At 33.1% G+C, this 144,179-nt stretch overlaps 5 protein-coding genes across 7 annotated transcripts; 1 reads left to right on the top strand and 4 right to left on the bottom strand.

Moving 5' to 3' along the window:
- Positions 1 to 17,217: 17,217 nt before the first annotated feature.
- LOC133181057 (peroxisomal ATPase PEX1-like) lies at positions 17,218 to 52,748 on the bottom strand. The gene is made up of 20 exons (XM_061315597.1): positions 52,620 to 52,748; positions 52,365 to 52,496; positions 50,627 to 50,710; positions 50,293 to 50,407; positions 48,957 to 49,924; positions 48,595 to 48,718; positions 47,767 to 47,995; positions 46,759 to 46,994; positions 43,834 to 44,004; positions 42,801 to 42,955; positions 41,649 to 41,820; positions 31,433 to 31,638; positions 27,695 to 27,829; positions 27,376 to 27,440; positions 26,170 to 26,229; positions 25,944 to 26,026; positions 25,473 to 25,576; positions 24,798 to 25,184; positions 24,350 to 24,540; positions 17,218 to 17,429 (listed from the first exon to the last, which is right to left on the bottom strand). The coding sequence occupies exons 1-20, from the start codon at positions 52,716 to 52,718 to the stop codon at positions 17,345 to 17,347; spliced, it is 3,801 nt and encodes a 1,266-aa protein (XP_061171581.1). The 5' UTR covers positions 52,719 to 52,748; the 3' UTR covers positions 17,218 to 17,344.
- Positions 52,749 to 56,781: 4,033 nt separating this feature from the next.
- Positions 56,782 to 60,568, top strand: LOC133181403 (uncharacterized). The gene is made up of 8 exons (XM_061315917.1): positions 56,782 to 56,908; positions 57,407 to 57,970; positions 58,087 to 58,158; positions 58,366 to 58,422; positions 58,863 to 58,937; positions 59,797 to 59,922; positions 60,046 to 60,133; positions 60,372 to 60,568. Exons 1-7 carry the CDS (start codon positions 56,858 to 56,860, stop codon positions 60,127 to 60,129), a joined length of 1,029 nt encoding a protein of 342 aa, XP_061171901.1. The 5' UTR covers positions 56,782 to 56,857; the 3' UTR covers positions 60,130 to 60,133; positions 60,372 to 60,568.
- A 1,685-nt stretch (positions 60,569 to 62,253) lies between these two features.
- Positions 62,254 to 67,611, bottom strand: LOC133181334 (fucolectin-like). Its single transcript, XM_061315852.1, has 3 exons — positions 67,464 to 67,611; positions 65,800 to 66,027; positions 62,254 to 62,496 (listed from the first exon to the last, which is right to left on the bottom strand). The coding sequence occupies exons 1-3, from the start codon at positions 67,609 to 67,611 to the stop codon at positions 62,282 to 62,284; spliced, it is 591 nt and encodes a 196-aa protein (XP_061171836.1). The 3' UTR covers positions 62,254 to 62,281.
- A 5,318-nt stretch (positions 67,612 to 72,929) lies between these two features.
- Positions 72,930 to 75,705, bottom strand: LOC133181059 (uncharacterized). The gene is made up of 7 exons (XM_061315602.1): positions 75,638 to 75,705; positions 75,219 to 75,455; positions 74,970 to 75,143; positions 74,599 to 74,790; positions 74,197 to 74,377; positions 73,759 to 73,973; positions 72,930 to 73,219 (listed from the first exon to the last, which is right to left on the bottom strand). Exons 1-7 carry the CDS (start codon positions 75,681 to 75,683, stop codon positions 73,095 to 73,097), a joined length of 1,170 nt encoding a protein of 389 aa, XP_061171586.1. The 5' UTR covers positions 75,684 to 75,705; the 3' UTR covers positions 72,930 to 73,094.
- A 5,269-nt stretch (positions 75,706 to 80,974) lies between these two features.
- Positions 80,975 to 106,851, bottom strand: LOC133181058 (transcriptional coactivator YAP1-A-like). Of its 3 annotated transcripts, none has more exons than XM_061315600.1 (8): positions 106,699 to 106,851; positions 105,884 to 106,542; positions 87,737 to 87,957; positions 87,145 to 87,347; positions 86,741 to 86,915; positions 86,039 to 86,122; positions 84,836 to 84,939; positions 80,975 to 84,003 (listed from the first exon to the last, which is right to left on the bottom strand). In XM_061315600.1, exons 2-8 carry the CDS (start codon positions 106,318 to 106,320, stop codon positions 83,902 to 83,904), a joined length of 1,326 nt encoding a protein of 441 aa, XP_061171584.1. In that variant the 5' UTR covers positions 106,321 to 106,542; positions 106,699 to 106,851; the 3' UTR covers positions 80,975 to 83,901. The 3 variants fall into 3 exon arrangements, with proteins under 3 accessions (XP_061171584.1, XP_061171583.1, XP_061171585.1); XM_061315599.1 differs by having other exon boundaries at positions 86,039 to 86,125; XM_061315601.1 differs by lacking the exon at positions 86,039 to 86,122.
- Between the last annotated feature and the right edge of the window lie 37,328 nt (positions 106,852 to 144,179).

A 144,179-nucleotide genomic window follows, 5' to 3' on the forward strand; every position in this document is an offset into this window, starting at 1 on the left:
GTTTTGAATGAACGAATTTCAACACACTGCTATCTACATTTTAAGGTTAAATGTATACTGAAACAGAACGATTTTATCTTTTTCGTGCGCCCTGCTTTTATGCATTTAAATCGTATCTAAAGTATGCATTGCGAACATTATTGTTTAAAAAGTTAGTGTATTACATGAATATATTCATTTTAATATTAAAAAAAAAAAACATTAGTGTATTTAAAAGTCCAAGTCGGTTATTTTTTTTGCAAGGATAAAAATGATACGTAATGTAAATATTGAATTTACCGGGTGGCAGTAAATATACAATTTACGTTAACTGTAAATTATGTAGCAAATTTTGTATTAAATTTACAACACCCACGCATACATGTACAATACACAGCTGATTCATTACTGAGCATAGTCCACAAAAAATGCGCAGTATTAACCTTCACAGTATAAATCATTAATATTAAAACAGAAAATTTTAGAGGTACATGTAAATATCTACTCCTTTCTACATTTATTAATCGTCTGTGTCTAAATCATAACATACATCTGTACTTTTTTGCATCAAACGTGTACTAATAAAATCCAATTATTCTTAAAAAAAAAAAGTATATGTACAAGTTAATGGTGAAGCACCATGTGGCAAAATAAGTCATCAAAATTGATTAATTTATCTTTACACATCATATTAAATACTTTTAAAAAATATAATAGCTGAAACTATTTATTTATCAATCTTACTACTTACTGAGTGATGAAGTAGTCTCTAGTATCTTATTATTGAAATTTTTAAAATTATTTTTTTTAAGTAGATTTGTACTCTAAAAGCTGCAAAATGGAGGGGGGATACAATCAGTGCAAAAAGTGACTGTTAAAATATTTCTTAAATTGATAATTTCTCTCGTGGAAGAGTTAATAGTGGATTGAAATAAGAAATGTGGCCGTTAAGTCTACGCAAATGATTTTCAATAATCCTATCCAAAGTCCCTTGTCGTTATTCGTCACTAAAATGTCTTCCGGTATTGAGGGATAAAAGGTCTTGTTATTTTTTTTAATAATATCTTATAATGCAGATGCATTAAGCAATAGTTTTCCTTGCTTTCTCTCTTTATTTTCGGGTTAATACCCCATGATTACGAAAACTTGCCAACTAAATGGAGGTTTTGTTTCCGAAAGATAACGTAAGGATTTTGTTTTCCGCTGAGGCTTTGAACTGAAAATGAGGCACCGAGGCGAGATTTTAGTTCGGATATTAGAATGAGACAAGAAGACAAAGGCGCACAAAGTACCTTTCCAGTTGGATAGTTGAAATAAGTATCAACGTGTTACTTTCTACATTAAGCGAATAAGGATGTAAAGCGGGATTAGTAAGAAATTCTCGAATTCCAATGTATGTGTTACCAAACAAAGCGTATGCCATTGCCTTATAAACCCATCATAACTGTTTGTGAAAGCTCCTTGTTCCGTGGTATAATACCAAATCGCATTTCAACAGACATTGTATAGTGTCATTCCATTATAAAAACCTATCAGTTTTCATTTAAACAAGATGCTCGCCTCATCCGGAAGACTGAAGACGATCACGAGGAACAATGATGGATTTCCAAAGGCGATTACGAATAAAAGCCATTCTTTTTTGTCTCCAATTCTTGGAGAACATGAAGAGAGTCCATATACGGTTTGTTCGCGCTAATACAAATAGCTGGTCTTTGTGAGTCTTCTCCCGATGCGTTCTGCCATTGTAATCCTTTTATCTGCTCGGAATAAGGGACGTTTTTGTATTCATTAATCCTTTACTTATTACTCTGCCATCTGATCCTCGGAAATGAGACCTTTTTTTCTTTTTCCATAGACATTTTGGCATTGCCCGCTGACAAATCGTATGGTCATCTTCGAAAATGACTGAAACCAACACCGGAAGGATCCTGGGGCAGTTAACAGTAAGACGAAGACTTGACAAATTATCCGGATACCGATCGTAATGAGAGTTATTCATTGAGCACAATTATATTCTCTTTTTTTTCCATTAGATTTATTGTTGACCGTTCAGTAATTATAGAAATATAAAGAAAAGAATTTCGTTTATTTTGATCGAATTGAAATCCTTATAATATTCCAGTTTTAGGCGTTCCACATTCAATGTCTGACTACAATATTAATTCATATAGAAATAAACCCTTCTTCGGGCAATTCTTGATTTTCTAGTCGTAATGCACACTCAGATTGTTTTGTTTCACTATCATATCTGGCACAAGAATTCTGATTTTGGTATAAAAATCAGTGTTGAATATATTTGATGGCAAAGTATTCTGTCGGAGGTCAAATTCGAATTAACAATACTTATTTACGAAATGATAAAAAAAGTTTCAAAATTCATGGAATTGCATCAGAATAGTATATCAACAGTCTACAGGTACACCGAACTGTACAAGTCGTTCTAATTACTGTAAATCACCAAATATTCGCGACACCTTATTTTCACGAGATGGGTATATGACATTTATAATCGAGACAGATTTTTAACGAATTCTTACTATTGCCCTATATAATCTTTACTAATAAAATATATGCGAAAAATAAACTTTTGCGAGAAGACAGTCTCGCGTAATTACGCAAAAATAAAGTTCTAGCGAATAACAAGAGGCCTGAGGGCCTTAACGGTCACCTGAGTACAACAATTTAGAGGATCCATAAACTGATTAATGAAGCTTTAATTGTTACCCAATAGCAAGAAAATTAGTATGATTAAGATCAACAAAATAATTGGTCTAGTATCTTTCTATCTGCCTCCCATTTATCACTATTACCATGCAGACTTTTATCAAAATGTCTACATTACTAACCCTCACATTGGCCTCACTTGGCCTTTGAAGAACATTTAAGAAAATAAGTTATTTTTGTTTTATTTTTATTTATCTATTATTTCCAAGTCTACCTGATTATTAAAAGTATGAAAGTACTTTTTATATTATACAATAAATGTTCTTGCATAATTCTCTTATTCTATTAACCTTTCAAATACATTATCTACAGTGATTAATTATCAAAAGTGAATGGCAAAGGGGAATAACTTCACTCAATAGAATACAAATTAATAGAGCCCTGGCCAGGACCAGAACACTTGACTAAATGGTCCAGATGTTGAAAATTTACAAATTTGGAAGAGGTACCCTCATCATCATAACTATGCAATTAGTTGAAGATTTTCAAAGAATCCACACATTTTCACTATATTATCAATAGAGCCCCACCCCCACCCCCTCTCTCTCTCAGAGAAACAACAGAACCCCTGGGACCACAAGTTTTAAAAAATCTGTAAAAGCATCCTTGCTCGTCATAACTATACACTTGTTTATTTGCTTTATAACCAGGAGTAGAAAAAAATATTTTGAAAGAAATTATGAATTTTCACTATATAATCAACAGAGTTCCCCCCCCTTTCACCAGAACCCCTGACCCAGGGGCCATGAAATTCACAATTTTGGACGAGGCAGCCATGCTCATCATAACAATGTACTAAGTTACTTTATTTCATACCCATGAGCAGAGAAGAAGATTTTGAAAGATATAATGCATTTTCACTATATAATCAATAGAGCCCCGCCCTAACACTAGAACCCCTGACCCAGAGGCCATGAAATTCACAATTTTGGAAGAGACAGTCATGCTTATTATAACTATGTACTAAGTTACTTTATTTCATACCCAGAAGCAGAGGAGAAGATTTTCAAAGATTTAATGCATTTTCACTATATAATCAATAAAGCCCCACCCTAAAGCCAGAACCCTGACCCAGGGGCCATAAAATTCACAATTTTGGAAGAAACAGCTATGTTCATCATAACAATGTACTTAGTTAATTTATTTAATACTCATGAGCAGAGAAGAAGATTTTCAAAGATATAATGCATTTTTACTATATAATCAATAGAGCCCCGCCCTAACACTAGAACCCCTGACCCAGAGGCCATAAAATTCACAATTTTGGAAGAGGCAGCCATGCTCATTATAACTATGTACTTAGTTAATTTATTTAATACTCCTGAGCATAGAAGAAGATTTTCAAAGATATATTGCATTTTCACTATATAATCAATAGAGCCCCGCCCTAACACTAGAACCTCTGACCCAGGGGCCATAAAATTCACAATTTTGGAAGAGGCAGCCATGCTCATTATAACTATGTACTTAGTTACTCTATGTCATACCCAGGAGCAGAGGAGAAGATTTTCAAAGATTTAATGCATTTTCACTATATAATCAATAGAGCCCCACCCTAACACCAGAACCCCTGACCCAGGGGCCATGAAATTCACAATTTTGGAAGAGACACTCTTGCTTATCATAACTATGTACTTTGTTAGTTTATTTAATACCCAGGAGCAGAGAAGAAGATTTTCAATGAATTAATGTATTTTCACTATATAATCAATAGAGCCCCGCCCAAACACCAGAACCCCTGACCCAGGGGCCATGAAATTCACAATTTTGGAAGAGGCAGTCTTGCTCTACATAACTATGTACTAAGTTAGTTTATCTAATACCCAGGAGCAGAGAAGAAGATTTTCAAAGAAATAATGCACTTTCACTATATGATCTATATAGCCCCACCCTAGCACCAGAACCCCTGACCTTTGGGCCATGAATTTCACAATTTTGGTAGAGGGCTCAATGCTTATTACAATCATGCCAGCAGTTTGACTGCTTGATGTCCAGGAGTAAAGAAGAAGATTTTTAAAGATTGCATTAATTTTGGTGGTTTTAGCCCCATCCCTCAGGCCCCAGGGGGACAGGGACCATGAAATTCACAATTTTTGTCCCCCTTCACCCATAGATGCTATATGCCAAAATTGGTTGAAATTGTTTGAGCGGTTTCAGAGAAGAAGCTTAAAATGTTTAAATGTTGACGCACGACGGACGACGACGGACAAAAACGGATAGCAATAGGTCACCTGAGTGACTCAGGTGACCTAAAAAATGATTTACAGTAATATTTTCACTCCAGAGAGATAAAAAAGTCAATTTTCATAAAGGTGATTTTTCTCAAATGAAGCCCTAGTATAAGGGTAATTGCTGTATTAATTAAAAGAATCATGAATACATTTTCTCTGGGTTAGATAAAATTTTATAAAGGGAGAATAATGTAAGTTAGCCATGATTGTGTATTTCCGTTTTCTATAAAGGAAAGTGCCGCGCCAAATTTATTAATTATTCAAAAATCTTGATTTTATTTAATAGAAATGTGAAACCTCAAACACTGCGCACCAGAAGTTCCCTTTTGACAAATATTAACAGATGTAGGCCGTTTTAAACGAAAACCTTAGCATGTATAAATAAATACCTGACCGAAATATTTTTTTGTTTAAAAATCATTTAATACCGAAGCACACTTATCTGAACTTTAATTATTGTTTAACAAATTGAGATTATTTTTAAATGAAATGAAGAAATTAAAGTATATATTCAAAATAAAAAATAACAAAACAAATAAAAGAAACTTCAATAAAATGAAGAGGATGTGGAAAAATTCGATATCAAATGGTTGTAAAATCCGCAGAGCGAAAAGAATGTTACAAGGGGCGTTTACTGAGATCAAAGCAAGTAATTTTGGATCTGCCATAAACATTGATATTAAAAGTTAGAAAAGAAATGAAATTGTATTTCGAGTAAGTATCATTAATAAACATGATTTTAAAGAAAAAGATAATGATCAATATTAGATTACATGCAGACTCACAGGACCACCACCCACAGATAATGCACATTTGAATTCATTTGTATTTTGACAAATACTGATAAATAATTTACCTAATTTTAATTTAAGTGCAAGTTTTTTCTTTTTATCTTATGTAAATTTGTTACACAAAGATAACAAAAAATATGGTGTACGACCACACACAAAAACTCGACTTACTGCAAGTGGACCTGGTGGGGAGGGGGTAAAAAGGTAAAAAAAAAATTTGTATTTCGACAATGTCGGATATGGGTAAAACTGAAGGCGGAGTATGTAAAAAAAGATCTGTAGATCTGTATGTATGTAGTCGGGTACATATACATGTACATGCATTGATTAATTTGAAACACACACACACACACACCATTCTCTCATCCCCTAAATAAAACAAAAAACGCATACCCATTACGTCCAAGGCTTTTAAAATTGAATTAAACCATTCAATTATTTTTAATTTTTTTTAAAGAGACCCATGCATTGAAATGACAACTTTAGCTATAGCATATGTCATTTGGTTTTCCTCTATAATCTACACCTCTCCAAGTATTATAGGCCTTTTTAGTCCGAAAAATGTAAGCAAACTAAAACACATGCCATATTGAAGCTACTACATGAGAATGTTCACATATTGAAATTCCTACATGATAAATACATGTAACTATATGAAGGTGCTTGTTTGAAATAATTATATGAGCATTTATTTTTTATGATTACTATATATTGAAATTGCTTCATGGGAATTTTCAATTGAAAAAAACTTCATGAGAATTATCACATTGAAATTACTTCATGAGAATATTCTCACATTGAAATTATCACATGTGAATGTTTTCATATTGAAGTTACATCATGAGATTGTTCCCACATTGAAATTTCTGTATGTTGAAATTCCAACATAAGAATGTTTTGGTTTTTTTAAAATTATTACTACTACAACTATAGTTATACATTACGATGTTCTCTTATGAAAATACTACATTATGATGTTAATCATCGTATTGAAATAACTATATACGATGTTTTTTGTTATCAACATGAAAAAAAAGGCATTGACTCATGTCGGAATGGATTAAAAGTATCAGATACATGTAGATGTTAAAATCTTAAATTAAAAGGCTAAGGGAGAATATGAAAACCATCTATCGTTCTGCCATCAATAATTCAGAATTGAAAAAAAATAGATAGATTACACGATTAATATGTACTGGTCCCAGCTGAAAAAGTAGGTAAAATATTGTCTTTGTTTTTAAGGCTCAATATTTCAATTGTATTTTAGAGGAACTTGGATTCAGTTCTTGAAGTGGTAATCCAACTTATACTTTTAGTTCCCTTTCTAAGGAAGAAATTCTTCAAAATCATACGAAAGTTTTAAATATCTTTAATATTCCCAACATTCAAACTGATATTGAATTACCATACCTACATTGTATACTGGGTTCCTTAACTACATAAAAATCCTTATGAACAAACAAAAATACATAGCTGATTCCATTAAATGGTCTACCAAGCCTCTTTCTTTACTCTTCACTAAAATATTTACAGCAGCGAATGAGAAACATCAGGAGTACTGTACAACAATATATTCGAGACGTGGTGATGCGGATACTTAAAAACTCAAAGGAACTTTTAGAAAATTTGAAATCATAAAATTTTTACCAGAATCAATAACATCAAAACGTATGACTTTTCAACATTTAATACAACCATTCCTCACGATAAATTTAACTCCAGGCTTTTTGACATCACAGACAGCTGCTTTTTCAATAAAAAAAATGAACTTTTAAACTTACTTGTCTTGTCATTGGTCATTTGCAAAATATTTTTGTCAAAAAACGTTCTAATTTTACACACAAGTTATCCGAAGATGATATTAAAAAGATGTTTGAGTTTCTGATTGACAATGTAGATGTAGTTTCTGGAGATCAAGTCTTCCAACAATTTGTTGGAATTCCCATGGGTACTTATTTTGCCCCGTTATCAGCAGGCCTATGTTTGTATTCATATGAAGCAGAATTTATTCAAAAACTTCTACATGAAAAGAAAAAGTCTCTTGCTGAGGTCTTCAATTAAAGATTAATTTTATATATATATATATATATATATATATATATATATATATATATATATATATATATATATATATATATATATATATATATATATATATATATATATATATATATATATATATATATATATATATATATATATATATATAAATGACGTTTTATCATTTAACAATTATTTATTTTCATTCCTACGTTGATTCGATATATCCCTTTGAATTCAAATAAAAGACACTACCGAGTCTGACACATCTGTATCATACTTGGATATTTAGCTGAAAAAAGACGTTAATGGTAACTTCACAACAAAACTTTATGATAAACGTGACGACTTCAGCTTTTCTATCGTCAACGTCCCTAATTAATATAGTAATATTATCACCTGCATCTGGAATTTATGTCTCAAAGCTGATTCGATACGCAAAAGCATGCTACGTACAAAGAATTTTTAAAACAAAGAAAGCTATTGACAAATAAGTTAATGATACAAGGATATACACAGTCTCGTTTAAAGTCAACATTTCGCAAAATCTATAGTTGATACAATGAACGTATCAGCAAATTAATACATGCACAGTCTATCATTAAGTTGAATCTTAACTAATTTTTTTTTTCATTTAAATTGTTAGGCAATTATTTCCACACTTAATTGTCTACGGATTGCAAGAAGCACATGACGGATGCGACCGGTCCACAGGAGTTGCTTGCTCCTCCATGGCACCTGATCCCATATCGGATATTTTCAGAGGACAGCGTTTGCTCTCCTTCAAAGTATTGTTTCAATGGACTTTGATAACTGCTCGTTGTCTGCATATTTCGTGTGTCAGTTAACATCGATATTTACCTGTAAAATTTATATTCCTTATATATGTCACAATCTTACAATGAACGTATTCGTCTATGAAACAGCATGTACACCCAAAATGGGCAATATTGACGGTTTCCACATCATTTAACACAATTTTTCCGTATGAGTTTTTCCTCATTCTATATCACCATATTTCATTGAAATTTAATTTGAAACGTATATTTCTTTACGAACAATTTTATGTAAAAAAAAAAAAATGTCGTGAAAATACAGGCCTACGTATTATAAATTCTATTAGTAGATCAAGGGTCAAATATATCAGTGCAGATATAGATGCGTGGCTTAGTGGATAAACTAAATATCTCGATTTTTTCGTTGATTTCGATTCCTGTACAATCTGATAAATTAATGCATTTTGATTTCTTTGAATTTAATAAAGTATTATTTTTGCTACCGGTATGAGTTTTGCCGGAAGAATTTTGCATAAGGAAAGGATTTCTTTGGCGCAACATTTTATTCTTTGAATGATAACAACATTGCTTTGAACATTCAAATTAAAACATTGAATTTGATTTTTTTTAAAATACAGTGCTATTGGAAGCTGTAGAATTTTTCTTTGTTTTACCCCCCCCCCCCCGCTCCCCATTATTTAGGCCCCTGATACTGTATAATCTATTCCTGATAATGACACCTGTACTGTTTTGTCTATTGTAAAAGTTTGCTATCTATTAAAGTTTAGAGAAAGAAAAAAAAAACAAATGACATAAAAATGGGTAATGATAAACGTAATTTGCTTTTTAAATAGCGGAAATCAAATCAATGAATACATGCAATCATTTTTTATATAAAAATTCTTTTCACCATTAAATGAGTAAATGAGTTCCAAATGATAAGGGGAAATACTTATACTTTCAAAAATACTAATTTACTTAACTTTGCTTTAACATTAACAAATATGGACCGAAGACACAAATACAAATTTGAATGTATTTGTATGTACATGTTTATCACATGTTTAGTCCTTTATACAGTGCACATAGCTCATGGAATATCGTTTTCATATCTACGGTTGTGACGTCACAATGGTTTTTGCGTGAATTTGATCAAAATATTGTGGATTTACATCTATAAATCAGTATAAAAGATGATATGGCTATGTGTAAAATATGTGAAAAAAGGATCTTCCATGGTTTGTGTTTGGATATGATCGCCAAGGCTCGGGGATAAAAACACACAACTCGTTGGATAAAAAATCATATCCAACCACATGGGAGATCCTATAGATCTATACATGAACGAACAAAAACTTGAACGAACAACAACTTTATATACAGAATCAATATAGCCCATTTCTCCAAATAGCTTTATTTCTAAAGCACATCAATGTGCAATCATGGCAATTTCCTAGAAAGATAGTGAACACAAATATATATTTCATTTTAAACGCTCCTTAATTATTTTAAATGTCCACAAAGATATAATTATTTTTTACAATTGTCGCATTTCAATAATCACTGTTAATAATTAAAACGTGTATCCTTTTGCGATTCTAGATACAAATATAACTACAATGGTCTAAATTTATTATGCACTTTCGTGGAATCCTTATGGAAAAATGGAAAATCCCGAAAAATTCCTCAACAAAATTGACATCTCTCTAAATGACTGTGTTAAATGTGCACAGAAGTAGAAAACGTGTTAATGCTCGTTTCAATTATGCTATATGAAACATTATCAATTTTTATTTCATTGATTACAATGGAGGACCCGCTTATAATTCCGTCTTGAACGCAATGTGGAATTTTTTTCTCCAATCCTTAAAATACAGGACTTTTTTTTTAATTCGAATTTTCGTATTCATGTTCTTTTATTTCGAGACTATTCTTAAATCTCTTATTTACAAATATGCATCAACAAATGCAAGTCAGACCTGATATATTGGCTATGAACTACGCAGAAAAAAAATCTGTGTTATCTCAAGTTCACTGATTCAAAACATTTCTTAATTCAGAAAAAGGTACAGAAAATATTAAAATGCTTATTGTACAAAAAGATTTTTTTGTATATTTCATATTCCTAGCTGTTGATTAGTTGCTTCTGGTGTGAAAATTTTTTTTTGTTAGCCTCACGAATTCCTTCTAATTAAGAAAATTTCTATCTTTGATGAAACTTTTAAGAACGTGTTTTCTTGAACATTTTACGCGAGCGACTAATAATGAAACATATAAGGGAGAACTAAAAGAGTTAAATTAACAAATAAGAGATCGGCAGTTGCCTTCTTGTTAGTCATTCATCAAATTTTTTCCATAGATTTTCTCCAAAGAAGAGTCTAAATTCCTGCAAAAGGCAACAATACGTGTCACTTAACTATTCATAGGAAAGAAAAAGTCTTTTTAGGGGGTTTTCAATGCCTCAAAGGCTGAAATTAACATCACAGTAACACTTCCCGAAATGATTTCATTCCTCTACAATCAGACCTGACAGAGTTCAGTCCGAAAGCTATAGAAACTTCCAATTACTGCAAGTCTCTTTTCTCGTGTTCTTTTGTAAAGCGTATCGGAAATTCTCCAGTCTTAATGATTCTTTAGAAATCCTCTTCAAGGATTGAATATCCGAGAGAAATGTTGCATTTATATCAATTTAATTTTCTCTATTAGTATGAAATAGACAAGTTTATTCTGTAGCGGGAAAAACAAGTATTATAGAGATAATGCAATAGACATCGTGGACATTTTACTCGGAGCGTCGGGCATCTTTCCCTCGACAATATCACCATAAATACTGTTTCTTTGCCGATTCCAAGACATTGTTCACAAGTGAATTATCAGGGTATCCATCGTGAAACGAAGTCATCGATGACAAATTGACTTTTTCTTTAGGAGTAAAAACTTGCTGTAGAAATGTATTGGCAGGGCTAATTCGGCAATTTGTTAGTGATGGATTACCACCCCTATCCTTTTATTCAATCACTGGCAATTTGTTGTAGAGTAAAATGTGGGAATTGTCGGCAACTAAGCGAAAAAATCCTCATGAATGTTAAAAAGAATGACTAACAAATACATACAAGAAAACATACTAGTACTTTACACGAACAACAGTTTCATTGAATTAAAGACAAATAAGGCAGTGACCTCCTACTCATTTACTAACATCACAAGATTCATGCATCGTCATTAAAAGAGTAATAAATATATAAATATCAATTAAGAGCAAAATTGTTTAATGAATATAGCAACATGAATTAGACAAAACATACTCCTTAATGTGGGTTACTTCAGAGATGAATTTAATTTTTGAGAATTCATGAGGACATGAACTACGACGCTTCATGCTGGCATATTTCATGAAGCCCGTTAGCGCTTCATGACAAATATGCAGGCGTGAAGCGTTGTAGTTCATGTACCTCATGAATTCTCAAAAATTAAGTTCATATCTTATATTTACATTATTTTTCTGATGACTTGCCACATATTTTTGTCATTCAACGATCATTTTTGAAAAAAAAGTTTGCACTATTTTTTTTTTACTTCAATTACATCACAATGGAAATATTCTTACTCATCCCATGGCAGTTCATGAGAACGTGAACTTTTTCTAATTTGCAAAGAATCTTAAGGAAAAATATTTGAAAATGTAAATATTTCGAAGTGCAGGTTCACTTTAAAAGCTTATTTTTACTTACACACTGCAAGAAAATGCCATCCTTTTGCTGTTTTGGATGCAGTTTACTTTATATTTCTTGCACCAACATTCACAAATTCGTAACTATAATCTGTATCGCTCTCCAAGAAATGAGCATTTAGCGTGTAATACATTTACAAAGCTAAATATAAATAATATGCATTAGCATGGTTAACAATAAACAGCTTTTTTTTTTATTTTATTAAGCTAAAAGCACATTATAAGCCTCACAAGATATGAGAGAAACCTAGCGACAAACTATTGCAAGGGGACAAGAGTCATGCAAACATAAGTACAGTTTAAAAATTGTCTCTAACCATGCACTGTTTGAACTTGTGAAGGTTTCAGAATTTTTAAATATACCCTTTTTGGCACACGTAAGTTAACAATCGAAGCTGGCGTCTGCTTCGCGGGTTTATTTCCTTATCTGCTATAAGTAAGCCCTCCCTGAAGGAAGCTTGCAAGGATGCTGCATCCGTGGATGAATACTACCAGTCATGCTTTGGATGTAGCTGAAGATCTGTAGCTCGCTGGTCTGAAAAAAGTTGGAATGGACGACCAAAGAGCTACAGTGCCACCCATTGAAAAAAGTGTATATTTATTGCGCACAAAAAGTGCGCTGTTTCTCGATTTATTTCTCGGGATATATCATGCCTAAACAAAGAGTGTGCTTTTTCAAGCATCTGCGATGAGTAGTTGCTGAGAAAACTGCGACCAAAATTTGTTATGTATGGTACTGACAGACGCACGGATAAACAGGAAGTTGACATCAGATTCGTACAAAAATGAATCCAATCCTATTGCATGCCTAAACAAAGAGTGTGCTTAAATTTCAAGCATCTGCGATGAGTAGTTGCTGAGAAAACTGCGACCAAATTTGTTACGGATAGACAGACGGACGGACAGACAGACACACAAGGGTAAAACAGTATATCCCCTCTCCTTCGGAGCGGGGGTATAATAATACGACTAATTGTCATGGCTATGCTGTTCTTGAGCAGAAGTTTTTTTCAAGATGATTCCTATATATTCTTATGCAAAACTTTGACCCTCTGCTGTGCCTCCCAACCCTAAAATTGGGGGGGGGGGTGTTCATAATTTGAACAAACTTGATTCTACAATACCTAAGGTTGCTTCTGTATAAATATGACTAATAATGGCGTAGTTGCTCTTGAGAAGATTTTAAAAGATAATTATTTCCTATGTAAAATGTATGATCAGGCTCTTGCAAGGGTTTTCCTTTTACTCTGTCTGAGGTAATGATTGGAATGATTACTAAGACAGCTCTGTCTGAGGATAAATCACACAGCTAGTACTTAAATTTTCTCTTATCTAGAGACGGGGTCTGGGTAAGGCATTACTTGCGTCGTGTTTCTCCCCTAGGTCCCTATTGATAGATAAGAATCGGGTGTCTCAATCTTCTTCAGATTTACTACACCCAGAACTTAACATCAATTCCCTAGGACACCTACCACAGGTGCTTATACCTTTTATTTTGCTCTTCTTGTTGTCTATTCTTCTGCTAGCTACTGAATGCCTAACTTTCCCAAAGCTTTGCCTTTTATACCTTCCAATTAAGGGTTGCCAAGTCATTCCACTATTTGAAGTATTCAGCGCATTTTACACAAATGCCCCTTAAACATTAGGCCTTACACCTATATATTCCTATGTAAAACATAGACCCACTGTTGTTGTCCCGCCCTACCCTGGGGTTCATGATTTGAACAAACTTGAGTCTACACTAGCGGAGGGTACTTCCGTATTAATATGACAAATAATAGCTTAGCTGTTCTTGAGAAGGAAATTCCTATATTTCCCTATGTAAAACTTTGGTCCCCTGTTGTGTCTGCTCCCAACCCACCCACTCCACGCCCCAAGGGTCATGATTTAATCAAACTTGAATTTACACTACCTGAGGATACTTCTATATTAATTAATATGACTAATAAAGTAATAATGGTTAGGCTGTTCTTTAGAAGAAATTTTTTAATGATATATCCTATATATTCCTATGGTAAACTTGCCCCTGTTTCGGACCTGCTTTACCCCCAGGGGTCATGATTGGAACAGACTTGAATTTACACTACCTTAGGATAATAATGTAACTAATCATGGCTTTGCTGTTCTCGAGAAGATTTTAAAAGACATTCTCTATATATTCCTATTTAAAACTTTGACCCCTTCTTGAGGCCCTGCTCTACCTCCAGGAATTATGATATAAACAAACTTGAATCTAGAGTATGTAATAATGCTTTCGTATAAGTTTCAACTTTTCTTGCACAGTTGTTCTTGAGGGGAAGATTGTTAAAATTTCGAAAATGTGAAAAGTTTATAGACGACGGACGGACGCCGGACACTCTTTGATCAGAAAAGCTTACTTGAGCCTTCAGCTCGGGTGAGCTAATAATTATATAAAAGTATATTTTTAAGGTATAACGGGTCCTAAGCTCAATGTTTTTGTTATCCTAAAAAAATATTTTTACACATACTTCGTATACATTTTTTTTTAAAATATGGAGAAAAGACAAATCATGTGGAAAGAAATTGTGCTAAATGGAAAAGGGAAATGGTCATTTTAACCTCTTCGGTGCGTGATTGCTATTTCATAGGAAAATAATTTCAATAATATTGAGGAATTTTTACATAATTTATGCATAAATCGATGACATACTTGTATATCAAAGAAAATTTTGGTTTGATTGAAGGTTTTTTTTCACTTCTTATTTGTCAATCCATGAGCATTTTTCTTGGCTTATTCGACTTTGTTCTTTTTTTACACGTATTTGTTTTAAAACCGTTCGTGCATGAATTCTTACTTTTTTGCAGTAATGATACACCAATTAAGGATATATTCCAGTCAATGCAATGCATCAATCTAAATCGAGTGGAACAGAGAACTTTAAAAATTTATTTAGATACAAGACACATGCTGTAAAAACCAGTACGAGGTTGTTCACCTTGCATCAATACGCAATTAATAACTGGATTTTCAATACCAAATAAAGTACTACAAAACCCATATCTTCTTTACATGGGGGAATTTTAAATATCTTTTTTAAATGCTTATTTAGTAAACAACAATAAATAAATTACAATCGATCGCTATTAAAACTTCCAGTGCATCCAATTTGGGTCCTGCAACTCAATTTAAAAGAGCTGAAATGGATATCTGCATGACTGGTGCATTCGACATTACAAGCTTAATTGTAATATTCAGTGTCTTACTAATGTCTATATAGAATGATGTTCAAGCAACCTGGAGAAAAATCCAGATTTAGTAAACAAAGCACATAAAGTACCATGTACAGTCGAGTGTAATTTTGTACAACTTGTATTGCTATTCTTGTTGCATTCACAAAACTTAGAATACCAAACTTTCTGGTCCTGTCTTAAAATCGACTTCAATGCAGAGTTACAACAATACATAATTAAACCATTATCTTAATAAAAGGGGAAAAAATCAGTCAACTAAAGATATAATTAATTTTCTTTCTCCTTAACATCTTAATCTTAAAACTCAGACACAGTGTAGTCACTACTATTATCGAAATTTTTGAATTTGCTTGATATAACTTGAAAACATGTATAACGGGTTATTTATTGTAAACCAACTATAATTCGCGTCACTTTTTATTCGCGAATCGTCAGTTTGAAATCAAATCAAGTTATTGACAAACAAGTTGATGAAACAAGAATATAAACAGTCTCGTTTAAAGTCATCATTTCGTAAGTTCTATGGTCGATACAATGACCTTGTCAGCAAATACAATCTATCATTAAGTCAAATGCTGACTGACTTTTTTCATACTATTTGTTAAGCCATTATTTACACACTGAATTGTCGACGGATTTTTCCGTTATTTCCCGATGATGACAAGGAGAACACGGCGGATGTGACCAGTCGGCAGGGGATGCTCATTCCTCCATGACACCTGATCCCACCTCTGAAGTTTTAGAGTCCGTGTTTGTTCTTCTCTTATTTTGAAATGTTTAATGGACTTTTGAGCCCTAATACTGTTCGTGATCTCCATATATTTCATCAATCCGCGACAATCAATTTTCGCGACTGAGGAAACATTCTCTACAAATACAAAGCAAAATAATTGGTTAATAATCGCGAGTTAAAGTAGGTCGCCAAACTCGGGGATATTTCTCGCACGCGAATATAAAGTTGATTTACAGTACTGACACTAGAAACAAATTCTTAAAAACATAAAATACATTTATAACATCCAGACAAAAGTTTATTTTAAAAAACCAAAAGTACTGCAGAACTACATCATTAAATTCAATGACTTTATCCTCAAAACAAATTTACTTCAATTTCCAACCACCATTTGCTTTTAGTAATGTTGCAGAATTTTCAACTAGCTGGGTGAATTGATTAATTGATTTATTTTGTTGTTGTTTTACGTCCCTTGCAAGCATTTTTTCACTCATATGAGACATAACCAAATACAGGTGAAGGGCTCCAATTTTAGAACTTTACTCAGCAATCAAGGCCATTAAGCAGTGAGGGTTCTTGATCGTGCCATCGCCTACGTTTTTAAAGTCATATCCGAAAGTCCAGTGACTTTCACTTCTAATGCCGAGCACTTGTCAAGGAAACGGCCACAGTTGACTACTTAAGTGATTTGACGTGGCGCCAGGAGCGAGAATACTAGCTGGTTTGAAGTCAAACGTGAACATGCTGGAATAGGACTGCTGTAAGATGAAGTAGACAGTCTCTTTATTGTCAAATTTCCTCTTTTTTTAAAAAAAAAAAAAAAAGAATAATAAAAACTCCCTCGTAACGACTGAAAACTAAATATGTTGCACAAAAATGTGATCGATGTTAAACCTCCACGTACATTCACTGTACAATATACTCGTCCATGTATAATCATCATTGTTGCAAAGGAATTCAAAATAAAAGATAGAATTAATATAAATTTCACATCACTTTATTTCAACACCAAAGCAAATAGTTACAACATTTATGTGGATTTTAGTGTTGTTATCACAGCGAAACGAATATGTGTATTTGAATTTCATTTATACATGTTTTAAAAAGTAGATGTGTTACTCCAATCCTCAAGCCAATGTCTGCCTGCTCCCAATCATCTGTTCAATAGAGGTCCCTGGGCCACCTCCTTTAGTGGCGGTAAAATTCGCGTATCTGCAAGATAGTATATACAGGGTATTCAGGATTACTAGTATCCAATTTTTTTTCTGTAGCCTGATAAAGGATAACAATTAATATATAAATTAAGAATGTAAATCATCATTACTTAATCTGAATAACAACAGCACATAATCCTTGTATTCAAAGTGTGTGAAACAAGGACAGTGTCATTCATAAGAGGAAAATACGCAGCACTTACTTATTCTATAAGAAATTCAAAACTTGCTTCAAATGACTCTAACTGAAGATGCTTAAGTTACAAGTACAGACTATGCTACGTTTCTTATTTTCATCACTGGAGAAGTAGTATGTAAATGATATCTTGCACTGACATTTCCACAATACTGCCTTATCTTCAGCTACTGAATTACATCAAATAGTTCTGTTATGCCCCCATTATTAGGGCCCTTTTTGATGCTGATGGCAGATTAAGCACATTTGCATGTATCAATGCCGACCTTATATCCTCTTTGAGAACTCTTCTGTAGATGAAGGTCTCAAGAGTCTATGGTAATCTGGATACCATTTAATATTTTGTGTCTTTGTAATTTTACTTCTTTTAATATCAAAAAATGACAAAGAAAACTACATGTAGAACAATTGTTTTACAGGAGGATAAATTGTCAAAGTCATGTACCTATAGATATTTCAGTTCTCTTTTACTTATCAATAAAAAGCTCTTCTGAAATTTAAACTACCTAAACACTTCGAAGTGAATTAATTCTTACTCTTTTGATGTTTCAGAGTATACCATTTAGCTGTTTAAGGAATCTTTGTATGTGTGCACAAATACATAGTTTATCAGATGAATATGTGTACATGTAATTAAACCTCAATAGGCAATATCAAGAACACTGCAGGTACACTGACATCAATGTATTACTGAACTTGTAACATAAAATTTGATTTAAAGTTTATACATGTGACATATCAACTTGGAAAACTTAAATTGATTTCATGTGAATTCAGTTTAAATTTCAAAGAATATCAATTGAATACAAAATTGTGCAAAAAGCCATACTAAAGCAGTACATCTTGGTCTTGCATGTATACACTGTAATGATACAAGATCTTTTATTGTTTCTTTTTCTTTTCTTTTTTAAAATTTTTAGTTTTAAAATTTTTGTTAACATAATGATTGAAATTAAGGATATATAACACAAACACATTGAACTTCTTTCAAATATTGCTATGAAATAATTGTAAAGAAATAATGCAAAACATGTAAAAATGAGAACAAAACAAACTGAATTATGTCAAGTTGAGCAAATTTAAAATTAGTGTTTGCTGAAGATTTGTTTTCAGTGCCTTTCTGTGAAAAGACATTTGGTAATTCCTTGAATTCTTTTGAAACATCAATTTAAAATTGTTTTGGGCACATCATGTTGTTATATAGGTATTAATGGATATTCTATCCTATGGAAGTTTTCTAAAAAGTCCTTAATTGGTGAAAAAAATACGTAAAAAAGTGTAAATTGTAACTCTTCAAAAGAGGTAAAAAAAATTATTTTGTTATTTATCATTAAATTTGAATTTTTTTCATATTTAGATACATATTTATGAAAAATCGATCTAAAATTAAACCAATTTACTCTAGAATCTACCGATGACAAATCGAAGTCATATTCACAAATTGTTCTTTCAATCATCTTTAGAGCCAAATTACACTAATGGTATTATGGAAATCTGAATACCACAAATTGCTGAACACTAATTAAGTTAACACTGGTACAGATCAGGGACTTCATTTCTTCTGTTCCAATAAAGACTTCCGGATTTACTCAATTCCTTCATCACCAGAAGAAAAAACCTCTCAACACTTAAAAACTGCCATGAATGGAACTCAAACTTTTACACAAAGGTCAATTGTTTTCCCTTCACTCTGAAACCCTGTTATGCAGTGGCCCAGAATTATGGGAAACACAACAAGACCCACTTCTGGTGGCTTTGAGTGGTGCTTTAAGGAAACGTGAATGAATATTGCAATTGCCGTCTGTCTGTGAAGAGGGTTTGGAGAATCCACTATTACAATATGAAGTTGACAATTAGGAGAGATACCAATGTACAAGATTGGGAACTTTTCAGATTCCTTTGTCAAAAACTAGCTTTGGAGAGAGTAGAAAATATTATTACATGTATATGTACACATAAAAATTAATAATATTCAATTTTTGATTCTTGGTATTAAAATTCTTATTTTAATTGTATCTTATACAACATTTAACATTTTCATCATCAAGAACGACAAGATTGAGGGTTCATTATACAACAGGTCAGAGACAATATCTTTATATTTGACTTTAAAGGAGATAATGGGAGAAGGGGTTGATATTTCTTTTTTTAAATGGGGTATAATAATGCCTTTCTTAAATCAACAATAATTTGAGCTGAGTTTTAAATGGAATATCACTCTCTTTCATTTTAAATTTCTTATATTTTCAACACTTTCTCAAATTCAACATGCTTGTTAAATCTCACAACTTTTTCTTTTTTAAAATTGTATATGGAACATTTAAAAACTTTGCATATTGATAATCAATGAAAACATTGGATTGTAATTAACATATTAATAAACAATTCATAGAAATAAAAGAAGAAACAATTTTTCTTCATTATATCAAATATTAAAAATTTATATTAATACTGAGTGATGAACTCAAAGACAAACAAATAAAAATGTTTAACTAACCCAAAAATTTTCCAATAAAAATAACTTTTTTTTAATTGTCGCATAAAATTTACATATTTTAGATGTCAACAAAACTGTTGGTCCTCACTGCAGGAGAGTTGCAGGCCATAATTATATTGAGTGCAAAATTATTTTTGACAGATGAACTATTGTGCTCAACATGATTGCAAAGTTGAAATTAGAAATGCACAAATAATGAAACATTTCTCTTAGAGGTGTGTAAGGTTTAGAAAAATAGAAAACAAATTAAAATCATAATACGGATAGCAGTAAAAATTACTTTTTTTATGTGAGAAAAATGCTTTTGGTGAACCCTTTCTATACAAATAGGGAACTATAGCCTTGAAAGCCATCATAATTTCATGTATTCAAAAGGATAGAATTCAAATTTGTCTAAATCACAAAGCTGCTGAATGAATCTCCTCCCTTTCTAAATATCAAATCTAGATGAGCAGTTTCAATTATAACATTTGATTTATCTTATTTGTCAAAAGTACATGTTTTTTATTCAGAAGGGAGACAATACATGTTACAGAGGCATTTTTCTCGTCAATAACATGACTAATAGTCGTTGCACAATGTCTCCCAAAGTTCTTTCAAACTTCTCTTTTGTGTGCCGAGTTCTCATCATAGGCAGTGCGGTGTGTTGGCTTTTTGTTGTATCTTGCCTGTAATTAGTTGCTTCAGAAAAAGATATTTGATTTTTTGACACAGACAATAAAGGTTTCCGACTATAAATGCGGCAGGTATTGTGCTCAGCTGAATAAGCCCATTTCAAAATTTGTTTAACCAGCCCTCCTATCAATTGCTACCACTGGTTAATTTTTGACTCTATTTGACATTCTTTTCAGCCTCTGACGGTTATCACCGCACCACAAGCTCTAATGGAAAAAGATGAATTAAAGTCATTGTGCGACCTTTCAAAATCTCCTTTGGAGAGAAAATAGCCTATTGAAGCATGTGGATCTTTAAAACATTTTGGTTAATTAGATGAATTTGTAAAGTTTAGTCAATCATAAAATATTCAATCATATCCATTAAATTGGCCACTATATGTATGGTTTTCCTTTTCAATCAAAGGAAATTTATTGTGTCTCAAAATCAATCATTGATAACCAACCTTGGACCCTAAAAAGAAATTCTATAGCAGAAAACCTGTCAAATATGTAACAGAGTAAAAGCCTCAGAATCAATTGGACTTTGTTGCTGGTGTATTTATCTTGGAAATTGAGTTGACTTGCTGTTTTTATCTGTTAACAATAAACCAAGACAACAAAGGGAAAAAGTACAATCATACGATAACACTGTATCCGGTAACTAAACCAAGAAAAAACCAGGCCGGATACCACGATCTGGTGCATGTCTGCAGAGTATGCACCGTATAAATTACCGGATAATCAGACAAAACTTCAAAAAGGCCCCCTGATGGATATTAATGACCATGAATCTCTAAAATGCCACAAAGTTGTCACTTCTAAATTATTATCAGCTGATTTAAAATAAATCCCCTTAATTTATCAACATCTTAACAATACCTTACTGAGAATTGGCACAAGTCTGAGCCATCACCTTGAAATCATATTTCATCTAAAATGTGATTTATAATGTATATATCTTTCATTCAAAAGAGCCATTTATTGCAAACATAATGAGTGTTGGATATATTTATGATACACTAAGCTCAATTCTAATTCATAAAGAAATGAAATAATTGCTATTTGATATGAATTTTATGTTGCAAATGTTTACAAGCAGAAACAATAATAAAGGCAAATTTAATCAGCTTTATTTCCTTGAATTTCTGTGTGTACTTCTGAAGTTCTCTCATTTTTCAAGAATGCACTAAATAAAATATCCATTTTCTACGAATCTATTAAATTTAAACAGCTTTGCATTGAAAATTGCTTTTTAAATGGTTGTGATAGAATTTTGATAATAACGAGCTTCCTCTTTAGCATATTCAGAACTGAATTATTGAGACTTTTAAGGAGTTGCCAAACATAAATGTAAAAACAAAGTTATTTCAAATAGCAATTATTTGATAGTAATATTAATTGATTTTTGACAACTTAATTTTTGTTATCTTTATCATACTAAAATTTCCAATAAAAATTTTTTTATTTCTCCAATATCATCTTTTAATATTTAATATTTAATTTCATACCTTTTAAAATAATGATTTTTATAGTCTATGTTGACTCCTTTTTCAGTTTTGATGTATGGTTGTGAAGGAAGTGTATTTGAAAATTCATTTCCTTCCCCAAAAACAAATGTACATGTTATCAGACACCAATATTTTATAAGTGTATGCATATATTACAATCTAATTCAGAAAAGTGGTGTCCTTCACTTATGGAAAAAAGAAAAGGATGGGAAATCTGAAAAAAATATGCAGATGGAGAAAAGAAAGGTCAACCTTGACCTTTGAGCTTTTGACCTTAAAGTTAATAAAGGTCTTTTTTCAGTGAAAGAAATTCAAGACCTTAAGGTATATCACTTGTTAGCTTTTGAAAAAAGATTGGTCAGAATCTCTAACTTCAAAACTATTTATTACAATTAATTTTTTTAAATATAAATGAATTGAACAATGCAAATTTCAGTTTAAGAACTGCTCAAAAAATCATAAAGAAACAAGATTTAAGGGGGACTATTACTTATGGAGGAAGGATATTTAGAGGGAAATTCTTCAAATCTACACATTTGTTGAATTTGTTATCATAGGACTTCTGCACATTTTTTTTTACTCAGATAATTTTTTCCATTATTAAATGCCAGGAATATAATACACAAAACTTCAATTAATATTTATTAAAAATTTTACACATTTACATAACAGACTTTCCCCAAGAAACGAAGATACATGTATAATGAAGAAGTTGATAAAATTTACATTTTTTTTTTTTGGCCTGAAAATTACACATTTTGACAAATATTTCAAAATTTAAATAAAGAACCAAACTTTTTCTTTCATTATTTTAAACTACATGATACTCTCAAGAAATCAGCAATTAAGTCTTAAAAAGCTTGAAACAAGAAAATATTTTATTATCTATTTAGATTTTTATGATAATTTTTTTCAAGTCACAAAATAAGTTACGTGCATAAGTTAGAATTTTTTCAATGAAGTATGGAGATAACAAACATTAATCAAGCTCAAAGGTCCATTGAAACAATACAAATCGTAATCAGAGCAAACACGGACCTCTAAAAACCATCACAGGTGGGATCAGGTGCCAAGGAGGAGTAAGCGTCCCCGTCGACCGGTCACACCCACTGTGTGTTCATTGTCATGATCGGGCAAACAGAAAAATCCATAGACAATTCATGTTTAAATAATGGCCTAACAATTGGTATGAAAAACATCAGCATTTGACTTAATGATTGACTGTATTTGCTGACAAGTCATTGTATCAACCATAGAACTTGTGAAATGATGACTATACAAGAGAATGTTGATATAACTTCATTGCAAATGCTCAAAAGCTTTTTACAATATAGTTCAAAAAAGTGTTACACACAGACAGAATGTATAAATTTCTGACACTGACCTTTAACCTTTTGACCTCAAATCAATAGTGGTCTTTTTTAAAGCCATAAGAGTTGTGATATTAAATTTTATTGAGAAAAGCTTAAAAAAAAATTAAAGGTATCATCTGGAAACTGTTATTTGCAATGTATGAATTTTATGACTTTGACCTTTGGACCTCAAAATCGAAAATAGTCTTCTTTAGGCAATTAGGAGTTACCTCAAAAGCTTTTCAAGATACAGTTGAACTTCGGTATCTCAAACACTGATATCTTGAATACCTTTGATATGTCCAAGTGATATGGAAGTCCCTAACACTTATTCTTTAAGTATTTCACCCTCAATATCTCGAATCCTCATAAATCTCTTAACTTTTTTCTCAGTCCCATTGAGTTCAAGATAATATCTACTGGAAACAAGTGTTGCAATGACGGAAAGTAAGAATTTCTGACCTTGACCCTTGACATTTTGATCTCAATATCAATAGTCTTTCTTTAGGCCATAAGGAGTTGTGAAATAAATTTTAATTGCAAAAGCTCAAAGACTTTTTGAGGTGTTGTAAAGAGATGAAAGTATCACAGACAGAATGACAGAGAGACAGGATGGACAGACCCAAATCAATGAGAGACAGATAGGATGGAAAGCAGGGAACAATAAAACAACATTAATTTTGTAACTGTTCCACAAAGAGATACTTACATTTGTTGAAATTTCCTTCTTTCTTTCTCATTAACTGACGGGTGAGTCTTTTGCAGGGCAGCTTGTAAATGTGATTGGTTGATTTGGATCAGTTGACCTTTAGAGGTTGTCACTGGAGAAAACATTGAGTCCACGGTTGATACATGTTCTGTAGCCTTATTTACTATTAATCGACCTCTGATTTGTTCAACCTGCAAGAATTTTCAAAAAAAAAAAGAAAATACAATAGTGCTTATTTTAATATAGAAGTTTAAAAGGTAGAAACATACACTGTAAGTAAAAATCAGATTTCCTGACAGAAATAAAAAAAAACTGTTATTCTTTATTAATAAACAAACCTAAGCATGTTGAAAGTATTTTTTAAAAAAATAAAACATCAAATTCAAAAGTACAATTCAAAGATTAAAATGAGACGCATTTTAAACAATACCCACTGTTTCTTCCTCACCTGACTAGAGAGTTTTTCCTCTACTTCCTCTGTGAGAGGAAAAGGACCATCCTGTAACTTAGGAATGTGAGCAATCTTTTTATTGGTGGACAATTTAGGAGGCACTGCCTCCACTTTCAGCAGCTTTTGACTCTTGGACTTCCTAGGCACCCTAGGACTCCTTTGGTTCTTGTTGCCTTCTACTGGTGGAAGTAAAAGATTAGGATTCTCTCCCTTTAGTACCTTTCCTGTAAGTTCATGGATAGCCTCTAGCTGAGCATTGTATAATAATGCTTTGATGTCAGCTCCTGAAAAGTGCTCACACTCCTTGGCAAAATATTCCAAGTCCACAGTCTTTCCCAGAGACATTTTCCTTGTAAGGGCTTTGAAAATCTTTAACCGTTCTTCCTAGAGACAGCCAATTTTGACAAATCTAATGATTGCTTTTTACTCCAGATACTGCTATATGAAACTTTAAAATATATTTTGTGTACTTTGTATCATGTTTTTTGTGCTCTTTTTATTTATTAGTTATAAAACTTGTAACAGCAATGCAAAACAAATCAATTAATCCTCATGCAGTGTTCATCTACCTTAGCTATACATATTCAAAGAGCAATAACTCGAATAGACTGCACAAATTGCAGAATAATAAAATTTTTACAAATGAAATCTGCAATAGTTATTATCTCTAACCTCATTTGGGAGCTTGCATTGTAGACACTTATCTAATCTACCAGGACGAAGAAGTGCTGGGTCAATTAAATCAGGCCTACTGGTGGCTGCCAGTACATACACTCCTATATTAAACAGAAAAATCCAGCTTAATAAGACATTATTTAGACATGAACAAATGAACTATGAATTCAGAGATATTATTCATTGCATGCTCATATAATGTAATTAAATTTTAAAAGTGATTACAATATATGTCTTCAACAGTGAATGTGCTTAGTAATTGTTTGGCAGTCCTAAACTTTCATACAGGTATCACATTTAATTTTTCCAATCCACAAATTGATACATTTTCAAAAAAAAAAATGCCAAATTGTAAAAATCTGTAAAAGTATATATTGTAAAATATTTGAGATAAAAATAGCCTACTTTAACTCCTTACATGTACATACTAATGTTAAAAGCAAAAAAACTTTTATATGCTTTACCTACCTTCCAACCCCTCTACCCCATCTAACTGGGTTAACAGCTGATTAACGACCCTGTCTGTAACCCCTGTGTTGTCATGGCCACGCCTACAATTTTGATATTATAAATATGGCTATAATGTAAATTGTATAATGTAGCTGTAGCACATGTAGTTCAATGCACTCTGCAATTCAGAAAAGAGATTTTTAATATTCCTCAATGATCATTGACAATTTACTGAAAATTTTACCTTGGAGCCAGAGAGTCAAACTCATCAAAGAACAAAATGCATGGCTTGGCACTTTGAGCTCTTAAAAAAAATATTAGTAATTATTAGGGATGTCAATTTTGTCAATAATTCATATTCAAATATTCAATGAAAGTATTCAAATATATTTGAATATTCAACAAAATAAATAAAATCTGTTTTATTTTAAATATGCATGCATCATCCTACTCTCATGAAAGGTTTAGCGTAGGTATACTTATATTGGAAGTAAAATTATATGAAGACTTTTGTAGGTGTACAATAAAATTCCATTTGATATTTGTCAATGTTTGGAATAAATAATTGATTTAAATGTAGAAAAGTATAACTTTAACAAATGAAACGTATATATATAATTATAGTAGCTCCAACTGAGGAACCAGTCATCTTACAAAAGGCAATTAAGATAGTCGTAACTGTATACTGTTCAGATTTCAATATGTGTAATAAATTACAATTATCTGCCTAATAAGAGATATGATTATAATCTTTGATACAATGTTTTTAAAATATAATCAAATATTTCCATAGACAATTTTCCTAGGTAATTAACTAATTTCCCGATAATGAATTTAAAACTCAGGATTTTGTACAACCAGAGATAATCAACTTAGGTAATTTACACATTTATTCTTAAATTGAGCCCTTTACAATATTAATTGCAGACTAATTCTATATCAGACATTCATTTAATGATCAATTAAATTTGTTTAGATAAGTATGTATACTCTTCACTTTTTAGACATTCAAAGAAGTTTTTAATTTTGTTGTCCTCTATTCTAGATCCAATCGTATTTAACTTGTGAAAACTATGAAAGTACGTTTTGTATTATACATAAAGCATTATTGTACAATTCATTAACACGTACCTTACTCAAAACAAAATACACGTTATTTAGTAGATCTATAAGATAAGAAAGTAGTGATAGAAATCAGGCTATGGAAATTGATCGCTGGTGAATTAAACAGGGATAATTCCAAAATTTATTAATCACAGTACTTCTTTTTATGAAATCTGAAAAACACCGAATATTCGAATCTTAAATTCATATTCGAATAACAACTCATCGAATGAATATTTGAATGTTCAAATATTCGTTGCCATCCCTAGTAATTATATAATAATACATTTAAAATCTTAAACCAAACAAATTTCAGGTAAAGAAAGATAACTTTTACAGAGCTCACCTCACAAAGTTGTCCCTGACAGCCTGTTCACTAGCACCAATGTATTTACTCAGAAGTTCTGGCCCCTAATAATTTAAAGTGATGATTAGTCAAGGATATATCTCTCACTGAATCAAATGAATGCAAAACTCTTTTGTCTTATAAGAAATGAAAAGTAAATTATAAATACAATAAACATATGTACTCCTTGAATTACATGTACATCACATAAATGTACATGTACTGGGGTAATTATTATCCTAAAGAGCATGTATGACAGTATCATATATTTATCTGATTGTATAAGCAAGATTTATCCAATTAAAAATTCCTCCTTTACCTTGATACTGATAAAGTTGAGTCCACATTCCTTAGCCACTACTCCTGCCAAAAGTGTCTTCCCTGTCCCTGGGGCCCCATAGAGCAGTAAACCGGACCTTAGTCTCAGAGGGCAGGAGGAAAATAACATGGGGTACTATAGGTATTAAAATAAAAAAAAGGTTGCAATCTTATACTTGTGGTATAAGGAGATAATGATGCAAATAATTCACATATTTTTCTTTTTTTCTAATTTAACTAATCACAAAAAGTGTAAAATTTACAAAATATCTAAAATTTACATGACTATGAATTAGGCAGATGTATTGATTGTAAATATAGATTTCCATAATCCAATTTTATTTAGTTTTCCTGTTCTCACTCCTTAATATTTTTACAATGTCAAATAACAGGTGGCATACCAAATGTCTTCTGACAATTTAAAAAATTATAAAGGTACAAACATGTAAAAACTAAAAATATGTCCATAGGACATCAATGCCCCGCCAAGTACATGTAATATTAGTAATGCAACATGAAAATTTGTATGAGTGTATAAAGTTTGATGAGAATATCTTCTTTAAAATTGAAACCAAAATATAAAAAAAATATGGATATAGATGATAAATTCTCACCAAATAATGTATAAGTGCATATGCTTACTTAAAAGTATCTTAAATGATTTTTTTTAAAAACTAAGCAAAATTCAACTATAAGGAAAGTGAGGTCAAGGTCACAGGAAAGTGCAAGGTCAAAAGTTTTTGATGCAGTTGAATAGCTCTCACTAATATGTATCAGCATATTAAGTTTGATAAAAATATTTTGAATGGTTTTAAACTGAGCTAAACACTAATTAAAAAAAAGTGAGGTCAAGGTCAAAGGAAAGGTGGAGGTCAAAAATGTTGATGCAGTTGAAAAACTTACATAGTATGTATAAGAATATGAAGATTGATTAAAAATATCATGAATGATTTCTTTAAAACTGAGCTAAACACAAACTTAAGAAAAAAGAGGTCAAGGTCAAAAAATACTACTGCAGTTGAATAGCTTACTTCAGTATGTATCAGCATATGAAGTTTGATAAAGAAATATCTTGAATGGTTTCTTTAAGACTGAGCTAAACACTAATTTAAGAAAAGTGAGATCAAGGTCAAAGGAAAGGTCAAGGTCAAAAAATGCTGATGCAGTTGAATAGCTTACATCCGTATGTATTAGCATATGAAGTTTGATAACACTATCTTGAATGGTTTCTTTAAAACTGAGCTTAATACTAATTAAAGTGAGGTCAAGGTCAAAGGAAAGGTCAAGGTCAAAAACTGTTGATGCAGTTGAATAGCTTTCATCAATATCTATCAGCATATGAAGTTTGATAAAAATATCTTGTAAAGTTTCTTTGAAACTGAGGTTTGAACTGAACTAAATGCAAAGCGTGATGTAAGGATATATGGAAGAACAGACAGAAGGACAGAAAGATGAAAGGATGGAAGGATGAAAGATGGACATGACAAACTCTATATGCCCCTCCCATACTCATGGCAGGGCATAAAAAAAACTTGAACATAACAAACAATCACACATTATAGACTGTGTTCCTAGCTACTCTAACACAATGCTAGTTTTTAAGGCTATCTATACATTATAACTGGACACAGTAGTCGGTATACTGATTACTTAAAAGGGTTGTTAGTAACTGTCTACAGAAATATAGCAGGCTGAGCAAACTCACAGATAGCTCTGCTTCATCTCACCATCTATGAGATTGATCACCCAGATATATTTTTGTAGACAGTCACTAGCAAACCCAATGAGCATTGTTTTGCCAATGACCAATAACAGTTAACAAACCTATGGATCAATCACAATAAAATTATGGGATTTTCTTGACTGTGCAAATTTCCTTCATTTGTGATCTTACTTTTTTACTTTAAATTATGTCACTGGAAAAAAGAAGTTACTCTTAATTTAATTGCAAAATTGCTAAATAGGTAATGACCTGAATTAAATTATTTATTTATTTTAAAAGCAAAAATACTGCTAGCATAATTTTTTTCTGTAAATATGAATGACATAACATTGTTTAATCCACCATGTTGCCGTCTACATTTTGCTACTCACTGTCTACAAAAATAAAGACTGCAAGCATGTGACGTCTGTTATCTAATGACAGAGTGTCAGTCTATAGTCTGAGGCAAAACAAACGTAAATAGAGCACTCTCTATTTGTATTACTGTGTGACTTTGTAGTGGAAGCAGGAGATATTTGTTGTTATATGTCATAGACAATTAATTACATATACTCTGGAGCTTCTCCAATATGTTAGGAAAACAAAACAAAATCACTGTGTTAAGTGATGAAGCATACTTGAAAAATCAAATTTACCAAGATCTTTGAACTTCACACTTTTAAATTGACTTCACATCCAAGCTTACATCCTATAATTCCTTAACTTATATCCTTGGCATACAATTACGAATTCACCATTTAAAATACTGCAAACTAAAAATTTTAGTAAAATGAGCAATTAAAGGGTTTTTATCATGTATCTAAATTTCTTAAAAATGAAACACTATTATATTCTTGAAACATATAATTATCATTTAATTATGAAATAATGTTGAAAACGGCCTTGATTAGATGATAAAACGCCCGTAATATAGGGTCCTTGAAGTAAAAATCTCTTCTAATTAGATATGGGTCACGTGGTATTGAAACGTCATAGGTGTCAATGGTCAAAAGAACTCATAAAGCTTATCGTAAGAAAAAAATAAATTGAATACATTTTTATGCTAATTAAATAGAATACACAATATGGCCGGTTGAAATTTTGACATCAACTATATTCCTTTGGTTATGGATGGTCAATCTTTTATGTATGAACGTCTAGCAGAGAGAAATAACCAGAAAATATGCTGATAATTGGAGAGGTCACCAAAGACGAAGCCGTTGACAACTCGGGACTAGAACAAATTACTGAAGTTTAACTTCGTAAACATTTATAAATATAGGGATTTTAAATTCTCCTTCATTATTATTCTAATTAATTATATATAAATAAATCCTGTATATCTTCTATCTGTTCCAGCAGTGAATATCATGTACTAGAAATGACACTTCTTCAATGGAGCCGTACGCCATTACGAAGTTCACAACATTCCTACTAGATTCTCTGTGACTTTTAAAAAATGCGTGTTTGTCATTTATTATTTTTTTAAAGGTATCTTTCCTTAAAATATTTTTTTTTTATAGGACAGAAAAAAAAATCATGATCAACCGAGCATTAACCATTTAAATGCCATCGCATTTGCAGAAAAAGGCCCTCCTTTCATCTCTCGACCAAGTCCAGGAAATGTGGAAAAAGAATCTTCCTAAAACCTTTCTTGTTCTTATCCTAAAGCCATAAATTATACCTTACTAGCTGTCAATTATCCAATTATCTCTTAATTATTTTCTAACAGGTTTAATAGACACAACAAATGAGCCCTTTTGTATACACAATAGGTACTTCGCTTGATCAGGATTGACACCTATGTCGTCAGAGCAATGGCGTGAAACATCCGCGATCAAAATATGCATATTGAGAAATTCAAACTTTGAATCGCTGAGACATCAAAAATATTAATTTTCTAGCAAAGATTTTTAAATATATGTTTTAAATAGCATGTAAACTTTGTCATATCAAAAAATTTTGAGACGTGATAAAAACCCTTTAAGATCAAATCTTACAGCACAATCTTGCTATGAACAGTGATATTATACAAACCTTGGAGGGCCACATGAGGGTTTCCATCAGCGTTTTCTTGACATCTGTGAGCCCACCCACATCCTCCCACCCTAATTCCCCTGCCTGGTGCAGCGGGACATTCCTGATGGATGCTGGTGTGAACCCTGACATGGCCTCTGTGAAGTCGGTCTGGGTGAGGACCATCTCTGGTTGAGGTTTGTCTGCTGATTGGTTAGGGTCCTTCTCTGATTTAAAAAAAAATCAAACTTCATCTTGATAAGATTATTGGTACTTTGTACATGTTGTATAGCCTTCCAATTCAAAATAAATCTCAATGTCTTCTAGATTAATTTTGCTGTTTGCCACATATATAGTACCAGCATGCAAAAATTTCCTTGGATTTCATTTTCATCTCTACTTTCTGTTTGAAAGTTAGCATAATTAATAATTACAGAAGATATTTCGACACTTCCCTTATTACTTAGGACATTTTAGTAAGAAAACAGTACAAGGAATTAATTCACCTGCATATAATTATTATAATAAATATTATTTTTCATTTATTTTATATGTCAGTATATCACTATAGCACATCTGTCACTCTCTTATGATTTTGTTAAACTGACAAGACTATAGATCTATTTTAATATATCCTTTCAAATTTCATTATCTATAATTAATATATTATTAATTTGCATTTACAATAGAGCCAACCTGTCTCTTAAGATATTCATAAGATTTTACAGTAAGATTTTTCATTTTACTTTGCAATAAAAACCTTTCATTCTACATTTTTAGAAGAAATTCTGAATTCCTCTATCATATTCCTCATAATTATAAAGACAACTCTTGCTATTATAAACTCGGCATGTTAGTAGAAGCCTCCCTTCATGTGCAGACAACTCTTTCTCAATCTCTCGTGCAACCAAAATCATCACTAAGGCAAATTTCCAATAAAAAGATAAGTAAAGTATACAGCAATAAAAGTCATTGGATATTCTTCCAAATCAACAAAACAATTACAGCTAAATTCAACCTCTATACATTGTGAAACCCAGACAAATACTCGTTACAAAATGCAGATATTAGTTCACCATCATAAGGAGAACTATTATGACATGTGGTATATATTAAGGTGCTACCTCCCATTAAGCTCGAGGTCTGTTACTGTCGACTTCTTCAACTCACAAAAAATGTCCACTAAACATTGACATAAGTCGACAGTGTGCCTTGACCTCTTTTTATTCAATAATTAAATATCCTATTAGTAAGTTTCAGAACATTTTGTAAATTCTTCATGCAAACAAGTGAATTTTTTTTAAAAAAATCAATACTTATAATGCCTATGAGATGGCATTAGAGCAACTGTGTTGAACATATCTTAAATCAAAAGGAAATCTTAAATCAATGGAAAACAGAATTTTTTTTCAACCACCATTGAAACAAAAATAATGTTTTTTACTTATATTTTACATAAATTTTTTATTTTAGCTTTTGTTGTTTCAAAGAGAAGGGGGAGACATATGTTTACAGACAAAAACACACCAAAATGGTCATTTTATGACCAATTTCAAATGACATACAACTCCTATTACTTGAAACTGCATGCAGATATAATTAATTTTACATAAGTTTAGTGAACAGAAAGATTTAGAGATCATGAGTTTTTCAAAATCATTTTTAAAATTCATTTTTAAAGTATATATGCTTTTAAGGGATACATTTTTACACCCTTGTTTCAGAAAGAGTTGTATTTTACAGCAATTAGTAAATTAAGACTGGTATCAGAGCTTTTCATTAATTACTAAGTCAACTCTGCATTAAAAGAAAAATTAATTAGCAAATATTTCAAACATGTTGAATTATACGAGTCTGAAAATGTAGGCTGGAGTTGTGAGTTGTGTTTGCAGTTCTAAGTGTACTAGAGTTCTAACAACGATGTCATACATTAAAGTGTACATAAATAAGGTGACAGGAAGCAGCAAGAAAGGCACTAAAATATTACTAGCACTAAAATAAATACATTTACAGTATAATCAATGATAAACACTTTGATTACAAGACTCCTATTCTACACACTATCAGGTGATGCCAAGCCAGCAAGACTTGTTCATCTAAGTAATCAATATCAGTCTTCAAGTTTTACAGCTGGAAGTCAGAAACATTCCTAGAATGCTGAAGGTACATGTAATAGAATCAAGAAATATGTCTATGAATGCCCCCCCTCCCCCAGGGTTCATTAGAAATGAAACATGAAAATTTCTATTAGTGCATAAAGTTTGATGAAAATACACTGTATCTTGAATAGTTTCTTTAAAACTCAGTTTTATACACAATAAATAGATAAGTCAAACATCATTGGGAAGGTCAAAGTAAGAAAAAATGGACATGTTTGTTAAAATTCTCAACAAATTGTGAATCAGTGCATAAGCTTACATTATAGAAAAAACCTTGAATAGTTTCTTTGAAACTGAGCTATACACAAAAATGTTGATGTAGTTGAATACCTCTCATCAATATGTATCAGCATATAAAGATTGATAAAAATATCTTGAATAGTTTCTTTGAAATTCAGCTAAACACAAAATTGAAGTCAAGGTCAAAGGAAAGGTCAAGGCCAAAAATGTTGATGAAGTTGAATAGTTCTCATCAGTATGTATTAGCATATAAGGTTGATAAAAATACAGTGTATCTTGAATAGTTTCTTTGAAAATAAGATACTTATTTAAGACAAGAGGCCCAAGGGCCTTAACGGTCACCTGAGTATAATACAACAATTTAGAGAATCCATAGAGTATAAAATGAACTGAAAGGTGAAGCTTTGTTGCCCTAAAGCAAGAAAAATAGGGTGATCAGGTTCAACAAAATAATTAGTCTAGTGTTCATTAACAGTTCATAAATTAGGTTCTAATCTGTTCCCCATTTATCACTATCACCATACAGTATATTAACAAACTATCAGTGCCTCTGTACTATTTTAATTCCTTGTTGAAATCTCTTACATTGGACTCTCTTGGTCTTTGATGAACATTGAATAAGACAAGTAATTTTTGTCTCATTTTTATTTATCTATTACTTACAAGTCTACCTGATCACTAAAACTATGAAAGTACTTTTTGTATTATACAATAAAAAATCTTGCAAAATTCACTTATTCTATTAACCTTTCAAGTACATTATTTACAGTGACTAATTATCAAAAGTAAATGGCAAAGGGGAATAACTCCCCTCAGTAGAATACAAATTAATAGAGCCCTGGCCAGGACCAGAACACTTGACAAAATGGTCCAGATGTTCAAAAATATTTATTAAAACTTTTACTCTTTTTGCCTCTGATATGCCCAGGTGCAGAGAAGATTTTCAAAGAAATAATGCATTTTTTACTACAGATTCACTACATTATCAATAGAGCCCCCCAGCCCCCCCCCCCCCACACACACACCCCACCTCCCATCCCCACCGAGAAACACCAGAGTCTCTCACCCTGGGACCAGAAGTTTATTCATCATACATGTAAGTAATCACTTTGTTTATCTGATTAACACTAAGGAGCAGACAGGATTATTTAACAGAATTAATGCATTTTCACTACATTATCAAGAGCCCCACCCTTACACCAGCACATCTGACCCAGGGGTCATGCAATTCACTACTCTGGAAGAAGTAATCATGCTCATCATAACTATACACTTAGCTTCTTTGCTTTTTAACCAGAAGCAGAAAAGAATATTTTCAGAGAAATTTTGCTTTTTCACTATATAATCAATAGAGCCCCCCCCCCCCTTTTAACCAGAACCCTTGACCCTGGGGCCATGAAATTCACAATTTTGGAAGGGGCATACTTGCGTATCATAACAATGTACTTATAGTTTGTTTAAATAATACCCAGGCGCAGAGAAGAAGATTTTTAAAAAAATAATTCACCTTCACTATAGGATATATATGGCCCCGCCCTAGCACCAGAACCCCTGTACCTGGGGCCATGAATTTCCTAATTTTGGAAGAAGCATCCTTGCTTATCATAACAATGTACTTAATTTGTTCAAATAATACCCAGGACTAGAGAAGATTTTTAAAGCATTAATGCATTTTCATTATATAATAAATAGAGCCCCACCCTAACACCAGAACCCCTGATCCAGGGTCCATGAAATTCACAATTTTGGAAGAGGCATCCTTGCTTATCATAATTATGTATTTAATTTGTTTAAATAATACCCAGGAGTAGAGAAGATTTTAAAAGCATTAATGCATTTTCACTATATGATTTATATAGCCCAGCCCTAGCACCAGAACTCTTGACCCTGGGGCCATGAATTTCACAATTTTGGTAGAGTCACTCTTGCTTATCATAACTATGTATTCAATTTGTTTAAATGATACCCAGGAGTTGAGAAGAAGATTTTCAAAGAAATAATGCACTTTCACTATATGATTTATATAGCCCAACCCTAGCACCAGAACTCCTGACCCTGGGGCCATGAATTTCACAATTTTGGTAGAGTCACTCTTGCTTATCATGACTATGTATTCTATTTGTTTACATGATACCCAAGAGTAGAGAAGAAGATTTTCAAAGAAATAATGCACTTTCACTATATGATTTATATAGCCCCGCCCTAGCACCAGAACCCCTGACCCTGGGGCCATGAATTTCACAATTTTGGTAGAGTCACTCTTGCTTATCATAACTATGTGTTCTATTTGTTTACATGATACCCAAGAGAAGGGAAGAAGATTTTCAAAGAAATAATGCACTTTCACTATATGATTTATATAGCCCCGCCCTAGCACCAGAACCCCTGACCCTGGGGCCATGAATTTCACAATTTTGGTAGAGTCACTCTTGCTTATCATAACTATGTATTCAATTTGTTTAAATAATACCCAGGAGTAGAGAAGAAGATTTTCAAAGAAATAATGCACTTTCACTACATGATTTATATAGCCCCGCCCTAACACCAGAACCCCTGACCCTGGGGCCATGAATTTCACAATTTTGGTAAAGTCACTCTTGCTTATCATAAATATGTATTCAATTTTTTTCAATAATACCCTGGGGTAGAGAAGAAGATTTTCAAAGAAATAATGCACTTTCACTATATGATCTATATAGCCCCGCCCTAGCACCAGAACTCCTGACCCTGGGGCCATGAATTTCACAATTTTGGTAGAGGGCTCAATGCTTATTACAATCATGTCAACAGTTTGACTGCTTGATGTCCAGGAGTAAAGAAGAAGATTTTTAAAGATTGCATTAATTTTGGTGGTTTTAGCCCCACCCCTCAGGCCCCAGGGGGGCAGGGACCACGAAATTCATAATTTTTGTCCCCCTTCACCCATAGATGCTATATGCCAAAATTGGCTGAAATTGGTTGAGCGGTTTCAGAGAAGAAGCTGAAAATGTTTAAATGTTAACGCACGACGACGGACAAAAACGGATAGCAATAGGTCACCTGAATGACTCAGGTGACCTGAAAAGTGAGGTCAAGGTCACAGGGAAGGTCAAAGTAAAAAAAAAATGTTGATGCAGTTTATCAGCTCTCATCAATATGTATAAGCATATAAGGTTTGATAAAAATATCTTAATTTTCTTTGAAATTGAGATAATCACTAATTTAAGAAAGTAATATCAGGGTCAAAGGAAATGACAAGGTCAAAAATGTTGATGCAGTTGAATACATCTCATCAATATGTATCAGCATATACAGTTTGATTATATCTTTAATAAAAATTCTTTAAAACTGAGCTAAACACTAATTTAAGAAGTGAGGTCAAGGTCAAAGGGAAGGTCAAGGTCAAAAAAAAATTTGATGCAGTTGAATAGCTCCCATCAACATGTATCAGCATACGTAGTTTGATAAAAATATCTTGAATAGTTTCTTTGACACTGATCTATACACAAAGTTTGACGGAAGGACAGATGGACCAAAGGACAGAAGACAAACAAGACAAACACTTTATGCCCCGGCCATATTCATGGTGGGCATAAATTATTGATAACACACTGTGAGAATATGCCTGTGACAGTCAGCAATCTCCCCTGTACTGCACTGTAAAGACTTATGCAGCTGGACTGACATGAAGGCAATATTGCATAAATTTACAATGTAATATATGGCTGAATTTCATTCATCAGTAAATCACATTTCCATTCCATCCAGAAAGTATCAATTAATGGTTGGTTACAAGAATTGTCATGGAGTTTAACACTTTACAGATGTCTGTGTTGTAAAATACCAGTCTTTTTTATGGAAGTAGCAAAATGGTTTTGCAAGGCATTACTGTACATCCATTGTGATCATTCACTGATGGAAATCCAACAGGATATGGATAAAACTGTTCAAAAAACATGTTTTGTCCTTCATCCAAAATTGTCTACAAGTCACATCACAACAACTATCAAGATCCCATCATTTTTCTCTAATAATAGAGGTTTAAGATATTGGGATTTGCCTGATTGTAGTTGAATATGAAAGTTCAACTAAAAGAAACACTTTTTCCTTCATTTGTTTTTTTTCACGAGGATATTTCAATTAGATATTTCAAGATTATTAGGCAAGTCCACAATGTTGCACACCTAACTCTAACAGATATAAACACAATGTGGCAGTTTTTCTCACATAGGAATCTTGTATTCTATGTAGAAATCCTAATTAATGCTTGTATATACACAATATGGCTTCAATATCTTGTGAAATTCACAGTAGACTGATCATAGGATTAGTTATGCTCAGTTGCACATGACAAGCAGTAAAAAAGCAACTGTCTGTTTAATCAGGGGAAATACCAAACACAATACAGCAAGAAAGGTACTCACTATGACAGGGGAAATACCAAACATTATACATCATGTAAGTGAACTCACTATGACAGGGGAAATACCCAAGTAACACAGTACAGCATGAAAGCATGAAAGGACATTCACTATGAGAGAGGAAATACCAAATGCATGTATTACTAGTATACAGCATGAATGTATACTCAATGTGACAGAGGAAATACCAAAAATACATGTAGTGCATCATAAAATGACAATCACAAGGAAAAGGCAATACCAAAACACTGTGCAGCATGTAAGTACATTCAGTGTGTCAGAGGGAATATCACACACACTCTTGAATGAAAGTATATATGTATGCTCAATTAAAGTTCACATTCTCACTATATAGTTTGGTAACACACTGTACCAAACAATGCAACATGACAGTATACACTCTTTATGACAGAGGTAATACCAAATATGGAGAGGCACACAAGTTAATTTGTTGTGAAAAATGAAATATGGTACCAACACAATGCAGAATTACATGTACGCAAAGTGTGCTAACAAACATTCTGAAGAATACACTGAATTATACACTGAATTCTATAGCTACTACAAGCATGAATGATTGCAACAAAAAATTGTGCACAAAAAGATTATCACCAATAAGAAACTGATCATTATACATTCTTATAAGTCTGAGCACATGGCTCAGTTGTCATAGGTATTTGGCCAGAAACCCAGATATCACTGGTTTGAGCCCCCCTATAGGCCTTTGATGTTGTTTGTTGTCCTTAGACAAGACACTTTATCTGCATTGTGCTTTACCAGCTTACACTTGGGGTTAACCAGCGATGGACTGTTGTCCCATCTAGGGAGAGTCAATGACTCTCACCTGCTTAGCATCAAAGAAACTCAGGTACAAACACCAGCCTTTTGAGCCTGTTGGCTCCAAGAAGGATTTAACTAACGTCACATATTGTAATACCTTAGAAGTTATTATTGCTTATATAAATCTTTACTTTTAAAAAGTCACAAGTGGTCCCCCTTAAATATAATGCTGGACAGTTAGATGAGATGTAGATAGATTGGTAAGATGTTGGAAAGCTCTAATGTGTTTCAAGTCAAACTTCAATTTGCATTCATTAATTAATCCACAGCTTTGGTGGGATCATCTACATGTACATGAGTCAACAAGCTATATCTTATTTGCATTTTTGGGTGTTCAACAGTTTAATACATAAAAGGTGTAACAAGAGGACCATGGGCCACATTGATCACCTGAGTACTTTGGCTAAGAAGAGTAGAAATTAGTTCACCATTGAAAAGTTACCCCCCGTTCACACAGAGCTGCGACTTTACGACGATCATCCCGATCAAGCCATGATCTGAAAAAGTTTTGGATCGGGGCGGATCGGAGCCGATCGGCGTCCATAAATCAAGAAATTTGGCAAATTATGGTCTTCATTACAACCATACTACGATGCCCCTACGTCAAACGCGCTTCTAACACGCTTCTATTACGATGTTACGCAGACTGTTGCCGACCAGCGGCCGCGTTTACTGCATTTACGCTACGCTGCCGCTACGACTTTCAAGAGATACTACAACGCTACGCAGACCTAGACGACTGTACGACGATATCGCTACGGTGGTGCCGATCATATTACGATTGTATTACGCTTCTATTACAATTTACATGGTAGTGGGAACGTAGTAAGAACGTAGTGGGAGCGTTGTAGGAGCATACTTGATAAGTTCCCGACTGTACTACGTTTTTACTGCGCTTTTACTACGATCACGAAGATCTCTCCACGATGCTTCCGCACTGCTTGTACGATTATGGCGCTTCTAATACGCTCTTTTTAAGACTTTACCCCGATTCTTGTTGGCCACGATCCCGCTATGCTTGTTTTGAGCATGTTCAAAATAAGCGTCTATGTGTGAATGGGGGCTTAAATACATCAGTGGTCTCCCCCCCCTCCCCTCCAAGGGCATGGGAGGATGAATGATTTAACAAACTTGATCTACACCATCTGAAGATGCTTTCATATTTATATGACTAATCCTGGTTTAAAAAGATTTTTAAAGATTTTTTTCCTAATATATTCCTATGTAAAAGTTTGCTCTTCTACTGTGGCCCTGCTCTACCCCTGGGGGTCATGGTTTGAACAAGCTTTAATATAAACTAACTGAGGATGCTTCCACATTAATATGACTAATCCTGGCTTTGCTGCTCTCAAGGAGAAGATTTTTGAAAGATTTTTCATATGTATATTCCTATGTAAAACTTTGATCACCCACTGTGGCCCCATCCCAGGGTGTCATGATTTGAACAAACTTGAATCTACATTAACTGATAAGCTTCCATATAAATAAGGATGTTTTGTGGCAAGTTTGGTTGATATTGGCTCAATGGTTCTGGAGATGAAATTGATAAAAGTTTACAATGATGATAACAAATCACGCATGAAATTTTCACTATTTCATAATCATATACCTTTAAAAGATTTTGTGGCTCTTCATTTGAATACACTTGAATTCCTTTCAGATGCTTTGCGTCAGTTTTGGTTGAATTTTAGCACAGTGATTCTCAAGATTGATTTATTGATTGTATGTTGTTTTACGTCCCATTCGAGAATTTTTCATTCATACAGAGACGTCACCATATACCGGCGAAGGGCTTCAAATTTTGACCTTTATTGGCACTCGGGGCTATTGCGCAGTGAGGGATCTTTAATGTGCCAACGCCTGCCGTGACACGGGGCTTCGGTTTTTAAGGTCTCATCCGAAGGACCTGCAACTTTCACTTCAAAGTGCAGAGTGCATGGTGAAGGAACAGTTGCTACCGATTTTTTATCGACTTGGGTCAGTCGCAGCCGAGATTCAAACTCACAACCTCCCGATCACGACAAGAAGAAGTTGAAAATGTGAAAACTTTACAGACAACATAAGACAGATGGACAGACAGATGCTGGACACTCTTCAATTAGAAAAGTTTACTTTGGCTCAGGTGAGCTAATAAAAATAAAGCACTAAACATATGTATCCTGTTATTAATATTTAGGACACACGCATTGTATATTTGAGCTTTATTTAATCTTTCCATGTATAATTTAAAAATTTCAATAATTGATAGACTTCTAAATGACTAATATTATTCCTAATGATGCTGTACACCTCCTTTAAATTTAATTGTAAAGAAAAACCACATACAACCATATTTTTGTTAATTTTTCTTTGAAAAACACAAGGATTTTTATCATTTGATATATCTTCAAAACCCCTGGTAATGTATGCTGATGTTTTGTCTACAAACTAATGGTACCATGATTTTAATTTAGGATATCTTGAAAAATTATCAGTAGGTAAGTACATTGTAAAGTAAGTGTATATGTACATTGTGTATGTCCCTAATGAAAGTATTCATTAGTGTACAGTGTTACAGTGTACATAAGATCAGGGTAAATTTTGTATTTATTTTCCTACCTTGCTTGATAGTATGTGCATGGATAGCTCGACTGACAAGATTTTCCAGGTCTTGTGCTACATAACCCTCTGTTCTTCCCAGAATAACATTAAGATCCAGCTGCTCTAATGTTTGCTGAGAAACCATGTGTCTGTTCCTGATAATTGCTCTAAAGATTTCTTGTCTCTTTTTCTGAAAAAAAAAATGAAATACAACAATCAAGGAGATTGTTGCCCCATTCCATTTTCACCTGTTCACCACATATCCTAAATTGGCAAAATAAGCAAATATTGACGGTATTAAAATGGGCCAAAAGCAAAGAAGATTTTACTTGGGTTTAGCAAAGTCATGAAAGTTATAAAAAGACACAGAAGGAGTTTTTTTCTCCTCTAGCTCCCCTCTAGCACATGTGTAATAAAACATGGGATGAAAGTTTCCATGAAAACAGTACAGAACATCTTTGAAGAGAGCAAATTTCCATAAAATATGTCATTCAACTGTGTGTGAATCCATTTTCCCTGATTAAAAATTACAATAATTGGTTTTAAAAAAATCAGAAAAGATTTCTTATATGGAAGGAATGGTAACTTTTTTTTATTTTAAATTTTTATATATTACATGTATTTTAAATAAACAAATCCATGAAGAGATAAAAGAATTTCTTCTAAAAGATCTGATTTCCCAGAAATGAAGATGTGTGGAATTCTTCTTAACAAGATAAAGATTCTTTTAAAAAAAATTAGATGAGAATTATTCCACATTGTTTCTGAATTCATATGGAGTAATCTTAGACAAAACATGCATATCAGTATAAAGAATATCTGCAGAACTTGGGTTAACTTCCCTTCATCAGTGTAATTTCCTTCACTACTTTTTATAACATTTGTCATACCGTATAAGTGGTATTTTTAGCAAGATGCAAATTTAGAATTTATCCTCCAAAAATTGGTATATATTTTTAGTGATAAGTAATTTCAGTGATTTTATAATGTCAAGAAAGATATTCATAACAACCTATATGGAATAAATTGTTAGTGATGTTCAATTTTAGTGATCTCAAAACCCTTGCTAATAATGCCAAAATTGAAACCTCACTAAATATTCTGCTTATACAGTATTTTATTGCATAGCAAACTATTCTTCAGTGATCATTTGTGGCCTTATGAAGCTACCTTATCTGGAGGATTGATTCGTATCAGTTCCTGTAGAAAGTGAGTTCCTCTTGAAGTCATCAGAAGGGGATGAATGGAGTTCCGAGACTGACTTGTTGCTATGACAGCAATAAGACCTCCATTGGTAATTTCTTTCCGCAATATGTCTCTTATCACTATAATGATGTTAAAGTATTTCAAAAATTCTTCCTTCAAATTAATTTATTTGCATTGTTAAAATGTGATACATTTTTGTTTCTTAAATTAAAACAAACCTACACTTAAAGGGGAAAACATTTCATTCAAGAATGTACAATAAAACTCGGTAGCAAAGTCCGGGGGACCTGTGAATTTACTTCAACATAAATGATTATATCCATTTAATGAAATTCAATCCATTAAAGTATATATAGCAAATTTGCAATATACAAGTACATCTTTTCCTTCTAGTATGACTAGCAAATACAGTGAGGTATTAGATACAAAACTTTCCTTGGGGTACTAAAGGTTTCTGATGAATTGAATTTCAAATATGAATACAGGCACTCACAAAAAATTATGTTAGTTCAATAGCTTGAATTTCAAGATTTTGAAGATTAATCATTAAAAATGTTATTTTCATTATTTTGAAAGTCTATTGGAAACAAAATCAGTTTGCTACATTCATTATATTTGTTCATTATACATGTACCATAACATTTTACAAGGATATCGTAAGAATATAGCCAGGGATCCCAATAAACTTCACTATATCCATAAATTAACTATATCCTTGTTCTTACTAAACAGGTTTTGCATTAAATGTTTTAAAGTTGTTTTTTTTATGGATAATATGTTTGATTAAATGAAACCAACTGGTTTTCTTGAAAAATGCAAGTCACATATGGCAGGATCTTTTTTTTAAAAAAAAAAAAAAACTTCCTTCTTTCAAAAGGCATTGAAATTTAAAGTTCTAAGCAACAATAAAATTTTCTAGTGAACACAGCCCATGCTCTTACCACTGCAAACTGTTTGTATTCCTAACTGACTGGTATTTTAAGTACTAATGACATACCTTCACCAATTCTGGCTCCGTAAATTGCCTCCCCACCAAGTTCTGCCTCTGGGCCAGAAGGGGCAGGCACCACATGATCTAAATCATCTAGAAGAATTATAGACGGTTGCCTCCACACTGCCTCATCAAACACCTCCTCTAAATACTTCAAAATACTGTCTGGACGTTTTCCTGACAGTCAAAAAATTTTATCTTTAAATTATGTAAAACACAGTTATTGACTTAAAGCAAATATGCTTGTAATGAATTGACGCTTATTATAGCAAAGCGATTTTCATTCCCTCTGGCTTTAAAATGTATTGAACACATAACAGATATAATGAAATACGCTTAATATAACAAAGCAAAATTGTCCATCTTTAGCTCTTCGTTATAAGTGTGTTTTACTGTACTTGAAAATAACATAAACTACTAGAGATTCATGGCAAGATACTTTTGACCTTGCACCGTGTAACTTATGCAAAAAAAATGAGCACTTCAATTTTCCACGATGCAGAAACTGCAAACATGCATTTTTATATAAAAACATAAGTACACTGTAACACAGAGTCCCTGCTATATCTGTACATGTGTAGATATTTCTGAATTAATAATGAAAATAAAGAAATACAGTCAAACCTTGTTATCTTGAACTTGATGGGACAGAGAAAAACTTCCAGATATTTGAGGATTTGAGATATTGAGGGTAAAATACTTAAAGATATACACGCTATAACTTGCGTAAGTTAAAAATAAAGTTGGAAATTTATTTATTTTGTTTACCAAATAAAGTTAGGAAAATACTGTAAATTACACAAGTGAAAATGAACGCGTTATAAAGATCTCAAATTATAATTATTTATTTTCCTACTAGGATAGTAATGTCTCTATTTAAATTCATGCGTCATGTGACACCGTCGCTACTTTTAGATTGATAAACAAAAATGGCGTCAAGAAAACGAGGTAGGTCGTTTGATATACAAACAAGAGGCTCATGGGCCACATCGCTCACCAGAGCACATTGACTACCTGATGATGCTTCCATGTCAATATAACAAATGGCTTTGTTGTACTTGAGAAGGTTTTTAAAAATTTTGATCCCCCATTGTGGCTCCTCCCTATCCCAGGGGTCATCATTTGAACAAACTTGAATCTACACTACCTGAGGATGCTTCCATATCAATATGACTAAACATAGCTTTTCTGTTCTTGAGAAGAAATATTTTTTCTATATGTTCTTATGTAAAATTTTCGATCCTCCATTGTGGCCCCGCCCTACCCTCGAGGGTCATCATTTAAACAAACTTGAATCTACACTACCTGAGGATGCTTCCATATCAAAATGACTGATCATGGCTTTGCAGTTCTTCATCAGAAGAAATCTTCCTATATATTTCTATTTCAGACTTTGAACCTCCATTGTGGCCCCATCCTACCACATAGGGTCAACATTTGAACAAACTTGGATCTACACTACCTGAGCATACTTTCACATACATATGATCAATCAAGGCTTTGCTGTTCCTGAGAAGAAGATTTTTAAAGATTTTTCCTATATATTTCTCTGTAAAACTTTGATCCTCCATTGTGGCCCCGCCCTACCCCCAGGGGGTCATGATTTGAATAAATTTGGATCTACACTACCTGAGGATGCTTCCATATAAATATGACCAATTAGGGCTTTGCTGTTAAATGTATTGAGAAGAAGACTTTTAAAGATTTTTCCTATATATTTCTATGTAAAACTTTGATCCTCCATTGTGGCCCCGCCCTACCCCCGGGGGTCATGATTTGAACAAACTTGAATCTACACTACCAGAGGACGCTTCCATATAAATATGACTCATCACGGCTTTGCTGTTCTTGAGAAGAGGATTTTTAAAGGTTTTTCCCATGTATTTCTATGTAAAACATTGATCCTCCACTGTAGCCCTGCCCTACCCCTGGGGGTCATGATTTGGACAAACTTGAATCTACACTACCTGAGGATGCTTCCATATAAATATGACTCATCATGGCTTTGCTGTTCTTGAGAAGAATATTTTTAATGGTTTTTCCAATATATTTCTCTGTAAAACTTTGATCCTCCACTGTGGCCCCACCCTACCCCCGGGGGTCATGATTTGAACAAACTTGAATCTGCACTACCTGAGGATGTTTCCACATGAGTTTCATCTTTCCTGGACCTGTGGTTCTTGAAAAGAAGATTTTTAAAAGATGCTATTAATTTTTCACTAATTCTTTATTATCTCCCCTTGAAAGAGGGCATGGCCCTTTATTTGAAAAAAATTGAATCCCCTTCACCCAAGGATACTTTGTGGCAAGTTTGGTTGAAATTGGCCCAGTGGTTCTTGAGAAGAAGTCGAAAATGTGAAAAGTTTACAGACGGACAGACGGACTACAGACAAAATGTGATCAGAAAGCTCACTTGAGCCTTCGGCTCAGATGAGCTAATAACTTTTGACATTGATGGCACACATCTAATTCCTTAAAGATACTTATCTTTTAAAACAACCAGTATTAACCATCTACTCTTTAATGACATATATTAATCTTTTATCCATAATTGTAGTCAAAATGCAACGTACCTCGTCATCTTTGATTTCCCAGGGACATGCGTGTCTATATATTGGTTACGCACTTCCTCCATCAATATTCATGAAAAGGCTGAATTTTTAATTGCAGATCTTGCTTAATTTGTATGTAATTACAACGACTTATTCAGTAAAACTTGGTGGAAAGTAATTATTTTTTATTACACATCATGTTTCTCAAATCATTTATTTATTTTGTTTCACATAAAAAAATCACATTTATATAGCGTATATATCTTTAAAGACTTCCAAATCACTTCGACATATTCGAGATATCAGTGTTCGAGATACCAAAGTTCAACTGTATATATATATATATATATATATATATATATATATATAGAACACATACCTCTGAGTGGTTTACACTCTACATAAAAGATATGAGCCAAATTTTCTTTTCCTGCCATTTTTCTGCATAAAGCTTTGGCAAGTGAACTTTTGCCGCTTCCTCTACTCCCAGTGATGAGGAGCATTCCATTGTAGAGCCCCGGGGTAGTCATCTTAAACATACCGTCAGCCAGGGGCTTCATGCCCAGGCAAATTTCTAAGTGTGATAAGGCCTTGGGTATGTACTCTTCCACACCTCTAAAGTAAGAGAGAACCAATTATTTTAAATTTGTTGAACATTACTCTAAATGACACAATGTGCATGCAGTATTACAAATTAAAATATTACAAAAAAAAAAAAAAAAATTTAAAGATTTTTCATCCTCAATGTCAGTTTGAAAGACTAGCAAACAATGAATTCTGAAGTGTACTGGGATTCAATTTAAGAAAAAAAAAAGATGCCGTCTTTACTGAAAAGGCATCTATTCTTGTAAAGTAGAGTTCAGATTGGAAACCAAAGGTTACTTCTCTCAATTTGCTAATTTTCCCCTTCCCCTTCCAACCAATAGTTTTGATCAAACAATATTTTGACCAACTCAGTTTCCCTCCAAATACCAAGAGAAAGGAATCTCGCTAAGCATGAAGTCCGACACTTGTTAACAAGATTATTTCTTAAAATATGCAATTTTCTGCCCTGAAAGCCAGACTTTTTTGAGAAGGGGGGGGGGGGGGGAGAAGGAGGAATTGTTTAATTTTATTTTATAGCACAGAGCCTTCATACAAATTTGAAATGAAATCTCACACATACTTCAACAAGCTCGCAGATTAGAGTGATGGAATGATACACAAATGATCAACATCACCATTTCATAGATGAGGCATAAAAAACTCATCTACCTGTTCACATCCAATTTATTTTTTATCATTTGTACACTTTTACAACAACTTGTATATCCCATCATACTTTACTTGTTTGTTTACATCTACATGAAATTAATGTTGATTTCAGATGAATTTCTGACAGCCTTACCCTAAATCAGAGAGCTGTGTCCGAGGAAGCATGGGGTCAATGGTGTCTAAATTGGTGTACTGCAGCATGGGAAGGACAGGCCATCTCGGTGAAGCATGAGTGTCATGTCTGACCACATTTAATGGGGCATCATTCATATTGCCCTGGTTCACTAAGCTGTATGGAGGAATTTCTGGATTTTGTTGGTGGACTTCCCCTGGGAAAACTAATTGGAATTCCATGTTTTTGTCTGTGCAAAAAGTAGAAAATTGGTATAAAATAAATTTATTTATTTCATTTGCAGGTGAACAATTTGGAATTTCCAATATAATAAATTATATTCAAATATATTCTGGGGTTGAAATATACGGTACTAGCCCAATGTCAGGGGCTAATTGTTTTAGGACTCGGGCTAGCTTATTTAAATGTAACGATGGTGCGACAGACTAGCAAACCAAAGAAAAAATGCTTTCAGTTTACTTTTCTTTTCTATGCAGACTTGGTTTTTTTTTTTTGACTGAGAAGTAGTTTAATTTTTTCTGTCACCAAAGTGCTTGAATTTTTTACTTGTGTTATGTTTTCATTTTGCATAAAAAATCATTGGGCTAGTTAGTCCGAGTAATTTTTTACTGATCAATAGCCCCTAAGCTAGTGAGTTTTCCAGGAAAAATTCAGACCCAGTTCTCAAATATCAGATCAGATCTCAAATATATATTAACTTATATATTTCAAATATACCTTTGGGCACAATGAAGAATGGACTTCTGAATTTTAATAGAAATCCACCACATGAAATTGCAAGCATATGACCTTAACAAATTTCAAATTTTACTTTTGAAGTATATGTACCCTTAAATAGTAGAAATTCTACTAGCATTCCACTGAATACCACCAGAGGAAGCTTGGATGTTGTGGCAACAGATATCCATCTCCTAAAGGCCATCTCTACCATCTGATTGTTGAAATTAGGGGGCTAAAAAAAAAAAACTTCAATTATAAGAATTATACCACTACATCAATCCTGACTTTCATGTTCACCATAACAGCTCTTTTTTTTTTGTTTCAATGTTTAAACTGAACACTGTCTTTTTTTATTTTACTCAGAATCAATGCAAGAGTTGTGCGACATATGAAGATGTGAATATTCAAGAGGTACTTTATGTTTTATTTCTATATACTAGCTACAATACTATTTATATGTGTATACTAACTAGATTTCCTACTGGATAAACTTCATATGAAGTGGGCATAATTGGAAAGGTAGATATTGTCTGCAACCAAACACAGCTGGTTGCATCGAGTTTCATCAATCTCCGGAGAGTGTCAGAAATTAGCACATGATGGCAGAGTATTGGATGCTCTCTCGTCACTTCATTCAGCATCTGTTCACAGTGAATATTTGTATTGGTTTTCTTTTTGTCCAGCACAACTACTCTTACAACACACTGAGTCAAGTGGTCTTTCTCTTTATTTGGTGGAGATTTTGAATTCTCACCCTTTGTAGATTGGACTGATTTCTGTTTCCCTTTGTTTTTTTCTTCATTCAATTCTTTTTCCATTTCTGTCATTTGAACTTTAGGTGAATAAAGCTTTGAAAGTCTGGCTAAAAACATTCCAGGAACATGTAAGCTCATGTTACCAGTTTGTTCAATGATATCTTCTGTATTTACGAAAACAACAGCTGGCTGTTGTAAGAATGGGCACTCTTCGAAGTTTTCTGAACTTGGGGTTGGACTTACAAGTTCTTCTTTTTTCCCCTTTTTGCACATATTTCTTATTCTCTGAGGCTGAACCCGAAATGTGAAATTAAGTCCTTCCGGAATAGTATCTGTCTTTTTATAATCAATCGACTTTTTACGAAAATTTGGAAAACCTGTATGGAATGGCTCCTGAATCCTATTGGAAGTGTTCTGCACACCCAGTAACCATGGCACCCATTCCTTCCAACTCCATTTTGAAGGAATATCCATTTGATGTGAAGAATACCCAGAATTAACAGAATTATTAGAGTCAAAACTTTTCTCACCAGATAGCTTAAGTTTATCCTCCTCTCTGGCTGGGGAGGGACTAGATTTCCTTACTTTACAGTCATTGACCGTAGCCCCTCGGACTTTAGGAGACACAACAACCTCGGTGTCATCGACTAACAATACACATTCCTCTGCTGGATTTGTAACAGCTGCAAATAAACATTAACAGTTCTTCAAATCATTTTTTATCAACAATACTGTACACTTAAATAGAAAGAGTGTGCAATTTCTTGTACTTAAGCATATAAACATGTACATGTATATGGGATCAGAATACTGATACATTACCCTAAGATATAAATATATTTATATTGAGATATGTTGTATTTTTATCTTATCCAACCAGATGTACAGTAGATTTCTTTGCATATACTAGTATACCACATGATTTTCAGGTAGAACGTATATTTCTATCTATCCATTCATTGACAACAATAATGTCATCACACCATACTATCCTCAAAATTATTTACATGCATGTAAATCTTATTCCATCAAATGGACTGTATATACCTACTGATTTTCAGGTAGACACAGACATTTCTCTCCACCCATACAGGTAGGACAAGACCAGACCATACAACCCTCACCTGGTCAAGCAGGTGAGATTCCACATAACTGGCATGCTTTTCCTAGAACAAAACAAAGTCACTTAAACCATCAACTGAAAATATTTGCAATATTACTAGAATCATTACACCAAATTCACAAATGCTCACTTCAACACAAACTCTGGGAATACTTAAGTAGTAATTTCCTCCTATTAGTATGATGAGCAACTGAAGATAAAATGTTGATAAAGAATACTTCCAATCATTTGGAACAACTATAAAAGTTTTTTAGATACCTACCAATATTTCCCAGTCATCACATGACTGTGGTTCAATAGACACCTGGCTACATATGGGAACGTTTCTCTTTACCCTCACAATGACCTGTAGAAACAACAGTGCAGTGAAACCAGATAATGCATGCTTCTACCATATAAAACAATCTCTTTTTCCTAAATTGATAGGACAACCTGAACAACACTGAAGGCTAATCATAAGGGATGTGTCAAATGAATCCTTCAATCTTTAATGCAACATATTACCATTAGCAAAGCAAGGCTTGGGACCAACTAGAACATAAATTTATGCCTGGCAATGACGGGCATACAATTTCTCTAAAGTTAGGTAGTAAATTAAAAAGGCATTCTCAAATATTCTGGAAAAGTCATTTAGTATGAAAATCATGTTGTTGGTGTTTGCATCTTTAGAAAACTTTCTCAAGATGACATTAAACTTGTCCTGAAAAGCATAATATTCTAGTCTACACCCCTGATGCGACCCCTATTGGGTTGTGTATTGAGCAAAAAATTTGAATACAATACGATATTTTATAATGCAATGTGCGATATATTGGATTCTTTAACAAGTCTATCAAAAAAGTCTTATAAATCATTTGATGCATGAATTTTACAAAAACTAATTGTTTTGCAACCCATTTTAAAGTTCTTGTCTCACTGTCATTACAAATTGCACTTCAAATTCAAACTTTTAACAACTGTAAAATAAACATGTTAAATGTATGTATTTTGTAATAATTATCCAAGATGTGCTACCTCCTTAATGATTATATCATTATTGATCAATTTTAATTGAAAACAGCTAAATATAATCCATGGTAATTGAAATTCCAAACTTTTCCACAGATCGAATTACATGAAACACTGCCTGCCCGATGCATATTGGAAGTTATTTTTTCAATATGATATATTCTTGAATATTCATATGTATCGATATATCAATACATTGATACAGCCCTAGACCCCTTAATGACATCTTAATCCCATAAGTTCATTATATACCTGAAAAAAGCCTTTTTTATCACATACATGTAATGAGGTATGTATTGAGCTATAAAACAAGTCATAACAATTCAGTGTTCTTGAGAAACTTGAGCAGCACTGACAGGATTCCTATCCAGTATAAATAAAACACAAACTCTATGTTTCTGTGGCAAGTTTTTCAGTTTCTGTTAAACAATTCAAGATACAGTTTTCATTCCCAGGCCCTGTGAATTTTGGTGTCCTGGTGTGATTGCATGAATGGGGTAAAAAATACTTCAATTTCTTGTATAGCCAGTACAATATATCACATTTTCAACCTTTGCCTCAGTATTTTTCTCTTTCTACATCATTTCAATGGTCATTACACTTAACATATAAATTATTGGATTATGATGTTTAATATATTTAGAAGTTATATGTAACAAAAGACAATGACATCAAAAATGTACACACTTTTACCTGACCTTTGCAATGATGTCAAACACCATTACTTCTGTTATGATAAAACAATATTCATCTTATTAAACAATTCTCAGAACTTTTCAAATATCAATCAAATGTTCCAAAGAGCAGCACAGCCCAGGAGGAGAGGAGCATTATCTTACTGTAAAACTTGGTTAGCAAATATAAGCAGAAGTAGGCTAAGTATATTAAACATGTTGCTATTTCTTATAACATGAAAGAAGAAGCATATTATCTTGCAACATAAGTTTAATAAAATATATCATTAATCGAGTAATATTTGTGTATCTTGTAACCTGTTGTTTATCTTTCAATTTTAGTTTCTCAGCAAATAATCCATTGATTCCTAAGTGATTATTTGAAGTGACATCTTTAACTGATGCATATACTGTGACACCATCATCTGCCTGAACTTCGAACACCAATAACTGAAAAAATACAGAGTCAATACAAGTTGAATGTCTATGGTTGGACCTATATTTTCGATTTCTTGAAAACCGAGATCCCGCTTTTTAACAAAACCTCTGGGGTAACACTTTGAGATGAAATACCTCTGATTTATTCGCAATTTTTTTGATGATTGGAGATGGAAGTGATATAAAACAATTCTTGTCATTGATGAAATGTACTGGAACTACGTCAAAACTCATTTTCGTTCTGCTTTCTGCCTTCTTTTTGTCAACATCCTGTTGAGTTAATCGAGAACACCGAGCCCGACGGTTATTATCTTCACATTGTCAAGGTTCCCCTTCACAAACCTTGATATTGTGAAGAGGAACGGCTCTGCCAGTTAAAATGTAAAAGTTTTAAAAACTTGACGGACTTCAATGCAAGGTCAATTATATGTCAATACAGTAATAAATATGTATATTTTCCATAGGCAGGTACAGCCGGGGGGGGGGGGGGCTTTAAGAACCCTCTCTACACTGCACACTAAAGAGTTCCATCTCTGTGAGAATTTGCATCAGTAAGAGTAATCTGCTCTAAAACTGAAATAAAAGAAATTGAAATATACAGTGTTTTACTCAATTTGTAATCATGTATTTTTAAAATAAACAATTCTTAACATTTTTATAGGCCAAGATATATTAATTATAATTGAACACTTTATTGAAATGTATTATCCCCACATACGTGAACAGTAGTGATTTCTGTTCATAAATACTTCATTCTTTAAACATTTTTCTTGGGGGTAAATTTAAGGTACCCTATGTTGAAAATGATATGGATAAGCTCAATATTTACTCCTTTGTACAATACATGTAAAATGTTGTCAATGTCTAAGAAAACATTTTGCTTAAAGTGTATATTATAGAGGGTTTTAAGATTTGATTTGTAAAATAAGTAGCATATAATAACTTATTACCATTTTTTATTATAAAAACGTCTGTTTAACTTAAACATAACGTTTTACAAAAGAAAATAAAAAGAAGATGGGTGAACAAGGCGTGCAGAATGCCTATATAGCTTCAGATATTAAAAAAATCATATTCAGTATGTGAATTAAGTATTTAAAGTAAAGTTCTCATTATTGAAATTTATGAAATTATGATCAACAAAACTTTTCTGAGAAAAAAAGATCTCGGGAAAAAGTATTCTTTTATTCAAAAAACAAAATAGTATTCGTGGGATTCGAACCCCTAACAATAACAACCCGGAGTATCATATTGCTTTGAGACAAACACGCTAACCACTACGCTACACAACCCCTGATGAATAGTGGCATTTAAATCATGTTTGTGATATGACCCTTAACTTAGTGGACGTAAGTATTTCTCGGAAAGGTGCGAATGCTTTGTCATAAAAGTGTACTTTTAAGGTATAGTGGGTCTTTGTTCCATGTTTTTGTAAACCAAAAAATGTATATTTTTATGCAAACTTTTAGGATTTGCTTTCAAAAAAATAGAGCGAAGACCCACTCATATCGTAAATGTTTGTTAAAGTATGAGAAAATGATCTTTTTTGTCCTCTTTAGTGTGTGTGTGCTATTTCGTATGCAAATAATTTCAGTCTTTGTGAGATTTTTGTAAATTGTAGAGATTTTACATAAAATATACTTTAATGTTAGAGGAAATATCAAAGGAAATTTTTGATATACATGTAATTGAGATTTTATTTTTTCACTTCTTGTTTGTCGCACTATAGGCACTTCGCCCGCCTTGTTCACCCATCTTCTTTCATACTGACTTGATACAAAATATATAAAATTTTAAAGTTCTATATATCTGTAAATGCATGTTTCAATACAGTACGTAGGAACATTGATTATCCCTCTTTTTTGTGCTCCCTTTTAAAAAAAATCTTTAACATGCTTTTATGAAACAAACCAAATTCATTATTCATCTGTTTTAAGTAATGTTCCTATTTGATTACTTAATTTTCGGGGGAAAAAAAATTACTTCAGAATTTGCCAGAACCCACCAAAATGGTACCATTCATAATTTACACTATTTTGGCTTGGGAGAGGGAGTATCCCGGCACCCCCTTTCCAGAAACCTAGGGACTGCCCTTATTTTTTTTCAGTGACACTTTGTTTTGATTTCAAATGCACCTCCCTGCAAATGTACAGCATATTAATACTTTCAATATTCAGAAGTCAAAGAAGACATGGTACGGTTGTTGATAAACACAAAAAATTGACGAATGTAAACATTTATAATTCGTGATCGAGTTCTTGAATTAAGCCTTCAAGAAGAGAATCGAAGATAAATATATGTACATTGTAATAACTACATGTATGTAAAATTAATAAGAAATCGAATCCATTAGTTGATATACTGTAACTGTAAATGTATACATGCATGTACGTATAACCAGTATATGTGGTGATGGAGTCCTTCAGTCCCCGTCTTGCTGACATCACTACAAGATGATGATCGGATGCCACACCAGCACTTTTCACCACACGTAGATTTCGACATGATCTCCTGAACTTCTGACTAATGCAGAGATGGTCAAGTTAGTTTTTTTGTGACGAGGTCTGGGGATATCCATGTGGCCTTGTGTACACTCTTGTGGGGGAAGATGCTGTCTCCAATTGCCAGTTGGTTCAAGGCACACAGGTCTGCAAAGCTCTCGCCATTTTTATTCATTTCTGCCACACAGTGTATTCCCATAACGTGTACCTCTTTGTAGCCGATGTTCTTCAATCCAATCTTGGAATTGTATTAAGATTGTGATATCCTTGGCACATCTTGTATCTAGGACCAATCAGTGTTGGCTATAAAGTCATACTTTTTGTTCTCGTCTGCTTCGTAGTGGGAGGAGCATAGTTCACTGGATAATATTAAACTTGATCTTTTTATTCTTTGTAACAAACTTGGCTGTGATGATACATTCACTGACAGGTTCCCATATCGAATGGCGAGTGGCCATTCCCAGCGAATGGCGACCACTTGGGAAAGCATTTATAGTGTCACACCATCCGTGTGGTGGACATCTTAATTTTTCTGTATGCCTAGAATACAATAGTTTTTCTCCTGATGTTAAATAAAACTAACCTGTCTGCAACCATCTTGTCTCGCTTCATCCTAGAATAGAGGTGTTACAATTTCTAAGCTCATGGTCCTCCCGTTTCATACATTGTTCTGATGTTCCAAGCAGCTATCCGCATGGTTTTCCTGAGTGTTAGAAGGGTACCTGACCTCACAGTTTCCTTTCGACTTTCACTGTTTGCTGTCATTAGCCTTATGTATGAAGGCTCTTCCTATCTCGGGACGTATACTTGTTGTGTCTGGTTTGTCGTCAATGCTTCTGTAACTTGTCTTTTTTTTTTTTTTTTACAGGAGCAGGGTATTGACCCTACACGCCCCCCCCCCTTCTTCATCCGGGCTTGGGATCGGCACTAAGCTGCCAGCATAAACAAACTCAGAACTAACTTTTCTCCTAAAATAAAATAGTAAATTTTAGAATAGCATAACTTAGTGATTTCGTCCTCTAAAATCTGTGAAAATTTAAATTGATATTTTAAATACAATAGATACTAGTATAAGAAGAATCCCTCCTTCAACAATTTTTATTGCATGCAACTATCTGTACACTAGTCTGAAATATCCCAAGTTTTCCTGGCTTTTTTACGATTTGTTATTTTATGTTCCTGGCACAAAAAATATCAAATCGTAAAAAAGCCAGGAAAACGTCAGATACATGTATTTCGAACTATCAGTACACAAGCTGCTATAATTGCATATGTACATTTCTTCTATATTTTCCTTTTAAAATATACATAAAAAAGTAGTAAGGCCCAATCTCATAAAAATAGACTTCTTAGATCAGCGTCGTATCTACACTCTGCGTACGCTAGTAAATTCCGCGAAAGATGATGTCACTAATACCACACATGTACACGTTCCAGTTGATTGTGACGTCACAAGTCCAGCTAACAAAAAAATTGCAAATTTTATCGACAGGATCCAACAAACAGGTATGTAAATATACATTGTATAATTTTTGGTTGTCTAATAATTGTTTTCTTTTGTATATATTACCCTTAAAACTGTGTAAGACAATAACCAGATGGCGAAATTTCTATTATTCTCATTTGAATTTGAAATAATGCACCTGTTTACAATAAAAATCCAAATTAATATCATACATAATATTATTAAATTATTTCTTAGAAGATGGTGAACAAATTTAAGAGAAAAAAAAAATAGGTATCTACATGATGACGTCACTATACTATTTTTGATGTCGTTGCGTTGTGGCAACGTCACGTCATAGATACGGCGCCATTTGATAGTGATCGGACGTGTAAAAAAATTAAGAAACAAATATTTGAGATTTCAACATGAAGTTGAAAGTAATACTCACGCACTGCAGTGCATACAAGGCAAGACGGGTAAAGTTTTTAATACATTGTCTTTAAAAAAAACTTCAAAAGAATTTAACTCCTAATAACATGAATTTAATTTTTGTCTCTCTGTGTGTTTTCTAAGACAGTAGCATTATTTTAAAGAAAGTACTTCATTGCATCAAAACCACTGAAAATTCACAAAATCACTATGTTTTTATTTCCTTTACTTATCTATATTTCAAAAAATATGTCTTGAAACTTCAAAAAAAAAATGGTAGCGATGATAATCGACATTTTTGGTGAAGGGGGGGGGGGGGGCTACATATCATGTATATCATTTTGTATTTTTTTTTTTAATTTACCAGGAAGAGGTCATTGCAAAATATACAAAATTTAACTAAAGTTACTTTGTGCATGAATCATGTTGTAAATTTTACTTTTACCTCCACCTAGTTATTTCAAAATTTACAATGGAATCGATAGCTGTGTTGTATATTAACTTATGAATCAAACAGTAAATAACTGTTTAAATTATATTCACAGTTTAATCCTTACAAGAGGGCAAGACCCAAACTACTACAAAAGAGAGCTGTGGATGACCATGATCTTCTACAGTCGGATATCGGGCTGCAAAAATGCTTCTCTTCTGAGAAAGAAATGACATTAGTCAGCACCAACATAGAAGGGACAGGAACACTGTATCCTTTGGACAAAGGCAATAGAAATAACAAGACAGACCAGCCTTCCCTTCGTGATGATTTAGCAGCCAAACAGTCGGGTACCTTATTGGGAGGAAACACTGATGATGACAGTTGTGTTATTATTGGATACTCCCCTAGGAGAGACAAGCCATCAGATCTACACAACAAAAATAACGGGAATAGCTCACATAAAGACAAAGGTGGGGACCCTAAGTGCAAAGTCGAATTTAAGAAGAAGGAGACTTTATCAGTCAGTGATGGAGATGCAACATCTGGTATCGCAGACAAAAAGTTATCCCCGTGTGATACTTTGGACTTCCTGTTCACACATTCAGAGGTTGACGAGTCCAACAAAAAATACCGGACATGGTCAGAACTGGAGACCTCAGAGGGCAAATCTGATTCAGTAACAGAATGTTTCATTTATACTGATATGAGTGATTGAACTTGAAATCAAGTTTTTTGACAAATTATGGACATTTTCCTAATATTCTTATTTCGTCATTATTTTCTTTTGAATAGATTCCCCCAAGACAAAGCTATATACCCACTGATCAGGCGTGGTGGTATGCAAAGAATGTCATCGCCACTGGTGTAAGTTTTCCCTCCCTCTCAAGTCATTTTAATGTAATTTATACCCCCCTTTTTTCAACGACAATTTTGACAATGGAAAATCAGACTGGCATGTGATTCTAATAAATTGTGATGTTCATTTAATGATCGATCATACTGAGATCTAAATTTAATTACAATTTGTTTTTCGTTCACTTTCTCTCATTTTCAACGAAAACTATTTTACAGCGAGACATAATCTACAGACCTCTGGCCGATGAATGGAAAGAACGGATGGATGAATGGGTAAACAATATACATGAAATGAATTTTACTTGTCATCAAATATTATATTTATTTCCGGGTCCTTACCATAACGTGACGATCCTCCTTAAAAAATATTTTATTGATTGGTCCATCTTTGTTTATTCCAAACCAATTTCATTCGTACGTCTTTTTTGAACATGGTTTTTCTTGACTGAAAGTGTCAAAATCTTTATTTTAACAACTTTTAAATATATTTAAAGTAGATTCAAAATTTTTAAAATTTATTTTACATTTAACAATCCGGAAGACAAGCCCCTATGATTTCATTGTGTCATGATATTGTAAATTTTGAATTAACCGGGTGGCAGTAAATATTAATAATAGTGCTTCCTCTACAAGATTGGACTTTTGTATTTTTACAATATTTGAAAAATCTTTAATACTCATATTTATATCATTGTTCTGTTCTCTGTTTGCAGTTACAGCTGACACGCTTGATCAATGAATCAGAAACAAGGAGATTGGTCCCAACAGAAGAATACCCAACTCATGTGGTAGGTCGAAAAAAATGAAAAAGACAGTATGAATTATTTCGTGTCTGTAAACATATTTTCATGTCTGGAAACAAAGATAAAACAGAATCCTGCAGGTGCAAAAGAAGCAATTTCAGTTTCTTTTTTTTTTTGGGGGGGGGGGGGGGAGGAGGGGGCATTTCTAGTTCACCTTACCAATTCGATATCGTCGACTTTGCAATGTCGACAAGTCATAGCGCAGTGCTCAAAGCATTTGCTCTAGAGTGTTGATCCTTACGTAGCGGGTACGAATCCACTGTGCGAAGTGGAGACCGGTCCGCATAAACCGAGGTAGGTGCTGGCACGAAAAAGATCCCTTACTGCTCAAAGGTCCCAAGTGCCGAGTATGGGTCTAAATTTGTTGACCTCCACCGGCAAGTGGTGGGGTCTCAATATAAGTAAAAAAAAATTTCAGAAGGGGCGTTAAACAACAAACAAAAGCAATCTCGACAATGTTGATATGATGCCGTGTGTACATCGTCTACATCGTTATCATTTCAATGCGATACATCTTCGACATAGCAATTGCTTCATATGAATCAATTAAATTATACACTTGTGATTTTTTTTCTATTATGTAAATAGCAATAATTGTTTTGTGCTCGAAGTTAGTCTCGCACATCACGAGACTGATATTTAGGGTTATTCATAAATTAAGGTTTGTCTTGCAATTCCACTATAGATAATGAATATGGGTTGGTTCGCACCTAACAAAAATTCTTGAGAAGCAAAGCAAAAAATAAGAAAGATGTTTTTGAGTGGGATCAACCATAAATAGGCGTTATTTTCTAAAATGCATTCACTATATTTAAATCCGAAACACATGATTATTTTATTTCAGTGTGAATGGTTGGCCCGAGTTGACTTCAGACATGAGTGTGTGAGACAAAAGATAGACTACACACGACCCAAACCCAAAAGTCTGCGTGAAAAACCAGGCTTCTGTGCCAGACACAGGCCTTATGTGGTAGGCATCAATACAATCTACAATCTATAACCCAAAACATTCTAAATACATGAAGAAAAAAACCATAAATGATGCTGATACTCTTTAATGTTTTTTAAAATTATTATTATTATTATTTTCCAGAGAAAAACTCGTAATCACAGAGAAGCTTTAACCAAAGTCGGTCGCATGGACCTCAACAGAGTGCAGTTCATTGACAATTTCTAATCTGGTATGATAAATTATGATATACATTTCAAGCATTACATCAAATAATTTTTCATATATAAGATTTTAAAAACTTATTTCACATTCTGTGATAGAATATAGATTATAAATTCTCACTGCTTTTTATCAAAATAATAACCCTGAAATAAGTTTGTATCAGCTGAAGAAATTAATCATTGTGTTCTGTGTTTCTACAGTGTATATTGTTATTATTATTATTATTATTATATTTTTTTTTTTAGAATTTTGGTCAGAGACACTTACAATGATATGGAAAAAGTGAATTTCTACAAATATGGGACAAGTGCAATATCATCCAAAAAACAAGTGAACCATCTGCGATTTGAAAAATAATTTATATTAGTGCCAAATTAGTAAAAAAGGTTATGTGCAATTAATTTATTAACGTTATGAAAAATAAAAGTTTACTATATTTACATTTAGTTAAGTTTACTTTCTAGAAGAGTTGTTAAATCGATCAATAGCAAGTAAATGATAACATTGAACAGTATTCTAGAAGAACTGAAATTAATGAGCATATTCCGGATCCGAAGGGAGTCCGAGAAGAAGCAACTGGCAAATCATGCAATACTTAATATTTTAAATAAACTCAATTTTCAAATAAAGGAAAAATGTCAAGAACGACTCTCGCAGATAGGCAGAACTCCACTTGGTGAAAAACGACGTCCCAGAGATACAGTGTGCTTCTGGACACAAGTACATGTACATGTATGTAATAAAGGATTTCCAAAAAGCTTCTATAAGATAGTTTTCATATGACGTATTTTCTCTCCGAGTTATTTCCCTTGGCCGCCATCTTGGTGGTCAACCTGGTAATTTTTCCTCTTTGTCTTACCAAATCTAAGAAAGACTTAATAGAATAAAAATAATGAAATAAAGGAGGCTTAAGCAAAATTAATGTATATTTTTCAGAAAAAACAATGTTTCCTACCCCACAATGGCCAGTATAAAAAGTTAAAGTTGGTTGAATAATGAAGGAATATGAGCATGTTGACCTCCAATATGGCGGCCAACGGGAAATAACTCTTGCTAATTTGGGTTTACTGAAAACTATCTAATGCGCATGACTAGAGGCGATAAAAATCTAAAGTAAACACGTAGAACTTTTCGCTCATGCATGAACGTTGGAGTGAAACATAGTGTAAGAAAAATAATTTCAAAAAATAATGAAATTAATACATGTATATAGGATCTCCCATGGTTTGTGATTGGATATGAATTTATATCCAACGAGTTGTGTGTGTTTTTTTTTTTTTTTTTTTTTTTTTTTTTTTTTTTTTTTTTTTTTTTACCGAGCCTTGGCTTTATAACCACAAACCATGGGAGATTCTTTTTATCACACGCTTTTCGTAAAGCTATTTCATGTTTTACATTGGTTTATATATGTAAATCCATAATATTTTACTTAATGAAACTCACGCCAAGTTATGGACAATTCTTTTCCTTCAAAAAGTGAGATTATATAAATACATGCATGTTTTGTTTGCTAAAGTAAATAAAAGGCTTTACACATACGAATATAAAGGAACTCATAAAGTTTTCCTTTTTCACAAATGCGTAAAAGAGAAAATACGACCCGGGGGTGCAGGGAGCAAAAATTCGGCACGAAAATAGAAGAAAACTAAATGGTGTAAACACATAAATATTTTGCGTCAAAAATCTTATATTTCATTGTAGTTTTAAAAAACACACTTTAAAACTTTAAAACAGACCTCATCTCTAACAGTATACTCAGTACTTAATTTGAATATCTCCATTGTATTCTATTTACATTTTATAACTCAACAACGGTTATATAATTATATTGATGAAATTTATACATATAAAATAAAATAAAACGTTTCACGCGCTAAGGAATATTTATCAGACAAATGTAAACTATGAATAAGTCACAAATGTAAATATAAGTAATAACGTATCATCTATCGGGCTTTATGGAATTTGATCTCGTGACCAACCCGTATTTATAGCCCGATAGATGTTTAAAAATGATACCTTATTTCTTAAATACATATATGTTAGAATATAAGATAAATTAAAATAAGGTTTAACAAGTGTTGAGACTGAAAATTAACGCAAATGTAATTTTTTCCACATGTAGAGTAATTAAAAATATTTGTCAGTTTGCCCTTTATACTGGAACAACAAAAACGTCCACTTCACATAGGGTCAAATATGCGGTGACCAAGGAGATTTTAACGTAGCGTCCAGTGGTAGAGGGCGGGCAGATAATAGTGACCAGTTCACCAAGTGATCCAGGACCAGCATAGAAACCACACAATGTTGAGGTATTTGACACGATCTCTCCAGTTGTTATGGAAACGTTACGAAGGCGACCAGACACATCTGTACAAAAAAATTTAACTATAACCGACAAAATGTAAATGTTATGATTGTAGAGAGATCTAAGCATATAATTATGATTTTAACTTAAAAAAGAATGTTGAAAATTGAATAATAAGCATTTTGAAAATATTTTCATGGAATGGAAACGAGAATAATTTACGTCTATAGTCAGTAAAACATCCAAATATGAAACGAATGTGGCAGACTCTGTGACTTTTATTTTGATTTCACTGGGGTACATCGAGTCGACATATGAATGAAACTTTAAAGTAACTATTGTTAATTAAATAAACGTCGTCGATATATCTAAATGTTGAGTTGAAGGCCACGACAGAAGTTTTCTTCTTTCCATGAAAGAGTTTTTTTTAAAAAAAAAATAAATTCTGCTTCATCGGAATACCGGTATAAAAACAGGTCGGCTAATAAAGGAGCACAATAAGTGCCCATCGAAATTCCAACACATTGTTGGAAGACCTGGACTCCAAAGACTACATAGATATTGTCTTTCTGAAATTTTTTCTACTTATCAGTAAAAATCTGCATTATGACTACTTTAAAGTAGACATAATAAGAATTTTTGAATTCATGAGAACCCATATTCGATGTTAAAAAACACAAGAAACACTTCCGATGTTTGATAATAAAAAGTTGGAGGAATTTCGGTCGCAAAGGGATGGATGGAGACACTTGTCTGGACCAGATAACTTGAAATCAAGTACAAAATTTGATCAAAAACATAAAATCTACGATTTCAGTAAGGCATATTCATTAATTATGATGTTGATATAGAGACACTGGCGACAGTTTACATTGTTTAAAAGACAACGTCACAACGATCTCGATGATGGAGGTGTGCCTACCGAACTTCCAAAGTGCAGTGTTTGTCAGCTGTTTGTGGCGTGATTGCATTACATTGGTATTTTTCAACAGATTTTCAAATTTATTGTGAGTAAAGTTTAATGGAAAAAAATTATAGCATTCAGAGGTCTGCGAGAAATAAGAAATAAGGGTATAAACGTTGAGATATGCAGCTCAGACATGAAACTTATAACACGTAGTTTTCTATTCTCTATATAAAATCGATCAAGAACTGTATTAAATACTCGTTACATTGTAAATAAAATGATTATTTTTTACTTGCGTATTTTGTACATTTTTTATGCATGAAAAACATGCTATATAATATTGCTAAGTGGAGTAAGTCTTTTTATGTAGATATTACTGCGCTGTGTGATTAGGTCACGTAATGACCTATAACCTTCAAAAAACTTCATACAGGTATGAAGATATTTGCTCTCTGCATGTTTATATAATAGAGAGATACCACAAATGTATATATAGAATTATGTATCTCAGTCATTCTACGATAAATGGACCAGTTCAGAGTATAAAACATGAAAAAAATAATTGTTTCAAAATGAATATCACAATTCTCTTAAGGATATAACAGTGAACTTGAAAACAAAGAATTGCCCACAAATCTGGTATCGTTAACTTTTTACAACAATTTCAAGATACCATTGATTTTAAGGTAATGTTGCAGAAGTTGATGCTTGATCAAGCCTTATTATTTTTTTTAAATAAAGCTGAATTTGACTAATTTTTTCGTTTCTGATGTTCAGTAAAGAACGCTAAAGTATGATTCATGAAGTCTTGCACGAATCCGAATTTCAACTAAATTTTCGGGGAAAATATCGTTACGGAAGTAAATTCCCAGCAATAAAAGTTAAAATTCTCTTCAATAGTTAAAATCAAAGTTTGTTTTAGGATAATTAACTAAAGTATGAAGCATTTCGCTCCCAAAATAATAAAAAAAAATATATACCTTTAATGCAAAAACTTTCCTGTTTTACCGTTACGGAAGATAAATTTTTAAGAGAGACAACTGTTTTTGTCTACTAGTATTTCATTTTGTTATGTCGAAAATGTAATCGTCTAAAATAGTTGACTTGCAACTAGAATCGATGATATAAGGCTCCGTGGTCAATTTCAGATAAGTTTCAGTTCTTTTTTAAATCTGCATTCTATGCGTGAAATTTAAAACAAAATCGTTACGGAAGTTAATCGATTTTAAGCGACATGCTTATGATTTCACATGAAAGGAGATCCATGCATTTCTTTGCGAGAAGTGGTTTGATTACTTTTTATATAGGATAAAAGACATTTTTTAACATTCATTGCAATCTATTCGGAACGATTTTAGGTCAGAAAATTTCATCTTGAAAGTTGCAAATAAACGAAACGACATTAAGATTTGCAGTGGAATACGTTTTTCAACATTACATTATGTTCATATCAAAACTTTAACTGCATATATATCGGTGAATTTACAAAACCATGTGTGTATGTTAAGTCTTAGAGTTGAAATCGACCTTTAAAATTACAACAGTAAATTTGTAAGCGACATAAAAAATTCTTACTTGGTCATGTTTTTGTAGAATGACTGATCTAATTGCAGTATGTCTACCTGTGTGCCAAGTTATACTGAAATCAGACCAAAACTCTAGGAGGAGTAGCATTTTATCGCACACTGTTTGGGGACTAGCTTTGTGCTGCTTTTTACCCAGAAGTGATTTACATTTTTGTCTAAAAAAAAAAAAATAAAATTTAAAAAAGTAATAAACCCACCTGCTTTCGGGCAGGAGGTCCAAGGTCCTGTCAAGACTTATGACTACTTTGTAGGAAATTGCAGGACCAGAAAATTACCTCTATGCGTTTAGCCCTTTTAGCGGAAAAGTTCTCCATTTGACCAGAATGGAAGCAATTTTGTGTCATACTGTACTACTACGAAAAGCTACCTGTCAGTCTTGTTCGTTCATCTTCAAAATCACTTTTTTAAAATCTCATACATGATAGTGTTTTAATACGGCAAGGTAAATTAAGGTCAGACGACGTGTTCCTCATAATATATAATTTTTTCCAAGAATTAAAATTTTGTCATTGAAGTATTGTTACTTTCTCAAGTTTTCTCACAAAAAATTAAGGTACCTTACCAAACATTTGTGCAAGATACCAGAGGATGCTATTTACTATATAATCCTATTAGAAAAAACCGGCATTGCCAATATCACAATATTTTGGAGTCTTTATCTACTTAGAAATTTTGAAAACAGTTAAAAATCTCAAGACAATTACTATTGTGATTAATTTGTTGTACATTAGGAAGAGATACAAAACAGTTATTCGAGCAACGTATCGTCAGACCTTAAAGGTTTGATTTTGCTTTCATTGAATGATATGAATAACGATTGGGATTTAAGTTAAAATATAGCAAGTTAGTACTCTTTTTATTCGTGTACGTACCAATTCCATATTGATCCATTCCCCGGTTCAGCATTCTAACACTAACAATGTAGTAAACATTCAAAAGGTCAACCCTCCACCATGGGTTGGCGTCATCAGAAGCTGTTGTCGTACAAGAGTTAGCGTCAATATCAGTGTTTCTATTTCCATCCACTGCTAAACCAGATTCGAACCCCCAAAAGGTTGATGATTGTTCTGTAGGCTTGCCAACTGTGATATTTTGAAGAACTAAAAGAACAAACAAATTCAAAGAATTGTGGTCCCCCGCTTTCGGTGTCTTAGTGGTTGGGAAGCAATCATTTATGGCAGTTATGGCACATTGTAATGCACATGTCAAATATAAATTCCTTATCTTCTCTCATGCAAAAGTTAGATCAGTAATATTAAAGTTTTTGAAATTTAGGTCAAACTTCAAGATCAAGGTCAAGGGGTTAAAAATCATAGTACATGTACATTGATTTGGAAACGTCTTGGCACAGGTAATGCACATGTCAATTATAAAAGTTCCATCTTCTCTCTGTCAAAAGTTATCAGCAATGATAAAATATTTTTGAAAATTAGGTCAAACTTGAAGGTCAAGGTCAGGGGGGTCAAATATCATAGCATGTTCGGAACAAACGTCTTGTCACAGGTAATGGACATTTCAAATACGAATGCATTATCTTTTCTCATTTAAAAGTTATAATCAATGTTAATTTTTTAGAAAGTTCAGTCAAACGTGAAGATCAAGGTCACTGGGTTAAATATCATAGCACATTCGGAAATGACTCATGTTGTCAAATGTGAACACTCTATATTTTCTCATTCAAAAGTTATCACCAATGTTCAAATTTTTTAATATTAGGTCAAACTCCAATGTCAAGGTCACAGGATCAATAATCATTGCACATTCGGAAACATCTTGTCAAAGGTAATGCACACGTCAAATATGAATGCCCTATCATTTATCATTCAAAAGCTACATTCAATGTTAATTTTTTGTAAATTAAGTCAACCTTCAAGGTCATGGATTAAAAATTAGAGTACATTTGGAAACATCTTGTCACTGGCAATGTACATATGAGGTATGAAAGCCATATCTCTTCTCATTTCAAAGCAATGAACAAGGTTAAAGTTTGAAAATTAGGTCAAACATCAAGGTCAAGGTCATGGGGTCAAAAATTATAGCATTATATGAAATGTCTTGTCACAGGTAATGTACACGTGAAATATGAAAGCCCTATCTTTTTTTCATTCAAAAGTTAGGACAGAGGGTAGAGTTATGTTAAAATATTGGATAAGTGGGTCAAACTTTGAGGTCAAGGTCACGAGGTCAAAAGTCACTATGATAGTATATTTCGAAAGGTCTTGTCACAGGTAATGTATATGTGAAATATGAAAGCCCTAGCTTTTCTCATTCAAAAGTAATGACCGAGGTTAAAGTTTTTTTGTGACAGACTGACAAGTATATGAATACTGTAAGTAACTTTTCATTTGCGAGAATTTTATTTTGGCGTAATAACGCAAGACAGTCTGCTCTCCAAAATTATTTGTATTATCAAAGGTTATTTACGATCATAATAAACAAGTTTTCCCCCCTGAATTATATATTCTTAATTACTTTCTCACGAAAATAAGGTGTCGCTAAAAGTTGCTATTCTACAGTATATGTAAATTAATGCTACCTTTACAGCATGTGTCGGAAACAACTGTTTGAAAATCAGGGTTGCACGTTGCATTAATTTGTCCAGATACTGAAACATAGCCCTCATTACAACTGCCTGTTAAGGATACTCCGGGGGTGAACATTTTATCTGCAGGCACGTTAACCATACCATTTTCCAGTTCTCCGGAACATTCTGAAGTCAAATAAAAACTTTTGATATATCAATTTCGATCGTTAGCTGTAATAATGAAAGCTTACAGTAGTGTACGGTAACTTTTGAGCATGCATTATTTTCAGTTTAGATGTAAATGACTAAATTAAAGAGATCAATTGCTATGATTTAAGAAATGCGGTATATATACATGTACTTATTTGTATATATAATTTTGTTTTTCGTTTTCTGATTTGAGTATCGAATAACTCTTTGCTAAATAGACGATTGGACTGTTTTTTGCATCTAATTTTATAACGTTGTTTATCTCAGTTACTTGTTCCTATATTATATCACATGTGAAGGGCAAACAATATGTTTTGGTGTTTTATTGTTTCTTATTATTTTACATGAACATATAATAAAACAAACAAAAAAAACCCATCATATTTTAAAGGTCTTAAAAAATGTCATTAGTTTAATCAGATAAAGTCCAAAAATTTATTCTATAACCAATATGTTTTTATTTTTTATTTTTATTTATCAACAAAAATTTATGTAAGATTTTTTAAAATAATTTTTTTCTTGTTTTTTTTTCTTTTGTTTGTTTGGTTGTTTTTTTTTTTTTTTTTTTTGGGGGGGGGGGGGTGTGTTTGTGTGTTGTTTTTTGTTTGTTCGTTTTTTTTGTTTGTTTTGTTTGTTTTTTATTGTTTTTTTTTTGTTGGTTTGTTTGATAATCGTGATAATTTTTGTTTCGAAATAGTTTTCTAAAGTTCCCTTACTTGAAACATTTATACGCAACATATTTATTTATTTATTTTTGTTGTTTTCGCAGTTTTTCATCACATGACGCGGATTTCACAGAAATTTTTTTCCTGAATTAAATAATGATCGATTGAAGAAAGTAAATAGATAAACAGTAAATTGATATCTCATACAAACCTCTGATGTTAAAATATATCCAATTTCCATATGTTTGAGCAGAAGGTTGGATGCTTTTGAAACTCCGATTGTACAGCAAACATTGCAGGGTTTGTTCATTCCAAGCAAAAGAGAGACACTCTTTCCGCTTTTGTGAACATTTAGTTGCACATTGTGACGCTCTCCTTACAAAATTCTCCATCAGAAAAAAATCAGTTTTCAACGCGTCATACGAAAAGGTCCATTTTGTATATTGCTCATGATAAAAATAAGAATTACTAAAGCCGATGGAAACAGCAAAGACAAAAAGCACTTTGTTAGTAGTGTCTGTCATGACTGAAAGTCTCTCGATGGATAAAGTGTTATACTGGTTCTAAGACAGGCACTCAGAGCTAGACAGCTGGAGTCTGTGACGTATAATGGTTTATTTAATATGCCTGAAATTTGAGCTTTTTAAGAAACTTGGCGTGCAGGGTTTAAGAATGCATTATGGCTGAAATGTTGAGTATTTCTAAATATTGGTATACGGACTTCAGAATGTAAAAAAAATGTTGAATGTTGACTTTTTGTGGATTTCTTTTGTGGAGCACCCCTCCGACCCCTTGAACCAAACTCTTTGTCTTCAGCCTAAAAGTTTGGTTCTTGAGTCCAGTCCGATAAAATTTAAAAACGCATTTTGCATTCGAACTCATTCAGTAAATGTACATGTATAATAGTTGGTTTTGCATGTTCTGTTGTAAGGTTTTGCTCTTTCAGACTGACACAGGTCTTGTCACGAACAGCAGGCTACTCTAAGACATACATGTAGGGGTACAACTGTAGCTCTCCAGCAGCTGTAGACTTGCTAAGAATAAACATTAGAAATCATAAAACATTTCCTCCTGTCGAGACCTATGTGACTTACATGTACTTGACTTGAACTTCTGAACACTGCCACTGTGGACATGGTTTAAATTCGAAGCATGGTGTACATCTTCCGGCTTGACAGCTATGAGAGAGTTAATTGAAACATAAATAAAAACTGCCTTTTAAAGTGTAGTATCTTTTTATTGATTTTATTAAATGAATTTCTCAGAATTCCACCTTGATCAACCGTGACTAAAAGTGTAAATGTATTTATTTGTTCACGATACCATGAGACTTTAATTGAAGTACAAAGAAGGCATTAAAAATATACAGTGCATTTCTTAATATGATTCAAGAAAGATTGTAAATAGTTAATGCACGCTCCTTGTAAAAAGGCACACATTTGAATTTTTTATGGAATCAAAGAATATGGGCAGTTACTGAAAAAATCCCCGTGTTTCAAAACATCATTTCCATATTTTGCGACAGTACTGAAATTATATTCGCCTATGAAATACACATGTAGTATGTACACATCAAAGAGGGCAAAAATGACGATTTCTCCATACTTTAGCATACTTTTTGCATATGACTTCATTTTTTTTTTAAATTATATCTTCAAAGTATTCGGGAAAAAAAAAAAACAATAAAAAATGCAGGGGGGGGGGCTAAAAAATACGTGTTAAGGACCCACTGTACTTAAAAATAATGGTTAACACGTCAGTCTTAATTTCATTATTCTACTCAGGGCCCTTTACAATAGAACTTACGACACTTTTGGCAAGCAACGTTTTCTTCATTCTTGCAGTTTGTTAGATTGATACCCAAGAAGTTTAGAAACTTCCGAGGGATCAATCTCCTAAACATTGGGCATACAGAAAAAAAATTGTTAACCAAAAGTTATTTCTTTATAAGTATCTTGATGCAGATTTATGATATTTATAGCCAAAGTAAAAATTTTCATTTTTTTGCATTGTAAATTTATATCCTATTTGGGATATTATATCCCAAACGGGCTATTATATTCAATTTGGGCGATTGGTCCCAACCTGCTAAATGTGATGCAGATGTTTAAGTAAAGCCTTGCGTAACGCGCCCTCTGGTTAGAGATTGTATTGTTTAAATGAATGGATATCTAATGTTTACAGCTGACATGAATTCTTAAAAACGCAACATTTTAATCTCTATACGACTTGTTTCAAACAAACTAGCTGTATTCCGCCATTTTTCTTTCAGATGCCTTTTCTTATTGTAACGATATATACCCCAATGCGTTCGTTACACTTGAATTTTTAGTTTGGTTGTCGACTTGTGCGAATCTCCGATAATAAAGTATTTGGGAACACATGAATATTGATCAAAACGTTTCAAAACCATACCAGATATAAACAGCCATAATGATATTTATAAACAATTATTTTTTGAATCACAAATGTAAAAAAAAAAATGCAAGTTTGGAAGAAAAACATAGTCGCAGGTGTATTTTTAAAGTTCACCAATATATGTACAATAAACTATAATAATAAGCCTTAAAGCTCGTAAACACAATTTGAAATTTTATATCATTAGAATGGAACAAACAACCAGCTTCTTTGCTGTGCATGTCCATATCATGCAATTGATGCATGTCGAGAAAACGCGTCGAACACTGTAAACTTATCTATACCTGAAAATAAGACCACTGCACCGGTTCGAAGATGTGCACATGCCAAGTGATTTACACCCTGTATTCCATTTATCAAAATATGCATCACAAAAAAGTCCCATAAACTCCATAAAAACTCAACTGTAACAACACCGTCATTGCTTCGTAAAGCCTAGCACATAGATACACTTAGTCCCCGCTGATCAGATTTTTATCGCTTGGGTTCAATACCCAACTGAACCGTAAATACATTTATTTAACCATAAATTAATTGTTCAGGAGTTTTGCAGGAAAACATAAATCTTAACTTCATATCTATAAAGAACAATCCCCAATGGCAGATTTAGAGGGACCCAACCCCCACCCCTTTTTGTGACCAAAATATACATGATTAATAAATCATTTTTGTGTTGTGAGATATTGCATTAATTATGCGTAAAGTATAGCTTAAATAAGTAAAAAAAAAAAAAAAAAAAAAAAAAAGACTGCCCTATAAAACCTGCGATCGAGCTTTCCGGGGCTTTCTACAAACCCAATTTGAGGTACGTACGTGCATTGCAATGCTATTTATTAATGACCTAATATTTTACATTTCCACTCTTCATTTGAAACATTTTGCACAAATTGATAAAACAAATTCGTTTTTTCATTAATCTACGAGAAAAAAATTGACCTGAACTTTGGCAATAAATCTAAATAGTCAAGTGATTTTTTATTCTGAACTTGAATTCAACCACAGGCACTTGACGTTACATATTTTTCTTATAAAAAATATAACCCCATACCTAATACGGTAATTCACGTGATTAGGTATGTGGTTATATATATATATATATATATATATATATATATATATATATATATATATATATATATATATATATTTATATTAGGAATGACTCTAATTCTTGGCCAAATTATTCGAGTATAACCTGGTTTGGGTCAGTTTACGCCGTTTCATAATCCGCGAAGTTTATACTCGAATAATTTGGCCAAGAATTAGAGTCATTCCTTATAGTTTAATTTTAAAATCATCAAATAAATATGGGTGTAAAATTTCGTTGCTTTTAATTAGTTCAAATTTGCCGCTCAATAATACAACCGTAGTAACGGAAGTAACGGAAGTGATGGGAAGCGAGGGGAGGTAAAAACTGATACATAGGCCTAGCAGCTTGTTTATTTAAGAAATGAATTTAATTTTTGAAGATTCATGAGGACATGAACTACGACGCTTCACGCCGGCATATTTCATGAAGCGCGTTAGCGCTTCATGATAAATATGCCGGCGTGAAGCGTTGTAGTTCATGTACCACTTGAATCTTCAAAAATTAAATCCCTCTCTTATACATGTGGTAAGATCGAATTATTGTTTGAAGTTAAAGGTATATTTATTAAATCTGGAAGTTTCCATGAATCCCGAGGACTGGAAATGAGAGGATTGTATGCATATAGATGATTCAGCTGGTTGTCAGGGGGGGGGGGGGGGGGTGTCCCCATACCAAACCAGGTTATACAGAAATAATTTGTGTTCCTTTTTGGATATTAACCAATCAGAGGCTAGAATACAAACAAAATTAAATTTTATATATATATATATATATATATATATATATATATATATATATATATATATATATATATATATATATAACGTTAAGTGCCTGTGAATTCAACCTTCCTTAAATTCCTTCTAAATCTTGGAATTAGGACATACGTGTATCTACCGTAATCATAGCAAATCTTTAATAAATCAGCAACTTTTTATACATTGAGCATTGGTTTCAAACAAGTTGTAGATCGAGTGAATTGTTTTGTTCAATGTTCTCCCTCTATTTACATGTATCACAACTAACAACATATCTCGCTATACAATTGTAAAATTGTGAAGAGATCAATAAATTCAGTTCAGTTCACTAACGAAATTTCATTCAAGTTTTATTGTTTAAACAGATACATAAACAGAACAAAAGCCAAAGCTTCTCACTAGTCCACACACTGGGACGAAACAGTTCCATTTTCACAGGGTGAATAGTCACCAGTTCACCAGTCACGCCCAAAAAAGTTTATTGTCCATTGTATTAAGTTAATTAATCTTCATCCACTGAATAAGACGAGACGTCCATGTTGTTTGAAGAGTCCGTGTCTCCACTGTCAGTACCCGTAGCTTTCAGGAATTCAAAGATGGCCTTAAGATATTCAAGTTGATCTGGTGCTGCAATTATAAACGCGAGCGTTCATATTTTGGTATATAAAATGAAAACATTATATAACATGCTTTCAACTATAATGCATATCACGATGAACATGTAATACAGTGTAATAGAAATGTAAGTATAGTTGACCATTTCCAACCATTAGAATTCTTCACTTAAATTTTGGATGGGTCAATTTTTCTTACAATGTGTCAATTTTTTGTTTGATTAAACTCTAATTCAAACAAAATATGAAGAATAGAATGTAGAAATAATTTTGTAACAAAAAATGAGAAAATATTCTAAACTTAATAGCCAAATATTTCACTGAATTCATTTTGAAGCGTTTGCCGGTTAACTATGCAGAAGCACTATATAAATGACCATAAGTTAGCAATGCTGGTCCCCCCGGTCCTTCTAAGTTGTACTGTGTACTGTACTGTAATAATTCTGACTGATAAACTCTGAATCTTCTTATAAAATAAAATTTAAGTGGTACTTTAATTAAAAGACATTTTCGAACACGTTTACAATGTACAACTGATGTATATACACTTACTAAGGAAAGTAGACATGAAGTTTGCGATGTCGTCCGTGTTTCCGGTAGTCATATGGACCTCCACCTGCTCAAAATTCCGGACAGCCGCATTAACATATCCGGTGTAGACTTGGAGGATATCCGGAAGTACAGGGGCAGGGTCTGTATTTATGTACCTTGGAAGGTTGGCTGTTAGCCATCTCTCAGCCTCTTTGAAATGCGTGTCCTCCGAGAACCTGATTGTGTATAAAACAAATGTTTTAATCAAGCAAGGTCATTCCCAATACAAGGCAATCTAATTTTGTATGAAATCAGAGTAGCGATACAAAATTTGGTATTTATACTTCAACTGCTTTTGAACAGTCGTTTGAATCCAAAAAAGAATAACCCCCCCCCCCCCCCCCCAAATAGTATATTAAATTTAACCTTTAAGGAAACTTAATGTTCTGTCCAGTTTACCTTTGTTTGAAAGAGACAGCGAGTTTGCGATGGAATTCCAAAAAGTCGTCCAGGCCCGGACATCCAAAATCGAAATTAGACAACAGCTCTCTCAATTTTTCATCAAACTTGAAAACGGTCCACTTCTCCCTTATAGCTCTTTTGATGAAGGGTTTCACTTTTTGGAAAAAATCTATGGTATCTGAAACATTGCCAAAAAAGCCAAAATAATTATTATATTACACTAATTAACACCTATCCCGCATGTTGTACATTTGCGCAACATTTTGAATACACTACATCATGTTCATTTAGATTGAAATAATCATTCATTTATCAAAATCCACAGAGTAAAACTAGGGCAATTCTTCATGGAAACCTTAATTTTTACTCATTACATACTTTCCCTTTAGAGTGCCATACCTTTAAACTGGAAATATTTGATGTGACTCATAATTTCTCCAAAAACATGCCTATGTGCTGCTCCCACAATCCTCCTGGTGGCTCTGTCCAGCATTTCTGTACCATTTATCCAGTTTTCCAGAATAGTTCTTATACTTTCGTACATGCTCTTGTCGTTCGCAGTCATTGCACGCTCTTGGGCCTTCAATACGTCTGCATTGATGGAAGTAAATGAAAGTAAAGATAAAAACATACATGTACTTTATATACACATGCATTTTTCTTTCAAGTCATCGATTAGTTTTAGATTTTGGAAATCTAAAATTTTAGCCATGAATTTAAGGAAAAACGGATTGTAATCCTGATAAAAACATTATTAAAGGAACACTTACAAAATATTATTTGATTGATCTTTGCCGTTGCGCATTGGAAATGGGCGCGCAAGAGAACTCTAGCCATGTTGAAGAAAGCCCATTTTCTGAATGCCTTTGGATCGGATGTTTTTGAGGGCATGTTCTTGTACCATTCATTCATCATTTCCACGATTTTGTCAACTGGCATATCCGCTAAAATAAAACTTTACATAAATAAATGCTGTTCAAAAACATTGAAAAATAACATTAATTTTCCTATTTACTTACAAGTGTAATTTCCGCTTGGAAAGGTACCAAAGTATGGTTTTAGAAGTTTAAAAAACATTTTGATCATCCTGTCATATTTTCTGGAAGACGGATCACTGCCTTTGTCAGTGGGCCCACGTGGTTCAGATGGGATACTTGTTGGGCGTGGTTTTCCTTTCCATTCCCTGGCTACCAGTCCCTCTAATTGTCTGACAATACCGCGTAGCTCATCAGACTTACTTTGTGTTGAAAGCGAGCCTGATAATGAAAGAAATATCCTACCATTACAAAAAATGCTTTCCTAAAATATAAAATTTGACAAAAGCACACGTGACCATATTACAACTACATGAGTGTTCGAATAAGTTTTCCTTCACAACTTAAAAATTCAATACTTTTAATGATAATAATTTTAAGCAAAAATTATTTATAAATCTCACCATGGAAAACAGCAAGTAATACAACGAAGACTATCAAGGACTGCATTTCAAACTTCTTTTCCGGCACCGTCGTCTCGAATTCCACGCACTCACCCGCGCACAGCCCTTTTATACTTACCCACTTGTCGCGGCATACGGTCATTGGCTGTCAAAATTTGCTGACATGTGCATTTAAGCGAGGGGTACCCTAAGGGAAGTTTAATAAAACAAAAGTCTGATCTACTAGTATTATATATTTAACCATGATGCATTCCATATTATTTACATTATGAACAAAATTAGCTGATGGGTATTAATGTAGACGTTTCCAGCGTATTTAATGTACTACTTTAAAATTCTCATATTAAGATGAATTAAAATAACCAGGCAGATGCCTATACTTGTACCTCCTTTCAAAGAAATGGTGGGGGATGGGGAAGGGTTAAGAATCTCATAGCTAGGAAGTATTTGTTGAATACGTACATACTTGTCTATTTATTGACTTCAGAGTTATTTAGTAATTTAACTCATAGATTCATAATGACAAGATTAATATTAAGTATATTTTGTTTCAAAAGACAATATAATATCTCCCCCACACATAACCTTTTAATATTCAAAGTTTTTACAGATCGAGACGATTTCCCTGTGTGGAAGTCAAGAACGAGTAAATATTTTGACTGAACAATCAGAAAACAGCATTTTCATACAGCCACGAGAACCGTAAGAGAAGATGAGCAATTTTCTCAAAAAAGATTTTTAACACAAAATCTTAGAAGCAAATGAAGCTATTGAAGAATAAGATATTCCCCTCATAATTACCATGAACAAAATTAAAATTCTTATATCAGAAAAAAACCCACATTAAAAAGAATGTGCAATCATCGATCGTTTAAAAATTTTTATTTACATATACTTCGCAGTTATTGTTTGTAATATGAAATCCTTTTTTTAAACCTACAGCTTTGCATTTGATTTTCTTGGACGTGACGTCCGGCCAGCTAGAGAATGCGCACATTGTGTTCACAAGTACACTTAGAGTTTAAAACAGGCTTCTTTATAATTTCCAGCTTGATCGAATTGCTGTACTTGAATCAAATTGAATACCATAGATTAAACGGGGGGGGGGGGGGGTATATTGACAGATTCTTTCAACTTTCAAGAAGCTACATGTTCAAAGAAGATTTTTTTTTCAATCAAAACTAAGCACGTGCATTTAACATAGCACGTTTTGGAGGTTTTTATTTATATTTTCATTTCATATTCATGTCTTTTTATCATCAAAACATGATGCATGGCAACCAATTCTGGGCCAAAGCCGTGCAAAAATATTCGTTGTCAATTACAGTTAAAGTCCGTTATCTCGAACTTCGATATCTAGAATACATGGATATTTCGAAGTCAGTTAAAAGTCCCAACCGCTTTTTAATGTATTTAACCTCAATTTCTCGAAGTTTTTTTTCTGGGTCCCATCGGGTTTGAGATAACAAAGTTTGACTGTTTTTTTTTTCCACATAGTGAGCGGGTAGGTACAAATTTTCCCTGTTTTCTTTCCACAATACTTCTGGACATACTTTAACTAATATTCACAATCAAAACTTATACATGTAGCAATACATGTAAAATGAAGGTTCTTGTACACAAAATTTTTCATATCCCTGACTTCGATAAGCAGCTTCCAAAACCTATAAATGAAGTACATAAAACATAAATACATTACACATTTAGTCAGCAAAGACAAACTTAAAAAAAGAAAATAAATGAATAAAAACAAAAGTATTAAAAAAAAAAAAACACTGAAAAATATAAGAGAGACACTGTGCAAACTTAGGAAAGGCTAATCTAACAGGAGACCCATGGGCCACAACGCAATCTGAGTCACTATGGCCCTTTATTCTCCATCAGTAATTTTTCCATATATATTCCTAGGTAAAACTTTACAAAAAAAGTTTACACATTGTGGTCCCTCCCTATCCCTCGGGGGTCATTGAAAAAGACTTGAATCTGTACACCACATGTACCTGAGGATGCTTCCATATAAATATGACAAATCCTGGCTTTGCTGTTCTTGGGGAAAAAGATTTTTAATCATAGATTGATCCTATATATTCCTAGGTACAACTTTGATCGCCCATTGTGGCCCAACTATACCCCCGGGGATTATGATTTGATAAACATAAATCTACACTACCTGAGGATGCTTCCATATAAATAAGAATGATCATGGCTTTGCTGTTCTTAACAAGATTTTAAGAAGATATTTCCTATATAATATCATATACCTAGTAGTGTATCAGTCCTGATACAGGCGTTTCGGACTAGGTGAGACAGCCTCTTGGAACTAGGGCTGTCTCAGCCCCAGGGCTGAGATATCTCTGTCTCAGCCCGTTGTCAAGGGGCTGTCTCGCCCTCAAATTTCAATCCATTATTTCTGTTTTATTTGTGTGAATTAAGAGTAAAATTTATATTAAAGTGTTAAAGATAAATATTTTGTATACTAAAACTAGTCCTGAATATATAAGAATTATCTATTTATGCTAGAATATTGAGAAAATTGTTTTTAAAAAGTGCGCCAAATGATGGTAGTTGTGACGTACGAGAGGTAACTTGTTTACTGAGAGTTGTATGTTTTGAACAGAAATGGGCGTTAAATTGCTTTGACAGTAAGACAATATCAAGTTTTCTCTTTTTGTGTCATTATTTATTTTAATACATATCGTAAGCAAAACAAACAGTTACTTTAAATCTCAGACCTGTAACGATTTGTTGAACATGTAACCCGGTTATCCAAAGTGAAAGTAGAGTTATCAGAAGTTTGGGACCTTTAAATCTTAGAAATTAAATGTGCCGTTGATTGTTACATGTTTTAAAACACCAAGACTCATCTATTAATTTTAATGACCAAATCAGGCAATCAGGCACTTTACCTTTGTCAAGCAACATCTTTACCTATCTCAAGATCGATGAACATCGAAAATAAAGAACGATAACTCATTTTAATTTAATACAACATTGTTGGGAAAAAGTCTTAATATCTTTGGTTTTATAAACAACATCACACCACTGTTTTGATCTCGTCCCTGGTATCAGCCCTCGGATGGTCTCGGCCCGCTCTCTCCGGGCTTGGGTCGATACCAGCCGCTCGGGCTGACACCGGGGCCGAGATCAAAACAGCAGTGTGATATTCTATATTTGCTATATTGCTGGGTAAAACCATTGTGGCCTCATCCTTGCCCCAGGGGTCTTGATTTGAACAAAATTGAATTTACACTACCTGCGGATGCTTCCATGTAAATATGACTAATCATGGCTTTGTTGTTCTTGAGAAAATGATTTTTAAAGTTTTTCCTATATATCCCTAGGTAAAACTTTGAACGCCCATTGTGGCCCCACCTTACCGCAAGGGGTCATGATTTGAACAAACTTGAATATACAATACCTGTCAATGCTTTCAAATAAAAATAACTGATCATGGCTTTGCTGTTCTTGAGAAGAAGATTTTAAAAGGGTTTTCCTATTTATTCCTATATAAAACTTTGATCACCCATTATGGCCCCACCAAAATCCCCGGGGAAATGAAATGAACACCTTGAATATACACTTTGTCAGAAAGCTTTCATAAAATTTTCACCTTTTCTGGCCCAGTTGTTCTTGAGAAGAAGATTCTAACTGGCCCCACCCAATTTTTACCATTTCTTAATTATCTCCCCTTGGAAAAGGGTGCGGTCCTTCATTTATACTAACTTGAATCCCCTTTACTCAAGGATATACCCTTGCCAAGTTTGACTGAAATTGGCCCGGTGGTTCTGAAGAAGATAAAAATTTGTAGTTAACAGTAACGACAACAACGCCAACGTCGACAAATTCTGATCATAAAAGCTCACTTAAGCCTTTGGCTCAGGTGAGCTAAAATAGGGTTCCCAAAGAAGAATCAATTTAAAGGAAGGGGACAAGGAAAAGGGTTGGAAAAGAGCTATAGAGAAAAATCACTCTGGAGAAAACGCTGCAGATAAAGATTAATCTTGCAAACGAAACAAAGAATTTGTCCAGCAAAAGCAAAGCAATATGAAATGAATCTGGGAAAAGTGTCACAGAAAGATCTTATAAAAAGAGTGATTCGGAGGAAGATCAACTAAAAGAGAAATCAAGCCGGAGAGAGGATTACAGAAGAAAAATCAGACAGAATAGAGAGATACGGAATAGAATTAGCAACAGAAAAAGGACCATCTAGAGAAATGGTTCCGGAAATTGATCGTCTGAAGAAACAGTACGGAAATATATCGGTCTGGAGAAACGATACGGAAATAGATCGGTCTAGAAATACACTACAGAAAGCCCTCTGGAGAAACGCTACATAAATAAGAGTTTGAAGAAATGCTACAGCAGAGATCAGTCTGGAGAAACGCTATAGAAAGGGATCAGTCTGAAGAAATGCTAATTGTTTGTTTGTTTGTTATTTAACGTCCCTCTCGAGAATTTTTCACTCATATGGAGACGCCACCACTTGCCGATGGAGAGTTGCAAATTTTGACCTATACTCGGCACTTAAGGCCTTTGAGCAGTGAGGGATCTTTTTCGTGCCAGCACCTACTGCGACACGGGACCTCGGTTTAAACGGTCTCATCCGAAGGACCGGTCTTCACGTCCCACAGTGGGATTCGAACCCGCGACGTAAGGATCAACTCCTTACTCCGCAACTAGAAATGCTAATTAGAAAGGGATCAGTCTGAAGAAACGCTATAGAAAGGGATCAGTCTGAAGAAACGCTTTATCGAAAGGGATCGATCGTAAGAAACCCTAAAGAAAGGGATCAGTAGTACAGAGAGATCCGTCAATGGGGAGAAACAGTAAGAGAACAGTATGGGGAATTCAGAAGGACTAGCTACAGAAACAGATCTACACGGAGAAAGCTTTCACATAACTTTCTTCTCTTCTGGAGCAGTGGTTCTTGAGAAAATTTTTCAATGACCCCACCTTTTTTTTTTTTGCCTTTTCTTGATTTTGTCCTCTTGGAATAGGACTTGGTCCTTCATTTGAACAATTTAGAATTCCCTTCGTCCAAGTATGCTTTGTGCCTTTTTAGATTAAAATAAGCCAACCTGTTCTTGAGAAGTTGAAAATATGAAAAGTTTACAGACAGCAAGACACAGTGGGTGATCAGAAAGCATTAGCTTCCTGCTCAAATGAGCTAAAAAAATTGTACGAGTGGAGGGGGTGTCTGAGCTCAAATGCCACTGATACCGCTATCTCAATATTACTATTGACACTCCTACACTTCATATTTTCTTAACAGTCATGCCTACCTGAACTTTTATCTCCTAAGACACAATTCAACAGAAACAAAATGAAGAACATATATCATTTTATACAATTTTTATTGATTTTTTTTTCATATATTTTTATCTACAAATGTTCATGACCTTTCCTTGAGGTCATTCAGTGAATTCAAATTCATTCTCACCAGATACATAATATAAAACCTCTGTTACACTTTTGTTTTGCTTCTTGAGATCTTCATATGTACACTTACATTTATATTCTATATAAAGATTCACTATACATATAGTATTATATTTCTTAAATTGAAAGAAGTTGTATAAGTAAAGAATATGCTAAACAACTATATAATCAATAGGCTCTATAGGAAAGCTTAACTCAAAAGTGAAGTCTTTCTTGTATTTCGTTAAATTTTCTGAAAAAAATAACAGTATAAATTATTTTTATACTTGTAGCACTTTAAATTGCATGTTTATTATATACAAATGTGCAAACAATTAAAAAAAAATCTGCACACATTTTAATATATAAAAATCATAAATCATCAGTTTTTCCCTTGACTACCATTTTGAATATAGGAAAAAAATAACTTTGATACAATGATTTAATACTCTTAGGCTGGCCTGACAAAAAAACTTTTCTTTCTTCAAAACAAGCCTGAGAAAAAAATGTAATTTTAGGCGTGAATTTCCAGCATAAAAATGATAAGGACATTGGAATGTATGTTCATGGCTCTGCCTTATACCTGTACAAAAAAGATGTCCAAAGAACATGGTATTTATCAAAATGTGTGTACCAAAATAAAATTTGACAAAAACAGTTCAACAGACACAACATGGAAGTATATTCACAGATTACAGATTTTGTCACCCTAAAAGACAAGGCCCTTCTTTCCAGGAACCCTTTCATTAGCGACAGAAAAAATGGGCAATAAAATGACAATAGCTTGACTCTGAACACTGGGCAATGAGAGATCTACTATGCTCATCTCATGAACAATGACTGTGAACTAGGCCTTGTTCCAAGCCATTTTTTTTGCAGAAAAACAAATTTCTTTCTACCCAGGTTGATGGCACATCAAAGATATCCATCCCAAATAAACAACTTCACAGATATCTCACTAATCAAAATTCTGGAACAGAGACACAATTCAGGTCCAGAAAATCCCAATCTTCCATTTGAGTTTCAGAACTCTTTTAAAATCTGTTTCTCACCGGATGCACCTGCTTCCCTCCTAATTTATTCTGAAAAATCTCAGAACAGCAAAGTCCCACAATATGTGCCAACAAGTTCACAGACACTCTTATTGCATAATAATAAAGATAGATTCATGACATTATGAATAAAAATAAGATTTTTACAACCTCAAAAAACAAAAGCACTCAATTCATAGTGATTCTTATAAAAATCTGTGTTCATGACATTGTGCGAATGAAGTTATCATATGATGAGGGCAGACTGTTATGCAAGACTATCACAGGGACAATATAAGTCAAATATCACATGCATATTAAGGCAATCATATCGGCAGAAAGGGAGATTATCTCTGGACCTTTTACTGATGAATATTCATTAGGACCTGTTACTGATGAATATTCTTTCAGACATTTTACTGAATACAGATGAAATTCATTATCTTTAATAAATTTCAAAACTCTGAGATAGCCCCACTGAACAATTACCGAGTTGTTCAGTCGTGGAGCAATGGAAATAATATCAATTAGTTTTACAAATCATCGCTGCCATTATCTCTCATATTGATCATCATAAAAGATATCACAATACATATAATAAAACTAGATATAAGTTCAAACGTTATTTTGCAAATAGGGTAACATATTTTTTTTTGGCAGGATGTACCAAAATATATTATTAAGCTAAAAGGTTCATAAAAATCTAAATGTAAAAAAAAAACATACTTAAAAATATGAATGAAAATACTGACAAATAAACAAAACATAATTTCATTCCCAAACAATGGTAAAGATGTAAATAAACTTTAATAGCCCTTCAAAAAGAAAGACAGTCGAGGTTGTTATCATGTACATATGATGAACCCAAAAATTTTTACAACAAATATTTATCACATTTGTAGCTAAGCAGCCCAGTAAACTTAAGTATACATGGGTTAAAAAATTCTTTTTTTTAAGTAAAGGGTGCATAGACCATAATTATTTTTTCATGCAATCTTCTACTACATGATAAGAAAAAATTACACAAATTTGAACAGCTTTTCACAAAGTAACAATGATATAATATATATTTCAAGTTGTTACTAAAAACAAAAAATCCATTGTATTTACATATATGCCATGCCCTCTGATACATAGAAACATCTACTCTTTGGTACTCTTTTTGATTTTTTTTCATGCAGATTTAAAACCTCTGTTATTAAGGAAATGTTAAGATACTGAGTGGAATCTCATTGTTCTTCCGGGACATTCAGTGGATCATCCATAACCACGAATTTAACCTCCCCCCTCCCCCCAACAATTATTTTGTCATCATTCTTTGAATCTTTTGTATAAGAAATTTATCCACAAATTGTCCCGAAAAACCATTAAAATTTTGCTTGCCCATGAACATTCACCTCCCATGAATTAGAATGATTCCACAGGATACATACTCTGTAGAACAAAGCAGACTATATTATCACTGTCCTGCATGTATTATGTTATTGTGCTAAAAACCATTGCAATATAATTATAATTTCATATAACACTGGCATAGAAAAATAATGGGCATGGAACACATGGAGAATATATGATAATGAACAATAATGATGGAGATGCCGATGAGAGAGTACAAAATATAACTTTTTATTTCTCTTTCTCATTTTCCCTGATATTCTAAAAAAAAATCTATTTGAAAAATAACTTTCTCACTAAACTGTGCAACATAAGGTTTGGCAGTACATAAGATTCCTCTTACTCTGCTACTGGTGGTCACATGACCTTGTGTCATGTGACAGAGGAGATGCAACATGGAATATGAAGTTTGTTTCTGTTTCACAGCCAAGTGAGTGAATTGTCCCCACTGAGAATATTATCCAGTTTATTGACATTCAACACACTCTCCATATCATTTAACAGTTCATTACTGATGTCTTCCTGCAAAATATAAAGTAAAAAAATGGTTATTTTCATACTTTTTAACTTTCAGTGAAAGAGTAGAACATTATACATTTATTGCATGATAGTGAGGGAGACATGAAGATTTCTTCACCCATGAAAAATCACATTCCCCGAGGGCAACGCCCAAGGGGAATATGATTTTTCATGGGCGAAGAAATCTTCATGTCTCCCGAACATTCATGCAATAAATTGTTTATTACACCGAATCATGCACAATGCAGGAAATGTAAAGAAAATCCAATTAATAAAGTAAACATTTGATAAGAATAATATGAAACAGAAGTAAGTTACCCCACTAGTCGCGCTTCATAAAAAACATTCCTTCATGACAAGTCAGTGTAATTTACACATCAGTAACATTAAAACCCCATCCATGAAAACACTTTTCTAAATATTTATATTTTACACGTTTAAATTGACATAATCAATCAACATTATAAACAATCTAACTCAACAGTAAACTCAGTCGCTGCATTGCGACGTCATAATCGTGAAACACGACGTGAAACACAAAGTTTTGTTGCAGGGCAAACACGACGGTCATGTGACTGTCTCGTCCAATCAGGTTCTATTTTACTAGTAATTATTTATATGAGGTATAATAAAAATCAATATGCAAGATACTTGTCTCATGGCTCTTTAAATGACTAGTTGGATTCCGTTACCATGATAATATAAGAATTATCAATCAACAGTAGCAAATTGATCCACTGAAGTTTAGCAGTTGTTGGTTCTTTGAAATAAGCTTACAAGGTCATTCATGTAAACAAATCATGATATGAAGGGGGGGGGGGGGGGGCAAACTGACCTGCAGACTTGGGACCAAATCCTCACTGTCCATGTTGCTGTTTTCCTCATTTCCTCCAATGTTACCAATGTCCATATTATTGAATTCACTGTGTCTGTGTCCTCCTACAAAACCAACCTAAAACTTTATCATGTTATTAATATAATGGCTCTTGGCAAACAAACTGATATGTAAAATTGATAAATAGTCAACACACACAAACAAAGAAAGATAAGCTTTCTCCCAAGTATACTATAACAGGGTTATTGTTGCTCTATGATACAGCCAACTTTAAAGTTGCCCAGACATAGTTGCATCAAAAGAGAGATAACTCTGTCTCATTACATTTCATTCCCAGTGACGAATAGGGCAAAATATTATTGAGGTGAAAATTTTCCTATGTATGGTAATAAAAGAACAAAAGGATGTTCCTCACAAGACCAAAACAACATCTCAGTGAATAGATATAGTCCCAACCTCTGTCTTTGATAGAGAATATAACCATAGAATAGAATTGTCTCAATTTTTTTACCAAAAGAACTGCAAGAATTCCTCATAGACATGTAATAAAATTGGTGAGTATATGATACACTGTTAGGCACATTGTATATTGGTAATGGTTGGTCGAGTGAATACAGAGACTACACAAAGTAAGCGTTACAATATATTTTACACAATGGAGATTAACAGAAAAACAGTGGGATCTTTATGAATTTTTTTTTGATTTTCAAAGCATGTATTATACTGCAAGACTGTACATCCAGAGAGCTATATAAATTGAAGACTGTGAATCAGAATAGTATATTAGGAACTAATACAAAAATAAACAATAAATTTATGTCACTGTGTACAAATTTTAAGATAGAATCATCTGAATTTCAAATTTTGTAATTCAAAGAAATTTGTAGTCTTCAATTCATTTACTCAAATAAATAAGATGTTTTTTTTTGGTATGTCTTTAAAAGACACTGCAGAACCATCTAACAGCATTTGATAAAACAAACAAAATATTACCATATATCCCTCCTTACCCACAATATTGGATAAACACATGAACAGTTCACCCTGCACCTACATGTATGTTTAACAGACTTCTTGTTCATAGCATGGACAACAACACTCCTATTATAATATTCCTTGAAAAATATTCCCTACTGAAAAACACTGCTTGATCCCCCCTGACCCTTGATAAGAGAAGGAGAGATTTGAAGGGGGACAAATTACCTCCATCTTGCTCCATTTCGCTGACGTTACTAAGGAAATCTTCAGGAGTTCGAGAGAGACTGTATGGAGTCCCCGTACCCATACCTCCTTAATTTAAAACAGAAAATACTCTCTTAGCATGGTTAACTGGTTAAACAATTCTGGAGTCAGGCAAAACTGACATTTCAATGCAGTTACTTATTGAAATTAGAAAAATTTAAAATTTGTTTAATTAGCTTTCAGATATTACATTTAAGTCCATAATAATTACACAAGCAAAAATTTTGAAGCATAGATATAAATACATGTTTTTTTTTTTTATTTTATCATTTTTTAAATTTCATTTTCATTCTAAAAGAATGGTTATGTCTTATAACTCTGCATATGATAAATATGATGAAATTATCTTTCACGTGATTGTTGATGATGAAATGGAATTGTCCTTTTTTGAATTCTGGGTTAACCTCTTGAAAATTCTGTATGCTCAATTTCATAAATCTTCTGTTAATTAAGTGACAAATGCACTGCTTCAAAACACATTCTATTTTTTAGTAAATGATTACACAAACCTACACCTTGTGGCCACAGAAAAAAAGAGTCACAATGTTACAGCACTATTACAGAGAGGGTACAAGTCTGCAGTGTGTTACTGGTGAAGAAACGAAGAAAATAATTGACTCGACCTTCCAAAACCACAGCACAACCAGGGACTGTGTCACTTACCAACGCCACTGTCTGAGCTTTCCTGCTTGATGTGGTTAGCCGTCACATTAGACTGGCCAAGGAAGGGGTCTGTCACTGTTGTCATTTCAAGAGCTTGAGATATCACAATGCCTTGAGAATTAGGTGGATTTTCATAAACCTGTTGTTGCTGCATCTGCGCTTTCAGCATCATTTCCTGTTAATCATTTAACATTGACTGAATATGAAGTTTCTGACTCAATGATACATTTGGTCAAAAGATATGGCCAAGATTTAAAGATGTTGACAGAGAAACTGACAAAGGTGCCCTATATCTCGGTATGGTAGGCAGTAACTTTCATAATGAGTATACAAAATACAAAACACCATACTCTCTGAATTTAATATAAAAAAAACTTTAAGAGAATTTTACAATTTTTTCTTACCTGACGCTGTAGGTCTTCCTGCCTTTTGCGCAGTAATTCTTTTTCCATTTGAATTTTTGAAAACTGAACTGAGGCTGGGGATTTGGCACCCACTGGACGACTGATTGAGGGGGGTTGTGTTTGCCCCATTTGTCTCGGGGACTGCATCTGTCTCTGCAGCTGTGGTTGTGAACCACTGAGTCTTAACTGCTGCAGTTGTTCAGCTACAAAGTTATGTATGTGTGAAAACAAAAATGATTGGCTGTGGTAAACTTCATTTTGACTTAAATAATCAATAGATGACCTCACAATCAATACCGGTACATGAAAAAATGAATTCATCTTTTACCGTTCAAAAATTGTGAACCAAAAACCATAAAACCAACAAGTTTTATATTACAGCATAAAATTTATCAAGTAAAAACAGCACTTGTTTCTAAAGTATTTAGGTAAAATAAACTAAATATATGAACATGGAATGAAATTCAAATCAATTTGATTCTGAATTTTTGTTTTTTAAATCATGAACTGCAAACAGAGTTTTGTTTACATATATCCACATCCATTATTTTCACTAAAATGAATATGAAAGAAGAAATGTGTTAATACGTACGTATGCGTGGGTCGTACCAGCTTGTGATACGTTCTATGTGGTTGATGAAGTATATGTCCCCCTCTGCTGTGTTTGCCTGCTCCCACCCTGGTGGTAATGGCCCCAGGTTCTGGAGTGACACATTGGGGGACTGAGAGTTGGGTGGCGGTGTTCGACTGTTTAGAGCATTAGAGCTGCCTGTTTTCCTGGGGTCTTGCCAGGTGGTGATCTGGGTTAAGTGACTACAAAGTAAAAACATGTCTTATTCAAAACTGTTTCTAAACATTCGATTTGATTGTGTGTGTGTTTTTGGTTTTGCTTTAGTGACCACATGGCTCATGGATGGACATCTACATTAGTGCAAATGTTTATAAGCTTCACTTGAGTTGTACAATAAATTAAATTTTAACACAGAACATATAGAATACCATGCACTTTATATATTTTTGAACTGCCCTTCAGTGATGGAACTCGATTTTTACAGAACATACACAATAATAACATTTAATTTTTGAACCACCCTTTAAATGTTTAATGATTCCCAAAAGCATGAGTTTTAAAAAGAAATATTTTGTTTTACACTTACTACATGTGTGAATAAATGTATATATAAATGATATATGTATCAGACTTCTTGAGTAACCAAATCCATTTTGTGCACTCAGTATCAAAATGAAATTAATGTAAACAGCACAATATTTGATGTTTAACAACGTATATAATAATCTGCATGAACATTTAAATTACAATTTAAAATTGTTGTTGTTGAGGAACCTACATACTTTTATAATCTTGACAGTACATTTTATATGATGTTCTTGTCATATCCTGGTTAAATAGATTTTAAATGAAAGGGTTTATATAAAGCTGAGTATACACAACAATATAAAATAAGTTCACAATCATGACAATTTCAGAGACCTGGCATTTTATCTCTAACATTAACCTCAATACATCTAAAATCAAGGGAAAAAAACCCCAAAGAATTGAGTGTGTTCAGTGTGAAGTAGGTCACAGGTGCCAAAGAGAGCTGAATGAATCAGAAGCAGACAGATCTTTTACTGCCAAGTCATGCTTCACTGAATCTTTCCACCTCCCAGCTTTTACCCCTCCTGAGCATATGCAGCTCATTCATCTTTGACCAGTCATATTTCTTCCAGGGCTGCCAAAACAAAGTCTACATGAGGGCACTATCGCCACAGGAGTTCGACAGGCAATGCATGATTCATTCATAACTTCTGCAATTAGGATGCAGATGACAACAGCAGAATATTGAAGCCAGACGAGTGCATGAAAGTGACTGGTTCTGATGCCCTATCACCATATGACCCACTCTCTTCACATCACTAGGTTTATTTCATTCATGATTATTCAAACATGTTATTTCTACAGCAAAGCACCTAAACAGACATATCAATGTCCTACCACAATGGATGAGGCACTGTACATTTATATTACCATGCAGATGACACATCTTTAATACACTTACATATATATCTAAAAGAAGTTGATCAAAAGCTATATCTCTGATCTGCAGACAAGAATGAGCAATTTATACAACTGAGGGTGGAGTTTCAAAACTCCACATTTTCCCATGCATCTGTAGTAGTTATCAGTGTTGCCTCCTAAATAAAGTAATTCAGAGCATGATCTGAAGTTTAAAATACCACTCCAGTGAGTAATCCCAATCATCAACTGTCACAGAAAGAAGAATTTCTCTTTAATCTTACATGCAGGTATTCTTTTATCCGGTTCAAGCACTTGAAGGAACTCTGAACCATGGGGCAATATATAATTAATGCTGAATTGTTATTTAATTCTTTAATGAAATAAATTTACTCCAGTCAGTACATTGAAATAATATTTGTATAGATAATTTTCTAAATCCCTTGAATTAGGCATACAACTTTGTCAATTTAATCTTTTTATTTATACATTGTAGTGTTCAAGCCTTTTTGTTACCTACAGTTATTGACACAAAAAGTCAAATGTGTCAGTAATGTGCAAGTGTGTCAAGTGTACAAACACTCCCCGGGCTAATTTTAGCCCTCTATGACAGCCACACAATACCAGATTATGACCAGTACAAGAGCTGTAAACCAAATTTAAAACTCCAGACATTTTAACAAACATGTGTACACCTAGCTGACTTTCAGACTATGTTCAGGGTTCTCCCATTTTGTTGGCCATTTAATCTGTACAGTTTGCCGATTTCTGGCCTCCCACACTGTTTGCTAGCTATCAATGGTTTTATTCATGCACCTGGGGTAAACTGAGAACTTGTTCATCATGGTGGATTTGAAGAGATTCAACTTTTTCGAGCTTGAAACATTGCATGTAACTGTACTGCAATATAAAAAATCAATGTATTTATATTTTAGTATAGAAACTATAAACTGAATCAATTTCTAAAATATGTACTTTCGATGCATATATTTTTTGGCTCATGGCATTTTGACTACATTCCTTTCTGATTCATACACATCTGTATTTGGTAATTCTACTAAATTCCAACATTCCAATTGCCACACACACCTGTCGACTTTTCCGCACAGGTAACGAAAATCACTTTGCTTAATACAGGATGTACACTATCTTTTAATGCATTCAGCAAACAAGTTTGAAAATGCATGACTGTTTATGAGAAGACAACATAAAACCTGAAGTATCATAATCTTCAAAAAGAAAATAGATCTGCCCACTGAAGGGTTCTATGTGTTACACTAGGTAATCTGGAACCCCACATAGACTCCAGACCTAATCTATCTCCTTGTGGTGGGGTAGTCTAGTACAGGGCTCTGTGACTCTGCATTTAATCCTTGTTTACAATGTACAATTGTAGCAAGCCTGCTGAGGTTGTATCTACAAATAGACCTGCTCCTATATTAATCCTTGAGGTGATGGGTTATTATACAGATACACAGACATTCAAATTTTAAAAGATTTCTTTGTGTGAATTCACAGAATAAACTTTTTTTTTTATTACTTGATACAAAAATAAATTTATATGCATGTTAAAAATTGAGGAAAGAAGACTATCTGAATCAGCCACTTTCAAAATACCACAGCAATTAGTTTAACCTCACTTATCAAAATTGTTTAGGTGCTTTAAAATAGATCTGAAGTATTTGAAATATGTATACACATGGCCCAGAACATTAGATTAACGAAAACTGCATGCACTTGCAAATATTTGATAAGGACAATTTTTTTTAAAGAAAGCCTACACAAGAAAACTGTTTGCAACTGAAACAAGTTAATGAGAATGACTGACCAATTATCACTTGAAATGTATGAAAGAGAATTTTTTAATTGACATTTTTAAACATTAATTATTGTGAATAGACAGTGATAATTTGAAGAAATTCTAACCTGATTCAAATAAATTTAAAAAGGAAGAAAAAAAATACATAACTATAATGCAGATTTTGATTCTAAATCTGATTAACACCTTTTTCCACATACTCAAGACAAATCGCCTCTATACAAAATCTTTCAACTGCACACTTTTTAACAAAAAAATACACAATCCATATTTTGTGTGCTTTGTTTGTGTTGGAACAAAAAGCCCTGGGTGGCTTCAGACAAAGACTGAATGATTGACACAGCACAGAAATTACACAGTCGCTCTAAAGCCTTACAGAGTGTAACCCAAAATCCCACGGTCACATGAGTCTGAGAGGAACATAACTCTTCCTCTCCTTATCATCTTTCAAATTACCCCCATTAAACAAGATACATAAAAGAGTTCTAAAAGCCCCTATACCCAGAACAAAGGGACCTCCCTACTAGGGCATTAACCTTTTAGTTCTCAAGAAATGAACCATTTGCATAGTTACTGTAATATTTGCAAAATCCATAAATGGTCTATTTTACCCATGAAGGCAAAGGGTTTATAATATACAGTACACATCAAGAAGATTTGTTTTGTCATTTTCTACTCCCAATGTCTATGAGAGTAGATAAGATGAAACTTTCCAAAGTAAACCTGAAAAACCTTATTTATGTTTTTCATACTGGAAAATCTACAAACAGTGGATACAAGCAACCTAAAATTAGACAAAGATCATGATGACCATGTTAACATATGATACAGGTGCACTGTTCACCCCCCCCCCCCCAAAAAAAAAAAAAACAAGAAAGTTGGTGGAAGGGGGATGAGGAGTGATGGTGTTCATCATCTAGATCACTCACTGAAAATCTCACAATGGAGAGAACAAACTAGTTCCTAAACAAAAGGTCATCTTATAAAGCAAGTGACCCTCAGATCATAGAACACTTCATAACTCAATCACAACTTTATATATTCTCATTTAAAATTAAGGTGTAACCAGTGAATAACATTAAAGAACTAGCTACAGCCTACAAAAAAAAGTAAAGTGATGTATCTTCTTAATCAGACACCAGGAGCTACCCCCCAGGATTACTCAACTGCCATCCATCTCAATCTGTAATTACTGTGTTTACAAACTCAAAAGTTTACATTTATTTACTTGATTTGAAATACTTCTAGTGGATCATAAACACAAAGATATACACCTTCCAGCACTGCAGTGATTTCTTCAGCTGTGTGCCTTGGACTCAGTCCAGGTCTGATTGCAGAAGTGCACTCTCTGGCACATCTGCCAAAACTTCCCCATCTCACCCAGACACAAACAAAAGGATACACCAGGAGTCAAGATTTTTACAACAATAACAATCAGTGGCACAGTTTACTAAGCATAGTGACTGGTTTGTCTCCATTTTTTTGTCAAGTTATAAGCAAATATGAAGTTAATTCTGACACTAAGAACTGTAAAAATTGTTGGGTACACAACAATAAACATTGAAATCTAAACACACAGATTCTGAATAAATCTAAAACTCTCCTCTTGCATTTACAAGTTGTAAGACAATTTCAGGCAGTCTGCAATATACTAAACAATCATTACTGCAGTGGTTGATTATAATCCAAGGCAGACTTCACCCATTTTTTCTCACTAAGATTTTTTGTGCTATATGCATGTATAATTCTAAATTAAATCAGCTGGGATAAAATTACAAAGAATAATTAATGGTCATACTCTATTTCTGGATACTTATCACATCTGGGTCAATGGGTATCCCTAAACGATCAACCAATACACAAGTATTATTAAATGATACAATGTGTATCTCCTGCTGTTACAGATCCTGGCTTTTATCTCCAGGATCACATGACCTAAACAGGTTCTGGTACTGCTGGCTGGGAGATGATCAGTTAGCATCCTCCAAACATTAGCAGTACAGCAGGTGCTCTGAAACAAACTTACTTCTCATAATGCACACTAAAACAAACCCTGATATATCATAATGCAACTATGGGTGGTTATCCCCCATAAAAAATACTAGAAATCTCTCAGCAGCTCAAACTAATGTCTTACACACTAATGAGTTGGAGATTACTAGGATTATCGTGTTTTTTTGCAACTGGCAACATCAGAGAAACATGTAACTTAACAAATGTACACAATGTATGATTTCCTTGAGAAGGCTTTTGAAAAAATACATCTTGTTTTGTGTTATAAATGCTATCATTGTCTTAATGGTCACAGTGACCACTACCACGATTGTTTAAACAGAGTGGGTTAGCTGTTGGACTCAGTGCTTCCAAGTGTTAAAATACTTGGTCAAAAAGTCAAAGGTAATATTTGACCAAATCTTTACTGTGAACCTAAGTGATGTTTACACAACTAACAAAACTGTGCAATATAACACACCTTCCTACAGATTATTTTAAATTTCTTCAGGTGTATTATGTACAAGAAACATGATAACCAATGTTTATCACATGATCTTTTGTGTCACATGGGGGTCTATCTACATAAATATTGTATAAGCTGAATCTCTATGTCACTATCATTTCACATTAATGATGTGTAAATATACACCATGCTGTTACAAGGTACCGTGGATGCTGGGAAAATAACCCATGCACATGTACCTTGTGTTTGGATTAAATATGAAAAAGAGAACAACTGAACCAAGGGAAAGCTACACATGTAATGTAATCCAATGGTTACCTAAGGTGCTTTTTTTATAACACTACACATCTCGTAATCTGTAGCTTCTTCTTTATCTAAAAAAACAAACAGCCTTAGGCACAGGCAAAATTACTTCACAAGACCTAATAAAAACCATAATGATTCTAAGATCAAAAGATGCCCTGCTAATCCCCATCAAATTTAAAACTTCATTACATACGAAAGTCATAACCTTCTATCCAACTTATAACAGATCAAACGTGCAAGGCTTATCATCAAATTGTTACTTTCCAACCTAGCAATTAAGCAGTTCAAAAACAAACACTAGAGGAAAAAAAGAGTTCAAGAAATCATTGTCATATATCAAAACAAACAGTTGGGGGCCAATGCCCTAGTTATCATCTGAACATGATCTCTTTTTATGGCCTATGCTGAATTATCAAAGAAATAAAACCTGTTTTGAATATATAATATGCGATTGTTCTGTGAGAGACCACTTAAATCCACCATGTGCATATATATCTTAACCCTGACAATTCAAGGAGATGGGACTCCTCTGCCTGAAATTAAGGCTACTCAGTACAGGACTTGCACAAAGTCAAATCATACATACAAATAGAATTTTTCTGGGTGCGTCTTTTTACCACAAGGAACCACAAGGTACCACAAGGAACCACAAGGATACCACAAGGAACCACAAGGAACCCCAGGGATACCACAAGGTACCCCAGGGACACCATATACACCTTAATTATTCTAAATATGGTTTATATGCACTTGTAAATTAGAAAAAAATGTTTTTGAAAGGCAATTTAACACTTTAATTGTCTTAAATATAGAGCAGTTATCCAAGTTAAAAATTTAAAAGTAAATATACTTATTTAAGCTAAATTATGCATTTATAGTTCAGAGGAACAGTTAAATTATTGTATCTTTTTATGATGTACAAAAAGTTAATGGTTAATTGTGTATTGCAATAGTCAATACACAAACCAAAAGTTGATATCTCAAGAAGAATCCTAATGATAACCCCTGTACCACTAGGATAAGCCAAGGTACCTGAAAGAAAATCCAAATGACACTCAATTCAACTTTTAAAAAATCTTTTCATGGTTTAAATGCACTTGTTAATTATGAATTATAACTGTTTATTGTATATTTGTATAATACAAAACATAAAGAATAAAAGAACCCCAAGGGACATTTAGGATCATGATGAAATCCCAACAAACAAACCCAAAGAACCACTTAGATTAATAAATGACATTCCATTCAACCTTAATAAATCTAAATATGATTTATGTTCATTTGTTAATTGCAAAGTAAACTGTTTATTGTAAAGATAATTTTTTTTAGGTCACCTGAGTCATTCAGTTGACCTACCAATTGTGATTTGTTTATGTTTGTTGTTCATTGGTCATAAAATGTTGAAATTTTCAGCTTCTTTTGAACCACTGAACCAATTTTAACCAGTTTTATGGGTATAAAGTTAACCAGTTTTTATAGGTAAAGGGAAACATGAATTTTGAATTTCATGGTCCTTGACCCCTCTCCCCTTCTGGGTTTGAAGGATGGGACTAAAACCATTAAAAATACATTGTATATGCAATCGTTAAAATCTTCTTCTTTACTCTTGGAAATCCAATAGTCAAACTGTTGACATGAATGTAATAAGCATTAATTGAGCTCTCTATCAATTGTAAAATTTGTGGCCCAGGGGTCAGGTTTTAGGGTAATCTGGTGAAAAAGCATTATTTCTTTCAAAATATTCTTTACTCTAGGATATTAGATTAGGCAAACATGTTACCAGTAAATGCATGGTGTGATGCATATATGAGCAAGGGTGCCTCTTACAAAATTGTGAAACTTTATGGCCTGTGGGTAAGCTAGGGGTTCTGGTGTAGGGTGAGGATCTATTGGTAATATAGTGAAAAAGCATCATTTTTTTGAAAATCTTCTTTTGAAAGTGCTTACAGTTGTGTTGAGAAAATGCATACGGTGCCATTTTCAAATTATTTCTTTTAAAACCCCTTCTGCCCCTGGTATTTAACACATAAAATAAATTATTTATGTCAGAAGTGCAACTATAGATGATGGGGGAAAAAAACTTGCATCCTCATTCAAGTCTAGAAAGTATGAAAAACTACCCATAAATGGTGTACAATTTCCAAACAATGAAGTGCCTTTAATTACAAAATAAAAAAAAAATGAGTGTGTTATAAATTTAAGATGATGTTTTTTTGTAAACATATCAGAAGTCAGGAGCTAATGCAACAAAATGATCGAGGTTAAATAGAATCACTTCCAAATCTTGTATTTAAAAAAAATAACACTTTCAAAATTCTTTTTTTGCCTTTTTTAGTTTTCAGAATTGCCTTATATAAATTGATATTAAGTAATTTGTTGGGAATTAATTTTAACACGTCATTTATTAAACTTTCTACATGAGTTAAATTTATGGTCTGACTGTCTGTATATGATCAAATTTTTGGTGGAGATTTGTCTTTTTAAATAAAAAGTTCTAATTTTTCAAATAAAATTCTGTTAATACTGGTTAATAAAAATTAATTCTGAAACTTTTCTATGGATTTGTGTATTTTATTGATATACTTAAAAAGTATTCAACTAGAATGTATATATACATATTATGATCTTATAATTGGAAAAATATGTTAAGGGGATGAAGGACACATGGTCACATGACTTTGTTAAACTACATCATAGTCTCCATTTTTATAAGTGCAAAACGTGTAAAGCATCAGTTCTTGTATAAATTTTTGACAATTTTTTTTCTTTAATTACCATCTTATATTAAAAAAATAAAAAGTTTAACATTCTTGTAAACATTAACAAATTATGAAAAAAGATTGATCCACTCCTCTGTTTCTTTAAACTGCGCGTCCAACAAGTCGGTGACGTCATATACGATCTGCTAGTACAGCAAGATCATACTCGGTGAATACAAGGGTGGTATTATTATGTAAAAACAGGTCATAATCAGTATAGAATGAAGTATTTTGAGAAACGGGGAACACAAAAATTATTTTTGCATGGCTGATGACGGAAATCTTATGTAGGTATATCTTATTTGGCTTATTTTGCTTACGTGTGACGTCATAGTTGGTTTTTCCCGTACTCCAGAAATGTAAACATGACAAGTGTTTGTCCTGCTTATGTCGTCTTTAACGATGTCCTGTGCAATATTAAGGTCAGCTTCACCATTCGAAATTTTTACAGTTAATCAATAATTTGAAGGACTTGCATTTCAACGTAGTTTTAAAAATATTGAATGATAGGATTTTTTGTAAATTGCGTTTTTTGTTGTTTAAGTTGTCTTAAAAAGTTCGTAATTTTCCCTATCCAGATGCAGTGTCATAGATGAAACTTGCCTTTTCGAATTTTAAACCCAATTCATACTCTGAAATATTTTAAAAGATACATGTTCACTTACATATTTTTTTATATATGCTTTAAAAATCCAATTATGGACAGAGTAATGAGCCCGGAAACATGGAGAATTAAAACTCCACTAAGATACTGTAGGGCATCATATTTGTCAATCAATATCTCTAAAATAAGGTCAGAAACCTAATGATATAACTGCTTTAAGATATGTGGGACATACTTAATTAGAAATATACAAAATATGAAAAAAATTGAATGACAAGTATTTTTTCAGCTAAAGGTCCTTCTTCCCCTTAAAACAAAATGAATTTTCTCCAAAATTTCCAATTTTTGAATTCACACACCTTATATATCCAAATGTAAGTAAACAACAATAATTTCAGTTAATTTACTAAAACTACACTGCTTTTGAAAAAATTTCCTGGGTAAAAATCGCAGGAAATAAACTAGAAAAACTAAATATATATATATAAACACAAAAACTTTTCTCAACAAAACATTTTCGTTCATTGTTTTCATAGCATTTATTCCTTAATACAATATAAAAACAATCATGTACATGTAAAAAGGAAGTCCAAGGTTGTGAGTTTCTTTGTTATGGAAATGCATGAATTCAAACTTTATAAATTTCTCTATATTAGATTGATACATTTATTAAAAAATAAATCATCATGCATTCATGGCATATTGTATGAATGTCTATAGATTGTACAGAATATCATCATCTCAATTAAGAGAAGTTATGGAATATAGAAATGATAGCATACATCTATTTTCAATGACATATGGAGAACTCTCTTGTGTACAGGATTTCTTGTTTGTGTGCATGCATATATCCACAATTTCAGGTAATCATCAGTGATGATCAACAGTTTTCAGTGATTAACTTGTGTATACACAAGGTACCGTATATACTCGCCTATAAGTCGGTCCGCCTATAAGTCGGTTGTGATTTTTGAGGTTATTTTGGAGGGATTTGCCATTGACCCGCCTATAAGTCGGTACAACTTTTTGCCAGGATCGATGGACAATTTCAAATCAATGCTCTAATGTTTTAACATATGTTTCAAATAATATATTGAGAAATTACGCCGATATTTTATCTCTCTTTTTTCTTATAAATTTCATATCAATACTCTAATGTATTTACCTGTGTTGAAATAATATGTTAGGATATGACATCGGTAATTAATATTTTTATTTTTCAACAAACCAAACCACTACCATTTTAGTTTCTTTCTATACTGTTTTGATTAAGCGTTAAATCCCTTGTCTTGTATATTTTATACATCGATCTCGATCATTGGCGAATCCCTGTTTCTTTGGCATGGTGATGAACTGTGTAACAAGTCTACCAACATTTTGATGATATTTAATTAGGGGGTGCTCATTGTCCAAGCCATATCTATAGTTTTTAATAACGCTATGTTTGATCTTTTATCAGCAACTATCGTCTCTTAATTACCTGTATCCCTTACCTGACACCATGTTTATTTAGGGGCACGCGCCCCGAGAAAATTGTGTACCACACTTGGGAAGCATTTTCATAAACAATCGAGTTTTAATAGACTTCAGAATAATATTCTGAATTATTTTTTTAAGAATATCATATCTGTTGTCAAAAACATTGCAGACGGTACATATAATTATACATTAATGCTAAACGTATTATATCGGGTTCGCAATTCCATTTTACCGATAAACGATAGATTTACAGTAAGTCACAAGTTAATTAAAGAAATATTTTTGTTAATAATTAATCAAATAAATAATATACACTTAGATCAAAATAAAATCATTAAAACATGTAAATACTTTTACTTTATATATAATCTTAGAATAGATAAATAATTTAATACGTCCAGACATTTCTCAACGATAATCGTCGAAGTTATGTAAAAAATACTACATTTCGTCATCCAGAAAAATACCAAGCTTTTGATGACTCGCCTATAAGTCGGACATAGAGTTTTGGACCAAAAGTTAACTCCCAAAAAACCGACTTATAGGCGAGTATATACGGTACACAAGGACTGGTTACACCATACGTTAGGTGTATAAATAAATGTAAAACTGCATGGTTGGTGATAAAATACCTGGGTTTTATATAATCAACAAACTTAATAAGTTTTTCTTGTACCATTTACATAGGATATAAGTGTCACTATATTTAGCTGGAAATTGTTAAATAAAATAATATGTTTTACAAAAATACCTGAAGCTGACACATTTTTTCCAAACTTGAGTCTTGTTTCTACTACCCTGGTACTTTCAACTTTTCTACAGATCTACAGTCTGCTAAAGATGGGCAATAATTTTGAAAATTGTTTATAAAAAAATAAAATAAATGTATAACCCATTCTTTCCTGCATCAGTGAATCATATATGGTGCCTGCCATTGGTAAAATTAACAATATCAACTAAAGTTGGCCAAGGGTTATCACGATATTAAACTTAATTGATGAGAAACTAGCTGATTTCCTAAAAAAAATTCTGTAAACCCATTTTGAGGTAATTAAAAACATTTAAAAAAAAATACCAAACTTTATGGTTTGTGGGGAACTTGACAGATCTCCCTTAATAATGATAATGTTTCAGTCTGAATTATTTCTTTTGGGGTTTTTAAATAACAATTCTCAGAGTTCAAAAAAATTGTATGCAAAATTTTTTTTAAATAATTTTTTATTAAAAATCCATGTGATTTTGTAAAGAAAAAAAAAAGTGAATGTGGATTCACTTCTTTGTGGCATAAAAAAGTCCACTAACTCCTTAAAATGGCTCTGCATGTCCCTATATATACCAATTAACTGACAAAGTCCCAAGATTCCATTTTAAACCTCAATATAAAGAAGGGACATATTGCTTTCATTTCCCATAAAAAAGTTTCCTTTGAGGGTTCAGGTATTGCAAAATAGGCTTTGTGAAATTACAATATTCCTGAATTTTGAAGAAAATGGATGAATTTGAGCATCTTCAGTTAATAATTAAAATATGAGCCCACCCCACGATCCAAAAAAAAATTTCATGGATAAAAATCTGATGAAACAGTTCTTTCAATATATAAATAAACAATTTATATCAGAGGTTGGGGACTATGCAAAATATTGAGAAACAGCTTCAATTTTTGACCGTTTTTAAAGAGGTTTTTTCAGGATTTGAGGAAAATGAGGCAACTCATGACTTCATAATTATTAATACATGGACTAGAGAGAAAATTATGTCATTTTTAATTGGTATGCAGTCACTGAGGTTCCAAGTGAAATTTTAACATATTTTCAATGAAGACTGAGCAGATTTGATTCTTCAGAAATTCACAAGGCCAAAAAAGGTCCTATTAGTAAGTGAACTTTGTTCTCTAATAAATATAGATCTACAAAACTTAGAACCATGCAGTTACTACCAGGTATAATAGATTGAGACAAGTAGCCAAGCTATTTACTATCCTATAGGAGATAATTTATTAATACAATATGTGTGAATTATAATTATTAAACTTGCATGAGAATGAATTATGATTTTTTTTTTTTTAAGTCATATATGGCATATTTTTGATAAGTTCAGACTCAACTAAAATTAAAAAGATCTTTCTATTTGTTTTAATTACTTTATATAAGGATAGGACTTTCCTGTAAATTACACAATTTAATTCAATCGCGTTTCATAAAACTTACGACTTTTCAACTTTATACACAACCATTCCCCATGATAAATTAAAGTCCAGGCTTTTTGATATCATTGACAGCTGCTTTTTCAATAAAAATGGAACTCGTAAATATACTTACCTTGTCATTGGTCATTTGCAAAATTATTTTGTTAAAAAACATTCTGATTGTACACACAAGTACTCTGAAGTTGACATTAAAAAGATGCTTGAGTTTCTGATTGACAATATCTATGTGGTTTTTGGAGACCAGGTCTTCCAACAATCTATTGGAATACCTATGGGTACCAATTGCACCCCGTTATTAGCAGACCTTTTTTTGTATTCATATGAAGCAGAATTTGTCCAAAATCTTGTACGTGAAAAGAAGAAAACACTTGCTGTGGTGTTCAACTCGACATTTAGATATATCGACGACATATTGTCAATTAACAATGGCTATTTTCATTCTTATGTCGATACGATATATCCTGGTGAACTTGAGATAAAAGATACCACAGAATCTGACACATCTGTTTCATATTTGGATATTTTACTTGAAAAAGACGTTAATGGTAATCTAACAACCAAGCTTTATGATAAACGTGATGACTTTAACTTTTCAATCGTCAACTTCCCTTACTTATGCAGCAATATACCTTCATCACCTGCATACGGGGTATATATCTCTCAGTTGATTCGATACGCAAGAGCATGCTCTACGTATGTACAATTTCTAAAACGAGGTAAATTATTGACAAATAAGTTGATGAAACAAGAATATCAGCGGTCTCGTTTAAAGTCATCATTTCGTAAGTTCTATGGTCGATACAATGACCTTGTCAGCAAATACAATTTATCATTGAGTCAAATGCTGACTGACGTTTTTCATACTAATTGTTAGGCCATTATTTACACACTGAATTGTCGACGGATTTTTCCGTTATTTCCTGATCATGACAAGGAGCACACGGTGGGTGTGACCGGTCAGCAGGGGATGCTCAATCCTCCATGGCACCTGATCCCACCTCTGATGTATGGAGGTCCGTGTTTGCTCTGCTCCTATTTTGTATTGTATAATGGACTTTTGAGCTTGAATACTGTTCGTTATCTCCATATATTTCATATTAGAAATTTAAGGGTAAAACAATAATCGATTTATTTACTGACTCCGCATTGAAATATCAGACACAGTTAAAGTCATTTTTACTATAGAAACGTGGGGTTATTCAAGTTCAGAATCAGTGAAAATTTTAATTTGAACGTAAATAACGAATATCATGTTCAACTACACTCTATCTCGTATTTTTATTTTTTACCTCAGATATGCCATATATAGCTTTAAGTATTAATGTATTTAAATGATGTAATTAAAAAATGCACGTAAACCATATTTACATTTATTAAAGCTGAATTGGATGTCAGTTATATGGCTCATTATTGGGGTACTTAAGTGTATTCTTCAGATACCTAGGGTTTCCTTGGTATCCTTTTTTGTGTATTAAAATATGCAATAAACAGTTACTATGTTATTTACAAAAGCATAAAACCATTTTTAGATTTATAAAGGTCCAACTGGGTGTCCTTGGGGTATTTTGGGATATTCTTCGGGTTACCCTGGGATGCCCTTGTGGTAACTTAAGGCTATCCTTTGGTTCTTAAGCGAGTATCCTTTTGATTTGTGTATTGAAGTATATACAATAAACAGTTACTGTGTCATTTACAAGTGCAAATATAAACCATATTTACATGTACATTTATTAATGTTGAATTGGGTATCCTATGGTACACTGGGATTTTCTTTTGGTACCTTAAGAGTATTATTTGGTTTTATGTGAGTGCCCTTTGGTTTTGCGTATTGAAATACACAAATCATAGTTAAAACATGATTATTTATTTACACCGTATAAAATATTAAAGTTCTTCAAAACTAAACATGCATAATTGAGCTTAATTGTTTAATTAATTAATATTACCTATAAATTTTTAACTTGGGTAACTCCTCTATATTTAAGACAATTAATTTAAAAGTGTTAATTTGTCTTTCAAAAACATTTTTTTTCTAATTTACAAGTGCATATAAACCATATTTAGAATAATTAAGGTTGTATATGGTGTCCCTGGGGTACCTTGTGGTATCCCTGGGGTTCCTTGTGGTTCCTTGTGATTCCTTGTGGTATCCTTGTGGTTCCTTGTGGTACCTTGTGGTTCCTTGTGGTAAAAAGACATACCCAATTTTTCTTCACGATTTGTTGGCTTTACATGTACTTGATAAATAACTTGGAAATGTGACCATGCTTTAGAAATTATAATACTTCAGGAAATAATGTCCGATGATATAAATGATGAAATTTGGTACAGTACATGTTCCCTAATTGAAAGCAGTCATTATTTTAAGCTAACAATACACCAGTTTAAAACTTGTCAAAACAAATGTCAAGTTTTATAACTCCAGATTTAGCAATCCACAGTCAAACAATACCCACTGTCAAATAATTTTAGATCTCTAAATCTTATAATAATGAATCATCTGATGGAAATATATAAAGAAATCAAGTAATAAAATAAGTGAAAAATCTGCCATGATTTTTTTGTTCACATTGTACTGTGCCGCATTGTATGTACATGGACTGCCAAGTTAACAGTTGCTAAAAGATTAAATGAACATAATACAATAATGGATTACGATTGCTCTGATTCAAAAATATACTTTAAATTACAGAATCCATACAGAATGATGAATATTAATAAAAGAAGTACTTTATGCAGACACAAGTTCCATGCACTGAAAATTTTCATATTTGTTTCGTTTTTTTTTTTTTTTTTTTTTTTTTTTAGAATTGTCACAATTTGTAGTATCCAAGTCCAAGGCTCTCAACTGTCTATAATTGGGGCCATTTCCAATTCAGAAAAGGTACTCTTTTTCCCAACTGAACATGTTTCTCAATTTTCAATAACCACCCAAAATTTATGAACATAAGTATTAATATATATTTGGATTTATAATAACTTGTTGTATATTGCACAACTGAAATTTAGTTGATATTAAACAAACACCAGAAACCCAAAATATGACAAGTTTTAATGTATATCTATTTCCCCCAAATTACCAAAAAGATCACTAATTTTCCCGATTTTAAGGGCCCTAGCCGTAGTCCCAAAAAATGCTTTGAAAGCCCACAGAAAGTTAAGTTACAATTACATTAATAGCTATGAATGCTACTCTTCAATCTCTGATTCAACAAATCCATTTATAAGTCTGAATTTCTTTGCATATAATTTACCACAATTAAATGCTCTTACGCAGTATGTGAGTAAAAAGGAATTACATATGATTTATATATATTATCATCAATAAAGCATATGTCTATATATTTGCTGCTCAGGCTTTTCTTCACACTACAGTTTGGTCTTTTTCTTGTACAAATGATTCATAAATCTGGTAGGTTTTATTCAAATGCCATGTTAATTATCACATAATGATAAATTCTGTCTACTACCATTACATACTATGTGTACACTATACTTACGTATAAACACTTTTGTCAACAAGACTGAAGGTTGCAAAATGTAAAAACTTAAACAATGAATTGAATTATCCTTTATATCAAGAAATATTCCAATAAATGCCATGATGAATAAAAATAATTTTTCAGTGTCAGATAAACACCTCTACAGGTCTTTATACTGTAAACATGGATATTTTCACGGGGTAAAATTTTGTGACTTCCATAGAACAAAGCGCTGACTTCGCATTTGGCATACTTTTTGGAAATTAAGGAATTTACAAATATTTTGTGAGGCACCTTATAAGAGTTATAAATTCTGGAAAACGTTACTAACCACAGAACTTGCAATCATTTCCCCCAAGCGAATAATTCAATGTTTACAGTATATTTTTCAATGAAGCTCAATGTACAAAAAAAGTAATTAAAATAGTTATGATGGTGTGCCCAACACTATTAGCCCGGGTAGTCCCTTCACAATAACTGAGGTACTACATGTACTCTTTTGCAGGGCAAATTAATAACATTTGGCAAAGTTTTTGTTGACAGATAATTAAATGATGTATATTAAACAATTACTTTTGTACCTCATATTTCACAAAAATGTATCATTTTGTCCTGCAATTTAAGAGCAGCACCGCAGTTATCGTGAAACAGTCTATCAATGATATAATACATGTCTCATCTCTTTAGTAGATCTATGTGAATGTGTTTTGATCTGTTTTAGAAGGGAGGCTGGGGAAATCAGTTTTCATAAACTTCACCTTCTTTTGTTTTACTTGTACAACATTTAATGTAACATTGTAAAGCACAACAACTTGCTTTGTATGTATTTTTACTTTTACACAATTTTATTTTATATCACAATTGATTATTGACTTTGTCTACAATTGCATCTCTTTCATGCATCTCTATGGGCTCTAATGATTGGAAATAAACTAATTTGTCTATTACACATACTGTTGCTAAAACATTCTGTTACTTATTTCTAATCCTGGAACAATTTTTCTAAGTTTCTGAAGATTTCAATGGTCCATTTAATATAAAGTTAATAATTCTCACAAGTGATGCAATTTAAGTTAACATTTTGTTGAAAAGTAAACCAAAATAAGATTGACCCAAACCATTGTAAGAAATTTAGACATGATGTCATGAAGCCATATAGAACTTTTCTACTTATCGTTTGGACTTACTAAGGAAGCAATGATTATGTTTGCACCAACCTTGCTTGCCAAAATTTACTTGATTTTCTCCCAGTAAATGCTTGTTATGGTGTGAAATATACAGGCTACATCATTGACAGTGTGACGTAAATAAGCATGTCACTGCCCAAGTCCAAACTATCCAAACTGATAGATTTGTAATATTGAATTCTTGCACCTGTATTTTGTTTTACCTTTGATGACAAACATCTTTGCTTCATGTATGTGACACATCAGTACCTATCATACTTCATCATGATGAAGTTACATGTTATATACACAATATAATATCAGTAACTTATATACTGAATATATTTACAAAAATGAATGAATAACTAAAAATATAATTTAAAAATAACTCACTAATATAAAATTCTGTATTTCTTTATCCATCTTGGAAAACCTTTACTTACTTTAAATAATATCTTTGTCCATCTTGAGTTTTTGCCATTTCCCACCCTGGGGGAAGGGGTTCGCTATCTATTGGGTCTAACAACGCATCACAGGAACGCTGTCGGGCGTGACTGGGGGGTTGAGGGGCCGCCGAGAGGGATTGTTGTAAGGTAGCGGGTGAGGAGTGTGCCCTCATGTGGGCCCCCATGGCGGGGTTCATTTGTCCAGGAAAACCTGTCGAGTCATTGCTACCTTGCTTCACATGGCCAGGCTGTGACGGTTTTGGCTCATTAAAAAAGGATGGAGGTAAATTCCTTTTACGGAAGGGAATCTGTCCCCCTAATTCCGGGTTTGGATTAGCTGCAAACTGAAACAGTGCATCAAGTTCGTTTCCACTATTTTCCCTCACATGCACTACCTGTGTACCTTGTCGTTCTGGTGGTATGTCCTGCGACATTTTGACAATCCAAAAATTACAACACAGGCTCAAACGAAAGGTCAGAAGATCTTTAGGCTGCTCATAGATCCTATCATAGGCGAAAAATGTGGCGAAATCTTGAACTTTTCCTTAGAACTTTCTAAGAATGGAGGACACCATTGCGAGTTGAACGAAAAATTTAGCTACGGGCCTGTTTACAAAAATACACACGAAAAATATATTGCGCGGGACAAAATAGTGCTGTAAAAGAGAGAAGGTAAACAATAAAAAAATTGCAGCTTATTTGATCATAAGAACTATTTTTTGATAAAATCATATCATTCAAAATCATTTATTAAAATCAAAATGAATTTACTGAATGTGTTAAGAAAAATAAATAAAATTGTCGAGACTTACCTGTGAACTACTTTTACTCGAAGCGTATATTCATACATCACATTTTTTCATTGACGTCATCGATGTATTCCTGAAAAAAGCAATCGTTGTGGCCATTGAAAGAAAATTTTTGATTTAAATGAAATGTTAGATTTTAGTCTAACGAATAATACGTCCTTTATTTTTCTTTCATTTCAGCAAATACCTTCCATAAACTCTTATCCTCATACGGGACGATGGAAAAGCCCCGCCCCCTATGTTCCAAATAAGGAGTGTCTCGTAAGAACATGACGCCAATCAAAGTTTGGCCAAATTATTTATCAATGAAAGGTAGAATTTCGGTTGTGGGTGGAAATGAATCATTTTTTGCATAACCGAACAACTTTTCATTACACGACAATTAAAAACCACAGGAAGAAAATTTGACGAAGAATAAATTATGCCAAAACTGGTTAAACTTGCTTGGAGACTGACATTTTTTTTTTTGGAAAAAATTCTTGTTTCAAACTGAAAGAATCAAACGGAAAAAACGCTGAAAAGTAGATCTTATCGATGTTGTAAATTTAAAATGTAACATTAAAAAGTGAATTGGTATTTCAGACTCACATTTACGAAAAAGCCTGGCGGTTTTTATTTAACACGGAGCCGGACCAGATGCAAAGGGCATTCCGCATAGAAAATTAAAAATAACACATAACGCTGATGAACATATACGATATATATATGTACATGTGTATTATGGAAAGACTTAAAATCTTTCCTGGTGTTTAATTGATAAAAATCTTGAAAACTGACTAAATTCCAATAGGTTTATGTTTTGTGAATCTGCTCGTCAAACTTGTGTATTGATTACTTTATTTTTAACAAGAAAATCCCCTTTTTCTTGTTTCAAAAGTTTTTTTCTGGGGGGGGGGGAGGGTTGAATGTAAATACGCGAATAAATATATACTTGTTTTTGCTTTTAAAAAAAAAAATAAATAAATAAATTTTCAAGCATGTAGCATCGGTTTTCAGAGTGAGGAGGGGGGGGGGGGAATAACACGATCTCAAAATTTGACACGCAAACATACAAGCATTTATTAATAAATAAAATAAATAAATGAATCTAAAAAGAATAAGTAAATTTTAAAAAAAATAATAATCCAAACCCCAAAATCCTATTTCTCAAGGGAAGGGGGAGTTTACTTTTCATAGTATTACATTAATGTGGGAGGATTTTGACCATCCAGCGCCGGAAACTTATGTGTGTAGGGGGAGGGGGTAGCCTTTCAATAACAATTTCCACTCTGATTTAAAAAACTTACTTCTGGAAAAAAAGTGAGAAAGAGACAGGTCCGTAGAACGCGCGCAGGGGGGGGGGGGATGTCAAACGATTTGGGGTAGTTAAGGAATTTGATAATATTAATCTATAACGTAAGTCTAACATATATTTTAGACAGTAAACTTGAATTTTGTCATTTAACAAAATGATCTGTGTAAAAAGAAAGAAAAAATTTAAAAAATCAAAAGAAAACAAAAAACAACAACAACAGCAAAAATTCATGCGTAATCTCCATGCAATAACCGGAAGGTCCCAAAGGGAAGCAGGTGTTCCTCGAACCTAATGGCCCAGAGTGGGAGTAGCAGAAAAACGTCAATAGCCTCTCCAAATCTGGAAACCTCTCCTAGACGCTAACTGTATCGCCGGAATGAGATAATGTTGACAAAGCCACAGAACACTTGACCCCTCCCCCGAAATCAGTAGTCTAAACTGTATCCGGAGTTATATTGAAGGATTTCTTCTTAAGCAAAATAATTTTATATAATGGTTGTTATTCACGTATTTTTTTCTAACAAATTTAAAATTCTTCGGGCGTATATATCATTTGGGCGTGTCCAGGCGATGAAGCTCGAGTATAGTGTCATTAAGTTGGAAGCGAATTGAGTTTTAGGCTTATAGACTCTAGATAACGTTCAATACGATCTATGATTAAAAAAGGATTTAAATGATGCAAGAACAATCGTTTCGAAAAGTATGGGTCACGCAGTAATGCATAACAACTCTTGAACTTTTTAGGTCAAATCGCATTTTAACCTGTTTCGCCACACGAATTAAAAAGGGTACAAAATCATAAAATCTGCCACCGGGGAGAGAATGTAGAACATACTTTATTCAATATTTATTCAATAATTCATATACTATTCGACTAAACCTTTATTCAGTTCTCAATGTTTTCTTAAATCTTTCAGGCTTATCAAAAAGAAGGAGAATAGGTAAATACATATGTATTTTTATGCCCCTGGATCGAAAGATCCCGGGATTATATTGTTTTTGTCCTGTCTGTCTGTTTGTCTGTCTGTCTGTTGTCAACTTTAACCTTGCCCTTAACTTTTGATTGGTTGGAGCTATGACTTTCATATTTCACATGTGTATTCCTTGTGACAAGACCTTTCTTTGGGTACCATCATATTTGATCTTTTGACCTTGGAGTTTGACCCACATTTGCAAAATTTTATGAGACTTTAACCTTGGCCATAACTTCTGAACAGTTGGTGCTTGGGTTTCAAACTTAACATGTGTATTCTTTGTGACAAGGCCTTCCTTTGGATAAAAACAACTACGACCTTTTGACCTTGACCTTGGAGTTTGACCTATTTTTGAGAAACTTTAACCTTGGCCATAACTTTTGAACAGTTGGTGCTTGGGGTTTCAAACTTCACATGTGTATTCCTTTTGACAAGATCTTCCTCTGGATATCAACGTCTTTGACCTTGACTTAGGAGTTTGACCTACTTTTGAAAAACTTTAACCTTGGCCATAACTTTTGAATGGTTGGAGCTAGGGCTTTCATACTTCACATATGTTATCCCTGTGACAAGACCTTCCTCTGGATACCAACCACTTTGACCTTGACCTAGGAGTTTGACCTACTTTTGAAAAACTTCCTTGGCCATAACTTTTGAATGGTTGGTGCTAGGGCTTTCATACCTCACATATGTAATCCTTGTGACAAGACTTCCTTTGGATACCAACCACTTTGACCCTTTGACCTTGACATAGGAGTTTGACCTTCTTTCGAAAAACTTTAACCTTGGCCATAACTTTTGAATGGTTGATGCTAGGGCTTTCATACCTCACATATGTAATCCTTGTGACAAGACTTTCCTTTGGATACCAACAACTTTGACCTTGACGTTTTACTTACTTTTAAAAAACTTTAATCATGGCCATAACTTTTGAACAGTTGCAACTAGGACTTTCAAATTTCACAGGTATATTCCTTGAGACAAGACCTTTCTTTGGGTACCAACATTTTTTTATCTTTTGGCCTGGATTTTGACTTGCATTTGAGAAACTTTAACCTTCGCCATAAGCTGCCATACGGGGGCATCAGTGTTTCACAAACACATCTTGTTTTTTCTCTATTTGTCTCTCTCTTGTATAGAAACACAATTAATGGATATTTTAATTTCAAAGCAATTCATATGGGTTGGTTCTTAATTATCAATTTTTTAACAAAAGGGAAGAAATGCGTTGGCACAAGATGTCCCGGAATATCTTATAAAAGGATAACTGCACTGAACGCTGGGCTCTGGGTCTTTTTCCGTCGCTTCTGTTGCTTTTATATTTTAACCTTATTTCAATTTTGTATATTTACTAAAGAAGTCTGTCAATTTGGCACAAAAATTTAAATGTTAAACTGATTTTAGACTGTGATACAATAAAATAATTCTATGGTTTTTTTGTCCTTACTGCTTTCCAAATATAGAGAAGTTACACTTACCTGCCCTTGATTAAACATTAGGTATGCATGATAGGTGGAGCTAACATTGTAAGAATGGCTCTAAAATTAGACTTGATAAATAACAAAGACATGTATAAAAATACTCTTTCCCATTTCCCCCTTTATTCTGTACATGTATGGCAAACGTACACTATCTACAAAGGTTTCAAAACGAAATTAACAATATGAGCACATCCACGTAAGTAAAGAATGTTTTGAATCGATACCTGGCAATTCAACGTGTTCGAGCACAGTGTCCTAGTAAGCGCAAACATGCTACCCTACAAGTCACGTGACGGAATTTAGTATTCACAATATCCAACATTGGTTACAACAGAGAGAACGAATGTGAGAAGAAACATTTTTTTTTTCTTTTCAACCATGAGCTCATGTTTGTCTATTAATCTCTTTTTGACACAACATTATTAATGCAAATATACGAGGGTTGTTCGAAAAGTTCGTGGACGATGTCAATCTTTGTTATACTACTTCCAAGAAATATAAAATAAGAACAATATCATGTGTAAAAATATTTGTTTTTTTGATCTGTGAAATATCATTCCATTCGATTTGATAGAAATTAATTTACTTCATTTTAAAATCAACATGTTTTGTAACCACGGCGCACACTTAAATGCAATGTAACGTCAAAAACATAGCTTCAAGAGTTTCTTAAAAATTCTATCCCAATACATTCACACAGTATAGTCCAATATCCACGTATTAAAAACCTTTTTAAATCACTTGACATATATTTTTCTAACAATTGTTCTCGTTTTATAATTTCCTCTATTAATGTTTAATTTCTTTTATCGCTTAACTGTGCTTTCACAAGATCAGCAACTCTGAAGCGCCTATGTCTTTCCATGACGTCCCAACTTTTAAAAGTTTTCGTTCAGATTTTTACAGTTAAACCGTTTCTTCACAGATTGTCCTGATCGTCCGATACAGAGTCTCTGTCACTCAAATACCGCCTCTACCATTTACACACACATGCACTACTCGCTTTTGGCATATTTTCTGAGTCCTCCAACATTTTTAGCGTTTATTCAGGATTTTCCCCGAGTATAACACAAAACTGCACCGTTATCTGCTGCTCCGTGACGTTCTACGTCATCGTTTTTGTCGTTTTCAATAAGGAATACTACCTATCTTCTCAAATTGATTTCTTTTTACCGAAGCAAAATATTAAGCCAAAATTGGAATAAGAATCGATGTAACAGTTCTTAATTTAACCGTCTAGGATTTTTTCGTTTTTCTTCCATCTTACAGAGAAGATGATTACAGACATTATTTAGTGTATTGTTTGTAAATAACTAAATTTTGACCTGCGCCGCGATCCGATTTTTGCAGTTTTTAATTCTGGATAAGTTGTATTTAAATAAATCATTATATTTTTGAAAAATTTAATACAAATTTACCAAATTTGGATGACAAATGACGTTAAATAAAAAAGATATGACAGAAGTCCACGAACTTTCCGAACAACCCTTGTACAACTACTGTTAAATGGAGAACAATAGACAAACATGCGCTGACTATGTATAAAGTCAGTGTGAGTCCTCATTATCGTACGGAGATTCAAAAAATGGAGATGACCCCCGCCTTTGAAAACAGCTTCGCACTTCGTAGATACATACTTTTATTCATTGTAATTACGTTAAGTTGTAGATTAGATGTTGACCATTCCTGCATTTAAAAGAAAACTGCTTATTTTGAAAGTTTATTTTGGATAAAACTGGAAATTTAATAAAGCCACACGACAGTCACTGAGAAAAGACCGAGTACACCATATAAGAGTTGAGCGGAAACTCCACAAAGATCTGCGAAGAAAACAATTTTATTACAATTTAGTACCTTATCTCCAAATGAAATTTCATGGCGGACATATTATATTAATCTTATGTGAAGATTTATTAACGAAGAGGGTTTTAAATTTTTCCCGATCATTCAACAACTATCAACTTACAGCTTTTTGCATGTATGTAAAGTACATGTACTTGTAAGCGTTCGAGAACGCATCATGTACAGATCTGCATGCTATTCGCGGTAGATATGCACTATATATGCTTGCTGAAATTACTTTTCAGCATCAGTCTTTAGAAAAGCATATAGGCACTCTCCAGCTTAATTTGTAAATGAAAAATACATCTACTATACTATAAAGGTTAGGTTTATAAATATATAGATATATTTTTTATTTATTACAAACTAAGCTGGGGAATGCCTATGAAAAAAGTGTTAAACTCAGAGACCCATAGAGAGCCTTATAAGGGGATACATAAGGCTCAGTTTGGGAAGGGGGTGTTGTAGAGTATACCCCCCCCCCCCCCCCGCATAGTTTTTCTACCCGGAAAAACGGACCCGGGTTAGATTTTCCTCCATAGGGGGACTGATTGATTGTATGTTGTTTTAAATTTACGTCCAGTTCGTTAATTTTTTTTTACTCATATAGAGACGTCACCATATACCGGTGAAAGGCTTCAATATTAGACATTTACTCTCGACACTCATGGCCATTGAGCAGCGAGGGATCTTTATCGTGCCAACGCATGCCGTAACACAGGGCCTCGTTTTTTTTAAAAGACCTCATCTGAAAGACTCACAACTTTCACTTTTAAGGGCGCTTGGCGAAGGAACAGTTGCTGCCTTTTCTTAATCGACTTAGTTCAGTCGCGGTCGAGTTAAACCCACGACCTTCCGATCACGGCCCACAGGGAGAATGAATGCCCCAGTATATTATTTCCTCCCATGCAAAATGTTAGTTCGAAATATCTTTTTCCAGGCTTTTTTTAACGATTTTGTCATTTTGATATTTGACGTGCCAGGAAAACGAAGTTTTTTCGGACTAGCAAAAGGTCAGCACAGTTTCCTTTTGTTTCCGGATTACATCGGCCAGAATCTTCAATCAAACCGTGTCTGTTATCTAACACGTGTATGGAATTTGCTGTTAATAGCTCACCTGAGTCTCAAGCTTATTTGATCTGAAGAATAATTTTCGGCGTTGTCATATTTCGCGCTGTTGGTGTTGTCAGACGTCATCCTTGTAAACGTTTCACATTTTTATCTTCTTCTTCAGAACCTAACGGCCAATTTCAATCCAAATTTGTGCAAACTAACCTTGGATGAAGGGGATTCAAATTCAAACATTCCCCCCTCTCAAATTAATTTAATCAAGAAAGGCCAGAATAGTTTCTCAAGAACCAACTGGACCAGAAAAGATAAAATTTATTCGATTTTTTTTTCAAAGCACACCCCCATTGGAAGGAAGGCGGTAGGGTAGACTTCAATCAGGGATTAGAGTTCTTAAATTAAAATGTAAGGGATTTTTAAGTTTTTTTCAAATCTTTTCAAGAAAAGGATTTAATTTTGTTCATTTTATGGACCCCGTGGTTAGAATACACATAAATCAGGGGTCAACGTTGAAAGCCCCCCCCCCCCCCTGAAAAAGGTTTTCTTTTCAAGAACAGCAGAAAGTTTTACTCTTATACATCTATATACATGTACATGTTGTCTGAATGTCATCACTCCTTAGGGCTAGGGTGATACTTCAATATGGGGTCAGGATTTTTCATGAGAATAAAAAGAGGGGAAATCTTTAAGAGATATTCTTTTGATGATGGAGGAGTTTAAAGAAAACTATTCATTATATTTTTTTTTCGTTTATGTATTAATCTAGCGAACGGAAATTTATAAATCAATTTTTTTATAATGAAATATGAAGATAACGAACAGTATTCAATCTCGAAAGTCCAATGAAACGATACAGATTTGGAGCAGAGCAAACAAGGACCTCAAAATTTAGAGGTGGGATCAGGTGCCATGGAGGAGTGAACATCCCCTTCCGACCGGTCACACCCGCCGTGTGCTCCTTGTCATGATCGGGAAATATAAACATATTCACAACTTCCTAATTTCAATTTTTTTTTCTTCTAACTTGTGCCTAGTTGTTTCTTCCTAGAAGCAATTCTATGTTCATTTTTTTCCGGGGGGTGGGGTGGGGAGAGTCTTTTTCAAGAGGAAACACTATGCGGGAAGAAAGTCTATGCTGCAACAGGGGAACAAATATTTTTGAAGTACATGTCATTACGTTTTGAATGTCATATTTGACAACTGCATATGAATTTAATGGAAAGATGGTTTGAGAACAGTCACAAGAAACAATTCGGTTCAGAATTTATATTTACTTGACATTTTCTACATATCTTTACCATCATCTGCACCAAACACTTAAAGATAATAAGTCATTATACTTAAAATTCCAAGGAACTTTTGGAAAAATTGAAATCACAAAATTTTATCAAAATCAACAACAAAAAAACTTACGACTTTTCAACTTTATATACAACCATTCCCCACGATAAATTAAAGTCAAGGTTTCTTTTTTTTTCATTAAAAATGGAACTCGTAAATTAACTTACCTTATCATTGGTCATTTGCAAAATTATTTTGTTAAAAACATTCTGATTGTACACACAAGTGCTCTGAAGTTGATATTAAAAAGATGCTTGAGTTTCTGATTGACAATATCTATGTGGATTTTCGAGACCAGGTCTTCCAACAATCTATTGGAATTCTCATGGATACCAACTGTGCCCCGTTATTAGCAGACCTATTTTCGTATTCATATGAAGCAGAATTTGTTCAAAATCTTGTACGTGAAAAGAAGAAAACACTTGCTGCGGCCTTCAACTCGACATTTAGATATATAGACGTTGTATTGTCAATTAACAATGGTTATTTCCATTCGTATGTCGATACAATATATCTCAGTGAGCTTGAAATAAAAGATACCACAGAGTCTGACACATTTCATATTTTGATATTTTACTAGAAAAAGACGTTAATGGTAATCTAACAACCAAGCTTTATGATAAACGTGAAGACTTTAACTTTTCAATCGCCAACTTCCCTTACTTATGCAGCAATATACTTCATCACCTGCATACGGGGTGTATAATCTCTTAGTTAATTCGATACGCAAGAGCATGCTCTACGTATGAACAATTTCTAAAACGGGGTAAGCTATAGGCAAACAAGTTGATAAAACAAGAATATCTGCAGTCTCGTTTAAAGTCGTCATTTTGTAAGTCCTATGGTCGATACAATGACCTTGTCAGCAAATACAATTTATCATTAAGTCAAATGCCGACGGACGTTTATCATACTAATTGTTAAGCCATTATTTACAAACTGAATTGTCGACGGATTTTTCCGTAATTACCCGATCATAACAAAGAGCACACGACGGGTTTAAGAAATCAAAAGACATGGTTCACTTCTGTTTTGTTGAAAATTCACGAAATATTGAAGAAATTGTTTTCTAATTAGGCATACGATAGTAATATTAGAATTTGATTAAAACTTTTCCCGATATTTCCATAATCCAGTCGCTGAAATCAGCTTCAAATACCTTTAACTTTTGGTACGCGTACAATTTAAAATATTTACAGTATAATAAAAATTCAGGTCAGAGGTACAAGTATATTATATACTTATTCAAAAATAAAAGTGAAGAACAAATATATATATATATATATATATATATATATATATATATATATATATATATATATATATATATATATATATATATATATATATATATATACACTAATTATACATATAATAATGGTATAAATGAGGAAAAATCATGGAGGACAGACTAAATCGTATATTTTTAGTATAAAACATACAGAGTTTTATTTCAATGTCTTAGCATCTTGTTTTGTCATCAGGTGAGAAATTTTGACTTTATTTGGTCTGGCAAAGTAGTGTTCATTTATATATTTTTTCCAAATGTTTGACAATGCAGTACATTCAAATATAAAATGGGCTGCATGTTTAGTTTTACAAAGTGTATATAATCTTTTATTTAATGGTATATCTGCCCATCTTCCCAGCTCAACTCGTGGACGGTGATTAGAAGTAGGAAATTTTCCAACTATTTTTCTAAATTTTAGTGGCAAAATACTTAAATAATTTTCACATTCAAAATTTGATTTAAAAAGTTTATACACAACATGTTTGGACGAACTATTAATGTCAGCATGCCGTTTTTGTATAAATTGATCCTGTAATCTATGCTTTATAACAGTAGTAACCCACTCATGCAGTTCCAAATATTAGATACACATTATTAGTTGGCCGCATAAATAAAAAATGCGATGTACACGGTCGATCCATGGGTTCATAATAATTCCAGCTTGTGACTTAGCGGTCAAATATCTATATACTATACAAGTATTTTTATTTTCGGGTCTTTTCATTAATTACACCAGTATGATACTTTTCTGGACTACACATGGGCAGATACATGTAAAAGTAAGCGTCCCGTTTTACCATAAGCCATAAAATTTGACGGTACTACTTTTTAAGTAAAAATTACGTTTCAAAAAATTAAATGAACACGTTCAATAATATCAAGGTTTTCAAAACCCCCGGATTTCACAACCAGAAAGTACCACTGGCACAACCATTTTATCGAACAATTCAAATTGACATGCTACTGGGAGGTTAAATTGCCTAATTTTTCTGATTACCCCTTACATTGCCCTTTTGGCTCGGTCACATAGATGTTTCTTGGCTTTCAAAAAGGAGTCAGATTTTGAAAATATATAACTAAGATATTTAAATTCTTTTACAGTTGTTGTAGTAAAATACTCCTTTGTATAAAGGACCTATTGAAAAAATCAATATTTTGGTCTTATCAATATTAACCTGCAATATCCACTCATTTTCTATTGAGATAGTAAGACTTTGTAAACCAATTATATTTATTATAAACCAGGTAATTCACTAAGTCATTAATTGTAATATACAAAGAAAATAAAAAAGGACGTAAGTTTTTCCCCTTCCGGACTCCGACATTACAAAAGAAAAAAAATCGGTTGTCGTGCCGTTCATTTTAATAAGCGATTTATTCCTTGGTACATATTTGTAATACTCGAAGCATTTGCCTTTTATTCCGTAATTTAAAAGTTTACTCCAAAGACTATATCTCCAAACAGTGTCAAACGTTTGTCTGAAGTTAATAAAAAGCACAAAAATGTTTTTCTTCTCTCTCTCTCTCTCTATATATATATATTCAAATATTGCACCCATAGAAGTCTGCTATATTTTCTTTACAAACAGGGTCATATCTAATTGCACAAAATCATCGAATCTTATCATTTTTGTGAGATGTTTGATAACGAGGGAACAACATCCTCCCAATATCATCAACTTTAATCAGTAAATAAAAATGATGTTGGCCAATATTTTATGCCCCCGTAATCGAAGATTCGGGGGCATATAGTTTTGGTTTGTCCGTCCATCTGTCTGCCTATTTGTCTGCTTGTTCTCAAAAACTTTAACCTTGGCCATAACTTTTGATTAGTAAGAGCTAGGGTTTTCATATTTCACGTGTTTATCCCGTGTGACAAGACCTTTCTTTTGCTTCCAACATATTTGACCTTTTGACCTTGGAGTTTGACCCACTTTTGCAAAATTTTACAAAACTTTAACCTTGGCCATAACTTTTGAACGGTTAGTGAGAGGGCGTTCATACTCTACGAGCATTCCTTTGTGACAAAACCTATCCTTGGGTACCAACAATTTTGACCTTGAGATTGACCTACGTTTGAAAAAGCTTAATCTTGGCCATAACTTTTGAACGGTTGATGCCATGGCTTTCATATTTCACAGGCATATTCCTTTCTTAAGTACCAAAATTTGTTACCTCATGACTTTAACCTTTGAGTTTCATCTACTTTTAAAAAGCTTTAACCGTGATTATAATTTTTGAATGGTTGCTGCAAGGGCTTTTTAATTTAATCGGCGTATTCCTTGTGACAAAACCTTTCTTCGGGTACCAACATTTTTTATCTCTTGACCTTGACGTTGGAGTTTGACTTGCATTTGAGAAACTTTAACCTCATCAGTGATTCACAAACACATTCTGTTATTCCATGTAAAAGACGGCAAACCTTAACAATTATCGATGAAAACTTTGATGCCTTGCCTTGCCCTAGACTAGCTTGATATTATTAAGGAAAGACAGTTCTGTTGTTGTATTGTCTCAGGCCTCAAACGTGCATAAGTAATAGATTTTAGAGATAGCAAAGTATTGCCTTGTCGTAAGTTACATAACTCCGCTTCATTGTATAGAGAAGAAAGGGTGATGGTGTTTGTCACGGAATTCAAACTTTGCTCTGATGAGTAAAAATATAAGAGACAGGACAGGTAGTTTTAACTTGTTCTGAAACGGCAATACATTTTCAGTTACCTGTACGCTATATCTAAGACAAGTTTAACTTCTACATATGGACCAGGTCGGACCCTCTCCGAGCCAATCTTGGCAAATTCCCTGATCTTCCTCTTGTTTTTATGCCCCGGATCGAAAGATCCCGGAGGTATATTGTTTTTGTCCTGTCTGTCTGTTTGTCTGTTTGTCCTTTTGTCTGTTTAGCTGTTTGTCTGTCTGTTTTGTTTTTGTTTGTTTGTTTGTTGTTTAACGTCCCTCTCGAGAATTTTCCACTCATATGGAGACGCCACCACTTGCCGGTGGACAGCTGCAAATTTTGTCCTATACTCGGCACTTACGGCCATTGAGCAGTGAGGGATCTTTTTCGTGCCAGCACCTACTGCGACACGGGACCGGTTTATACGGTCTCATCCGAAGGACCGGTCTCCACGTCCAACAGTGGGATTCGAACCCGCGACGTAAGGATAAATTCCTTACTTCGCGACTCTAGAGCAGACGCTCTAACCACTGCGCCACGCGGGCTTGTCTGTCTGTCTGTTGTCAACTTTAACCTTGCCCATAACTTTTGATTGGTTGAAGCTATGACTTTCATATTTCACATGTGTATTCCTTGTGACAAGACCTTTCTTTGGGTACCATCATATTTGATCTTTTGACCTTGACCTTGGAGTTTGACCCACTTTTGCAAAATTTTATGAGACTTTAACCTTGGCCATAACTTCTGAACAGTTGGTGCTTGGGGTTTCAAACTTCACAGGTATATTTTTTTGTGACAAGGCCTTCCTTTTGATACCAACCATTTTGACTTTTTGACCTTGACCTTGGAGTTTGACTTATTTTTGAAAAACTTTAACCTTGGCCATAACTTTTGAATGGTTGGAGCTAGGGCTTTCATACTTCACATATGTAATCCTTGTTACAAGACATTCCTTAAAACACCAACTACTATGGCCCTTTGACCTTGACCTTGGAGTTTGACCTATTTAAGAAAAACTAACCTTCGCCATAACTTTTGAACAGTTGGCGCTAGGGCTTTCAAACTTCACATATGTAATCCTTGTGACAAGACCTTCCTTAAAACACCAACCACTATGGCCCTTTGACCTTGACCTTGGAGTTTGACCTATTTTTGAAAACTTTTAACCTTGGCCATAACTTTTGAATGGTTGGAGCTAGGGCTTTCATACTTCATATATGTAATCCTTGTGACAAGACCTTTTTTTGGATAACAACCACTTTGACCTTTTGACCTTGACCTAGGAGTTTGACCCACTTTTGAAAAACTTTAACCTTGGCCATAACTTTTGAATGGTTGGTGCTAGGGCTTTCATACTTCACATATGTAATCCTTGTGACAAGACCCTTTTTTTGGATAACAACCACTTTGACCTTTTGACCTTGACCTAGGAGTTTGACCTACTTTTGAAAAACTTTAACCTTGGCCATAACTTTTGAATGGTTGGAGCTAGGGCTTTCATACTTCACATATGTAATCCTTGTGACATAACCTTCCTTCGGATACCAACCACTTTGACCCTTTGACCTTGACATAGGAGTTTGACCTACTTTTGAAAAACTTTAACCTTGGCCATAACTTTTGAATGGTTGGTGCTAGGGCTTTCATACTTCACATATGTAATCCTTGTGACGATACCTTCCTTTGGATACCAACCACTTTGACCTTGACGTTTTACTTACTTTTAAAAAAACTTTAACCTTCGCCCTAACTTTTGAACAGTTGCAACTAGGTCTTTCAAATTTCACAGGTATATTCCTCGAGACAAGACCTTTCTTTGGGTAACAACATTTTTTTTTATCTTTTGGCCTGGATTTTGACTTGCATTTGAGAAACTTTAACCTTTGCCATAAGCTGCCATACGGGGGCATCAGTGTTTCACAAACACATCTTGTTTCTTAAATATTTCACATGCTGATCCGCCAACTATAAGCCGAGTGATAACAATGAGGCGATGACTCCAATACTTATGAATGTACATACGACAATAAATTCATCTTCTTTGATTACTACACGCACACTTTTGGTTATCCACTTACGCATTAACTTCTTAAATCGAAATAGAAAGATGTTCTTATCGTCATGTAAATGACATGTAGAACAACACTTATCTTTTGTAATGCATCAGTTTGGTCCTCCAAAGCCCGTGGAAACGTGAAACATGTGACAACTTCTTACGATATTGTCAATGACTTTTAAGTACTGCACTTTGCTTTACAAGAGAGACCCTCTCGAAGTTTCCGCTACTTATGGAGGCAGAGATGATAGTTAAATGAGTGGACAAATACATGTAATACATTTTTACATTGATCATATGCATACTTTACACATTATTTGTTAAAAATAACGGTTGCATGTAACCACACTGGAAAAAGGTGCGTCACTCTTACATGTAACAAGCAAAGAGTGACCTTTCTAAAGTGGGGGAGGAAAGCAGTTTGTCATATATATATATATAATATATATATTAGCTATGGTAATTATATAAATATTATGAAATCGATTAAATATGATATATATATATCAAAATTTTATTAGTTAAGTAATTGAAATGGTGCAAATTGTAGCTAGAAATGTTTCAAGTCATAAAAGAAGAAATGTTTCCAGACCGATAAAAACCGAAGGAGGCAAGGGAGTGAGGGCACGAATGTTACCAGTGTATACTCCTCCTTCAACTGAAATAGCTTCCTACAAGCACGTCTTCTCCGACGAATTAATAATTATCACTGTCATAATACGGACATAATGAGCTACAATTCAGATTTAAAATTGAAGACACAAATACAATGATCAAAGACCGTGAAGAACATTTTATAAGAGAAAGTATAAACAAATTTAGGGTAAGGTTGCCTGGCAATCTCTGACAATTTGACCCTGATGTCCAAGGTCAAATGTAGATTATCATAATGTCTGTCCTAGTACTATTTATCTATATTATCTATTGATCCAATTTTCTTGAAATTAAGTCTGTAAATGAAGTTATATAAATTGAACATCTAGCCAGTGTTGACCTCATTTCCGAACTGAATTTTATTTGAAATCATTTCCCCATTTCTTAATAGAATTGTTTTTGAAATGTTTCATCATAAGAAGCATCATATAACTATGAATAAGAGAAACTACTTTCTATTATATATATATACATTACCATACCACGAACTTTATAATTTCAAATATTGTACACGGACTAAAAAGAACAGTACTTACTCTTTTAATATGGTCTTTGATATCCTGAAACATACATCATTAATGAACATTAATCATGTTTTTAATTGTTAGTTGTTAAAGTGCTATTTAAAAACAAACACCCACGATCTCGATTAACATATCAACCTTAATTGTGAGCAACTTCTCAATGAGCCAGAGTACAGTTTTTTCCACTTTAAAATCTGACCTCTCAAACAGTTTGATCAGAGTTCATGGACAATACACTGCAGTGGCATATGAAAAAAAAATTAAAATCATATATATATATATATATATATATATATATATATATATATATATATATATATATATATATATATATATATATATATAAAACAATCAAACAACATACAATGACTTTCAAACATATTTCTCTCGATTTTTTTTCTCGATTTCAATAATACTAAAAATGCGCGAAAAAATGCGTAAAGATCAATGAATTATACGAATATTTATTACATGTATAACTATAAAATGAATGTCCAATACATAAAAAAGAAGGGTTAGTAAAAAAAAAATTGTCTAAAAATCCAAATAATAATAATAATATTAATGATCACTGAGAAAATAAAGTAGGATACAGATTGAAACCAATAAAAGTAGCTATTTACTTAAAAAGACACATAATTGAAGATAAAAGGTTAGAAGTTAGTAAGACTGGAAAAGAGACATTAATGATTACAGATTTTAGATTAGCCTCTTCAGAATATGGAGAAGAAACCGACTTATATTACACGACAATAAACACGCAATTCCAATTAACCACCATTAAATAAATAAATATAACAAGTTAAGAAGCATAACAACATAAAAGTCAGCTTCGTAACAACGTATTTCCTGTAATTGGGAATAACATTACATTTTGTATTTTACATTTTATTACATTCGAAATTAGGGACCCTCTATATACTGTATAAACTTTACATTTTAATTATATTTTATTCTAGAATAAAGGGCAGATTACTCTATTTGATTAAGGGTTTTTAATGTAAAATATATAACACAAAATGTAAAACCATTTCGTTCAAGTATTAAGATTGGTCATCGAATAAGTAAATTACTAATTTCCACAAATCATAGGCATTACTTTGTGACAAAACACCTATAAGATATATTACACTTTTGCATTATTTCAGCTTGCTATGCTCTCTACTCAGAATCTAACAACGTAAACTAATATTTTTTTTCATTTGTAACATAGAAATGCCATTTTGGTTGTTATGTTGGAAATATAAATGGTTTCAATCGATTAACATTTTTAACATTTGATACCTCTTTCAAAATATTTTATTACATTTTTGGTCGTTACATTTTGCATTGATCCTGATGTAAAAGTGCAAAATGTCGTCATCATTAGTAGCTGCCAGAACGAAATAACAGATATATTGAAATTTAGAAAGTTTTCTTGTTGGCCAAAAAATTCCCTTTCTGCATAATTCAAACCTAGAGGAAAACACAACAGTTCCTGCTATAAGGAAATATGGAGATAACGAACAGCAATCAAGCTTAAAAGTCCATTGAACCAATACAAATTTTGAGCAGAGCAAACACGGACCTCTAAAAACATCAGAGGTGGGATTAGGTGCCATGGAGGAATAAGCAGCCCCTATCGACCGTTCACACCCGCCGTGTGCTCATTGTCATGATCGTGCAAACGGAAAAATCAGTGTGTAAATGATGGCCCAACAATTTGTATGAAAAACGTCAATCAGCATTCGAGTTATTGATAGATTGTATTTGCTGACTAGGTCATTATATCGACCATTATGATAGAATTTGTGAAATGTTGACTTTCAACGAGACTGTTGATATCCTTATTTCATAAGTTGCTGTTGCATTTTATTGTTACCGTTTACAAGAACTATTTAACTCTTGGGTGAGACCCAGGACCAAGGAATAATTGCTTCCTGAATTTGGGGGTTGGTGGGATAGAGTTACATAAAATTCTAATCCAAGTGGTAATTTTTCAGTCTGCTTTAATTTAAACATTATACATGAGTTTCGACACAGAATATTAAATACACAAAATTTCAAAATTTTTCAAGATAGCTGTTTTTTTACAAAATTATTTTTCCATTGATCTCGACACAAAATGTAATAACGAAAAATTGTAATATATCAGTTAATTTTTACAATTTCCGTTGTAATAAACTTTTGCAGCGCGAATTTCAAAGATTTCAGTGCATGACATTAACAATATAAGGAGAGCACACTGACCAAGAGCTGCATTGTAAAAAACTAAAATATTTCAAGATTGCAATACTCTGCATATTGCAACAATAGATGAAATCGATGAACTTATTCAAATTAAAAAAAAAGAAGCAAGAGCAATCCTTCATTAAAGATAAGTGTCCTTAAGTAATGATATAAAGCACACAAAACAACCCATTCAGCACATTCCCCTTTTCTGTACTATTCATGATGTGTTCGAAACTCGTTTGCAAATCCTAAAAGTTGCTAATGAAATATGAAGATTACGAACAGTAATCAAGCTCATAGGTCCATTGAAACAAGCAGAGCAAACACGCACCTCTAAAAACACCAGATGTAAGTAAATAGCCATATTTTCTCAGTTTCTGCTTAAAAACCGCCACTAATCGTTTTTTTTCTGCAGTTGTTTCTGTATTTGTTTATTCAATCTTACTTTTATATTTTCCTACTTCTATGAACAATATTTCACCTACACTAAATATGTAGACTCCTCAACCTTTCCAGTCTCTATCTTATTAATTTCAGTTCTATTTATTGCATAATCACATAAATTTGTATTTCTATCCATTGCTGACTCTTTACATTTCACCAGGCATTTTTTGTGGAAATTGTGAAGATAGCGAACAATTATCGATCTCAAAAGAACCTACAAACAATACAAATCTGTGAACAGGGCTGAAACACGGAGCGCTGAAATTGGGATCAGGTGCCTATGAGGAGTAAGTATTCTCTGTCACACCCGCTGTGAGCCCTATGTATTGATCAGGTAGACGGAATATTCCTTAATAGAAAAGCCATAACAATTAGTATGACATTTGTCTATCTGATAGGCTGATGGCTTCATCAAATATGAAGATAATGAATAGTAATCAAGCTAAAAAGTCCATTGAAACAATATAAATGTGAGCAGAGAAAACACAGTTCCCTAAAAACAGATGGGATCAGATCGAATAAGCATCCATTGCCGACCAGCTAAACCCGCCGTGAGTATCAGCTTAATCAATGGTTTTTTTCCCCAAGTTTGCAATGAACTTTTCCGTACTCCGCTTCCTCTTCTCTGAGTTGCTCTTTTCATAACAAATCTATTTTCAATAGGCAGAGTAGCTGTGACATGATACAGTCTTAATTAACCCTTGTTTTAAGAATAAATAAGTCTGATGTTTCTTTTCTCTATATCACACCAGGTACACAGTGAAGCTTCTAGCAGAGAGGCCCGATCGTACCACGTTATTCTTGTTTGGAGGGATTCCAAAATACTTCTTACTGTTTCAATGGATTGGTTTATGGTGTGTTGAGTGTTTTTTTTTTTCAATCGATGAGGAATTAACACGAAATGCTTTAATTCGACAACATTTTGTTAAGTGGTGCATATGAAAATATGTACTTGGGTCAATATGTTTTTGACTTGCAGTGAATATTGTTCGGTATTCTTTGTTATTTATGTTGTATGTTTCATGAGGTGCTTCCGTGATATTTTAGTTCACCTGAACTGAAAGCTCAAGTGAGCTTTTCTGATCACATTTTGTCTTTAGTCCGTTTGTCTGTCTGTCCGTCCGTCAGTCTGAACATTTTACATTTTCGATCTCTTCTTCAGAACCACGGGGCCAATTTCAATTAAAATTGCCACAAAGCATCCTTAGGTGAAGATTCAAATTTGTTCAGATGAAGGACCAAGCCCTCTACCAAGGGGAGATAATTAAGAATTAGTGAAAATTTAATGTATCTTTTAAAAAATCTTCTTCTCAAAAGCCACTAGGCTAGACAATATGAAACCTATGTGGAATCATTCACAGGTAGTGTAGATTCAAGTTTGTTCAAATCATGATCCCCGGGGTAGGGTGGAGCCACAATGGGTGATCAAATTTTTACATTGGAATTTTTATAGAAAATCTTAAAGAATCTTCTTCTCAAGAACAACAAAGCCATGATTGTTCATATTTATATGGAAGCATCCTCAGTTAGTGTAGAATCAAGTTTCTTCAAATCATGACCACAAGGGCTAGAATGGGGCACAATCTTAATATGTATTCCCATGCAATAAAAAATCTTTAAAAAATCTACCCCTCAAGAACAGCAGACCATGATTAGTCATATTAATATGGAAGCATCCTGTGTATGTTCAAGTTTGTTCAAATCATGTCCCCGGGGTAGGACAAGGCCACAATTGAATATAATCTTATAGGAAAAATTCTTGAAAAATATACTAAAAGCCACGATTAGTCAAGGAAATATGGGAGCATCCTCATATAGTGTAGATTCAAGTTTGTACAAACCATCCCCCCTTTTCAATACTGAACTGATTTCTGCTTTTTCCTAGACAAAGTTCTCAGATGAGCAATGTGTCCCATGGACCTCTTGTTCTGTATTTGGATTTTGCTGGATCATGTCTTTTGGATTTTCAACAAAGTACCATTTTCAAATTTCCGTCTTTTTTCTTTGCAAAGTTTTATCATGTCTTGATGTCAAATATTTTATTTGATTTCATTTTGAATTCTTTATTCGTCGCCCGCTTGGCGCAGTGGTAGAACGTTCGATCTAGAGTCGCGGAGGAAGGATTTGATCCTTACGTCGCGGGTTCGAATCCCACTGCTGGACGTAGAGACCGGTTCTTTGAATGAGACCGTATAAACCGAGGACCCGTGTAGCAGTAGATGCTGACACGAAAAATGGCCCTCAATGGTCCTAAGTGCCGAGTACAGGTCTGAATTCGTGGCCCTCCACCGGCAAGTGGTGTTCAAGCAATCAATGGCAAAGAAAATTGAAGATTTATATTGTATTCTTTGGGAAAAATACACAATATTTCCATTCACATATAAAATGACGTTGTTGTTCTCTTATTTTATTGGCGCGGGGGGTGGGGGTGGGGGGTGGGCTAAGATTTATAACATATTTATCCATCCATATCTCTTTTCGCATTACCGCCTTATGCTCAAAACATTAACACATTTTCTAAAATTATAATTCTTAATTATCCTCTATGTACGCAAGCCAAATAGTGCAAAGCAAAACTGAATAAAAAATGAAATTATTGAATAAAAAACGAAATCATTAAATTAAAAAATTCCCAAACAAATACGGAATTTAAAATTGCGTTGTAAGGACGTGAACCCATGAAATCAATCCATATAGTGCACGTGTTAAAAGCATTCATTTCATAGACTTACTTTTGTTTGGACATTGATACAAGAGTGAAAACGTTTGCATTTACAATCAGCTATTTCATATCATTAACATGGCCAGATTGAGTATACGATCACAACAGGGGAAAATTTTAGCTTTTTTATCATAATTTTGATTTACTAATTTCGTTTTTTATTTTATAATTTCGTTTTTCATTTAATAATTTCGTTTTTTATTAATAATATCGTTTTTCATTTAATAATTTCGTTTTATTTTTGACAACTTCGTTTTTTTATTTCATAATTTCGTTTTTTATTTAATATTTTCTTTTATCAATCTTTCATGTTGAATTCTACAAAAATTAGATATACGGAAAGTTTTAATGGTCATTTTTCCATTTCCATGCGTTTAGAAAAAAAAAACTAGCGATTTTTAAAGCCAGGTTTCAATAGATAAAATTTTCACCCCCCCCCTTTAAAAAAAAAAGAGCAATTAAGTTTTTGACATCTATTTTAAAATTATTCATCAATTAATAATGAACTCTTCTTTGCATTCAATCAAGTTTTAATGGCCAAACTGCCATTTATATTGAATTAGATGGGTGTAAAATGTAGGCGGGAATCGAGAGTTAGCGGGTGGGTTTTATAAATATATCCCTGATATTAAAAGGCGCATAGTAGAAGAGTTGCTTCTCTTCGAACAGACATTGGATAGTCGTAATTGTAATTATAAATCAGCTGTAATCTACGAGAATTTTTCATTAATCAGAGGTTTAACATTAAACGTTCAACCTTACACAGCAAAACGATTGATTATATCTTATTTAATTTAATGATTACTCAGAAAAAATGCCTGTAAGCCTGATTGATTTCCTTTACTTTCTGATTACATTTTCCATGTATGTATTATAGTGAACAATTTTGACTTCATTTCTCACTCTAAACAATCCTGTTAATTATCTTCTTGATAATTCTTTTAAATATGAGACAGAGGGAAAACTTGGCAAGAGTTGGTGAAGGCTGGAAGGGGATGGGGTTGAGGATAGGGTGGTTGTCGTTCCCTTCCTAGACAACGTAATATGTGCTTTGCAATGGTCCATTACTATATATATATTAATGAACGGTAAGTCTAAATATTTATATTAAAAACGTATTGTACTAGTATAAAAGTTAGTCGTCCACTGTAAAAGTCAGCACTTCCTGCAAAAGTCCAATACGAAAATATAACGTTCAACATCTGGTACTGGCAACTACCGAGTATAGGTCTCAATCTGAAGCTCTTCACCAGTTCATGATGACATCTCTATATATATGACCGAAAAATTCTCGAGTGGGACGTAAAACAAAATGCAATCAATCAATCTAAAATTGATGTTAAAATATGCTGGAGATTCTATGTATAAGATTTGAAAACTGGATCCCAGAATAAGCTTAAGGCAAAAGCTATATGTTGTGCTTAAATGATGTATTAGTCAAAAAGGCCAAATAAATAAGTTATTCAACATTGCTTCACATAGCTGTTGTTTGGAAATTTAGAGTTATCAATCTAAATCCCACAGATTTTTGACTTAAGTCTAATTCTGTTTCATGCTCCCGCAGTCAGGACTTGTAACAATATGTTGGAATTCTCATTAGTATTAATTGCGTCTATTTGCCAGCCTGTTAATTTGTTTCTCTGTGCTTTCTATATTAATATATCTTCACTTAGGGTAGTTATGTTAGTTTCTGCTATGCATTATTCATAGGAAAGTATGCAACTCTAACAAACAGTCTGTTGGAGGCATTTAGTAATTTAAGAAGAACATATCCATGAAGTTTTTGATCACTTTCCATTAAAATCGGAGAAGTGTTTGTATAATTTTTATGTCTGGCTTGAAATAAATCACATATAACTTTATGGGACTTCGACCAAAATATTAGGCCACTATCTGAACTCTCAAATCCAAAATTTCTCGTTTGCTGCCACTATACAACAGTCTGCATTCGAAAGAACTTACTTCATCATCTATTAAACTTCTTATTTCCATAATATCCTTTCTCATGGCCAACTCTTCCTGCGTACCAATCTCACCCATTTCGGAGAATCTTTTTTTCGGAGAAGTTTTTTTCTGATGCACGCTGTAAATATGCCATTCTGAATATTTGAAATAATGAATAATTATTAAGAGGTTACAAAGAATTCAACTTTATAAATTTACATTTTTTAAATTTATCAAATAGATCAAGAATTTAATTTTCGGTATATTATAGAAAAAAAACTGGTGCTTGAATTCTTAGATTATGGGAGATTTTCTTTCTTTCATTTTTTTTTAAAAAGACTTATTTCAAAGTTAAATAAATCTTACATTCGAACAATATCCAGAAACAAGGCCGTTTTTTGTGAAAAAGGTAGACACTTACCTCAAAATCATAACGTTCATGTGTAAAGGCACTACAAGCACAAAAATATGAACTCATTTGTTACTTTATATATAAATATGTTTATCTCGAATCAAAGTCCACGTCTATTGCCAACAAATCAATGATCCCAGCACCAGAAAAAATGTAATGATGTAAGCACCATGATATTTGATCCTTGTCTCTGGAGAAAAAAAGTTATTATGTTCAACTCCCCTAGTAGCTCTTGATAACATGAGAATTTGTGTCTCCTTGGACATGCGACATATAGAAGAAAGATTTATTTATATGATTTTTTTAAAAAATGATCTTGTTGAATTTGTTTGGCCAACGAGATAGTACTGTATAACCAATAAACAAGGGTGTTGTTAAAACCTATTTGGGGAAAAATATAATTTACATTTATATTTTTGCAGGACTTATTATATTTTTAAATTTAAGTTAGTATATGTACATACAATGTAAAGCCAAGTCATAGTTGTGATTGAAAATCTTCCTCTGATAAAATACTAGAACATATGGATACAAATTAGATACATTTACCCAAAAATTAAATATAGATCCGTTCCTGAAGTATCAAATGTATCATTTGTCAATATTGATTATATATCAATATGAATATAAGAAGCTTGAGATTGCTAAAAGCAATTTAATAAAATGTTGAATTTTTTTTCTTGTGATTTGTTTTCAATCTTTCCAATCAAAATGAAGCATAATTCATAAATGCTAGTTCCACTGCAATTGTCTAAACAGTATACAAAGACGAAAATTCTGCAATTATTTTTTGAGAGTTCACAGAAATTGACTTTCTTATTACGTCTTTTCTTCCACTAATTTGGGGATTTTTTGGGGAAAATGCAATTTTTATTCCTGGTGAATTTTATCTTAAAGTTTTGTTTAGCACTCTTCCCCCATGTTTTGGAAATTTTTCAAAATTATTGGGAACCAGGGAAAATATATTAATAATGCATCTTTTAATGCATTTCCAGGTACATCAAATTGCACAATGGAACCTGCTATGTCTTTCTGAGGATGTAGAAGAATGTAATAGGAAGTCTTTGATCGCGAATGAAGAAATAATCAATGAGGGAAATGAATTGTGTAAATGATTTTGTTATTGAAATATTGCAGACCGAAATGAAAGCATTGCCATACTCAGTTAAAAAGAAACCTGTCTGCAAGAAATAATTCTGTTAGTAAATGAATATTCGTAGAATAATTTTATCGCTTTTATTTTTTTGTATTACGTGGTGTTCGATGTTCGAAAAACCGTTGAATGTTTATAATGCGATATTTTGAAACATTTTTCATGTCACTCCAATTTTAATGCAATGTATATTTTTCAAGATAATCATGGCTTTTAATACAATATCTTGTCTATACAAAGAAAATTACGCTTTGCATTAATTAATTAATTTAGGCAAATTCCCTATTCATACTTGATTTTAAAACTTTGTTATATATAATTTTGGATAGTAAAAATTTCTAGATTGTTCTCTTTTTCAGCATATCTAGGGAAATATATAAAATTTCGGAATGAACCTTGGTAATTTTGTAGATTTCTTATATTAATAGATATTTTTAGAATGTAAAATTTTAGATCATTTTATTTAAAAGTATTTTATTGGCGAAAGTGGGTACCCTATATAAGGAGTACAATGTTTTGCCTCTCTTTTTTTTTTTTTTTTTTTTACAGCCAAATGTTTGTAAGTCGAATAAAAGCGATCTATGGCTAAAGGCATTTATCTGGAGTACCTTTAAAATTTATATTTTCCTCTTTTTTAAGGTTGGCACAGTCACAAACTTTTTTTCTTCAATAAATAAATAAATAGATAAATAAACAAGAGGCCCATGGGCCACATCGCTCACCTGAGCACACTGGCTAGGAAGAAGCAGAAATCAGTTCAGTATTTTGAAAAGTTTTAAGAAGAGGGGGGGGGGGGCAAACTTAAATTTACACTATCTCAGGATGCTTCTATATCAATATTACTAATCATGGTTTTGCTGTACTTAAACAGAAGAATTTTAAAGATTTTTTTCCTATGTATTCCTATGTAAAACTCTGATTGGTCATTGTGGTCCCACCCTACCCACCGTAAATTTGAACAAATATGAATATACACTACCTGCGGATGCTCCTATAATATTATGACTAATCATGGCTTTGCTGTTCTTGAGCACCAGATTTTTTCAAGATGATTCCTATATATTCTTATGCAAAACTTTGACCATCTGTTGTGCCCCAACCCCTGGGGGGGGGGGGGGTCATGATTTGAACAAACTTGATTCTACAATACCTAAGGTTGCTTCTGTATATATATGACTAATAATGGCTTAGTTGTTCTTGAAAAGATTTCAAAGATATTTCCTATGTAACATGTATGATCAGGGGTCCGTTTTACAAAAGAACTTACGACTACATGTAAACCCCAAAAATTAAATTGATTGTAATTTTTGCAAAATTAATGATTCTGTTTAAAATTGCTAGAGTAAAAAAATATCTTAATACATTCCTGTTAAAAAGATTAAAGCCATTTTCAATATAATGTAAATTAAAAAGTTACAAGCGGAATTAAATGTTGGTCTTAGTCTTAAGTTCTTTTGTAAAACGGATCCCATGTTCTTACAAAGGATATATAGGTTTTCCTTGTTCTCTGTCTGAGTTAATGATTGGACAGCTATGTCTGAGGGTATATCACATAGTACTTAAATTTTCTCTTTCATCTAGAGATGGGGACTGGGCAAGGTACTAGTTGCACCATGTTTCTCCCCCTAGGTTCCCACTGATAGATAAGAACCAGTTGTCTCAATCTTCTTCAGATTTACTAAACCCAGAACTTAAGTACTTAACAAAGATTGCATTGAAGTCTATGGAGCAATTTTTTAAAAGTAAAAATTCAAATAATAAGAATATCAATAAATACTGTGGTGAAAATATGCACTAAACACATAAGAAATAGAAGTACAATTGAAAATGATTTTTTTAACAGGTAAGATTTTTAAAATTGATTTATTTCTTACTTAAAAACAGAGGGAGATAACTCTTACCAAAATTCAAGGTCATAAATTAGGACGCATCCCACCCTTACATGCTAACAGAAATAAATGGGAATTATGTCTAAATATACTGAGTATTCAACACCCACCATCTGTTATGTATTCAATTTCATTGAATCTTTTGCTATTAGGATGGAATACCTTAAGGTATTAGGGGTGTAATGGTCATGACCTTGAATATGACTAAATTCAGTTTAGTTATAATGGACAACACTTCAGGCAATATTTCCCAAAATTTCAAGCAATTCTGTCCAAACATAATTTTTCTATACTTATTTTCATGCCTGTACCCTCTAACCACTGGTGCACCTTTAATAGATAAAAGGTACGTATGTAATTTTTTACCTCTACTCTAGTTAGTCGCAAACAGTTGAATGTTTCATGTATTCAGCTGCAACACTAAGCAGTACAGATTGCATATATGCATTCTTTTTAGTTCAAATTCATCAGGTATGATATATGAATACTTGTAATCGAGAGAACTTGTCTACTTTGAGTGACAATTTTGTCGATTTTTTTTCATAAAACCGTTTGTAATATTCTGTCAATGAAAAATATGGTAGGAAAGATCAATGAAAGAACAATATCAATTTTGTGTAAGGTGTGTTTGTGATAATATAACAACAACAAAAATTTATTCCATCTACAATATTTATCTATATTCTGTATCATAGCGATGTACCCCTAGAAATTTAAGCCATTACTTTTTGTAAATGTCATGGGATATATGATAATTAATGAAATAATGAGCATATATAAACAAAAGGTTATTGTCATATTGATTACACTTCACTATAGTCAGATTCATTTGTTCAGAAGATTGTCCTCGTCACAGTGACCTTGACCCAGACAAAGATTTGCAAAATGACCGTCCTACATTTTTGCAGCTTCCATGTGCATGAAGTTCTTTACAGATCAAAACATCACTATGCAATGTAGACTAAAATATATACTGACAGAAACACTAATCAAAAGGTAAAATAAAACTAATTTGTTCCCCACATGTATATAAAAAATATCAATAAAAAATATTCACCCCCCCCCCCTTCTAAACAGTAAACTTATGTAAAAATAAATAAATTAATTAATGAAAATAACAAAAATCATCCTAACCCAACCCAGAATAAATCATTTATTCCCATATCTTATATTATTTTTTTTTTCTTTAAAGTTGTAAACATATTTACATTCTATTTTTTACTGATATATTTTGAACATCTCAGATATTTTTCTATGGACATTGAACGTCACTTATAAATTGCAGATTCTACAATGCACGCAATGCTACCTATTACGTACATTTTTTCCCCTCAAACGGTTTGCTGATATTGAGAGAATCACAAGAAATCGCGATGCGAATGTAAAGTTTTGAAGAAAGGCATATATCTCGTTCGTTCTTCGAAAATGAAGCTATTTTTAGAAGTTGGAAAAACCCATGAAGTGTGTATTTGAAGGTATCATCGTTTTGACTGCATATTTTGTCTAACAAAATATATTAACGTGTTTTCTACGTTATATCATATTTATTCTCTCCTCCGCTAAGTTATATTCCTTTTCTTTGGTGTAAGTTTTATGTTAGCGTCCTAGATCGTCTTGACGACACGCCATTTTTGTTTACGAAGTACAGTGTTCCGAAAACTGCCGATGTCAGACACCTCGGTAAATGCCGTCATTTTTACCGGAAATGGCGTATTACACCTCTAATACCTTAACTTCTTTACTGCTGATTCATTATCCAACTTCTTCACCTACCTTCTGAATGCCTGACTTTCCCAAAGCTTTGCCTTATATACCCTTAGGCTAGCCTATTCCAAGGGTTGTCAGGTCATTCCACTATTTGAAGTCTTCAATGCGTTTTACTCCAATGTCCCTTAACCATTACACCTACATGTATATATTCATATGTAAACATTAACCCACTGTTGTGGCCCCGCCCTAGCCCAGGGGTCATGATTTGAACTCTAATCTACACTACCTGAGGATACTTCTGTATTAATATGTCTAATAATGGCTTTGCTGTTCTTGAGAAGAAGAGTTTTAAAGATGTTTCCTATATATTCCTATGGTAAACTTTGAACCCCCCCTTTTGTGGCCTTGTCCCACCCCCAGGGGTCATGGTTGGAACAAACTTGAATCTACACGACATGTACCTGAGAATACTTCTGTAATAATATGACTAATCATGGCTTTGCTGTTCTTGAGAACAAGATTTATAAAGTCATTTCTTAAATATTCCTATGGTAAACTTTGACCCCCCTGTTGTGGCCCTGCCCCACCCCCAGGGGTCATGGTTGGAACAAACTTGAATCTACACTACCTGAGGATACTTCTGTAAAAATATGACAAATCATGGCTTTGCTGTTCTTGAGATGAAGATTTTTAAAAATATTTCTTACATGTATATATTCCTATGTAAAACTTTGACCCCCTTTTGTGGCCCCGCCTTACCCCCGGGGGTTATGATATGAACAAATTTGAATCTAGAGTATGTAAGGGAGCTTTCACATAAGTGTCATCTTTTCTTGCCAGGTGGTTCTTAAGAAGGAGATTTTTAAAAGATGCCACCAAATTTTCACGAATCCCTAATTATCTCCCCTTGAAAGAGGGCGCGGCACTTCCTGTGAACAAACTTGAATTCCTTTTACCCAAGGATGCTTTGTGGCAAGTTTAGTTGAAATTGGCCCAGTGGTTCTGGAGATGAAGTCGAAAATGTGAAAAGTTTACAGACGACAGATCAGAAAAGCTCACATGAGCCTTCGGCTCAGGTGAGCTAAAGATATAACAAATAGATAATAATAATAAACAAAATTGCACTTTAAAAATTTAATAGTAACTGTCATTCGATATTTCCGTTTATTTGCTAATCAACAATACATTAAATACTTCCATTTATGTTTCGCCCAATGTAACAATATGATCGAGATTTGGCACTTTTTATCATAACTTAATAACTATAGTCATTTACACAACCACTGAAAGTTACATTGCAGGAGAAGATTTAGATCGACATATTTTCAGTAATTTGAATTCTGAAATTTTGTTTGAAATGATAGATTAGTACCATCCATGAATCGAACCCTGGTACCGCCTCAACCTCAAACACCTAATAGGCTGACCATCAATTATTTTCTCCGAGAGTCTAGGATGATCAACCAAAATCCGGGACCAGTGAGAGGTTTAAGAACATGTAGGACACATCTTACAATCATCTAGTAATCATTTAGTAATGTAGCAATGTCAACGCATATTCCCGGAATAATTTATCGTAAGGTTATTTGATTAATTGTGATGGCCTAGAACCGGTATGTTAAACATCTCTATCCTATGATCCTTTCCTAAAGTTATGATGAGTGGACATTGTTTTACCCATGTGTGTATAAATGTAATAGAAAACACAACTTGACTCGACCTCTCTTTATTAGATTTAACAATTTATCAACATAATTAACAAATTCACAAAATATAATAAGCGTTATTAGAAATGATTCCGGATGACCCAGTTTATTATTTCTTTTGGAGCTCATGAACTAGAGGCGAGGATTGTCGGAAACAACAGCTATCCACGCAACATGCAAAGCATAACTCGATTTTATGAAAAAAATATTAAAATTATACTTTTCGGTTGAACGTAAGAAGAAAGAAGAACGTAAAAAGAACGTAATTGCTATGAAAAAGATGTTGCTAATTAATATTCACAAAAATATTACACTAAAATTTATTTAAATACATTTATCAGTCTTTTAAAGCAATGATCCAGAATACAGAAATGTATAATTATATTTTAAGTGATTCCAAAATATTTTCATTTCCAACTGTTTTGTCTGTGAAAACTCTTTGAAAGTTAAGTGTATTGATTTTTCGATATTAATTTCGACAAGTGAAGTGTCAGTTGCCCAATATGCATGTCAATTTCTTGCGGCTTTCTTTGTGCCCGACTCCAGATGGTGGAGACTATGGAATGCCTCGAGTATTATAAAATATATGACAGCATTTTTTACTGATATTTACATTTTTATTTCACATATAAATGCAAATATAATGAATCACTGTTTAGTTTGTTGGATATACTAGGGAAATCAACGAGAGTTGGAAATGTGGGATAATTTATGCATAACGGGGGCTTTGCTCTTTATGTAAATTATCCAATGTTTCCAACTGTCGTGTGATCGGGAGGTCCAGGTTCAATTCTCTTTCGCCGCGCCGCGTACCTAAGATGTTAACACAGGTAGTGACTATTTCTTAGCCAAGCGCTCGGCACTAGACGTGAAAGTCACGGGTCTTTCGGATGAGACCTTAAAAACCGAGGTAGGCGTCGGGACAATAAAGAACCCTCTCTGCCCAATGGCCCTGAGTGCCATATATATGTGTAAATTTAAAGCCCTTCACCGGCATACGGTGACGTCTCTTTATGAGTGAAAAATTCTCGAATTGGACGTTAAACAACATACAATCAATCAATCCAAATGTCATTGGTGCTCTGGCATACTTATCAAACGAAACAGTGATTCTTTAAAAATATGGTTGCTAGGTAGAACTCAGCATTTTGGTGACGAGAACGTAGAAAACTGAATTAAAAAAGTTGTTACCGAAGGCCATCATCTTTCATTAGTATTTGCCGTGCAAACATTCATTTGCTGTTCAAGACATCCAAAAAAATGTTGACCCACCAAAATCAGCGATCACAGTACCCTTATCAACAAAAAATGAATGTTATAAATAGTAAAAAAAATACGATAAAAAAATCAGCTATATGTCATAGTGAAAAACGACTTCGCCATTTGTCGTCCCAGTTGCATCGACAGGTCCCAGTAATAAGGTGTGGACTTCCTTGCATTGCGTTTTGTTAAGAATATTGACTTTTTATTTGAAAAATTTCTTCAGTCTAATGACTTGAACTTACCTGAAAATTATAAATACTCAATGACAACAACATTCTTCATACACATAACCTTACTTCAAACGCATGTATTTGTAAACACTGGCATAGGATCCGTTATTATAAAGGTTTATATTTTACCGAGTGTGTTTGATTTACTGACATTGCTCATATATACTGGATTCCTAAACTTTTTTAAATTTCTTCAAATCAGAGATATATTTCTGGGTTCAGCAACTACTCTACCAAGCCTCTATCTTTGCTCCTCACCGAAATATAAACGCTGTAAAGGAGAAACTTCAGACGTACTGGAATACAGCATATTCTATAAGTGGTGTAAATCAAATATGGAATCTTAAAAACTCCGCAGAACTTTTAGAAAATAAAATTTAAAATAACAAAATCTTTCAAAAACTAATAACATCAGAACTTAAGACTTTCCTACACTATAACAACCATTCTTCGTGATAAATTGAAAGCTAGGCTTTTTTGATTTCATAGACAGCTTCTTCAATAAAAATGGAACTCGAAAATTATCATACCTTGTGATTAGACCTTGTGGTTAGAATTCCTTTGTTTAAAATCAATGATTGTACACCCAAATACTCTGAAGTGGATATTAAAAGGATGTTTGAGTTCCACATTGACATCTATATAGTCTTTGGATACCGAGTCTTTCAACAAACTGTTGGAATAACGATGGGCATTAACTTTGCTCCTTTATTAACCGACCTATTTTTACATTCCTATGAAGCAGGATCTATTCAAAAACTTCTAACTGAAAAGAAGAAAACACTAGCCGTGGTCTTCAACTCGACATTCAGATATATCGACGACGTTTTATCAATTAGCAATAGTTTCTACTATTCATTGGTCATTTGCAAAATTATTTTGTCAAAAAACATTCTGATTGTTCACACACGTACTCTGAAGTTGACATTAAAAAGATGCTTGAGTTTCTGATTGACAATATCTATGTGGTTTTTGGAGACCAGGTCTTCCAACAATCTATTGGAATTCCCATGGGAACCAATTGCGCCCCGTTATTAGCAGACCTTTTTTGTATTCATATGAAGCAGAATTTGTCCAAAATCTTGTACGTGAAAAGAAGAAAACACTTGCTGTGGCCTTCAACTCGACATTTAGATATATCGACGACGTATTGTCAATTAACAATGGCTATTTCCATTCTCATGTCGATACGATATATCCTTGTGAACTTGAGATAAAAGATACCACAGAGTCTGACACATCTGTTTCATATTTGGATATTTTACTTGAAAAAGACGTTAATGGTAATCTAACAACCAAGCTTTATGATAAACGTGATGACTTTAACTTTTCAATCGTCAACTTCCCTTACTTATGCAGCAATATACCTTTATCACCTGCATACGGGGTATATATCTCTCAGTTGATTCGATACGCAAGAGCATGCTCTACGTATGTACAATTTCTAAAACGAGGTAAATTATTGACAAATAAGTTGATGAAACAAGAATATCAGCTGCCTCGATTAAAGTCATCATTTCGTAAGTTCTATGGTCGATACAATGACCTTGTCAGCAAATACAATTTATCATTGAATCAAATGCTGACTGACGTTTTTCACACTAATTGTTAGGCCATTATTTACACACTGAATTGTCGACGGATTTTTCCGTTTTTTCCCGATCATGACAAGGAGCACACGGCGGGTGTGACCGGTCGGCAGGGGATGCTCACTCCTCCATGTCACCTGATCCCACCTCTGATGTTTGGAGGTCCGTGTTTGCTCTGCTCCTATTTTGTATTGATTAATGGACTTTTGAGCTTGAATACTGTTCGTTATCTCCATATATTTCATTCATATGTTGACTTGATATACCCCAGTGAACTCGAAATCAAAGACACAGCAGTGTGCCACATCTGTCATATTTGGATGCTTTATTGACTATAGACTATGAGGACCAACTAAAAACTAAACTATATGACAAACAAGATGACTCCAGCTTTTAGCATAATTTGGTTTGGATCCTTGTCTGGTCGAAGCAATTGTGTAGTATTTTATCTATAAAGGTTAGGAATCGTCTTTCAAAATTTCATTTCCAGAACATTGCACAATCAAAACATGATGGTCTCAATCTCTTTTTTGTTCAAAATCCAACAAAATAAAACAAAATAAATAAAAAATAAAAAGTTAAACATTTTAACACAATGTCCAATCTTTCCTTCAAAAGATTTTGGCTCTTGATAACATGATAATATAAAGTGTTTTTCAAGGTGGAGAGGGGTCCGAAGTTCATCTGTTTGCAAAATAAAATAATCCAAACACTACGAAGGAAGGAATATGTGGCGTGTCAAACGTTGCAATATTTGATAATATCCATTTGTAAAGTGTAATTTTTCACTTATATTGTATATTTTTATCATACAAAGTATGCAAAATAAATAAGAAATTGTACATCGCAAATGGAAATTATAGAATACAAACAAAAATTATACAATTATTTTTTACGATATAAATGTAAAATGTGTAGAATACAAATTAAAAAAAATCAATTCAAATGGAAATTATAGAATAAAAATGGAAAATTACAGAATACAAATAATTATACGATACATATGGAAAACCATACAATGCAAATAAAAAGTTCGAATATTGCAACGTTTGCCATATGAATTAAAGGGAAAAAAACACTATATGTCAGCACTTAAAAAATGTCAGCACCTTAATACCATGGTCTTGAATATGCACTACTGCATATGAAAACACAGTTAATAGTGAATTCACAAAATCATTTTTTATATTACTTGTTATCAAAATAAAAAAGAATAACATTTTTCCCAGTTTATCAAACTGAACGAAGAAGTATGTAAAAAATATTGCGAGATAATGACTACGTTTTCGTTCTTTGAGAATCATTTTGTATTTTGCTTTAGGTTGTGATGCTTTAACCATAGTTCAAGAAGAAAGAATCCAAATGTCATTGGAAACCAATAAAAAAAATTCTCGGCCTGGATGTTTGTTTACATGCACCGAGAATATTTCATTCATGTTGCAATGCTATCAATTGAAAGCTGTAAAGGACAACGTATAACGACCGAATTAGGTCCTTCATTTGATATAAAAATCAAAACACAATTACAATTGTGATTGTTTGTAATTAATAGATTTAATGATGCTTGTTTTATAACCAGCAAAGATTTTGATTCAAAGTGTACATGAAGGCAAGAAGATGGTTACAAAGTGAGACGTTTTATCGTGTTTTCTCAATTCTGATGATTTTTTGTCAAATTTGAGATATTTTTTGCCTCGGAAAACATACTGCATAAGCTTGCCTATATGAGATTTTCATACACAAGGTGTATCTGATACTGGCGCATGATATATTTGGCAGAGAAACAAACCAGTGCTCTGTGTTTTCTGAAACAAATTGATCTTAACATTTAATGAAAATTTGAATAAAAATGAGAAAATCACAAATTTGCGACATTTTATCGACCTTTATGTACATGTATCTTTCACTAAGAAATAGTTCTCATTTTGTAACAGGATTTACAACATGCTTTTGATTATGAATTATTGCATTGCTCTAAAAGAAAAAACAAACCAGGGACAAAAAAGGTCATGACCAATCTTCTCTTTTAGATCTGACTCGACATTTACGGCCATATACGGTCTCATTCGAAGGACCAGTCTCCACGTCCTGCAGTTGGATTGAATCCAACACGTAAGGATCAGCAACTCTAAACGGAATCGATCTAACCTCTGCGCGTCCTAGGCAGATTTAATCGACTGAAGCATAGACTGAAGATAAATTTTGGAAAAGCACTCAAATTCAAAAGCGACGAACGATGAATTCTAATTCGAACTCCGAATTATAACATTTTGCAAATAAAAATTAGAAGTGTTTTATTTTACTTGTTAATTGTGCATTCATTTTTGGCTAAAGTTATCAAAAGTATGATTTTCCAATAAACTAGAAAAATGTTCTAAACAAAAAAAAAAAAATAAAAAAAAAAAAAATAAAATAAAATTAAAAAAAAAAAAAATAAATAAATAAAACGAGTAATTGCATCTAGTCAATGCCAATCCTCCTTTTAAATTTAAGGCAGAATACGACATAAAAAATTATTTAACAAATTTTCATTCTGTTTTGTTTATTGAGGGGGACATCATACAGTCAGAGAAAACCTTAAAAATTTTTTACGAGCAAAATTGTGAAACAAATAAATTCAACGAACTTTTGTGCAAGAAAATATTTTAATAAAAACATAATTGTAAAGTTAAAATGAAAATATCTTTTATAATGCATTATTCCTTTAATTAGCAATCAATTTGAAAATAATTTACATCCTATCAACAAAATCAAACACTATCATAAGGAAAATTTATGCATGTTTTCGGATATATTTCAAACCAATTATCAGATTTTTGAGGGGAAAAAAATCTCAAAATATTATGAAATACTCCTAAAACAGGAAATAATTCATAGGTCTTGTCCTGGAAATTTTACACAGTTCAAAAATAACTTAATATTATGATTTGCAACTTAAATCAATTGTAGGAAAACACTAATATCTATCCAGAAAGACGAAATAGACAATGCGTTTTTAAATATAAAATTATTTCATTTGTGATTAAGTATGTATCACGAAATGTTAGGAGAATACATAAGGGTTTGGACTCAGACTTGATGTGAATATTTCTTTCTTTCTTTCCTTTTTTTTTATTTACAATTTTCGGCATGGCAACATGACTTATATGTTTCTAGAGTATTTCAGACAGATATTTTATAAAAATAGCATTTTAATCTGAAATTTTCAAAATACGAATCTCAGGAGGCGTTTTATTGACACAAATCCTTGCACTTTTACAAAACATAATTTATTCTTAATACTTGCAAAAGGTGGAAAGTTTGTTGTGTATAAATGAAACTATTATCCAGAGTAGTATTCAAACACAGTATTCAGAGTAGAAATTTTAGAAAGCAAACACACCAGCTTTGTCAGTTCGTTTTCAGTGATGTTTGCTGAGGTAACAAATTGAACACACCTCGTAAAACGTAATCATTATCAATAATGGAGCTCATACCCGTGCTTGCAAACACAGATGTTTGGACTTCTGTTTTGAAGCACCTCGTTGTCGTTGAGTTTTAAGAATGTGCATGTAAATTCAATTCTTAAATCGTAAACTGTTTTTTAAATAAAAATATAACTTAAAATTGTAAAACAAAATGGCAATGCCACTGTGTTCATACCCTTTACGAAAGTGGCTCATGCTGTGCAAATTAAATCACTCTTGAACATTTTTCTATAAGAAGTAAAACAGCTGTGCGTGAATTTGAAATTCACCTCGACATTCTCAATTTATTTCACCCAATTGAATTCTTTTGTTCTGATATTAACTATCTCCAAACAGTCTCCATGAAGACACTGCTAGTTGCAATTAAACGTCGTCAAAAGCTACATTATCATTATAGCGAAGTTTTGTTTTCTTACAAAGGAAAATCGTAAAGTATTGTATCAAAAAAAATATGGAGATACTGAAAAATATAAAAATACCAATTTTAAGGCCTGCTATTTTTTCTAAATGCTTATTTGACATTATGTGATTACTGGTGCATATAGAACGACGAAATTGAGCATTCCTCTCGCTTGGTGTGTATTTACCGCCATTTCTTTTTGTGTTTCGATGATACCGGTATATGGTAGTTTCGATTTCATTGTCTGGTGCAGGAGTTAAAGAAGTAGATTCTGGGATTCTTTTTGCCAGGGAAACTGTTGATGCCTTATCTAAATAACATATTTTGAATTTTAAAGCATTTATTTCTATTTTTTTAAATTCTATTGTGAAACACTTTTTTGTCTTAGCTAAATTATGTTGCATTCTTACCTAGTTGACATATGTTGTGTTTACATGTGCATCCGATAATAGGGTCGCACACCATGGGTGGTTTACATGCACATTTCATCTGACAAAATTTGCCATACCATCCAGAGGGACAACTCATTCCACACTTTTCTCCCATCGAGCCTGGTGGACACTCTATGCATAAAATAAAATAAACATAGTTCATTTGTCAATAATGATCCCAAGTATATCTCAATCAAATTTCAAGAAAGAGTATCTAACCTTCACACTCGTTTCCATTTAGTCTGTAGTTAGGACAACAGTGTTTTTTATCAGTAGACCTATTAAATGCAAATTTAAGATCTCTTTTTCAATAACTTTTGCGAAGAATTTTTATTCAAAGATGGAAAATATTTATTTATACAGTTTTTAAAGATGTAATTTTGCTTTTAAATAGCCCTACCCTTCTCGTGGACATTCACCAGCACTGAAAGCCCTTACATGTACTTTTCCGAATAAAAGACCATGTTGTCCTTCTAGAATATATATAAACATAATCCGCATGAAAGTCTCCATAGTCTTTAAACATGTACATCCGTTACAATAATTATCAGACCTAAGCATATATTGTCAATGAATCTGAAATATCCGTGCCATTAATCATAATCTGAAATATAGGTGCATGTTCACTAGAAATACATCTCTCTTGCTATCAGTTTTCATGAATATACAAGTTTACAAGGAAATCGATCTATTGAAATGATTAGTCGAAGT

The sequence above is a fragment of the Saccostrea echinata genome, unplaced genomic scaffold (assembly GCF_033153115.1).
Source record: "Saccostrea echinata isolate AGI-Se365-2 ecotype Australia unplaced genomic scaffold, CSIRO_AGI_Sech_v1 ptg000008l, whole genome shotgun sequence".
In the NCBI taxonomy this organism is placed as follows: domain Eukaryota; kingdom Metazoa; phylum Mollusca; class Bivalvia; order Ostreida; family Ostreidae; genus Saccostrea; species Saccostrea echinata.

What these genes read in the sequence shown, in the direction of transcription:
- LOC133181058 (XM_061315599.1), bottom strand. Translation starts at nt 106,320, where the DNA reads ATGTCGCAGGACATACCACCAGAACGACAAGGTACACAGGTAGTGCAT. An exon ending in AGGAAGACCTACAGCGTCAG is followed by an intron (nt 86,916 to 87,144) that starts GTAAGAAAAAAT and finishes AATGATTAACAG; the next exon opens with GAAATGATGCTGAAAGCGCA. An exon ending in ATTTGGTCCCAAGTCTGCAG is followed by an intron (nt 84,004 to 84,835) that starts GTCAGTTTGCCC and finishes TATATTTTGCAG; the next exon opens with GAAGACATCAGTAATGAACT.
- LOC133181334 (XM_061315852.1), bottom strand. Translation starts at nt 67,611, where the DNA reads ATGGTTAACGTGCCTGCAGATAAAATGTTCACCCCCGGAGTATCCTTA. An exon ending in TTCCGACACATGCTGTAAAG is followed by an intron (nt 66,028 to 67,463) that starts GTAGCATTAATT and finishes TTGTTCTTTTAG; the next exon opens with TTCTTCAAAATATCACAGTT. An exon ending in AATGGATCAATATGGAATTG is followed by an intron (nt 62,497 to 65,799) that starts GTACGTACACGA and finishes TTTTTTGTACAG; the next exon opens with ATGTGTCTGGTCGCCTTCGT.
- LOC133181403 (XM_061315917.1), top strand. Translation starts at nt 56,858, where the DNA reads ATGAAGTTGAAAGTAATACTCACGCACTGCAGTGCATACAAGGCAAGA. An exon ending in CAGAGGGCAAATCTGATTCA is followed by an intron (nt 57,971 to 58,086) that starts GTAACAGAATGT and finishes TCTTTTGAATAG; the next exon opens with ATTCCCCCAAGACAAAGCTA. An exon ending in AGAATGTCATCGCCACTGGT is followed by an intron (nt 58,159 to 58,365) that starts GTAAGTTTTCCC and finishes ACTATTTTACAG; the next exon opens with CGAGACATAATCTACAGACC.
- LOC133181057 (XM_061315597.1), bottom strand. Translation starts at nt 52,718, where the DNA reads ATGAGTTTTGACGTAGTTCCAGTACATTTCATCAATGACAAGAATTGT. An exon ending in CTGTGTCTACCTGAAAATCA is followed by an intron (nt 49,925 to 50,292) that starts GTAGGTATATAC and finishes GTTTATTTGCAG; the next exon opens with CTGTTACAAATCCAGCAGAG. An exon ending in GTCAGGGACAACTTTGTGAG is followed by an intron (nt 26,230 to 27,375) that starts GTGAGCTCTGTA and finishes ATTTTTTTTAAG; the next exon opens with AGCTCAAAGTGCCAAGCCAT.
- LOC133181059 (XM_061315602.1), bottom strand. Translation starts at nt 75,683, where the DNA reads ATGCAGTCCTTGATAGTCTTCGTTGTATTACTTGCTGTTTTCCATG. An exon ending in TCCAAGCGGAAATTACACTT is followed by an intron (nt 75,144 to 75,218) that starts GTAAGTAAATAG and finishes GTTTTATTTTAG; the next exon opens with CGGATATGCCAGTTGACAAA. An exon ending in GCTGTCTCTTTCAAACAAAG is followed by an intron (nt 73,974 to 74,196) that starts GTAAACTGGACA and finishes ATACACAATCAG; the next exon opens with GTTCTCGGAGGACACGCATT.